At 45.7% G+C, this 144179-nt stretch overlaps 1 protein-coding gene across 1 annotated transcript; it reads right to left on the bottom strand.

The window, feature by feature from the left end:
* Positions 1-873: 873 nt before the first annotated feature.
* On the bottom strand, positions 874-121115 carry OTOP3 (otopetrin 3). The gene is made up of 7 exons (XM_086930797.1): positions 120504-121115; positions 115563-115976; positions 26147-26283; positions 14368-14426; positions 13393-13517; positions 9227-10140; positions 874-4077 (listed from the first exon to the last, which is right to left on the bottom strand). Exons 2-7 carry the CDS (start codon positions 115939-115941, stop codon positions 3907-3909), a joined length of 1785 nt encoding a protein of 594 aa, XP_086786923.1. The 5' UTR covers positions 115942-115976; positions 120504-121115; the 3' UTR covers positions 874-3906.
* Between the last annotated feature and the right edge of the window lie 23064 nt (positions 121116-144179).

Here is a 144179-nt window from a genome sequence, read left to right on the forward strand (position 1 = left end):
ACAGGTGGTGCGTAAGTCTCCATACATCGAGTAAGTTGTGATCTCACAGGACATCCCTCAGCACTGCTTTGGCATTTTGTGCATCGATCGATTTGATCCTGTCAAGAACCGAGTCTGGTGCCCTGTTCCAGTCTCCTCCAAGGATTATCGCAGTAGACCCAAACTCTGTAAGGACTCTGGATACTTGAGGAGGGAAGGGTAGCTGAGTAAAATTAGGTGCGTAGACTGGTCCCAACACAAAGGATCTAGCACAAAGTGACACTTTTGTGAACTCAATTCACATTGTGTCTGTCCCTGTCCTCTGTAATGTGATAGACAATGATACCCTGACAGGCATGCCAAACCACATTTCTTGGATCTGGCTGGCAGGGTTCTATCTCTGGGCAGCACCTGAGGGTGCAATCTACTGCTATAGGGAACTTTCACCACCCACTCACTTTAGCTTCTCATAATCGTTCTGCAAAAAATGTAAAATGTTTTTTGTCAACACTTTGACCCTTGCATGTGGACATTTGGCCAGGATCTTTATCAGGTCTGGTAATTACGTACCTCTGTTAGAATTGGTCTGGGACCACGAGGGGGCTAAACATGTGAAACAGCCATTGTAATTGCTGGAAAAAAATGTTAAGCGGTGTACAAAGCATCACAAAAAACGTGCTCTAATATGATCAGGCTCTGCACTGTGTTCAGCGAGAGTCTAACGACTGCAGGCAGCCAAGGGTGCTATGTAATTACCTGTCCTGATGACGTGCCTGGCCAAATGATCACTGCCAGGAGTCAAAACATCTAGAAAAAATGTTTTTTTGACTGTTAAAGAGTCTAGTTTAGAGCTATTATGAAGAATAGAATTTTATACTAAAAATCGGCCACAAATCCATACACATTGGTGTATTTTTGTGAGCTTTTTGCACTTGTTCGCTGACTACGTGCTCTGTGCCATCACATATGGCATATATATCACATAGTTTAGAGCAATAGTCACTATTTATAGGTAATACATTGATTTATGGTTGTCTATCATTGAAATTGCATTGTTATATCGCATTGTATTTGTGAGCTTCGGTTTACATAATGTTATAGATTCACACACAATATAAAATGTTTTTGCCTTGGTGCTCTAATATTAATGTAATGTTATTTACAAGCAAGTGATATCAAGGGAAATACTGATGTTGTTGTATAGTTAGATAACTTCCTTTGAAGCAGTGGGTTTCCCCTTTATTATATGAACAATATCCATTGAACATCTAGTGCTGGTGGCCCCTGTAGTGTCGTGTGAGTTTGTGATGATGGAACCGTTGTGGCTTCTGCAGTAGCGGCCGGCAAAATTAAAATATGGTGATTCGCGATGCCCCAAAAAAGTCACCATATATATATATGTTGATTTGCTGGCCACTGGGTCTGGTCGCCATATCTCTCTTCTGGCGCTCTCCTCTGTCTAGGGGTGGAAAGGGAGGGACTTCCCTCCTTGTGCCAATCAAATCCAACCAATCCGGGAGCTGCAGTGCAGCTCCAGGATTTGTTGGAGCAGGCTAACCCAGTACTCGTTTTGAGGCTGGGGCCTGCGGCTGCAATTCCTCAGCTCTGTCTGAGCCCTGAGATTGCATGCTCTGAAGTGCGCATGCCAGATTGGCCGGCTGTAGGCAGCCAGTCAATTTGATATGTGCACTGCCGGGGGGCTGAAGTAATAGTGCAATTGCACTAATCAGCCCCGCCCCCTGCCACACATAATAAAATTGTATTTGTTACCATTGTATGAATGTGTGTGCCTGCTCCACTGGAAGCAGGCGGGGAGATGCTCTTCTGCCATAACGGCGGAGCCCCCGGTAGACTCCAGATGGACTCTATAAAACTGTGATGTAAGCAATGGAGCAGAGTGAAACTAATGCAGGTTTAGAATGCTGAGTTTGCGGTTACACGCAGAAGAATAAAGACGCGTTTTACTAAGCTCTGTGTGTGACGGGCTGTCCTGGGGTTGATGCTACTGCCCCATCCGTGTTCATGGAAGAGGCAGATCTAATTAGGTAGGTGTTGAATTGACAGTAGTCTGGATTGTCAAAAGAACCCTTGGAGGGGAGGAGGAACGGAATACCACCTCAAGCCTCGCCCAAGACCATACCATCAATGAAGCTGAAAGACTATGCCCTCTAATGTCACCACAGAGCAAGAGTGAATCCGTTGTATATGTACTTATTTTGTTGATTGTATGTTCTGGTTATGGAAATACACTGGCCCCTTTAATCACAGTTAAACACCTGCATTCAGACAGGCATGCACATACAACGGAGCACCACAGCACAGCCTAACAAGTTTATTGTACTGTAGTGTAACTGGATTTCCTGATCGCTTACTATCCCTTAGGAGGCATTTAAGTGATCTGTGGTATGTAGCACAGTTCTCTGGAACCCAAGGGTTGGTGATTAAACTAGTGGTCATTGGGATTAGACTTGAGCCTCCAAGAAAATCCGTCCATGCATTTGCTCCAGTTGCTGTTGGTAAATTAGATGAATAGGAGTGGTCTCAAGCACACCTCGGCACGCTATATCAAGTATCTTCTGTGGTTTATCTCTTTCAGCTGCGCTGGTCAACCATCGGGTAACATTATCGCGGATCCTTCCAGGCCACCTTATGGGCATAGATTATTGGCTGCTAAAGAAAGGAACAAGCAAGATAGGAGATAGCAAAAGAGTGGATGGGAATTATAATTATTTAAAGAAGACAAAGTAGTGTCAGTAGGGAAGATATGCAAAGAGAGATAAGGCATCCCTCTTGCAGTTAACGTAAGGAGACTATCAAATTAAGTTTCTGTACAGAATTAGTGGGGTACAGCAAGGCACACAATAGAAAAAGAAGATAGACTTTGTCTAGGGGCAACATGAAATCAGCAGAATCAACAGCATACCATGGAGCTTGTCACTTTGTCTCACTCTAAGATCTGTCGGCAAACGTGAATTTTATGGAACTAAATGGGTGCAAACAATCCGATGATCAAGGATTGCCACTTTGTAGCCACCAAAATGGTATATTTCATTAAAACATAAAAATTTATTACAAAGTTTATAAAATCTCTATCTGGCTGCCAAAGCTTCAACGATGAACCTAAGGCAGGAGTTTACTAATTTCCTTGTGCATTTAAAATGGTTTAAGAAAATATGGATGGTCCTGGGAAACTTTTCTTTGTGTCTTAGAGGCACTTTAATTGTTGCCAAATCTCTCCTATTCATTGCCAAAACCTGGAGATTCTTTGATATGCACATGTGAAATCTGGCGTCAACATGCTAAAGAGGGGTTATGTGTGTCTTCTCAGCAGAGGCAGGATGGTTGGTGTCTGATGATCCAGCACAGGTGGAGCTGGTGACTTCCGAGGAGGCCCAGAAGGAGCAGGTGTGTGCTCAGCAGGCCCAGCACCAGAAAGTGTTTTAGGTGGTAGACTCGGTATAGGCGCTCCAGATCTACTTTACCTATTAAATGCCCAAAAGCTGCGTATTTGATTTCCTTTCACTCTTGCGGCGTCATTTTATTTGATCATGGACTGTGCTAAATGGTTTCTTTTTATTGTCGTAGTTCGTTTAATTATTGGATGGATGTCTTAATGTTTCTTGCGCCTGGAAGCTAAGCCCAAGGCATTTGTTGGCACATATAGAAATAATAAACATTAATCCACAATAGCGCAGATGGGTGTTTGCACAACAGTCACGGGGAGGATCTTAAATGTTTGTGCAGAAGGCATTGACTTGACGAGATGCTTGCTCAGCAGGCACAAGGGGCATACGGCCTGCTTCCCGCTCATCAAGCTCCTGAAGCTCATGGGCCTGTCAGAAAGCACAAGAGCATTGGTGTGTGTTCAGCGACCACAAAGGAGCAACAGACTGTGGGGTGTTGAGGTCTTTGAGAAGCAGGAGTGGATCAGGCTGTTAGGTAGACCTCCAGGAGTCCTCCGACTGAGTGCATGCGGTAGAAGACAGCCAGCGGTAAACCAAAGTTTAAGATTGCAAACCAAGTGCGTTCGCCATAAAACTTCTTCTCAAGTCCATTTTCAAACTGAGGGTGCAGACCAAAGGCTGGCATGATCCACAGCTGGTGAAAAGAAAAGCACAGTAGTCACTCATCAAAAAGTCATGGATAAACACACAGGGTCAGAGGAAAAGGAGTGAAGTAACCAAAGAGCCAGCATAGGCTATGCAACCACAGTTAAGCTGATATGGATAGTACAACAAAAGACACAGTCTCAAACCCAGGGGCGCTTTGTAAACACTCTAGCAGCCATATTTGATTCTGATGAGTAGGTTGTATTGCCTTTATTTGACAAAAGCTTAGAATAGTCTTCTTTTTCTTCCCCAGGACAAATGCCTGCCTTTTGGAGCCTATTTTCGCATAGAGCCAGACGGCATTGGCAAAGCCCGTAGATCTGGCTTTGGAAAGCTGTTGAAGTGGTTATGTATTTTTTTATTTTTTACTGCAAGCATATGATACAAAAACAAAAAAAGAATGAAAACAAAGGAAAGCCTGCTGCCTCCTAAACATGGTGGCCTTATGTTTGCAATAAATTGTTTAATTAAAAACAATACTACCTTTGCATATAATTTTGATAGAACGGCACTAATGGTTCCAGGCAGGCAGTTGTACTTAGAGCAGCTATAGAAAACTTTTTAGTGTTGATGCACATCACAGGAAAATCTGATTATTGTTGGAGCAAAGAAAGTGTAACCTGTCTTACCTCTTCTGGCACAAGGTCTGTGGTCACTCCTCAGGCAGGTTTGAGAGTTGTCTATGTTGACTGTCAAGATGACATGATTTAGGGTTTTCAGATCACTCTTTGGGGGTTCCTTCCCTAAGGACTGAGTGGTCTGCTGTACACCGCGACTAGATAATTGGAAGGATGTTATTATTAGAAGAGTGAATGACCCATATTCATGCTTCCCTTGCGCCAGTAGATGAAGGCGTCGAACGCTTATGGGATTCAGGCTGCCCATCATCAAGAAGTGAGTCTTCCAACAAAACTGAAATTCAGGAGAGCAAGACACATGCCAAAAGTGGTGATGGGACAATTTTCAGAGTCAGGGTGCTGAAATGAAATTTTACATTTCGAAGTGTAAAGAAACAATTGCGGCACACCAGCAATATTCTCTGGACCTGTTGCAGCTGACCAGCACTCCTGTTTCTAGCTCCACTGCACCCTATAGCAAACCACTCGCATGATAAGATCCTTTACTTTGCAACCCGAATTTTGTATGATCAACCTAGATACCCCTACTTCAAAATACCACCACAAAGCAGGGTGGTACACTCCAAAAACAGGGCCATATGCAAGCTATTGAGACTTGTATACAAAGCACTACATGGTCTGGCCCCTAAGTACATACACCAAAATGTGAAACCTAATATCCACCTACAATGTTCTAGTTACACTAAAACCGCCTTGAACTGCCTTCAAATTCCAATTGTTTCACAAATATGCCATGTTCTACTCAAAACAAGAACATGGCAGCATGTGTAGCAATGGACAAGCCAATCCATACAACACATAAATGCATTCAACTTCATAATACAATCAATACATTACCAAATGAATTAGTAAAACATCTATTGAGAACAAAAATTGCAACTACACTGCTTATATTACAGCTCATAAACTAAACCCAATTTCAGATTTTGACGTAATGCTAAACATCAGAGCGAGAAGGTCCCAGACACCATAAGCTTTGTACCACCATACAGATGGCAGACCATGCAGAATTTCGGCTTTCCTAGCATAACAATAAAACATAAGGAAGGATATTTTCTACCCGTCCATGCGTTCCTGCACAGAAAAGTGGGGTGACTTGAGTAGGAAGTGCCTGATGAGATCACTCTGAATATTTATACTGGCGGTGCGTACCCAGAATCCGACATCATGATCGGGACATGTACAGATGCCTTGATGAAGAGTGTAGTGGCCCTGCTCCCATATAATTCTCCAGTGCTGTTAGGGTTCGCACCATTGATCCATAAATGTTGAACATTATGTTGACAGCCCTGCATTTTCATTTAACAAGTCACAGCATCCTAGGAGTTGTAGCCCATCATCAGTTAAAGCGAGTAGGCGGGAAGACCAGATGATAATGATGTATAAATGGGAAACCTAGTACAGGATACATTGTTTTCGCAAATATGCATCAATTTGAAAACCCAGAGCTCTCAAGTTTCCAAAATCCATGGCTAAAGGGCTCGCTCATTCGACGTTTTCTCCTTGCATTCTGATGCCAGTAGTTCTGAATTCATGTTTTAATTGGGAATATTCCATAATTAACACAATATGATTTTCAGCAAAGAACAAATGCGGTTCACATGCAGCAGAGTCTCTAAACTTCTCATCACATTCCATAGCAAGCTCAGCGTTTCCACAGGTGATGTTCTTTTCTGAATAGCACTTAAAATTGCCCAGTAATCCTATTGTGCGGAGAATTACAGCATTTTTCCTGGTCAGGTATCGTACGCGATTGCAACTTGTTAGTGACAGCCTGCAGTAGAAGACACAATTACAGTAGCTTGTTGGATGATTGAATGAATTGTTTCTCCTTAAGAGATCTACGTCAGAGCAGTATTGGATCACATCAAAGGGTCTCAGGATTCCCACATATCATTCGGTCTGGACCTTTGTGGAAGTGGAGTCTTTTACATTTCTAGTTTCTTATTTCAGTATACCATTTTCTTACTATTTTCTAGTGGTCGAAGACATACCCCATCACCACTGCACGGCAAACTGTCTCTTTTCTGGGCGTAATGTCAGTGCTGTGTAATATCTAACCCGCTGTGATGTCCCGCATGTATCCCAGGAGAACTAGCACAGGTGAGAGTTGAATACTCTGGCCCATTATGGCAAAGACATACCCAAAGACCGCTTGCCCATATGTGTTTATTGATGACCATGTCCAGGCTGTAGGAAGGAACCATTTGTCACCTGTCTGGTATTTCCTGGATGAACCATCTTCTCTTAATCTGCATTCCTTGACTGAAGTTATAATCTAGAAACAGGACTACAAGTACTGGACTGCAACTCGCACATGGAATACCGAAACCTACGAGATCTGGCAAGCTGACCTTTCGAAGTACTTGGTAAAGATGCTTCTTGTGGTGTTCAGAGAAAGGGATCTGACACACATAATGGATGTGAATTTGTGCAGCATTACAGACAAAGTATGAATGACACCGACAGGCCTGACTATCGGATTGATAAAAGATGTCTGCTATGACTGGAGGCTACTGGCCAACGTCCATCATGCAGGTGAGGTCTCAAATGGTGATCTGGACAAAGTGATGAGCTCTTACAGCATCCATTCGTCCTATGAATTCTTCACACTCCTGTCTCTGCCCTTCACTATTGCACACACAGATCCAATGCAAGCACAAGCAAAAGCCGCATCATACACAACATGTACTCAGGAAACCAACAAAGAGTGGGCAAAGAGGCAGGCAGGGGCAGAATCCGCAGTACATAGGGATTTATTACAAGTTCTATCCCAAGGATAGGGACAGCAAGGACAATGCTGTAGAGTAGAACAGCTGTTCTGATTTACTTTATTGGTCACAAACTTACCACATTTTACAAACTCAGTTATGCGTTGTCAGCTCACTTTACGCAACTTTCCAAATCTGAAGAAAACAAATTCAATAATAATTCTGCCTTTAAGCATTAGAGTTTGTTGGCAGAACAATCTAGGCCGTTTTTGATCAAACTCCTATCTATGTACACGTCAAGCAGTTTTGAGTTTTGGTCTTGCTGAACCCAGGCCAGGACTGCAAGTTTGATGGTCAAAATTAGCTCAGTTGAGAATGTTAATATTAAAGGCTGTACTCCATTGCAGTTATTTCCCTACACCTCTGCTCAATCATCAATAAAATATTCATCCAGCATAAGGCAGAAGGGATTTTGAAAAAGAACAAGAACTAAGATACTATAATAATAAACAAGCCCTAAACTAATGGTCTAAAATACCATTGCAGTTATGGAACATACTGGACCACTGGCATCTCTCCTGCTCAGATTCTTTCGATGACATCAATAATATTATGAAGGTGTGTCTCTGTGAGCCTCAAAATAGCTAGCCAAAAATAACCAAAACTTCTGCTCTGAGGGAGGAAGGGGGAGTACAGCTTGAAAGTTTAAAAGGTTCCAATGTGGGAGCACCGGACGAGCTTTTGTTGCATGTTAATCAGCCCCGCTGTTTTCCCAATTAATGTTGAATGTATGGGGGTTGGAGAATCTTTGTTTCCATCACACTTCTGAATTGCAAAAACTGTACGTCATTTGTGCTTTCTTCACTGCTGATATATTTTACAAAATATGTACAGTTCATTTATTCGAATTTAAATGTTGTTGTGTTTGAGAAACATTGACATCTTACAACCTTTCCTACCAAACTCCCTGTAGATTGTCACATAGTTTACATATCTCTCCCTTTGCTGTCAGAGAAAGAAAAGTAAACACCAACCTCCATACTAAAAGAAAAAGTAGTGATTTATTTGAAGATATGGCCTGACATTTGACCTCTTTTCAAATATTTTACAATATATCTGCAGGTAAGAAAGCACAAATGATGCACATTGTTTGTAATTCAGAAGTATGAAGGAAACAACGAGTTTGATGGGATCAAAACAAATCAAGACACTTCACTTGAAGATGCACAAATGAAATATCTGCTGAAACTTGATTTCCATAAACATTGTTTTTTTGCTTTATATTTTTGTAATCAATAAAAGTGTATGTTTGTGCAAATTTAAGGGCCATTTCGATGGAAAGTGTGCTGTCTGTAATTTACAGTGAGTTACAACATAATGCTTTAGTAAAATATTTCCATCAATTTGCTCCAAAATGTTCCACTGACTACATACCAGACTCTTTTCACTCTCCTGCTGAATGGGCGTGGCTCATTTGCAACACTTGCTCTTTGTGCGATGGTTGGATTTTTCACAATCCCTATGACTTCAAGGACTCAACATTAATGGCACAGCCCCCACTCTGAAAACTGTTCCACCACCCCTGTCTCACACACTCCTCAGCAGTCAGTTTGAAAAAGCACAGAATGAAATTAGTATGGACAGCTCAGGTCAAAGCCACTAGCCAGGTTTAGCCAGGCACACTTAAATATCTCCATCTCACAGGAATCTACCATTTTGAGAGATAGGGGAGGATAGTTGTGAACCCCCTCACCCCCAAAGAGGAAGACAGAGGGGGCGTATTACTTACTATGATGTTAGACAGGATGAGGAAGAGAGCTATTTCTTTCACAGCCCTGCGCTTCCAGTTCAGGTTGCTGTAGGCCTGCAGGTATATTTGGGAGGCCCTTCTGAGTGATGAGATGGAGGCGCTCCTTGGCTTGACCCCTCCTGGCGCAACCTCTTCACCAATATTTGCTTCCTCCTTCCCTTTTTCCTCTGCCAACTCTTGTCCAGTGATTGGTGGGATAGCTTCCTGGTAGATCACAGCCGGCCCAGGGGCGGAGCTCCTTCTGTGAAGCTGATGGTGGATGGTGCCTGCTCCTGGAGGTTGCTTGCGCAGCCCCTCAATGATGAAGATGTTCTGTCCAATGTGCTGGACGATGAGAATGACTGAATTGGTCAGATTTAAGCTGTTTTTCAGATCTCGAGTGTTAGTGGCCAGCGTGGCCACAATGGAGTAATATGAGATGGCAAACTGTCCCAGGGCCGACCCCAGGAGCAAGACCGTGTCCAAGCTCCGTGTAGGGTTCTTGTGGGGGTCCAGCTGCCGCTCTTCCAGGCTGTGGATGATTGTCCCAGCCAACGAGCACATGGTCATCACAGGAAGCAACACAATGTGGTAGCCATAGTATAAGACAAACTCGCGCTGTGTCAGGGTGGAGGATGTTGCATGGATCTGGTATAAGATGAAGACACACGCACCAGTCATCAGAACTATGGTGCCCAAAAGGGGCCCAAAGAGAACACCTTGAAGCCTGAAGGGGAGCAAAATATGAGTGGAGTGGTGGGCCACCCTCCTACCAACATTCTTCCACATGATGTAGATCATTGAACAGCCAATCAGATTGTATTCCAGGTTAAATGGGTAGAGATTGAGGTAGCCCTGGTAGAAGACATGGCAGTAGTACCTCCCCGTGCAGTTGCAGCTGCTGCTGTTCTCAGCTGTTGAATGAAAGGAGAAAGGTTAGTTAAGAGGCTCTAAAAATGTATGGTAACATGGTGATGTTAGTCTTGGTAGATCCCAAAACACTACTAACATAAAGGCGCCTCTCGTGTCTGGAACAGAGGACAGGCATTTAGTGTCATGAGAACCCTTCTCAAAGGTGGCGCTCCTGAATGGCCTATACAGGTAGCCTGATGTGAGACTGACCTGGTCACAGTCACGTCAGCCTTTCGACTTGTCTGACATATTTTCTGTTTAATCTATAGACAGACCACCTCTACTCCGTCAGTGTTTCCTGTGTGTATTCCTCAGCACATGACCTGGTCTATCGATTGAAGTAGGTATGGTCTACTTAAACTGTGTCACCTAGGGTGTGGGTCCCTGGCAGATTTCATATGGCTATCTCTCACCTTTTGGCCAGCACTTCACCTGATAATAATTCTTAATATTGATTTGTGCCCTACGGACCTTCTAACATACATCCTCCATGTCCAGCTAATCTTGCTCCATCACTCAACACACCTTGCAACTGCGTTCTGTCAGCTCTGAAAGCGGCGCAATTGCCACTTGTAGTTATTGTCCCAGCTTGACACTACTGATTGGTTACTTGTGGTCACGTGTCCAATCATGTGATCTTAACATCTGGAAAGAATGCACATTACTGATGGTCTACAGAAAGTGTGTTATGTACTCTTGGGTAGGGAGTGCTTTGGACTGTTTCCATTGGCCTCCTCTACCGAAAGAGCTGCTACAGCTTTGTTGTGTGAAGATGCACCATTTTCCTTTTGAGAACATTTTGGATCTGTGAAATGACTCTTGTGTATCCTGTGAAAAATCACGGAAGAAAAACTAGAGTTCCAGAAAACAGGGCAGTGCCTCCCAGGTGGGTAACAGATGGAACTTGTTCTTCAGGTGACTGCTATTGTAGCTTCTGTGCATGTGGTGATTTGATATACTGATGTGTTGATCACGGTTTAAAACTTTCCAAAATATGCATATTGGACTGTCATTTATTGTAGGTTGTTATGTGACTAGGGAGGTGTGTGTGTGCTTGGGTCACTTTCGATCCTCGCTAGAAAGTGCCATAATACAATTTACCCAGGATCTTTAATGGGGCGGTGCATTTTCGTTAATGTGAAGGGACTGTGCTGATCATCTTCTATGGCATGTGGCCAGTTGAGTGGGAAAGCACTGTGTCTGGCTGTGTGTCTGCGCTGAGAGAGGAAGGAATGGATCTAAGAGATGCCTGGGAAAAGTCAGTTGAAGGTTGTATGTAAGCAAAGAGAGTTTGAGTGGAAAGTTCGGGGGAGCAGAGGTCAGGGCTTTTTAGGGTAGAATAAACCTGATGTTTAGTCATTGTGACTTGGGGAGAGGAACTGGAGGTGCAAAGCCTAGCTCCTGAGCAAGCGCCACTCTGAGTTATCTCGGAGATGGATGAGAGCTAGATCCGGGTAGAGCAGCACCCAAGGATTCTAAAACTATCCAGGTGCATGGAGGGGACGGCGGCGTGACTGAACAGGCACCAAGGCAGGATCCGCGTCAGCAAAGGGCCCAAGCGAGGATGTGAATGGGCACGAGGCCTGGATGTGGGAGATCTTGAGGTCTCCCTCTAAATAGAGGGAAGCACTGGACTGGGAGCTAAAACCTACCCTCTAAAATGTTTTAAAACCAGCTGTACATTCCATCAATTGTTTCGGCAAGCACAAGTGGCTCAAAGGCAAGAGATATTACAGGTTAACCAAAAGAGAAACCCATTAAGTATTGCAGCTTCCCAGAGTCTGGCACAGTAAGCAGGAGCCTTCTTTGTAGGCAGCAGCAATTCAAGTTGATGCTTTTTGAGACGTATGTGCAGCCTCTCTCATGACTGCTTTCGAGGGTAGTTGGGTGGAGGGCGGCAACATGGGGAGATATTCGTGGATTTGATGTGAGTCGAATAAGGTATTGTGCCACAATATTGAGTTAAAAATATCTCCCTACCATGATATTATATCCAAAGTTCTAACCACCTCTATGTGGTAAAGGCAAGTGCAGACTTAATAGGCCCAATTCACAAACTGAATTTTGTAGCACTCTTGGTAGTACTACAGTAGTCCTGCTTACTATAAAATGAAATTCACAAACCTACAAGTGTAAATCTTCACCTCTCCCATTTTTTCTGTGGAGAGATCCTCACCCGTGTAAGGTCACTTAGTAGCAAATGTGGGAGGGGCCGGGGCAGTGGTGGAAAAAGGGGCATACTTAGGGGGGAGTAAGGAGGGGTTACGGAGTGTTAGGGAGGGATTTAAAGAGGGACATGCAGCCACCCACAAAAGAGTAAGCCCATTCCTTTACATAAACTGCACTTTAAATTTACTACAGCCAAAAAGGATCTAAAACAGCAGTAAATGTACTTCAAATCAGAGCTGGAGTATGTTCAGCACCAAACTGGTTCTACAAAACCCTTCCATAGAAAATAATGGAGGTATGGCCTTTCAATTACAACCCCACAGGAAACAATATTAAATTAAATATTATTATTTAAACCAGTTAAAAATATATGCACATATAATTTAATGTTACAAATATCTATGTTTGTTTATTATTTTATTTTAAAATATGTTAATAATATTTTTTGCATTAGAAAATGAATTTAAAATTAATCTTATTAAAAATGTATTGAGATTACTTTTAATTAATTCTACATATCACTTTAACGATTTTAATACGCAATAACAATATTTATGTTCACTTCAGGTGGGATTTTTTTGGCAAATGATTCTCCAGAAAAATAATTTAATTTTAATTTAGTATGTTCCAAATTATTACATTTTAAATTTAAATTATAAGTGATGTTGCATTTTTGTTTTGTTCTACATTTAAAACAAATCTGTAAAATTTATATTAATATTTAACATTGAAATATTTTTAAATTTTCTTTTTTGTAAATACACTTTTTTATTTTTCCCTTTGGGAGGTATTTGTCATCGGGGCGCAACTTTTTCATAATTGCGAACAGAACACCGGGTCAGCTGCCTCAGTCTTCATTACTCTGTAAAGCGAGGTTGGCTGGGGCAGTAATGCTAAGTATCCTAAATTTAACAAGGAGATACAGTCTATCCTCACCCATGACATAAGCATTTATAGTAGAAATCCCTCTAACCCCTGGAGCTGTTTCTGGGCACTGTGGCCCTCAGGGGCGATAGCTTCATTATCAAGAGTCACCTCCTCTAGGAGAAGCACAAGCGAAAAAGGGAGTGCATAGCAGCACCTGCCTTCAGGGGGCGCTTGATCATTGGCCGATTTGGAAAAATATGCCATTTCCTCATGTATGGAGTCGTTCACCACTGCCAGGGTCCACAGGAGCAGGTCGGTAGCGAGAGTAAGCATCAGCCCATATCTGAAAAGCAACCATTAGAAGGGTTTACTAGGCTTGGAGCGTTTCTACTTCTATCTATGATGCAATGACGGTAACAGTAATATTCACAATTATGTTACCATTATGATTTAAAATATTACTATTAAACAACAGCATTATATCTATACAGATCGAATAAAAAAAGTGCACTAGTTTTCTTATTAGTAATGATAACAATAATGATACTAAAAATAATGTGCTGATGATAGAATAATAATGATGATTGTAAAATAGCTGGTATTCAAATCCATCAACACAGCCAAGTCCAACACACCAGTGGCACTCACCCAGCTATACACATCTGCTTAGCTGAACCTATTAACTTATGCATGCACGTACTGTGCAGTACTGCCAGGGATAGGCTGTAAAGGGAGGACACCAAGATGAGGCGGCATTTAAAGGAGACCCTGGAGATGTAGGCCGTAACACTCGGCGTATGGAAATATCAGGGTCTAAAGGGAACCCCTACAAGCAGAGGATGGGGTAGGAGGAGTCGGGAGGGAGAATTACCACAAATAGCACCAAAGGCTGGGAACCATAACAATGCCAGGCCCTGAAGAGAGAACTGCAGGGTGGTAAGGATATTAAGGGGGCTCGCTATGGGCCCCATGAGCTAAGTGGGGTAACCTGTGATTACTGTGACGTGCGATGAAACACCATTAGAGAAGACTAGTTATAGGAGAACTCCAAGTATGCCGTCGTATGAATGCACACTAGTGAGTACTGGAGAAATACTGCACACTAGTGCACACATTTAACATCCAATTCAGATCCCCCCTGGCACAGTGTCGCATCGTGACCCCTTCTCGTGCTGATTTGCGCCCGCTCTTACCTGGTGAGAGTATGCTGCACCTGGACGCAGTCCTTGCAATAGAACCAGAGCAAAGCTGTCTGAGGAGGAGAAAGAGATGCTGATGAAGTCAGAATATTTGAGAATGTAGCCTGTGCCAGCACCCAGTAGAGTTGTTACTGGTTCCATTGTAGTCAGATACACCCTCAGTATTTACTGTTTGCTTTCCAAACATTTAACTCACTCACAAACCTTTACACATATGCGCTTCCTCTAGGCTACCTACCTTAATATGTGCAATCACAGTCCTTCTCACACCAACATATGCACTGATTGCTTGTGACATATTCAAACCCTAAATCCTACAACCCACATGTCTAAACTGTTGTACCACCGACACAGTAGCTAATAAATCCTATTTAATAACAGAATATATTTTATTCTCACACCACTGTCCTAACCCCAAACACAATAGCATCCCCAGATTATTCAGATTTTTAAAAAACCTCAAATAGTTTGAGTGTGGGCTCAGCCATATTGGAATCTTTTATCATAAACCTACCATAGTCTGCATCTATTTGTAATACCTTTTGTAATTGTTGTATATTTTAAACATTGATCAATGAATTTAGCAACACTTTTAGCAAACCTGCAGAGATCGATAAGTTGCCTGTATTCAGTTGAGGAGCTGCTCTAATGGTTTCCACGAGAGAACATCTTGGCCTTATCCATAACACAAATTCTGTGACGTAAATAGTCCACAGTTCCTTTCAATAGATTGCACTTCTCACCCTTAAGAGTTCATCCTTACTCTTCCAACCTAAACTTGCCCTCCTGAGCGCCTCAGTATTTTCACCCATCAGACTTAGACAAACACTATATTGTCATCTCACAGAAGCCCCCATATCCTTAAATATGTGGAAAATGGCATGTCGAAAGACAGACATGGCAAATATCATCCACTTGACTTGAATCCTCAATCTGTGGTGGCCGACCTTGTGAGATGGCTCAATGATAGGCAAAGCAGAGAGAGGCAGACAGAGGGCTATAGAGCGAAAAGCCATGTCTTCAAAATCTTTCTAAAAACCTGTAGAGAGGGTGCTAATCTTATATGTGATGGCAGAAGATTCCATTCCCTTGTTGCTTCCGCCAAAAAGCTGCTTTCACCTCATTTGGTTTTCTTGAATCTGAAGGTGGTAACTGTGTGGGATCCACTTAATCTCTGATTTCTGTTGGGAGCGTACCACAAACTAGCTTTCCTCAAGATCTCTGGACCGGTGGCACAAAGCACTTTAAAGGTAAGACAGAGTGCCTTAAATTTTATGCAATTCTTCATAGTTAGCCAATGTAGTTCTTTGATTGCTTAGGAACAGAGTGATGTTTGGGAAGACTGAGAAGTAATCTAGCGACAGCAATTTGTAATACCTGAAGATTCTTAAGCTATTGTGCCTGAAGATTAATATAAAGTCCATTACAATAATCTATTTTAGATAAGATTAAATAAGATATGACAGTTTTTTAGAATTTTTTGAGAGAGAAAGTGAATCATTTTTCTTATGATTCTAAGAGTATTATAGGAGGAAGATAGACCCACGTTGACTTGCTTACTAAAGTTAAGCTTATCGTCAAGCATTAGCACGAGGCTTTTTGCCTTTGTGGTGGGTTGGGGTAAGGCGCCCAGTTCCGCTGGCCAACATGCGGCCGACCAGAAATGAGGATTGTTTCCCAGAAAAATCACTTCAGTTTTATCTGAATTAAGCTTGAGATAATGCTTATTCATCCATCTGTCAATCTCTCCCATGCAATTATGAATCTGATGCCTGGTGTACCTGGCATCATTGGCTGCAGATAGAATAATCTGTGTGTCGTCTGTGTATGAAGTAAGAGAGAAACCAAAGGACTGAACCAAGAGGGCGAGGCCTCTTACATAGAGATTAAACAGGGTGAGACTAAGGGAAGATCCCTCTGACACCCCGCAAGGAAGGAAGAAAGTGCTGGAATTAAAATTGTCCAGTTTCACTGTGTTTTCCCTATTTATTTTTTTTGGAATTATTTAAGTAATTCTAAGGCTATATATTTTATGCGTAGGTCTTCCAAGCGGGAAAGCAGGGTAGGATGATCCACAGTATCAAATGCCTCATCTAGGATGAGTTTAAATTCATCCTTTGCATTAATAAGGGCAGTCTCAGTGCTATGTTCTGATCTAAATCCAAATTGTGTTGGATCTAATAGGTCGGTCTCTAAAAATCAATTGACTTAATTGTTTGTTCATGATTTTTTCAATTATTTTGGCTGGAAATGGAAGTCTGGAAATAGGTCTGTAGTTAGATGGATCTTCTGGATCAAGAGTGTTTTTTAAAAAAAGCGGAAGGTTGGAAGCCTTTTTCCAGGGAGTGGGAAAGATCCCTGTACTTAACATAGAGTTGAAGATATTCTTCAGTACATTGGCTACACTCTCTGGAATTCATTTTAGCACGGATTGAGGGAAGGGATTTTCAGGAGACCCTGATTTAGTAGTCTGGATAAAATTCAAGGAGTGTGTCACTGTGATAGGGGCGAAGTTAGTCAAAGTAGGCCAAAGATCATTGTTAGTCGTCGGACTCTCATGGGTCCCTATACCTGTTTGTGCTGTTATATTCTCCGGGTAATGAAATAGGTGATAAATGTGATTAACTTTATTTCTAAAAAGTTGGGCAGTGGTGTCACAACAGGTTTGGCTGTTGCAGAATCCCCTAATTTCTGGTTGCTTCATATTTATTACTTGAAATATTGCTCTAGATGGGGTTTTAACTGATTCAATCTGTAAAAAAAACCAATTTTCTTCAGTCAGAAGAGTTTTATAATTGGCTAGAGCTAGTTTATATGCTTCCTTTTCGTGGACCTCATAATTGAGTCTCCATTTCCTCTCTTGGTGCCTACAGTGTTGTTTATCTAGTCAGAGTGGTTCGTAAAACCAAGGTACTGAGGGTTTTTTCCTACCTTGTTTGGTCCTTTTTATGGGCGCTACTTGGCTGAGGGTCATCGCTACCCAATTATTATAGTTCTGAGTAGCTAACTCGGGGTCTTCCACATGTGTATGTATGGTTTCTGCAAGTTGAAGCTGTAGTTGTTTCCTATCTATTTTGGACCATGCTCTATTGGTAGCCAATATCTGCTTTGTTATTAGGACCTATGGCTAAGCTTACACATTTTAGCTAAAAAAAAGATGGGCACATGATGTGACCAAGAAAGCGGTAGAAATTCAAGATCAGTGATAGAGCTGTTGTTTGAGAAAATGGCATCCAATGTGCGGCAGGCCATGTGCGTGGTGTTTTGCACATGCTGCGACAGACCAAAGGCAGTCATGAGTTCTACCAGAGCTATGGTGTCCTTGTCTTTTTTGGATCCTAAATGAAAGTTTAGATCCTCAAGATCTGTAAAGTTTGTATGGCAAATTTCATCCTCTATCAAAGAGGTAATGTTGTTAAGGAAATTTCTTCTGGGACCCGGTAGACTATGAACAAGAGTTACTCTAAAGGTTTGTTTTTTGGACAATTCAAACCAAAAATCTGTGGCTTCACAGTATTCATTAGACATAGCTGTAAATCTGGCCCTGATTGTCTCTCTCTAAATAATTCCAAGCCCCCCACCCCTATTAAGTGAACAATCCAGTCTGTGCTTGGTAGTTGTATATGGCTGGGTCCAAACTGGAATGGCATGGTGAGCAAAAAAAGAAAACGGTGGTTTTAGGCCCAAATCTCTGTACTGGGGTGAATGTTTGACAAAGTTCAGCATTCCATCCATCATCATTTTGTGTTGCTACACTTCTTTTTCCTCATCAGACCTCATAAGACCTGGTTCTTTATACCCCTCTGTGATACCAAAATGGTAGCTACTCCTTTTAACAATTGTCTTGATGACATATATATATAATGTTATCACGCTGTTATTTTTAATTGTTTATGTATTCAACACTAACTCACTTTTCACTGAACCGTATGAACTTTGGGGTGTTCTTGTTGAAGGTGTGAATAACTGACTACTTAGTAATAACCCTGGCTACTCTTACCATTTGTTGGTTTACAATATAGAGGATCTTTAAAGGTCAGTTAAAAAAAAAAAAGCCTTTCCATGCGGAACACTGTTACCATTCTTTGAGGTGAATCCTTTCCTAGGCCCAGTAACTGTACTGCATGACTGCAGAAAAGTACATTAGTAACTTGTACAATCATGCCCCACCTTTTGAAAAATGCCAGTGCATGTTCTTTTAGTTCATTACAGGGCTGCTGTGAGGTTACCTTTATCAGTGTCCTATTACACATTAGGGAGCCTTTCGAAAGATGATAAGATAACCAATAGGATAGTACATTTAGAATATATGAACAGCCACATATAAGATTCAATATCATCATATATGTTATGTTAGTGGCATCTCTACAGTGCCCAATTGTGCCTTGGCATGTTCCATTTTTTCCCATAAATATTTCCATTGTCAGAATCATACAATAGAACCGCAATTGAGTCCACAATCACATATAATCAACAGCAGAGGCGGACCATTACAGGCAAAGGATTCAACCCAGACATCCAACAATAGTGAGGAAAGCAAAATTAATGCATAAAATAACATGTCATGGGATCGCCCATCACAATTACTCTTTTCGAAGCTAGTCTGTACCCATGCCCTCCCTGCCTGTCCTGTGCTAGGTGATCTCCCTCGCTGGCCGTCACCAGCCGAGAGGGTAGTGAAAACAATGTCGGCAGCTAGGTGTTGTCATCTTGTGGTCCCCATGAGAGGTCCATCCCCCACAGAGGCAAGACAGCCAGCCAGTGGACCCCCTAGTCAGAGGCAACCTCTGCACCCTCATTCTCACCCCCTTGCAGGTCAGCCGGTATGGTGTCCCATGCCTGAGCGTCTCTCCGAGCAATGCAACCCCTTCCCATGTGGCACACTGTAGTACATCTACTCTCCAACCCTCGAACCAGGGTCCCTCAGCATATTTCCAGCGCGTCTGGATTCTGCGCTTGGCAATCACAGGTGCTAGGTCCATGAACTGGGTAGTAACTTTGTGCTTAGCAGGTCAGGGGTTAAAGCCCAGTAGAAAGAACTGGAGCGTGGGCGTCAAGGAATGGGGCGTAATTTCCACTAGGAGGCACACAATCTCAGATCAGTATGGGGTCAAGTGAGGGCAACCCCAGTGCATGTGGAGAACATCTCCATTAGCATTATTGGCAGCACGGGAAATCAAGTGGGGTTGATGGGAAATAGATGCTAAATTTCAGGGGCGTGAGGTATGCCTGATGTAGGATGTAAAAATGTATGAGCCAAGTGGGCATTAAGAGAAATTTTTGGCACAACCTTCCATATCTTAGCCCAAACCCCATCAGTTATAGTGTCATACCAGGTCCGTTTCCCAGCGGTCAGAGTGTCATGAGGGGGAAGCATACATCTTCTCTCAGCGCACCGTACAGTCCAAAGACCAACAGGCAGGTGTTAGTTGTATCACAGAGGAAGTGGCAACTAAGGATCAGCCGGGGTTCTGCTCCTCTCCTTCTCCAGATTGTGTGTACCGCCGCAATCAGGGTACCATATAGCAGGAACTGCCCCGTGGGGAGATCAAAGTCCACACATAAATCTACAAACCATTCATGTATACCGCGCCCACCTGAATCTAGGCCCACAGTCTCCCAATCCTGTAAGCACCACTTCTCGACTCCAGCCAGCTGATTGATGATAGAGCGCATGGAGTGATCTGGAAAATATGGGGCTCCTAGCCGCGCTCAACCAAGCACCCTCATCCAACATGTTCTGAGGACTGCAAGGTCATGTCACCCTGCATGGGGGACCTGCCTTCAGTTAAGCACAAGGGCCCGTAGCTGGGGCAAGCCAGAGGTATCTGGCAATCTCAGCATCCCTGGTGCATCCCTCCCTGGGAACCAGCCAATAAACCACTGTAGTTGCATCACCAGATAGTAAGAATGGAATTCAGGGGCATTCATCCCACAGTCTGCTGTCGCCCGCTACAACCTAGCCAGTGTGACCCGAAAATCATCCCTTATTCCATATGAGGTTAATTAGGATTGAGTCTAACTCCCGAAAGCAGCACACGGCATCACCAGCAGGAATACCACAAAATGATATAAGAGGCGAGACAGCACCACCATTTTAGTCACAACTATGCGGTATGCCACTGATAGGGGCAAAGATTTCCAAAACCCCACACTCATCCGCAAAGCATCACCGCCACCCTAATGTTGCCCTCTAAGAGGTCAGGGAGTGCTTAGCAAATTCGGGGCTCCTCTTTGACCAAGTGAACTGGGTGCAGATTGGTTTTGATCCAGTTCATACAATTGCCAGAGGCTTCCCAATGTTCGTGAGGGAACACGCTGCCTTCTCAGTCTCCAAGCACAGGTCATACAGGTAAAGTACCATGTGATCAACATAGAAGTGAGGTAAAATGGGAAACCCTGTGAGTCTGAATGCCGGCAAAGGGTATACCTATGCTGGCCCTGAGCACCAATGATTCTACAGCTAGGGCAAAAATCTGAGGGGGCAACGGGCATCCCCGACTGGTGCCTCACCCCAACCTAAATGGTCCCGATATTGTACGTCCTGTGTAGATCCTTGCTGCATGACCCGCATAAAGCAAAAAGTCAAGTCCACCTAGTGGCAGCATAAGTCCATTCGAAGCATGACAACACATAGAAAGCCCCAGTTCAGGCTTTCTAATGGTTTTTAGATATCTACAAACCTACTTTCCGGTCAATTCCAGCAGCAGTGGACATCCCTCAAGATCGCTAGCAGGCGCAGGATATTGAGAGCCGTACAACAGCATGGAATAAAACCCTGGCTGGTCAGTATGAATCAGACCACTATTGTTGGGTAGTAAGGATTGTGCCAATATCCCACTAAAGATTTTATTGTCAATGTTCAACATTTACAGAGGCCTGTACACAGCCACATCAGTAGGAGATTTCCCCAGTTTGAGCAGGGGGACAATAAGGGTGTCCCACAAAGTGGGGGATAACACCTTAGTTGTGAGTGCTTGCTGGTATATTGCTGCCAAGCAGGGGTTGAGAAAGTCAAGCTAAGGGGCATAAAACTCCAACTGGAGGCTGTCCTTCCCCGGAACCTTCCCATGGGCCATTTGTGGTTCCTTGGACTGGATTTCCTCCTCTGAAATATCCTCCCCTAGTGCCCTCACCACCTCTGGGGTCAGCCTGCCAGGCAGAAGGACAGTTAACCATTCATGGATCGTTTGGTCCAGTATCGCATCACTATCTGTGTTCAGTCTGGAGTAAAAGTTAGCAAAGGATTGTTGGATCTCACCCTGTATAACAGGGGGGCACCTTCGAGGGTCACCAACGCCAGAGTCAGCGAACCGTGTCGAGCGGGGTTGGCCAACCATGCCAGCAAGGGAACTGATCTGTCCACTTCTGTGTATTTCCTAACTGTGTAGGCTTTATAGTTGAAGCAGAGGAGGAGCTCCACATGCTCACCCACCCTCTCCTTTGCCTCCAGTACTGCCTGTGTTCGATCAGGCCTCTCTGGTCGCAGGCTCTCAAGATCCCTAAGAGTCTGCTCATGAGCAACAAAGTTCCTCAATAAGGTCCTCCGTATGCCTGAAGATTCTGACAGGCATTGCCCCCGAATAACAACTTTGAAGGCTTCCCATTCCACGAGCAGAGTAGAAGCAGAACCAGTGTTCTCATTAAATGAATGCTGAATCCCATCCCTGATTGTCTCATGGAACGCAGGATTCTCAAGCGTTGCTACTTTCAGGCACCAACTTGGAATACAGGTGCTTGTCCCACCCCATTCTGGTCGGATATAGTCTTGGCAAAGTATTCAATTGATGTGATACCGGACTCCAAACCCCGATATGCCCTTAGACAAGGCCAATCAGAGGTTAACCTGAGGAAGCAGCACTTGTGCGCCCCAGGAGACTTCATCAACCGTCATGCCTGGCAGCAGTGTGCACTTACCTGCATCCGCCATGACGTCTGTCCAATGGAACAATTACACCGGGCGTACACAGGACTTCAGGTCCTGACATGCCCAGGTACACGGCTGCGTAATCACATGTGACCATCCACTCGTTGCTCCATTGAGCCGGTTCTTTAAAAATGGTCAGTTGCAAAGCAAGGTACCGGCGAGAGGATGGAGATGCACAAATAGGTGCCGCTGGCAGGAAGAGACCTTTGATGAAGTAAGACACTAAATGTATGCAATTGGCTATGCATAGCACTTGAGCAAGAACACTTTCAGATATTAATCGGCTGGTTTGGTGCAACTATTTTTGTCTTTCTCCTAAAGTGGGTGACTACATAGCTCCCCTCGTCCCAATCCTCCATGAAGTACATCTGTCCTAAAATTAGGGTAAGATTCAGGATATACGCATGTGTGTGAGAATTAAGCACATCCTTTTTCACCTGACGTTATATGCATGTTGTATGCATGAGACCACACACAAACCTTTGAAAGGTGTTTAGGCTGCCCCACTAGTGGCATGGCTGAATCTTGCGAGACAGACAATCGCTGGTCGGTCTCACCTGTTTTCTCAAAACTGTTTGTTCAAAATACTTGTCCCAATTGCTAATGTCTGCACAATGTATTACTTATGTCTGTATGGATCTTATGTCTCTGTTTTCATTGACTCTGACCAGCCATTAGGAACTGGTATAGTATGGTTGCATGCACACTGAGGGGGTGTTGCGCTTGCTACAGGGAACTTATAACATACAGGATACTAGTCCTGAAGAAAGCCCCAGACCCATCTTCAGGACCCTGCTGGGCTGAAGCATGTTGACTTAAATAGGGCACAAACCGCATAATGGTGTTCCAAGTCTCCAATGTTTATTTTTAACCATGCCTACACCACCCACCAATAAATGACAGAATTCAAAAATGGGCAGGTGTATGAGGTTTTTAACCTTTAGGAACCCCCATCCCTCATGAACACCCTTGAATAGTCCCTCCAATTACAACGAGGGCCGCCCACCACTAGAGCATTTTCTCGCGAGTGCTGGGTGGCCATGATGAAGCATGACACCCAAAGGGTGTGAAAGGCCATGCCGTTTTTTTAGGGGAAATTCCTCTCTGGGGTCCTCACCACAGCTATTGGGGCATGAATCATCCTGAAAATGAATGAATGACTGATGTCTGGTTTTCCTAATTGAGAGCCTCGTTTGGGTGCGTTTGCTTTATTGTGATTATCAGATCCAGATTGCCAAATTGTCTGCATAGAGCAGACAGGACATGTGTCAACCCCCTTTTTTGGTGAAAAGGACTGGGTCGCGTCCAATACCCCTGGGAGTTCGGCTAGGAACAAGGAGAACAACATGGGGGCCAGGACACAGCCCTGTCTTAATCCATTTCCTGAAGATATTCTACCTGAAAGGACCCTTCCAAATCTACCTCCACTTGGGCCCAACTTTTCGAGTGCAATACCTGCAGGATTGCCAGCAAACATTGGGGTATACCCTACTGTCCTAATTTAGAGTATACTACGGTCTACCAAATTAAAAGCCGAGCTAAAATCACAAAACAGCAGAATAAACTCACAGTTGTTTCCTGTGCCTTCTGTCCCGATGCCCACAAGCTGAAGCAATGATCTATAGTTGGGTGTCTGGGCTTAATACCCCTCTTTTCCACGGCAAGGATTCCGTCACCCCAATCCAATTCTTCAATGAACCGAGAATAACTTTGGAGTATAATTTTGCATCAACATCCTGCAGGTTTATCAAGCAATAGTTGCCTGGTACATTAATCTCACCTTTTTATGTATTGGTTTAATTATTATGCCCTTCCAGCTGGAAGGGTATGTTCTAGTCTTGGTTATGGCTATAAAAACTTTTGAAAAAAACATTGCCCACGACATTGGATTAGACTGGATATGTCAAGATTATTGCTTATTGTGACATTACAATTTGGCTACATGTCATCTGTTGTTTAAGTGCTGCCAACTCAACAAACTTAGACAAAAAACACCACTGGGTTTTGGCTCCCAACAGTAAGGCCAAGCCACTGACCAATAAATAACTGAACAATTGCCAATAGTGTTTTTTCTAATCTTTCTTTTTCCACTTCACATTTCAATTAAACGCAATGTGAAAGGGAGACTTTCACTTCACTCTGAATTAATCACTTGTTTTATTTTCACTTTAAATACATTTGTTGGTTGAATTTCACCAATTTTACATTTTCAACATCTACAAAACAAATACAACAATTTGATAAAACAATGAATTATACATATCCACAATCATTCAATACTCACAGTCACTCAACAAGTCAGCCATACATCCACTAGACATACACAAACTACACTACCACACCAATTATTTATAATTAAATGTTAATTTCAATTTTTAACAACAACCATAGACATTGAATTTGTCTAATTTCCTTAAGTTTGGAGCAATGTTTTTTGATTTGAAAGTCTTATGACTCGCGTTTCGAACTCCTACTTGGTTGGGAGTTCGCATCAGGACCCAAAGCTTAAGTGAGGAAAGCCATGGCACAAAGCCATGGTGTGTGCATGGAATTGGAGTGCCAATTCCATGCACACGCCAACCCCACTGATCCGGGAGTACGAGACAGGAAGTTGAAAAGTCAGAAGGATATGGTTGCCTTTGGACTGTATGTTGAGCGTTGGCAAAAATCTAGCCAGGCTTTCCTCATTTAAGCTTTGGGTCCTGATCAGAACTCCCTACCAAGTGGGAGTTCGAAACACGTAGACCAGTGTTTGTAGAGCCATAAGACTTTCAAATCAAAAAACTTTGCTCCAAACTTAAGGAAATTAGACAAATTCAATGTCTATGTTTGTTGTACAAAATTATAATTAACATTTAATTGTAAATAATTGGTGTGGTAGTGTAGTTTGTGGATGTCTAGTGGATAAATGGCTGACTTGTTGAGTGACTGTGAGTATTGAATGAGTGTGAATATGTATCTTTCATTGTTTCATCAAATTGTTGTATTTGTTTTGTAAATTTTGAAAATGTAAAATTGGTGAAATTTAACCAACAAATGTATTTAAAGTGAAAATAAAACAAGTGATTAATTCAGAGTGAATTGAAAGTCTCGCATTCACATTGCGTTTAATTCAAATGTGAAGTGGAAAAAGAAAGATTAGAAAAAACAGTATTGGCAATTGTTCAGTTATTTATAACTCAACAAACTTAAGCATTCACATTTGTTTAGCAGTATTCTTTGTGTGGTTGCAATTTCCCACTTTTAGGTGAATTAGTATTAATTTTAAGTATTTGAAAATCAAAGAGTCTCGGCTTTTAATCTGCTACTTACAAGAGGGTGCACTCACCGTCTGTGAAGTCACAGATATGCCACTTACACAACTATATCTGCTATACCATGTTTAATGCAGTGAGAAGCAGGAAAGGCTTGGGGGATGAAGGGTTGCCTTCTTTCTTATATATTTGGAATACAGAGCACTAGGATGTTTTCTAAAGGGAGATATTAAAATAGGGAGAGGTTGGGTGATTGAAACTGTTCTACTTACATAAGGATTGATACTCTTTACCTGTAGAAAGTTGTTCTTAAGACAGGAAATACTTCCACAGAGTGCTGCACTCAACAAGGGTTCAAGGCTGTTCCTATTATGTTTTTACATCAGTAGCCGGTTGTACTGAGAGAAGAACATTGAGGTTGTGCAGAGGTGCTCTCAATCACTGGAATGTTCTGGCTTACAACATGATAATACCTTTAAGCTTATACATTATGGTCCAGGATTAACATTGCTGTGCACACCTATGTGCTGATCGCATTGCACATTTACCCCTAAATTGAGGAACTACGCAGACACCCCCAAATGCTAGTCACCTGGAGGCTGATGAAGACGATTTCCAGACACGGGAAGATGATGTCTATCGGGGACTCACACCCAGGGCGATTGACTTGAAAACCAATATTGAACACGGCCAGCATCAGACTGCAAGTTCCAAACAGAACCAAGGAACCTAGAGATAAATAAGGAGAGAGCGGATATCAGAAAAATGACCTGCAGAGATTCCAAACACCAAAGTGATGCAAAAACAAGGGAAGCTGGTGTAAAGCAGCAGGAACTGGACAAGAGCAGGACAGAAGCTGTTGCTCCTAAATGGGGCAGGTGATCTAGGAGGAAACAGGGAACAACAAACTAATACCAACCCAAGATTGCTAGCCCCAAGGTACATAGTGCCAAGTTGGGAGTCACTGGAACAAGAACAGTGAAAGACAGGAGGCAACAAAGGGAACCAGACCTAGAGGTAAGGCAAAAGTGGCAGGAGGATAACAGAGCAACAATATCAAGAGACTCCCGTCACCAAGGAAACAAGGATCCAAAGAGCACTTCTGCAACTAAAGTGAAACAATGTTTTTAGGCGCTAAGGAGCAACATAAACACTTTACTTGCCTAAGTAAACAGGTGTGTAGAAGGGAGCTTGATTTTCCCCTTAGGTACAACCATACTCTTGGATGCAAGAGTACATTGTACAATGTAAAAATTGTTTAATCCACTATACTCCCATCAAATGGAGCAAGCAATGGCATTTGGCCTGTTGTTAGGCAATCTGTTAGTAGCCAGCCTTCACAAAAAGGTAGGCTGGGCTCAGTGAGTGAATCACTAAGCCCGCAGGCTATCAGCACACTTGTTGCAAGACTGTGAGATCTCATTTCCGGACTTGGCCACTCCGCCGTATTTCAGAGGAAGATGGTTGTATGTAACTACCTCAGTCTTCACAACTTTAATGGTGCAACGACATGTTGACTACTATACTGGCAGCAACTACTTCATTGAGGAAATTTATTTGTGTATTTTACTGATGATATTAATATATCTCACTGCAACCTCATTTCTACAACAGCTACTTCGACATTTTTAAATTCAAATAAAATAAATGTCATTACTTTAATTTATTTTCATTTAACCATAACACAACCCTAGCTCTCATCGCTGATTATTAAAATATAATTCTTTTTTAAATAAAGAACCCTAACACTTACTTAATTTAATAACATTAAATAAAATAACATAAGATTAGGTATCTCTACTATCTATTTATAGTAAATGAAATTAAATGAAACCCATAATTAATATTTACATTATTTAATGTATCCCTTTTACTTTCACTCCCGATAACACTAGTCTGACTCTGCAATTTTTAACTTATAGTAAAGTAAATTAATGTAAAACTTTAATCCAACCCTTAATTATTTTAGATGGGAATAATTTCAAATCAATAAGAAATCATAATTTCATTAAATTAATTTCACATCTTTGACCTCAATCTACAATGTACTTCATATATATATTAAATCGAATTAACTAAAAGAACACAATAGTAAATTAACTCTATCCCTTACCCTTGGTTTGAATTATTTGACATATATTTTAAATAAGTAACAAGAATCCTAACTTAATTTACTTAATACAAAACATCAATTCAGATAAATATCTTCCACCTCAATTAAGTTACAATAAATAAAGGTACATAATTTACCATAACTCTTAAGTAATGGCACTTAAAGTTGATTGAATTAAATAAGTAACCATAGTCATTATTTTACTTTAAATTGAATTAAAGTAAATGTAATTACATTACATTGAAGTTTAAAGAAAAGGGATTATACTTACCTAAAATATCTTGTGGCATTCTCTGTAATGGTGACATTGATGAAAAATAGTAAAACAACCAAGAAAGAGGAAGAGGGTACGCTGTGTCATGTCCATCCAGAGAGTCAGCTCAATCACAGAAATGGGTAATGTGGCGTTAACGACAAATGAAGAAGAATTAAAAAAATGTGCGGTTTCCTAATATTCTTGGAACTGTAAGGAATCTAAAATTTGGATGTTACTTAACTTCAACCACATCTGGGGAAAGTCATCATTTATGGAAGAGGAAACCTCACACACATAAAAGTGTCATGCTTCATTATCGACATCCTCTTCCCACCCTGGTAGGTCAATGCCACCAGGGGGACTCGACCACCTCGAAGACTGTAATGGAAGGAGGGAGTTATTAGATAAAAACTACTGGATAAAAGGAGAAGGATCCAGATTAACTAAAAATACCTCAATGTTCCAAGGTTATTACCTTTATTCAAGAGGACACCGGGTAGATCTAAAATCAATTGTGGACACGTATGTTGATAAAAATGGCTCAGATCCGTCTACCATCTCCCAAAATGTTTTTTCACATTGCTGGTAGCCTAGACGGTCTCGGGCATTCTTCATGGCTAATGGATCGCTAAAACCAGTTGCTGTGGCTCTACTAGTCACTGACACACAATGCTAATAAAGGTGTGAGCTACCTTTAACCCAGGGGAGCCCTTCCTGGATCTGGTCAAGGATTTTTTTCACTCCTACTTGAAAGAAATTAACAAACACATGGATATTTAAATATAACATATCGGGAAAAGAAGCCTATTTTAGAGTTAGCATGATAAGAAAAAGGAGAGACTTACCTACATCAGTTTAATACAATTAAAAAGGTAGTCATGCACATGCAATGTCACGGCACACCACTATAAAAAGACAGATGTGAAAAACTGTGAAAGGGTTAAATAGCCCTCACAAGCATACAAGTGAGCTATAACTTTAGCAGTGTGATAAACACTAATTATCCGTAAAATGGAGAAACCTATTCCATACCCTAGATTTTAGGGGATACTGACATCCTGTATAGGGGAGGTGATGTCCTTTATAGTTACACACTAGTTTAAGGATGATAATACGTTAGTCCTATCATGAGAAATGGAGAGTCTTTTATTGTTCGTAGTACCCTGCTGGGGCCTAGAGAAATATTCCCTCAAGAAATTCAGCACATATCTGGGTGCAAAAAAAGAGACTGGATAGCGCCTCCAATCAATAGGGCAAATCCAAGGGGTTCAGTGTGAACAAACAATGCTTTTCAGCCTGTTAGCATGCTAGAGAACTTTTTTTTTTTTTTTTGGTGTTCAAACTGCTTTATTGCATAATTAGGAAATTACACTGCTGTGTATACCCACAACCCAGGGGCCGGCAGCTACAGAGTTAAAACGACACTGTTCCTTAATAGTGATAGTGGTAGACACAGCCTTAGTACCGGCATCCCGGAGGCCCGGTGGCGATAAACCATGCTAAGATAAAAGGAAAGGAAAGGACATTTGGTAAGGGAGGGAAAGGTAAGGGAGTAGATAGGGGTAGGGGGGGAGAAAGAGAGGGAAGATAGGAGGAGAGAAGAAGAGGACTAGAAAGGAGAGAAGGGGGAAGTAGACAGGGAGGGGGAGGAGGGAGGGGGGAGAAGAGGCAAGTGCAATTCAGGATTTACAGCAGCAGAACAGATTTTTCATTGTTTTCTCCCCAATTCTTAACAACCCGGAACAGGTAACAAGAAAGGAAAAAAAAAGATAAGAAAGGCCTTGCACACATGTCTGAGTGAAGAGAAAAAGTACAATGCAATATGGTTGCTCACGGAATAACAGTCATAGGTCGCAACACAGGATGATGGTGGTGGTCGTGGCATCTGATGGGCACGTAAAATAATAGGGTCAGGGTCGTGAGGTGTATCCCAGTGAAGTGATAGTCTTGAGGAAAAAGATGGGAGCGTGGCGCGTATTGAAATGTGGTGAATCAGCTACTCACGCTGTATGTCGTATCGGCACGAGTAGTGAGGCGAGAGGGGGACATATGGGAGATCAAGGATTCAGGATATGCGAGCGTTAGGAACTCAGGTCTCTTAGGCACCAGGGTAGATAGCCCGGTCGGATATCCCCCCAGCTGTCAATTCGAGGTTGTGTCTTCATCACCCTGACTCAGCAGGTAGGAAACCAGTGGATCCCAGATGTCTTTGGGCCTGCTTGGGAGCGGTAGTAGTTCTGAATAAGTAAGGTGTTGGACCTGACAGTGAGTCATATCCGAAAGCCAGTCCTTAAACTTCGGCGCCCTGCCACGGCCCCAACGACATGCCACATGTCGTTTAGCCAGGAGCAAAGCTGTGTCTATGAATTTCCTGCTGGGTTTTGGGAAATGCGGCGTGTGCCCCAGCAGAGTGATAAGCGGTTCCGCTTCCACAGTGATCTTGGTCATCGCGGTGAGAGCCTCGGTCACCTGTTGCCAGTATGCCCGAACGGCCGGGCACTCCCAGGCAAGGTGCAAGAAACCTGCATGATCAGCGCGGCAGCGCTCACATTTGTCAGTATCTGCAAGGTGGAACCTGAGTTTTTTGACCGGAGTATAATAGAGCCGTTGGAGGAATCTGTAGTGGATCATCTTGAGCCTGCTACTAGCTGATATCCTGGCTGTGAGTGTGCAGCAGTATTGCCACTGTTCATCAGTGAGTGTGATAAGCAACTCAGCATTCCAGGACGCCCTGGCACCTGTCTCAAGAGGGTTAATGTCTGACCGAAGCCGGCGGTACAAGCCAGAGACTAAATGTGCCCCATCTTGCGAGCTAAGCAGAAAGTGTAGAGGGCACAGGAGTTCCGGCTCATGGGGATAATCTGGAAGGATATCCTTCATCCCCTGTCGGAGGCGAAGGTAGTAAAAGACGTCGAGTGGGGAGTGGTCTTGAGTGGCAAAGAAGTTTTCCATGGATTTGAAAACTTTATTCGTGAAGAGATCACCCCAGGTGACAATGTGTAACCGGTCACAGAGCAGCTGGAAACCACGTTCCTGTAAGAGAGCGAGCGAGGGGTGAAATGTCAGGTGGAGAAGGGGAGAGTATGGGAAGGTGCAGGAGAGTCTCCTGGCCAGGCGGCGCCAAGCGTCCAGGGAGCAGGAGACTGACGTGTTCGGAGTCTGGATCATCGACTCCGGACAATGAAGTAAGCCATTGAGCGGTATGGGATGCACTATCCAGTCCTCCACCGCGAGTTGCGGCATGAAGGGCGTGGGAACCATCCAATGAAATGCATAGTGGGCTTGCGCGCAGAGGTAGTAGGCTTCAAGGTCAGGGACATCGAATCCTCCGGCCTCGTAAGGCAGTATCAGTGTAGACCATTTCAACCGTGGGGCCTTGCCCCCCCAGAACAGGCGACAGAGTTCCGACTTCAGGGTCTTGAAGAAGAAAGCACCCGGGTAATACGGGACGTTGAGAAAGAGGTAAAGAAAACGGGGCAACACAACCATCTTAATGAGGGAGGCCCTACCAGCCATGGAGAGTGGCAATGTGACCCAACGGTCGACCGTGGCAGTAAGGGACGTGATTGCCACTCCGTAATTGGAGCGAAGGGTCTCTTCCCGATCCCGCGAGATTTGTATGCCTAGGTATCGGAGGTCGGAGCGGCACCATTCAAGAGGATAGTCGAGGGGAAAGTCAACTACAGAGTCGGTGAGAGGAAAGAACTGGGACTTGGACCAATTGATATGTATCCCCGACATGCCCCCAAAAGCTACAAATTCTCTCAGTAGAGGGTTGAGGTGAAGGTGAGGATATTTAACATAAAGGGTGATGTCGTCTGCATAGAGGGAGACATCTATTTGGCGTTGTAGGCACCGTACGGCACTCTCCCGATGCAGCTGACGGAGCCGACATGCCAAAGGCTCAACAGCAATCGCAAAAAGGAGGGGGGACAAAGGACACCCCTGACGCGTACCTCTCGTGACGGCTATCGAGTGGGAAAGACGACCATTGATGAGAACTCTCGCCGTCGGTCGTGTGTAGAGGAGCTGAATCCAGGAAAGAAATAGCTTGGGGAAACCCATACTCGACAGTACTGAAAATAAGTAGGGCCATTCGACCGAATCGAATGCTTTGGAAGCATCTAGGAAGACAGCAGCGACTGGGAGGTCAGGATGAACCGTGCGGAGGAGCGAAAATAAGGTGCGTAGGTTATGAGAAGTGGAGCGACCGGGAACAAACCCCGACTGGTCTGGCAGTACAATCCTGGTCATGAGCAAGGACAGCCTAGTAGCCAGAACCTTGGCTAGTATCTTTACGTCGCAATTCAGGAGGGAAAGGGGACGGTAGGATCCACAGGATCCAGGGTCTTTGCCAGGTTTAAGGAGGGAGGTGATAACTACTTCGCGCATAGAGCCTGGGAGGATGCCATCAGCGAGCGATTCCTCGTACACTTCACGGAGAACCGGGGCCATGATGTCTATATATGTTTTATAAAATTCGGCCGGTATGCCATCCAACCCAGGCGCCTTACCATTTTTAAGGGACATAATGGCTTCCCTAATTTCGTCCAGTTCGAGCGGAGCCGCCAAGAAAGCCCTGTCGCCATCACTAAGCCAGCAAAGGGCCACCTCACTCAGATAGTCGGCGTAGGGCATCTCCGCCGAAGCCTTGGTGGTGTACAGATTGTGGTAATGTGAGGTGAAGGTGGCAAGTAGTGCTTCCGAATCCCTGACCGCGTTACCCTGGTCATCAGTGATCTCTAGAATGGCATTGCGATCACGGGGGACCCGTGTCAAGGCCGCAAGAGCCTTACCCGGGCGGTCCCCCTCACAATATCTCCGAGCCTGCCAGTGCTTTCCCTTGAATTTCGCCTCCCTGTCAGCCTCCTCTTCATATTTGGTCAATGTGACCCTGAACTCAGCATGTAATGTAGGATCAGTCTCGTCGACCATACGAATCTCCAATGCCCGCAACTCCCCATGAAGTTTACGGATAGTGGCCTGTATGTCCCGGAGGACCCCAAAACTTTTAGCTATACAATATCCCCTGACAGTTACCTTAAAGGCCTCCCAGATATGTTCCACCGACTCGACCGACCCCTTGTTCCTCGGAAAGAAATCCGTTATTTCCTCCCCCAGCTCAGAGCGGAACAAGGCATCCAATAGGGCCGCCGGCTGTAGGCGCCAATGAGGTCTAGGGCAATCCCACCCAGGTATTCTAGTGTGCAGCAGGACAGGGCTATGATCAGAGTACGTCCTCGGTAGGTGTGTGACTGTCGATACTCCAGGTACGACTCCAGGGGTGACAAGGAAGTAGTCTAGTCGTGCCCAAGTGCCAGTCTGCGAGGTGAAGTGAGTACCCTCCTGTCTTACCGGCTGTAAGGACCGCCATACGTCTACCAGGGCCCCCTCCGTGATGATACCTTCGAGGGCCTCCCTTGCCTTGGGTTTATAGTGGGCAGCCCCATCTGCTCTGTCCATGCTGGGTACCAATGCCAAATTGAAGTCCCCGCCCCAGATGATATGGCGGGAGCCCACGTCAAGGATTTTACCCCAAAGAGTAGTGAAGAAGGTGGGTGTGTCCACGTTAGGTGCATAGCAATTAACGAAGGTGACAGTGTCGTGGCCCATTCTCCCCCAAAGTAAAGCGTAACGACCTCCTCCATCTGTCAGTTCCCCGCATTTGTGAAACGGGACAGTGCCCCGGAGTAGGATAGCAACCCCCCTGGCATACGTGGAAAAGGAGGAGAAGATGCGAGTGTTAGCCCATTTACATGCAAAGGTGGCCCGCCCTTGTGGTGATAGGTGTGTTTCCTGGAACATGGCAACATGTACATTATGCCTGGTGAGGTATGCGAGAACATCACAACATTTCCTAGCATTATTGAGCCCACGGACATTCCACGACATACAGTGTAGCTGTGTTGCAGACCCTAAGACCGCCATTTAGTGTAGTATAGTGGAACATCATTTCTCGAACAGAGTAAGGCAGCCGTTCTTAACTGACTCGAATCTATGTGAGCAATATGAAATGACACATTCCAAAACAACTCTCGGTGTGTAGGCCTCCCCCCCCCCAACGAACCCCCTCCCCCACCCACTACAGCGCCCCAAACTTGTCTGCAGCCATCCATTCCCACCCTTAGACCCTCCTCCCCACCCCCACCCCCAACATCCAATTCTAACACATTAACAGTCAGCATGGGGTGCACCCGATGGGGTAGCGACATCAAGGGCGCACAGCCGCTCTACCCGCCGATGGCCTCCAAAACTATACCGCCCTTGGTGGAGGCCAGGGCTAGGCAAGCGGAACTTGGTATACATTACCACAGATGCAGCCAGACACCGCCATGTCATGTTGAAGAGGCAGTCACATCAGGGCAAATAGGCAGCATGCTTGTTCTAGATAGTCAAAGGTTTAGTTCAGGTAACCGTTCATGGTCAGTGTTCGTTCCCCGCAGCAGCAGGATCATCATCCCCCGAGTCAGCAGCAGCACCATGGTCACTTCCTCTGGCCCTGCGGAGTGATTTCAAGTAGTCTTCGGCTTTTTGGGGATTTGTGAAGAAACGTTGCTTCCCCTGATGCGTGATCCGTAGCTTCGCTGGGTAGAGTAGGGCATAATCCAGTTGCGCTTCCCGTAATTTCTTCTTCACAGGGAGAAATTTGCGCCGTTCCTCCTGTACCATGGGGGTGAAATCCGGATAGATAGAAAAAGTGACACCATCGTACTGAAGGGATCGTAGAGTGCGAGCAGCTCTCAGCGCCACATCGCGGTCACGGTAATTTAACAGTTTAGCGATGATTGGCCTAGGTGGCAGGCCAGGTTTAGGGACAGGCGCTAGTGACCGGTGTGCTCGCTCAACAATGAACTGCGGAGAGAAGGCATCCTCGCCTATGAATCCCTTGAGGATCTTCTCGACGTAGAGCTCCATCCTGCCCGTGTTGGTGGACTCCGGAACACCCGTGACGCGGATGTTGTTGCGTCGGCTACGGGCTTCCAAATCTTCATTCTTTGCCGCTATAATCCTAAGAAGATTGTCCATGCGGGCTAATTGGGTGGTATGAGTGGAAGCAACATCGTCTGCATCGGAGATACGTTGTTCCGTGGCCGTAAGTCGTTCCTCATGCCGATCCACCCTGTGGGCCAAAGCGTCAAGTCTAGCGGTTACACCATCCACCTTCTCCACCACGGTGGCGAATCCCTGTCGCATCTCTTGAAAGAGATGGTGTAGGTCGAGCTCCTTGGCAGGGGAGGGGAGAGTGGAGGTGGAAGCGGCGCCGGAGCTAGGGTCAGCAGGGGCCGCCTTCGTGGGTTTCTTGGCGCCGTCGAAGCTGATTTTCGTTTGGCGGTTCTCAGGGCGCACCATCTTGGCTTCTCAGATCGGCGCCGCCGCCCGTCCAGGCCGCACTTGCACAGCACCAGCCGGGACCAGTCGAATAGGTAGGTTTAAGCACGTGGAGAAATCTGCCACTGACAACTTTGAGCAGGGGTGTCCAGCCACAGCGCAAGAAGGCAATGCGGTACACGTGGTCCCAGTGGTGGCAGGCAGGAGGGTCCAGGCCGGGACCAGTCAAATAGGCCGGACCAAACGTGTGGAGAAATCTGCCACAAACAACTCTGAACAGGGGTGTCCAACCACAGCGCAGGAAGGCAATGCGGTACACGTGGTCCCAGTGGTGGTAGGCAGGAAGGGTCCAGGCCGGGACCAGTCAAATAGTCAGGTCTAAGCGCGTGGAGAGATCTGCCACCAACAGCTTTGAACAGGGGTGTCCAGCCACAGCGCAGGAAGGCAATGCGGTACACGTGGGTCCAGTGGTGGCAAGCAGAAGGGTCCAGGCCGGGACCAGCCAAGTAGGCAGGGCTAAGCACGTGGAGAAGTCCGCCGCAAACAACGTGAAGCAGGGGTGTCCAGCCACAGCGCAAGAAGGCAATGCAGTACACGTGGTCCCAGGGGTGGCAAGCGGGAGGGTCCAGGCCGGAGGTCCAGGCTGTCCGCCTCGGGGCTCTGATGAAGTAGAAGCACCAGTGGGCGCAAGCGGGGCCGCAGCAGCACGAGGGCTCCCCGGGGAGGTGGGCCCGGTGCTAGGTCAGTGTGCAGGGTAGTATACAGGCCTGCAGAGGGATGCGGGGCGTTGCATTGTAGGCAGCAGGCAAACCAGGCTGGGTGAGCAGTCAGCAGCTGTAGGATTCGTGTGGTGATGAGGCTGCAGGTGTCCAGGGGCCCCCACAAGTGCCCGGGGGAGACCAGGCGGGCCGGCAGGCACTGGGGCTTGAGCAGGTAGTAGGCGTGTGGCAATCGCGGGAGATAGGCTGCACAGGCGGAGCGCCACTCACCGAGCTCGGGACCGTAGCGGCAGTCTCTGGCAGCCGTTAGTAGTGGGCCTCCGCTCCGCCAGGTCGAACAGCTCCTCGGGGGTGTCCACCATCCAATTGTCCGCCGCAGGCACAACCAGCATCCGTCCGCAGTGGGGAACTAGCGGCCAAGCAGCGGGTCCCCAGGTCGCACAACAGGCCAAGGATCAGACGGGGTGCCCACATGGATCGCGAGCACCAGGGTAGGCGAGGCCTAGGGCCGCATGGCGAGCACCGACCTCACGTGGGACCCCACAGCCGGTCTCCCCGCCCAGCAGCGACCAGGGCTCCCGACGGTCCGATCTCACCCGGCCAGATCTCCGCCTCCGGTGAAGATAATCAAACGGGCTCCGGGACGAGTGCAGAGAACAGTATTATGCTGCAAGTGGCGGGGTCAGGGGCGATGTCGGACATCTGTGGCAAAGGATAATGAAGGATCGATGGCCAAGGTGCGGGAGCTGCAGTGTCAAGCAGCCATTCCGCGTGTGCGCCCTCTAGCGCCCCCAACATGCTAGAGAACTTTGATTCCATGGGTGACGCCTACTTCTGTTGTGGTAAGTAACAGTCTCATTAACACCCCTGCCTCTAAAATGTCATCGCGTAGACGCATGCTCATGCACCCTGTTACTGTTATCAGATAGCCTCAACCGGTTGACTACTCTACCCTGCATACTCGGCATACATCTGAGGGAGACCACCCAAATCTTAGTCTCTGTTTGTTCTGCTAGCGTTAGGACTGGTTCAATCTGGATATATGTGAGCAAAAGACTCTCCATTTCTCATGATAGGACTAATGTTTTGTCACCCTTAAACTAGTTGTGTGACTAGAAAGGACATCACCCCCTCCTTGACCAGGATGTTGGTAACCCCTAAGGTCTATGGCAAGGAAGAGGTGTCTCCATTTTAAGGATAATTAGTGTTTATCACACTGCTAAAGTTATAGCTCACTTGTATGCTTATCAGGTCTATTTGGCCCTTTCACAGTTTCTCACGTCTTTCTTTTTATAGTGGCGTGCCATGAAATTGCACTTGCATGACCACATTTTTTATTGTATTAAACTAATGTTGGAAAGGCTCTCCTTTTTCTTAACATGTTAACTCTAAAATCGGCTTCTTTTCCCTATATGTTATATTTAAATATGCATGTGTTTGTTAATTTCTCTCAATTAGGAGTGAAAAAATCCTTGTACAGCGCCAGGTGGGACTTACCTGGGTAAGAAAGGTAGCTCACACCTTTATTAGCATCATGGCTCGCAGATGACGTGGCAGAGGGGACTTGGGCTGTCGTGGGGGTGGGAGGAGTTGCGGGGGCGGGAGTTGCAGGGGGGGAGACTGAATGCACAATAAAAGAGAATTTTTAAACGTACCTTGCTGCATGTCCTGCGTCTCTGCTCTCCTGGTCTGCGGACAGGAAGCAGAGTCAGGTACCACTGACCAATCACATTGCTGCATTGTGATTGGTAAGCACCCAGGCTCCCCTGACAAATCACAACGCTTTAATGCAGCGTTGTGATTGGTTTGAGTACTGTGACACGGCGCTCATCCAGGGGCTGGAGGGGTGGCCATGTTATCCATACACGCTGTAATGCAGCCTGCACGGAGAACAGGGAACATGCACACGACAGGTTTGGGTGGTCCAAGAAGGCCGACCAAACAGTCATTGCACATTTAGGAGTGGGCAAACCACTCCTCCCATGCCCTGCTCGCAAGGCAGAGCAGCCCCGTCCACCCGCCAAGCAGCACGAAGCATAATGTGATAATAACGTAAAGTTATTATTATTTTATGTTTCGTACTTTGCACTGTTCAAAAGCATTGCGGCGACGCTCTACTCCGCCATAGCAGAGGAGCCGCCACTGACTAGCATTGTGTGTCAGGGACTAGTAGAACCACAGCAACTAGTTTTAGTTATCCATTAGCCCTGAAGAGAATATATGATGTTACAACGCATGCAATTACAACGCATGCTTTTACAACACAGTCTTTACATTACAACTACTACTACATTGCATGATTTTACAACTCTTGCCATTGCAACGCATTTTTTAAAACTACCATTACAATACATTCCATAACAACGCATAATACTTTTAGGACAACAGTAGGGTATGTGTTAGATAGTGTAGGGGTAAAAATTACTATTCCGACTACAGTGAGTGCAACAGTAGGGTAAGTGTTGGATAGTGTAGGGGTAAAAATTACTAAGGATTGGATAGTGTAGGGGTAAAAATGTGTATACCCACTCCAGTGAGTGCAACAGTAGGGAAGGGTTGGATAGTGTAGGGGTAAAAATTACTATTCCCATGTACCCCAAAACCCATACCTACCCTAATACTAAAAATAATCTCCATTACTTAACTTATAATGCGTTGTAATGGTATGTGTTGTAATGGCATGCGTTGTGACATGCGTTGTAATGGCATGCATTGTAATGGCATGCGATGTAAAGGCAGTTGTGTTGTTACAGTTGTGTTGTATAGGTAGGTCGTTGTAATGACTGCGTTGTAATGGATGTTTCCTCCTGAAGAATGCCCGAGACCTTCTAGGCTACCAGCAATGTGCAAAAACATTTTTGCAGATGGTAAATGGGTCTGAGCCATTGTTATCAACATACGTGTCCACAATTGGTTTTAGATATAGCAGGTGACCTCTTGAACAAAGGTAATAACCTTGGAACACTGAGGAATTTTCAGTTAATCTGGATAACCCTCTTTTTGTCCAGCAGGTTTTATCTAAGAACTGCCTCGTTCTATTACAGTCTTCGAGGAGGTCGAATACACCCTGGAAGCATTGGGCTCCAGGATGTGGAGAGGATGCTGCCTATGATTAAGTATGACATTATTATGTGTCTGAGGTGTCCTCTTACATAAAGGATGACTTTCCCCAGACACATGGCAGAAGTCCTGGTACATTGATGAAAATGCATCAATGTAATGCCATTTGAAGAGAAGGTATTACTCACAGACTCAAATAGATGCTAACTTTAAAGTAAGAACTATCCTTATCATTCAAATGTTATTTTGATGAAGGAAAAAGGAATGGGAACATGAATTGGCAAAACAAAGCAGTCTCATCTTTTGGACATATTGGCTTATCAATGGTTTTGCCATTTGTCTAAAACCATGTAGGTGTATTGCATGGCTAAAAAATGAAAACAAAGGGCCTCATTTATGAGTTTTTGCCATAGGGCAGTCCCGCGGGCCTTCCTGCTGTGCTGGCCTACGGCAAAAGAAAAGGGCAGGAATGAGCCGTATCTATTAGATATGGTGTATCCCTGCCCTTTTCCCCTGCACAGGCACACAATGGGCTGGCGTGCACCAACGCAGGCACCTTTGCACCATGGTGCAAGGGTGCCTGCTTTGCGGAATGATTATTTTGTGCTGGAAGGGAAACCTTCCTGCACAAAAACAATCACAAGAGGCTTTTTTCTATTTCTATGTGCATCCTGCAGCACAAATTGAAAAAGGAAAAATGAGGAGAAATAAAGATATTTCTCCCTGTTGTACCTCCCTTACGCCTTCACTGGGGAGGCGTAACTTTTTGGCGCTGCCTCAGAGTTACGATTTTTTGTAAATCTGGGGCAGGGTCAAAAAGGCATGGATCTTGCTGTGAACGCCCCCAGCAACACAATGCATGCACCTTAAATGCAGAAAACTGTGTCAAAGTGAACAATATTTACAAGGCAGCATTAAGCCAAAAAAAGTGGCTTAGTTCTGCCTGGTAAATATGGAGCAGGCTCCTGCGCTGTCAGAGCGCCACAAAAAGTGACGCACCAGCTGCTCAAGGGGTTTATAATTAAGCCCCAAAGTGTCTGGCAATGCTGCCGAATCACTTTGTAGGCATGCGCACCACGCATGTGCCCCTGCAAAATGACGGTCACTTTTTTTTTCTTATCTCAGTAAGATGGATAACTAAAATGAAAAGTGCCTAAGCGCTATTTTAAAAAAAAAAGTGGGTGAGGAAAGGAAAACAAGGGCGCAAGTGGGGGAAGGGGGGGCGAAACAAAATGGGGGGAGGTGGAATGTTTTTAAAGCAGGTGGGGGCAAAAGCAACCTGGGGGCACAGATTGGAGGAAGCAACACAGGGGTCAAGGCTGGGGTGATCAAATTGGCAAAAAGTAGTCCTTTTTTAATTGGCCCCAAAATACCTGAAATGTGAATATTCAGGGAATATTCATATAAATATATTTATTAAAAAAGAGGAAGGACTCTGCTCTCTTTGCACTTTTACTTATCCGGAGTTTTACGTTTTTGCGGGCAATTGACAAAGGCATGCAAGAGTACATAAAAGAGTACTCCTAGATAACTACTTCCTGTACTCATAAATGCTTATGTCAATTTGCCCCTGTTACTGCACCGACAACTGTGAGTCTGTCTAGAGCATGGACTAAACCTGCTTTCTTCAACTTTCAGCATTTTTCTTTTTTGTACCTCACAACAAAACCCAAGATAAATTGCAACCAAAGGCTGAAGGTCCCAACAGAACCAGATAACCTACAGACAAACAAAGGGAATGTGGGATGTTGTGTACTGCAGTGGGGACCCACCTAGACTTTTGGTAACCGCACTAGGCAAAAGCTCACTTAAGGCGGCTGGGTTTGGCTGCTTGGTCAACATAAAAAGGAATGTTGTGCATACAGGCAGTCCACACTGAAGACTACTGTGTGTGCATGTGTTATTTAGCCATCAAGTGCAATCCCCATGGCTATCTTACTGATCTGCCTACAAAATAGCTATTTCACTTGGGATGATAAATTTTATATGCAATTAAATGGAACCAGCATGGGTTTTCCGGGAGCGCCAGCATACGCCAACACTTTTATGGCTAAGTTTGAGAGTGAGTATATTTTGCAAGACACATCGTGGACACAAGGACTCATATGTTTTCGTCGATTCATCGACGATATTTTCATGATATGGAATGACACTGAAGAGAAACTAAGAAATAACATCAAAACATTGAATTTGGTTGATCCAAGGATACAATTCACGTTTGAGATGGATAAACACAAAATATCCTTTCTGGATGTTCAAATAGAATTGAGAGATAAGGTTTTGCACACAAGTGTATTCAGAAAGAAAACAGACAAAAATAATGCACTACTCTATAGTAGTTTTCATCCCCCCACATTGGTGAAGAATCTACCATTCTCTCAATTTTTACGAATCTGTAGGATTTCTTCGGAGAACATAACTTGTCAATGCACTTGTACAGAACAAAAAAATAATTACCTCAAAAGAGGTTACCCTGAGGATTTGGTTGATAAACAAATGAAAAAAGCATTGGATATTCCAAGATCTAAACTCTTAGAGAAAAAAGTGAAATGCACCACTGAAAGAATTGTATTTGTTTCTAAATTTTCGACCTCCTCTTGGGAGATTAAGAGAAGCATTCTAAAACATTGGGACATACTTAAGACAGAAGAAGATTTCCACAAATTATTTGACAATCAACCCCTGTTTGCCTATACCAGGTCTAATAATTTGAAAGAACTCCTGACGAAGAAAAAGAAAGCTAAAACTGAGAAAACAGGGACCTCCAAATGCTGGAATTGTATCCACTGTAATAACGCAATTTTGGGCAATATTCTGTTACACCCTCATACAGGAGAGAAAATCACTTTACAAAGTCAAAGCACATGTGATTCAGAAAATATCATATATACCATCAAATGTCCTTGTGGATTATTATATGTTGGGAAAACCGAACGCAAAATGAAAACGAGGCTCTCAGAACACAAGAGTCGCATAAGGACAGGAAACATAACATCACCCCTGCCTAATCACTGGAAAGACAAGAGACACACTATTGCACAACTGAAATTTCAAATCATAGAACAAGTGGACAAACAATTTGGATATGACAACTCCAAGAGATTACTCCAAAGAGAAGTATATTGGATCAAACGTCCACGAACCTTGCATCCCATGGGACTTAATGACAAATTGGAGATGTCGTGCTTTCTCTGAAATGTGTCACTAGCATTCCTTGGTTTTGAATACACTACACCAACACTTGAACCAAACACTAACACAACACACTTGGGGAACTGAACTTATTAGCATAAATTGTACTTATTAATGTTACTGTTGCATTATTGTATTGATATCAGTTATAATGATATTGTATTCGTTGCTATTTAATTTGTAATAGGTCTGAGTCTGTCCTCTATTCTTTAAGTCTTTTTTCACTTTTTTCTACTCGAAGCGAGATGATATGAATGATTAGCCTTATCTAGTTATGGGCAATATGGCATTGAAATAAGTAGTATAATATGAGTGGCTGACATGGGCCATAGAATATTGCAGCTCGAATATTTGACCTCAGGTGTCGATGTTTTCATTAATTTTTCCCACCGGTCTTAATTTTCCTCTGCATATTTTAAGCTCACATTGAGCTGGAATACGTTTTCCTCTGCATATTTTAAGCTCACATTGAGCTGGAATACGTTTCGTTATCATTTCTTCTTTGTTTACTTTCACGAAGGATCGGCCGTATTACAGTCCATTTTCTATTTCCCTTAACCGCGATCACGTGACGCGGAAGGAAAAGATATGGGTTCGCATTGTGAACCAGCGGCATGGCGGCGGCAGCTTGCTAAAGGGATTAACAGAGGAATATTGAGTAACTTCCAGGTAGGATTACACGTGGTTACACTGCGTGCAGTCTGTTATTTGTCGGGAACATGCAGAAATTAGAACCTTTGTTCCTTCGTTTTTGTTTTTGCAGAGCGCCTTGGTCACAGTGTCCGACGATCTATCTTAGTAGGTAAGATCTATGGTGCACATATACTCGTTGATGTGCAGACCACATTCGTGAAACTCACATTATTAAAACGTCACTGTGCTCTTTTGGCAGATATTGGAGCTGGTTGTCATCATATTTCGTTTAGGTAAGGTGACGCTGGGTTTTATTTATGGTATCAATCTCGGCTTGTAGTAGAAAGACTCTAATGAGAGCCATTATAAGTTTTCAGCGCCAGATTCTCTGAGAATAATATTCCGTCAACACCAGGAGTCACACTAGTATTTCAAGGTATTCACTTATGTTGTTGATAATTTTTGGGCAAATGTTTGAATTTGAATATGATGTTAAGTTTATTCTGGTTTTATTCAACAGGATTGCATTGAGGATTTTCAGTAAGTTTGGTCTAGGTTGTGTGTTACACAGGTGCTGGTGATTGGGTTTAATCTCTGATTTTCAAGAACTTAAACCTCTTTTTTGCAAATGAATTGGTCTCATTGTATATAATTTCTTTTTCAGCTATACCCCTGAAGAAGAGACTTCTGTCTCGAAATGCATTGGGTGTGAAAGTAATAATGCATATACTGTAATGATGATTGTTACATTGTAAATGAAATGGAACAATGATGATGTAAAACTTTGCTTTAAACTTTTTTGAGAAATATATAAAAAATTCATCAAAATGAATATGGACTAAAAACATTGAACGTCTAATCTTTAATTTGTTGTTGTTGCATGTTGTTGTCCCAGTCGCCCCAGAGGGGCTGGGCCTCTTAATTCTATCTTACTGATCTAGCATGTTCCATTGCCCTAACCTACACAGGTAAAGCCAACGGTGATGAGGATCTTGGCCCTGGTCCACCACTTCTGCACCTGTTCTGCTGCCATGAGTTGGAGAGCTTTGGTGGGAGATGGAAAATATTGATAGGAAGCTGGACAACTTCTTCAAAGCTGCAACAGAAACAGGTGGTAATGTAAGATGCTTCTTTTGGACTATGCAAGAAATGAGATTTATAAACTATTCCAGAGCCTCCTAGGTACTTAGGATGATGAAGGCTACGAGGAGGTTCCATCATTAGAAGTTCACTTTGAGCCAGAAATCAACCCTAGGTATTAGCTGTTAGGTCTCTGTGAAATTCAATTGAAGGAAGGGAATCGATGGACAACTTTGATGGAAGATACAGGGAGACCGTGAGTGCTTTCTCTGAGGCGGAGTTGGTGCAAATAATCTAAGGGTACTAGTAAAAAGGATTGAGGTGATCAATACTATGAGAGCCCACACGAACCTTCAAACGATATGCATAAAAACCTCACACACTCTCACAGACCTGGATGGAACGGAAACCGATTCAAATTTCCATACAAAAGGAGCCCATACACTTTACATGTGTTACCATAGACAGCAGTGACTAAATACAGCCAGGGCCCCTGCCAAATAACACTGTTCCTAAATGTGTGGGCCTAGCAGTTAACAGACTTGACATGGACTGTGGCTGTGACATATATGGGAATAAGGTGTGCCCCATTCAAGGAAATAGGTGCGAAGTAAGTGTACCCCAGAACCTTCTTGCAAGTGTTTGTCATGCTTTGTGCTCATAGCACCCGAATGGGTAGTATGGCTTGCATCCTACAATAATTTCCACAACCACTGAAAAACATAGCAAGTTGCCCTACACACACCTTGTCTGTCTCTCCAAGATCCTGGGTAGAAGGAATAAATATTTATCATTTTGGTGTTAGAGAGAAACAGGAAAAAAGCAGTCCCATCTAACGTGCAAGTTCCTGGTACACAAATCTGGTGTAGTGGCTCTCATCGATATTGGGGCATAAGTAAACTTCATGAACCAAAGTACAATACTTGCATCTAAAGTCTGATCCAAAATAACATCTCAGTATTTGCCAATGTGGGCATGGAAGCCGTGCTGTAGCAGAAACATGGCAGAAATCGGGTCATAGTCAACTACCACATGAATTAATACGTACTGGCACCATGATCAGCTGCTGCAACTCAGAGACACCGAAACTCATTCACTTTGCACTGACAATGAAGGTCTGGAAAGTCACCAGCCTTCTGCAAGTATAAAAAGACGTTTCCAGACCATGCACAGCTCATGAATACGATGGTTCACCTGCGCTGTGACCCAACCATCAGACTGGTCATCCTTTGACACCGACAGGTACCTTTACATGTGAACTCAGGTGTAGGCAGTTCTAATGGAGTTTGAAGATAATGGAGGGAGTAAAAAGTGGCTAGTCTATACGTGCCAGCAACCCCATTTCAGGCTGGATATTCCTGATTTTTGAAGTGACATGCAGCTTTATTTTTAGCTGTCTCCTGCCTAAAAGTGCCTCTGCTTCAATATAAATCTCCCACTTTCCCGTTCTAAAATGTTGGCATGTATGCAAGTGCCATGCCGCGGATTTTCAACACCACCCAGTTGAAGTAATCAGTAGCTGTCTAAATCTGCATCAACATGTAGCTCCCAAGCAACGTGATTTAAAGAGAAACCATTTGACACCCATCATTGATGACCTGTATGACATACAGTGATTTTTAAAACTTCTACTACCAATTAAAACGTTCAGCAGGAAACTAACAACTTTCTCAATATCTTGAGCTACAGCAGTAGCAGGGACTGAACTTTGGAACTTTGTTAGTGGCTGAAGTATTTTACAAGTACATCCAAAAGGCCTTGTTGGGGCTTTGGGACATAAAGAATGTCAGTGATGATACACCACCAACATTTCCTAAATGCATGCTTGCCTGGAATCAATATTACAGCATTATCATAGTAAACACACTCCTCTAGGAGCAATAACCTGACAAGCGGGCACCTGTTGCCCCCACCAGCAGAGCTCTGATGGGCAAAGAATCAAGACACTACTAGTTTTTGATTAAATGGGGGTATCAACATTTTCATGCGTACCACACTACCACAATGAACCACATGGCCACAGGTTCATTGTGGTTACAGACCAGAGGCCACTCATATCCCTTTTCCAAAGTACTTGTTTTCCCCGGAAATGCATAACAGAGAAATAAGATCTACAACTTCAAGTGTACAACTTTATGAATAATATTGACCTCCTTTCACTGCACCCACCATGCTGACTGCTCAGGTAGACAGGAAAGAAGAATTCTCAGTGAATAGGGGAAATACAAAGGAATGTAAAATCATAAAATAGGCTAAATCTCAAGTGAGCAGCAACATTGGGAAAGAAATGGGCAGCATCTCAGTAGAAAAGGAAATCTAGAAGAAAGACCTTGAAGAAATAGTTGCAGTTTTGTGACTGAGCGGGGAAAGTTCATCGAAAATAGCATCAACATTGACAATGGAAATAAACAAATAATATTCTACTTGACTTTGCCGCAGAAATGACAAGTGAGATGTGCATGGGGAAGACAAAGGTGACATGCATTTGGAAAATTATGGCAACAGGGCTCAAAATTAGGCCTACTCAATTAACAGGGGTCAGAAAAAACACTTTTACAAATCATAGAAATTTGTTTCAAAAGCAACATTACTATATTAGTGTGTATATGTGTAATAGAGTGTGACAATTCCAATTGTTAATGATGCACAAAAATGTTTAACACAGGCAGTGATACAAGTGATGTAGAACAATGAATAAAAGCCGTTCCTTGGTCTCTGACATTGAGATGCCCATGCCGATGCCCAAAGCGCATTCAAGGCACTGTGAAAGATGTGGCCCAAACCGCACCTGACAGCCGAAGTAGTGGTTCTAGAGGAAACTGCATAGTAATCCTGACTTTGTTTATTTCTTGCACAATCCAGCTGGCACAGTATGGCATTAAGGGCATAGTTAAAATAAAAGCCACATTTTGAGAACAACTTTGGTTCATATGACCTAAATAAGTTATGATCTTTCTGCCAGGCATCAGCGAATGTCAATCCCCCATCATCAGTTATCAGTGTAGAAGATTTCAGTGAACAGTGGGTCAAATTAAGAAAGAACTTCTGCAGCACCCCTGTTTGTCTATAATTGTTAGTCCTGCATCAAATATATTGTGGTGAAGATGGCAAATTCTACATGGTTCCACAGCTTGTCTCCAAAACTTGAAATAATCTATTGCACCCACACCACATGAAGTACCACTCCCCTTTTAAAAGCTCTGGAGATAGCCAGCCAGAGTGTTTTCTGAGGACAGGGAAGGTATGCACTCCACTCATACCTTTCCTAAAGACTTATCGACTATGAACAGATACCCAAATATTCAGTGCTTAATTTGTGCCAGAGTTTGCAATTGCTTGGTACCGGCACTTTTTTCTTAACACCGGCACATACAATTGACAGTCTACCACATGGCAGTGCTGTCCATTTATTTTTAAAAAGAGTATGATGGAGCGAGTTTCAGAATTCATTTTATTCTGACTCGCGAAGTTAATTCTCTGTAACATGAACTAATTTATTAATGAATTGTTGCATGATTTGTTTGATTAAATCAAATTAGAGTAAAATTACATTCACAAACACGTGGGATTAACATTCTGTGCTCATGTTGCATTTGTGAGCTTGTCTTGTAACACATGATTAATATTGTCTTGTTCGTCCTATTGTCCTTGTCACAATTAATGCGGCTGATCATTTTTATGGCATGTGCTTTCATTATGTGTGCTTGAGTGTTTGTCTTAGGTTGTGACTGTTTGTCTATGTATTGTTCGATCATCTTTTTACTCTTTCAGATATATAAAGAATCCAGCTGGACATTAAGAAGAATGGTAGATATTAAATGTGCTGCCTTATCTGTTTGCTTCTGCTAGCTTTTTGTGTTTGTTTAAATACTAGCTCGATTGAAAAGATTTGAGGCCTAGTTCTAATGAAAAGTTGGTTGGCCTGACAAAAGGAGCTGAGCATGACAGTGATGGTGTTTTTATTGAAAAACTTCCACGGAAACGTGAAGAAGCTCAAACAATGGACGATCTGTACATCAAGCTCCGAAAGCAAAAGCGTCAAGGCCAAGGAAGCGTGTAAAGGCAGCTTGGCTAAAATCCTGGAGGAAACGAATATGAACGTTTAGTTAAATGTTGCAACTCTGGGAAGCCAATGTTGCTTCGTGTCAATGGACAATGACATAATGATGTCACTAAGACCGATGCGTTGGCCTTTTGGTGGTCTGATGGATGACAACCAATTAGGTTGCTGCTTTTTCCAAAAAATATCGTTTCTAGTTAGATTAGTGAGTAAGAAAGGTATAAAAATCTGGCCTCTTTAGGGGAGCGGGGCTGACTGTTTCCTGAGGGCGAAGTGCTGTCCGTTTTCCTTTGGACACGTAAGGCATGTTTGCTTAATAAATGATTTTTCACTTACAGTCAGAAAGCTTAACAATAGGGTTTAGGGTTGATGTTTTCTTTAATTCATTATTTCTGTGCAATGTTGAGGTGTCAGACCTTTTGAGCCAATAATCAAATGATTTAAAACTGATTTAATAAATGCTTGAATTTAATAAATGAGCTAATAAAGATTTGAACTTTTGAAACTTTAAAAATAAAATACTTAAAACGTCAAGCTGGTCTTGATTATTTAGCCGTTACCATTAGCTTATTTCCATTGGCCTCATAGTCTAATTAAATGTTTCCTTGTTTATTTATGAATATATATGTTATACTGCAGTTGTAAATATGAACATATGAGTTTGATAGTGTGATTAATTAGGCCATATGATTCAGCTTCATGATTTTCTGTCCCGGTTGCATGGGCCTTGGTATTGATTAGTTTGGTGAGTATTAGGTAGTGAATGGTGACGCATGTGAGACAGAATTTCTATAGTGACGCTGGATCAATTCTTTTGGTAGCAGATTCCGGTTGCTATGGTAACATACATGTTACATGTAAATTACATAGGATACATGTCTAAAAAATGTTGGTAGGTTTGTTCACTTGTTGTATGTAGTCGAAAGGATTTTTCCAGCAGTGTGAAAAATTCCTGGTTATTTGCCGGCAAAGAGTAGTGTGACTAGAAGAGTTACACAGTGCATTTGTTCTGTTTCAAAATTGTGGTATCGAATAAATCACGTGTTGTGGACGTACAACACAAGTTTAGGGACCTTAGATATGTCTGGTTGAATGTAATAGTGAGGATTGTCTATGAAATCGTAGCATTAAGCATAGGGACCTGGTGAGCCTGTTTTAAAACTTTTTGTGAAAAGAGTAATAGGATTTATCCAAGCTTGAGAGAAGGGTGAGATAGCGTCGTCTATTCTTATTAACGTTTGACGTTTTCTGTGGTTGGTTCAAGTCCTGTCAAGATCTCGTGTGTGTATGAGTAGGGTTTTCGTATGAATGCGTGAATGATCGTATTGAAATAGCGTCGTCTATTTTATGCGGAAAGGGAGTTCTGAATGTTTGTAAAACTATCACTTTATTAGCGAAACAGACAAATGGTTTGTTTATTTGTAGTTACTAATTAAAATTCATTGGAAAGCACTGTTTAAAATGGCGCCGTGAAAAAGTTTTGTAAAGGAGGGGTGAGTTTACGGAGTAACACACAGAGAAACTGCAGCGGCAGTGTACGTCATTTCGGTTCACGCTGTGATTGGCTAACATACGTCACAGAAAGCGCACTGATTGGTTCACGTGACAGTGACGAGCTGATACCAGATTGGTCAGTTCTGAATACTGTATTTCTATTGGTGGAGCAAAGTGGTGACGTGGCTTAACTTGATTGGCTTGTTGGTGTCTTTCGCGCACGGATTGGTTGGAATAGCGAACACCAAGAGAACATTTCGAAGCTTTCGGAATAAACGATTTTGATTTAAAACATGAGTTATTGGAATGATAGTGAGATAAAGAAGCCTTCATGGTTTCAGAAAGTGAAAAATTATTTTAAACCTGACAAGAAAATTGAAACGCGCAGTGGTAAATTACTTCATAAGTACAAAACACCCGCAGCCTATATGGAAGGTGAATATGGCTATCATACTGTAATTTGGTTTGACGATGGATGCATTATACTAAAAATGATGGCGTATTAGCCTGGCCAGAAGATGGGTCATTTAATATGAACGTTTTGAGAAACTTGAGAGGAAAAATGATGGATCTTGTGCCGAAGTCTAGACCTACACAATTTGAGGCATTGGTTGAATGGGAAGTTGAGATGTTGGAACTTGAGCGTGAAAGCAAATGTTTAGCACCTAGAAATTCAAAGTATATTCTTAATAGAGAAACACATGAAGACAAAGTGAGACGCTGGAGAAAAGCAGACATGTGTGATGGTCTGTATCCAGTGAGAATAATGATTACTGAAGATCTTGAACAAAAGAAAGCTCAAAAGAAACTTGATGAGGAATTAGATGATGCAGTTTTAGAAGACATTTATGCTACTAAACGCAAACCGCCACCTTATCAAGCAGATTTTCAATCTACCCCGAGAGTTTCTACAGGAACTTCTCCAAGTGCACCTCCTAGGGAAACTGAGGAAGGTTCTCCCAGATTTTTAAAATTACCTGAAAGAGTAGGGTCAAATAATAATTGTAGTACTCCTAGAGAAAATAGATTTCCTCAGCAGGAAAATAATTTTGTGAGAAATCAGGAAAGAATACCTGCTGACATGCCAGAAATTTCCAGTTATAATAGAGTGAAGGAAGATTTAATTCAACAATTGACAAAAAGCATGGAAGCAGTGACAGTACCAGTAACTATTGGTCCTGTTGTACCAGTTTTCGATCAAGGAGAAAATAGACATTCTGCTTTGACAGTTCCATTAAATACAGAAATTCAAAAAGTTGCTGAAAGATTTTATTCGGAACTTTCAGAGATACATAGAGAAAAATCTATAATGCCAAATTTAACTCTAAATGGGAGCCTGTCAGGTTCGCAAACACCATCTGTTGCAGAATCAGATTCAGGTCCGTCAGAGAGAAGCTTAAACAGAATAGATTTAACACAAATTGCATTGTCTCCAGAAGCTCCTGATTATAAAAAGCTTGATGTTGCAAAATTAAAAGCTGATTTAGAAGAATTGATTATTGGCACAATTGGTACTGACAGTTTAAAATTGTATCAGGATGATGAACTTCTTTTTATTTGCAAGAGTATTCAGTGGAAAACGAAAAACAGGTATGAACAACTGGAAGAAATGGCTGCTGAATTAGAAATCGATTTGAGTAAACAGAAACATTTGCAGAAACACTACAGAGTGGATTTTTCTGAAAGAGACATTGATAATCTCAATGCTGCTGGAAGAATGGCCCATATAAAAGAATTGATACGTTTTCTCAGAAAATTAGGTGAGTTAGGTAAATGGAGAATAAAATGCTCAAAGAATAAAGAACAGGATAAAAGGTTAAGAAACAAAGTGGTTTCAGAATTTCCAATGAGGAAAATAGCAGGAGGAGGGTATGTGCATGTTCCTTGGTCCAGACAGGATATTCTGCTGTTTACCAATGATTTCCCACATTTGAGAGAGAAGCCAGTTGAATGGTATTGACAGGTAGACAGATTTATAAAAGTGTCAAAAGTTCTGTGGATTGATCTGGATGGATTTTTTTGACATTGTCGTCCCATCAGATCTTTGGACAGAATGCAAAATTTCCGTGGATTGGCCAAAAGAAGAACCTGCCCGAGACGCAATTACAGGTGCCCCATCAAAAGATGTCATGGACATTTATATTAAAGTAATTTATTGGCTGAAAGGGAAAATTCCCCCGAAAGAAGTGGACTGGGTTAAAATTTACAGAACAAATCAGGAACCAAAAGAGTCAGTTCACTCATTTTATGAAAGATTACTGTTAGTCTTCAAACAGTACAGTGGTTATGAAAAATTAAGTGAAAAGGACATGAGCCACTTTATTTACAGATTTGTTTAGGGCCTAAGACCTGAAATTGGCGATATGATTAGAAATGGAATTGTGTGCTGGCAATCACTTTCAGTTGATGACATCCTGAGAAAGGCAAAATATTGCAGTGATGAGATAGATGCAAAACAGAAAAACCTCAAGGAAAAAGCAATGTGGGCACAAGTGAAGGTAGCGGAGCAACAGCAACAGCAGTTAGCTTCTATGCAGCAAAATTAAGGCAAATTCAAGAATAATTTTAATAATAATAACAAGCCTAAATTTAATGTAAATGTTGAAGAGCTAAAACAAAAGCTCCCTTGTTTTAATTGTGGAGAAATTGGACACTGGAAACGCAAGTTTGAAAACCCGCCCAGAAATTTTAAAAATAATTCATTGAATCCACAGGTGCAGTGTGAGTTAAATCAGCAGCAACAGCAACAGCTACAGCAACTGTTAAACGAGTTAAGTCAGCAGCGACAGCTACAGCGACAGATAGCAAATCAGCAGAGCCAGATTCAGCAGAGCCAGATACAGCAGAGCCAAATTCAGCAGAGTCAGGTACCACAAGCACCATTCCCTAATAGTGCTGATGCTCAGAGGTTTTCATCTGAAACAGGTTTCTGTGGAAGTAATCAGGTAAATAATGTGTCAAGAGTTAACAACATATGGCTGAGATACCCGCCACCCCCTCTCAACACAATCCCCAAGGATGGGAAACCGGAAACGGTTCTGAACTTTTGGAAGGCGGGAGGGAGTGACCCTCCCGGCCGTATTTATTAAAATATGAAACAAAATCAAAACATTAAAATAACAGTTTCATATTATGTACAATTTCATTTCCACATTACGATGTTTGGCTAACCTTAACAGATCTCTAATACAAAGGTTCTCCTAGCCGAACTAACATCCTACAAAACATTTGACTTGAAATTGTACATCCTAACGTTAAGGGCCAACGGCAAGGTCGTAACCGGTGTCAGATCCCTAAACCAGAAATACCCCCCTCACTTGTGAGGGGAGCGACCGCACAGAGGCGTACCTCAAGTGCATCTACCAATTTCCCTTGGACTTGACGGGGGCCCCAATGAACTCGACGCCATTTAACGGTCGTCCGAGGACTCGTGTGAGGTGTCTAAAAGGTAGCGTAAACCCCCTCCCAAACCCCACACAACTTACCCCATCTGCCGTCGCAGATGTCCTGGCCCCGGGAAATTCTCCAGGATGGCCCGTAGCCCCTCCTATCAAGGAAGGGGCCTTGACCGCCTTTCCTTTCCTTCCGGCGGCCCATCCTTAGAAGGGACCGCCTCCCCGTTGAGGGGCCAATGGCCACCTCCCCCGAGCGCTCCCATCCGTAATGGGTGACGCCCCCCCATAGGGATCTTCCAATTACTGCTCACCGATCATGACCTTACCGCCCGACCAAAATAAATACGACAATTTACCTAAATTACTAAATTACAAAACAACCATAACTATTACAAGCATGATTACTGATCAACACTAGTGCAGAATTACTTTATTTGAAAAAACATACTGAAAATTACCATTCTTTATTGCATACTCAAAATATCACGACAATCATCACAACCTGCAAGAAATAGAGTTACCACATCAAAACTTTATTCAAAACAACTAGCTGTCCTCAGGGGCTGGTGGGTGGGTCAAAATTGGCTCTTCGTTCCGTCTCGAGCTCACGTGCAGCGGGGAGGTGCAGCTTCAGAGCACAGGAACAAGAGGATGCTTTCTTGGCTTGTTGCTCCTTTTATCCGTCTTCGGGCGGGCGTAAACCCGCCCCCGCCTGCCTCCGAGGGCGTGGCCGGCCGCTTCAGTGTCTAGGACAACCCACTCCAGGGCGGGAAAAGGCGCGCCCCGGCTACGCCGCTTCGGGCATACCAGCCGAGACTCGCCTCCCGCCCAAGATGGCTTCCCGGGGGGATCGGGGTACTCCACCATACGTTCGGGGGGACCGAATGGTTGCCCCTTTCCATATGGCTGAGATACCCGCCACCCCCTCTCAACACAATCCCCAAGGATGGGAAACCGGAAACGGTTCTGAACTTTTGGAAGGCGGGAGGGAGTGACCCTCCCGGCCGTATTTATTAAAATATGAAACAAAATCAAAGCATTAAAATAACAGTTTCATATTATGTACAATTTCATTTCCACATTACGATGTTTGGCTAACCTTAACAGATCTCTAATACAAAGGTTCTCCTAGCCGAACTAACATCCTACAAAACATTTGACTTGAAATTGTACATCCTAACGTTAAGGGCCAACGGCAAGGTCGTAACCGGTGTCAGATCCCTAAACCAGAAATACCCCCCTCACTTGTGAGGGGAGCGACCGCACAGAGGCGTACCTCAAGTGCATCTACCAATTTCCCTTGGACTTGACGGGGGCCCCAATGAACTCGACGCCATTTAACGGTCGTCCGAGGACTCGTGTGAGGTGTCTAAAAGGTAGCGTAAACCCCCTCCCAAACCCCACACAACTTACCCCATCTGCCGTCGCAGATGTCCTGGCCCCGGGAAATTCCCCAGGAGGGCCCGTAGCCCCTCCTATCAAGGAAGGGGCCTTGACCGCCTTTCCTTTCCTTCCGGCGGCCCATCCTTAGAAGGGACCGCCTCCCCGTTGAGGGGCCAATGGCCACCTCCCGCGAGCGCTCCTATCCGTAATGGGTGACGCCCCCCCATAGGGATCTTCCAATTACTGCTCACCGATCATGACCTTACCGCCACAGGCCGGATAGTTGACCGGCTATCCGGACCCCCCACAACAAATCCTGCCTAAAGGTCATGGTTTAAACTCTTTAGCCAAGCTATGAGATCACCTATGAGTAACTCATTGCCCACCCGGGACAAATGAACCCCATCCCCCAAATACATACTGTCCCCTTTGATACAACCATGCGAAACAGAATGCAGTGTACTTGAACGAAACAATCTACTCAATTTGTTATTTATTTTCTTTACTGAATGATTCAGAGCAGAAACTGAAATAGCCCCCCGCCACACTTTCCGTGGGATCATATGGGACCATGCAATTGTGCACCCTGGAACTCTTCTTGCCAACCAACTTACTGTGGAAAGCATTGCCTCAAGAAGAAGTCGTCTACCTGTGGCCACCAAATCATTGCCCCCAAGATGGACTATGATTATAGACGGCGGTGACCTTGTCCGCCCTAACAAACCCTCGAAAAAGGATTGAAACTGGTCAATACAGAGCCCGCCCCTTCCGTAGAAGGACACCCTGTACCCGTATTCCCCAGCCACGTGAATCATGTCACCTGCTTTGAATACGTCCGCGGCACGCCTCACGTATGAGTGGCCCACGACCCACACCTCCTTTTTCGCAGCCGGTGATGTCTGACCGCTGGTCCCCAGGTGTCGGGTCGACTGCACAGTCCGCCCCGCCTCGTAATCTTGCGCAACTGAAAACCAAACAAAACAAGAAGCGTGAGTACATTATTACAGCTTCACAACATGTGCAACCGCACATACCTTTTATAACAGTTCGAGGACCAACGCCCCAAACGTTTTACTTCTTCTACACTCAGACCCCTGGCTGTAGCCTCAGTAGCAGCCCCTATCCGAAAGGAATGGGTCCCGAACTCGCCGGGGTTCAAGCCCGCGGCCGAAATCGACATCGCAAGCACCTGCTGGAACTGAAACCTCGTCAGTGGGGTGGCGTCAGCGTGTCTCAACAAGGTCCCCCCCCATGATGCCACCCTCTGCGCTAAATATTCCTCTACGCAAACCACAGGGCACATGGAAGACCCGGGGATCCTCTGAATGATTATGCAGTCCCCAATCGCGCCCTGATCGGTTTTGGACCTAACAAACGAGACCGTCATCGTCTCCCCCCTGACCTGAATGTGCTCCCGGCACAGTCCCCCCATCGTATCCTGCTTGTTCTTCGCCACTAGTTCGCTTACCCGCATAGCCCCATGGAATGCTAGCGCAAATGCAGCTCGGAATAACACTGCTTCGTACTGGGATGAACACGTTGCCGGGAGTACGGACAATAACAGGGTCAACCTATCCAGACCTATCGGGTGCCTCTCATCTACTCTGCGACCCTCAAGGCGTTGCCACCCACGTAGCGCTTTCTGCACCACAAAAGACGCTGTCGGGTCCTGGATCCCATGAGCCCTTGCCATAAAGGAAATGGCGGCCCGATGCCTCTGGGCCGTAGCTACTGATTTTCCTGCCTGATGTAAAGACAGCAAAAATTTTACGACAAGCTCTTCCTGTCCCCAAAGCTCCCCCCCAGCAGAACCCAAAAAGGACAAATAGGAACGGAACGCCCCTTCATATGCCTTCCTTGTCCTGGGTGCTAAACTCTCTCCCACGAGGTTTTGTAGTTCGGGGCACCGAGAGACCAGAGAGCTTCGGGAAAGGGTGCTGATACCAGGTCCGCTGTGGGCAGAAAACCCCAGAAGGCCTGCATACGGAAACGAGAAAGCGCATCAGCCGCTCGGTTCAGTACCCCCGGGACATGTCTTGCCCTAAAGAGCACATTCAACTGCATACACAATAACACAATTTCTTTGAGCAGTCTCAGAATCCATTTGCAACGTGCTGCCTGACTATTGATACACTCAACCACAGTCATGTTATCAGACCAGAACACCACAGAATGATCCCGAAACCCCTCCGGCCATGTTTTCAAGGCCACCAAAATAGGGAAGAGTTCAAGAAAAGCAATGTTACTCGTCAGCCCGCACTCGTGCCACCATGACGGCCATTTTTGAGCCGACCATTGTGTACCAAATATGGCACCAAAACCTACACTCCCCGCCGAATCTGTCCAAAGCCCCAGCTCCTCGGAGGACACCGCCGGTCTGTTCCAGGCAATTCGACCATTGAAATCCGCCAGAAATGCCAACCAAATGCGCATGTCCTGGCGAACCTCTGCCGAGAGCCTCGTGCGGTGATGTCCTTCCTTCAGGCCGACCATGGCTTGTGCAATCGAGCGGGAAAAGGGGCGGGCCATTGGCATCACTCTCAGGGCAAAATTCAACTGACCCACCACCTGTTGCAATTGATGCAGGTTTACTTTCGTCGCACGAATATATGTTTCAAGGGATGTCCTGAATTTTAACACTTTTTCCCTGGGTAATCTAAAACAACCTTCTTCCGAGTCGAGCTCGATCCCCAGAAACTCGAGCAAAATTGAGGGACCCACAGTCTTACCTGGCGCCAATGGCACACCGAATTGATTCATTAAGACACAAAATTCATGTAAGGCCTGTCCACACTCAGGATCCCCGGCTGCCCCCAAAAACAGAAAGTCATCGAGATAATGCATAACATGCTGAAAACCCGTCTTCCTTGTGAGTACCCATTGCAGAAAACAACTGAACTTTTCAAAATAGGCACAGGATATAGAGCACCCCATTGGCATACATCTATCCATGTAATAGCGACCCTGAAACATAAAACCAAGGAGACGCTGATCATCTGGGTGCACCGGGAGCAACCGGAACGCTGACTCGATGTCTGATTTTGCCATCAGCGCCCCTGGCCCCAGGCGATTCAACATGGCAACGGCCTCATCGAAAGATGCGTACCGCACCGAACACACTTCCGGGTCTATCGCTTCATTCACAGAAAGACCACGTGGGGCTGACAAGTTATGTATCAGCCGAAACTCACCCGGGTCCTTCTTGGGGACCACCCCTAGAGGGGAACAAACAAAGTTAGCAACCGGTGGCAAATCAAATGGACCGGCGACACGACCTCGAGTCACCTCCTTCCCAATCTTTACCTGTACCACCGCCGTATGCTGCAAGACCGACAGTTGATTCTTACAGTTTGCTACACCCTGAAAATCCCCCACTGGGATGCGGAAACCATATGAAAACCCATCACGCAACACCCCAGCGGAAGCATGATCCGGGTATTCGTTGAGCCAAGAAATCATTGCCATGGTATCAATCGGAGTAGGTAAAGGCGCCCCTCGGACTATTTCAGACCTGTTTGGCGCTTCCCCTACCACCGTTATCACCCATTTTGGCTCTGCACATGGACTCAGGATGGGATGGCTGCCCACACCCCCCACATTCATGTCTGAACTTGCATGACCCCTGGGGCCTCGTACATTTTCCCCTGTTAAAATTCCAACAAATCCCCCTTTTACCTGCGTTGCCACTCGACTTCGAGTGGTGCTCGTTACCTGCACCCGTCCGAAAGGGTGTCCCAGAGGATTGGCGGGAAGATTCACCCCCGTTACTCCCTGACAATGGCACTTTTAACATTCCTGAACTCTCCATTTTTTGCCATGAAACGGAGTCGAAACAATCCCAAGTCAGATCTGGGTCGTGCTCCTTAGCTTTTCTAAAAATATTGTCATAACAGAACCACTGATTACCCCCGTACGATACGGAATACTCCATGATACGTGACTGATAAATAGGCAACTCGGTCAGCAACTCGGGCCTGCGCTCGCCCACGATGTTGGTAAAAATGCCCCACGCTCTGCCCCAAGTACCTATGTTTTCATCAACCTTAAAGGCGGCCATTTTTGCGCGCCAAACACTCGGATGCATGAGCTCCTTTTGGCTCTTAACATGCCCCATCTCGTAATGGTCGGTAAGCAAAGAAAAAATGTTCACATACTTATTCGCCCAAATCTTTTCCTTAATTTCCAGTGGAACATGCTGAGCCACCTTCTCCCTTCGTGAAGGTACAGACCCCTCCCCCGCGATCGGCAATGGCCGCTTACCTGAACCAGATGCTGCATTTGCCGCCGAACTTGGGCCTGCTGCATTTTTTGCCGCCGGAACTGGCGGGGTAACAGAAGATGGTGCCTTCGCAGCCTCTCTAGATTCCCGCAGTTGTCTCATTACTGCCCGGGCGTCGTCAGCCGTGGTGCCCTCACTATCTTTTCCCAACCACGCTGCTAATTGTGCCGCTAACTCGGGAGGCATATCTTCCCCGGTCTCGGGGGTGACCACCACGGGGATCGGATGCCCCTCCTTCGGAACCGGGGTTGGCTCCTTAAGTGGGGTATCGGGAACCGGGGTTTCCCCCCCAAGTGCCCCCCTTTTGGACCTCTTGCCTCTCCCACCAGGGACTACTCCTGGCAAGGCTGGTCCGATGACTCGCTTCGGTCCTCCCTCCCCGTTCTTAGCCGCCATCTGCTTCTTCAAATCGGCTACCTCCTTTATGAGCATGCGGAGCATCTGATCGGTACCGACCCGCTTTCCGACCTTCTTGCCTGGCATTCTCAAACGAAGATATCTGTAAGACAAAAGAAAGATTACAACGCTCAAAATTGGCTCTTCGTTCCGTCTCGAGCTCACGTGCAGCGGGGAGGTGCAGCTCCGGGGCACAGGAACAAGAGGATGCTTTCTTGGCTTGTTGCTCCTTTTATCCGTCTTCGGGCGGGCGTAAACCCGCCCCCGCCTGCCTCCGAGGGCGTGGCCGGCCGCTTCAGTGTCTAGGACAACCCACTCCAGGGCGGGAAAAGGCGCGCCCCGGCTACGCCGCTTCGGGCATACCAGCCGAGACTCGCCTCCCGCCCAAGATGGCTTCCCGGGGGGATCGGGGTACTCCACCATACGTTCGGGGGGACCGAATGGTCGCCCCTTTCCACAAGCACCATTCCCTAATAGTGCTGATGCTCAGAGGTTTTCATCTGAAACAGGTTTCTGTGGAAGTAATCAGGTAAATAATGTGTCAAGAGTTAACATGTCAAACGCTTCTCAATTTTGGCTGAAAGATAAAGAAGAGAGTGATTCATCAGAAGATTATTCATGACGGTGCCTGAGAGAGGAAGAAGAGTGTGTGCTTGGACCCACTCTTGAGGTAGATCAGTCTGGTCCATTTGTTAATGGTAAAGTGAACGACGTTGATATCACTTTCCTTGTGGATACAGGTGCTACCCGTTCTACTGTTAGATCAGCAGAAATAGAAAACCTTCCTCTGTCTGGTGAGTCCATCCAAGTTGTAGGTGTAGCTAATCAGCAAATTAAAACAAATCTGACAGAACCAGTTAAGGTAGAAATTGGAAATTACAAAGATAAACACAGGTTTCTAGTTTGTGACAGCAGTCCTGTGAATCTGTTGGGTCGTGATATATTATGCAAAATGAATTGCAAGATATATTGCTCACCAGATGGCATTGAAATGCAAACATCAGAAGAGGATGGGCTTTATAAATTGACAATGTTAATGGTTGATGAAGAAAAGACATTACTGTTTCCTGTTTTTGATAAAAATGATTTGCCAGAAGAGCTCAAAAAGCCAGGTAATCCAGAAATTTGGGACCTAACTGGAAATGACATGGGTCTTATGAAAAATGTAGATCCAGTAAAAATTACTGTAAAGCAGGGAATAGATTTTCCAAATGTTCCTCAATACAAAATGAAAGCTGAGACAATTGAAGGTGTCATTCCAGTGATTGAAAAATTCATAAGTCAAGGTGTGCTAAAAGAAATTGAAAGCAGTCCATGTAATTCACCGATTATGGGCATTAAAAAGCCAAACGCAACATATAGAATTGTTCAGGATCTGAGACAAAGTAACCAAATTGTTGTTCCATGTTGCCCAATTGTTCCAAACCCTGCGGTAATTCTTTATCAGATTCCGCATTACGCAGAATGGTACACAGTCATTGACCTGTGTAATGCCTTTTTTACAGTTCCATTGCATCCAGAAAGCCAGCAAATTTTTGCATTCAGGTTCCAGAATCGTATTTTAGCATGGTGTTGTATCCCACAAGGGTATACTGAGAGTCCATCTATCTTTAATCAGTTATTAAAGAAATCTCTGGAAGATCTGATATTGCCTGGAAATTCTACATTGGTTCAGTATATTGATGATTTGCTAGTGGCAGCAAAAACGCGAGAAAATTGTGTAACTGATACCATTACTCTTTTAAATCGATTGGCAGATGAGGGACATAAAGTGTTACCAGCAAAATTGCAGTTTTGTAAACAAGAAGTAGAGTATCTTGGTCACAGAATTGCAAAAGGAACAAGACAAGTGACAATTGAAAGAATTAAAATGATTCGAACAATTCAGCCTCCGACAACACAAAGACAGGTCAGAATGTTTCTGGGAATGGTTGGTTACTGTCGACAATGGATTAGTGGATTTTCAGTAATTGCAAAACCACTTCAAAGACTAACAAAAGCTGACATAAAAGATCCAATCAGATTATCAAAAATTGAACTGGAGGCTTTTGAACAATTAAAAAGAAGCTTATGTGAAGCTCCAGCTCTGGGTATGCCAGATTATGAGAAAGAATTTGAACTGTACTGCAGCGAAAGGGAAGGATGTGCATTGACTGTTTTCATACAAAGACATGGAAAACTGAGAACGCCAATTGCATATTTCTCAGCTGTTTTGGATCCTGTTGCAAAAGCTTTGCCAGGTTGCTTAAAAGCAGTGGCTGCAACAAGTGTAAGTCTTGAACAAAGTGAGGGTATCATTATGGGATTTCCTGTAAAAGTATATGTACCTCATTCAGTTGAAATTCTTCTTACCAGAAGTAAAACTCAACATTTGACATGTAGCAGACTGACAAAATACGAGAAAACAATTCTGGGATCAGATAATGTTTCAATTGCAAGATGTGTGAACTTAAATCCTTCCACATTATTGCCAGATGGAGTCGTTACTGAGGTAAATAATGAAAATGACATTGATCATGAATGCCTGGATGTTGTAGATTACTGTACAAAACCACGACAGGACATAAAAGATGTTCCTTTGCCTGAATCAGATTTGGTGTACTTTGTGGATGGGTCCTGTTTGAGAACTGATGAAGGGAGCAGCATATTCTGTGTGTACAGTTTCAGAGGTTGTTGAAGGTTCACCTCTTGATGGAATCTGTTCTGCTCAAATTGCAGAGCTAATTGGTTTAATTTGAGCTTGTGAAAAAGCAGCTGGCAAAAGGGTAACCATAGTGACTGATAGTCAGAATGGTTAAGGCGTAGTTCATGACTATGGACAGATATGGTCTCAAAGAGGTTATTTGACCTCTGCGGGTACGCCAATCAGAAATGCAAAACTGATCAAGAGATTGATCGATGGCATTCAGTTACCAGAGAAAATTGCTGTTATCAAATGTGCAGCTCACAAGAAAGGTGATGATTACATCACTAAAGGAAATGCATACGCAGATGAAATTGCAAGATACTGCGCAAAGAACAATTATTCAATCAATCGGGAAAAAGACAAAAGTCACATGTTGAATTCTCTCATGCTAATTTCTGTAGTTGAAACATGGTAGGAGGTAAAAGAATTACAAGATGAGGCAGAAGATGAAGAGAAAAACTCATGGTTAAAAGCAGAATGCAGACTGCGAGAGGAAGATGGAGTTTGGATTTACAAAGATGGAAGGCCTGTAATGCCTAACTGCATGATTGCTGACATGGCACGGATGTACCATGGTCCAGAGCATTTAGGAAGAGCTTCAATGATTAGACTATTTAGAGAAACATGGTTCAGTCCAAAATTTAGAATCATTGCAGAGTCACTTTGCCAAAGATGTTTGACCTGTCAACAGATGAATTCAAATAGAAAAACTGTTGTAAGCATGGGAACCATAGGACGGGAGGGTGGTCCTTTTACCAGATTACAGATGGATTTCATTGAAATGCCGTTGCATAACAGGCTAAAATATGTGCTTGTGTTTGTTTGTCTGTTTTCAAGATGGGTGGAAGCTTTCCCAACTCGTCACAATGACTCAGTCACTGTGGCAAAATTGCTTTTGAGGGAGATCATACCTAGGTATGGATTTCCAGTGACCATTGAAAGTGATTGCAGAACCCATTTTGAAAACAGATTGATGAAATTGATTTGTGAAGCTTTAAACATTGAGCAAAAGCTGCATTGTGCATACAGACCAGAAGCATCAGGTGTTGTTGAACAAATAAATGGAACTATCAAAAACAGAATTTCAAAAATGTGTCTAGCTACAGGAGTGAAGTGGACAGATGCTCTTCCACTTGTTCTGATGTCATTGAGAAGCACTCCAGAGAAAAAGACAGGCCTTAGTCCCCATGATATTTTAATGGGTAGAGTAATGAGGCAAGCATTTGTTCCAGTTGGCAAACTATTAAGTATTAATGATAGTGCAATCATTGAATACTGTCAGAATTTTTCTGATGTAGTTAATTCTGTATTTCATCAGGTGGGAACAGATGTAATTTCAAAGGAGAAGGAACAAGCTCATGATTTGTTGCCTGGTGACTGGGTGAGGACTAAAGTTCATCGAAGAAGAAATTGTTTAGTACCAAGGTGGCAAAAGGCAAGACAAGTTATTTTGGTCACAACAAATGCTGTCAAGTGCAAAGGGCTGAAAAGGTGGGTGCATGCGAGCCATACAATTCGGGTACCACCTCCTGAAAATCCTGATGAAGACAGTGAGGCAACAACTGATTCAGATTCAGAAGGAGATCCAGAAGATCCTGAGTCTGATGATCAACAAGAAAATCAACATCAAGAAAATCTAGATGAGAATCAGAACTTGAATGAAGAAGATCTGAATATCGAAACTGGAGATCAAGGTGTTGACGAAGACTTGCTAGAAAAAGAATCTCAAAAGGAAAAAAAAGATTCAGAAGCAGAAAATTCTGAGCAAGACAGAAATCTAATCCAGGAGAGTATTGAAAGGCAAAGAAGTAACTCTGTGTGCAGGAGCAAGAAGCCTGAAACTGGGAAGCTGAAGGTGATTCCTGAAGAGGAGGAGGAATTACCAAGTACCAGCAGTGATGTTGCTAATGGAGTGAAGCTGCAGAGTAAAGAAGTTCCTAGGTACAGATTTGAAGTCTCAGATACAGACACTGATGAGAGTGATGAAGAATCTGATATAAGAAAATTTTGAAAAAGAGCTTGGAAAACTGAGTGTAACGAAAACGTACCAAAGAAGAAGATCCTGAGAAAAGGAGATATTTGGCCTGAAGATAATTTGAAATTCAAACTGGTGAAGAAATCAAAAGAGCAGATCAACGAAGTATCTAGTCAGGGAGGAGACTCTGATAAGAAAAACGAAAATAAAAAGATTGAAGTAATCACACGTAAAACAAAAAGAGTAATAAAGCCAAATCAGAAGTATAAGTCTCCAGAGTGGACCTATATAATAATTGCGCCAATTGTTGAGGTGGAGAGCAGTAGCCAGGAGGATTTGGAAGAAGCTAGTGACAAAGATTGATGTTGTTTAAATTTTAGATAAGGGTTTTGTTTCCTGGCATAAGGCTGAAGAAAATGTGTTAGGTGACTTTAGGTCGAAGAAATTGTGTTTAGCTGGAAAGCACATATTCATGTGACGCAAGGTCGAAGAAAAGCTGTTTAGGGTTTCTTTAAAAAGAAAAATTTTAAAAAGGGGGATATAGTTTATATAGTTTAGTTTTACACTTATATTTTGGTTAACTCACATTCACATTATTTTAAATGTTTGTTTTTCAATTTTGATCTTTTTTCAAAATGCCTAGTTCAGATACTTCAAGGTGTTGATATTGAGAAGATGTTGCAAAATGTCTTCTATTTGTGTGGTTTTATTAATTTTAGTTTGGTTAATATTAGCTGTAGTTTACCCTTTTGGTATTGACAAACAAAAACTCAAGACAAATATAACAAGTAAGGTAGAGCCTAAACATGAGAAACATGCTGGCAAGTCTAGCAGAGTTATTGAGCATAATCCAGAGATCCATCAAGATAGATCTGTTGGAGATTTCTCTAGCAATTCATTTTCAAGGCTTCTGTCTGAATATGTTAAAGTAATGAATGTTAAAGATTGTTATGTCTGCGTTAAGATACCTGCTTCTGTTTCAGAGGGGATGACTTATAATATGCTACCTCTAACATATGGCATTACTTGCAGTGTAATTGCTAGCCTGTTTTATCAAACTGGTCGTCTGGAGTATTATTACTCAGATTTTGATGAGGTTTTTGCAAATCTCAAAGTTGTAAATAGCTTAAACAAAGTTAGGCCTGCGAAACAGATGAGGGAATTCTTTTTAGTTACCAATGAACTCAATTACGAGTATGCTTATAGAAATAATTTAACATGCAAAATAAGAGCAGAAGAAAAGACTTTCCTGAACATGGTTGAGGAGAGAAGGGCTGTTTACAAGAGAAATGAAATGCTTAAACATGCCAAGTCAAAGTACTGGCAAATGGAGGATGCTAAATTAAATGGTGTTAACACAAATGCAGCTATTCATATAGATGAACCAGTTAGTGGTAAATTTTGCATTAGAAGAGATAACACACTCTATGATAACTTTTTTGTGGGTGCAAGTCAATGTGAGGATACTTATCGTATCATAGGGGGATGGGGATTTAAAGGTGGTAAGGATCCAATTTTTCCTGGAATTTATTTTATTTGTGTCAATAAGGCATATTTTAGCCTCCCAGACCATTGGTATGGGACATGCTATCTTGGATTAGTTTTTCCAAAAATTTTTCACATTGACAGAAATGAAAAAGGTAACTTTGAATTTGGTGAACACCTGAATAGGTATAAAAGAGAAAGTTTTACAGAAGTCCTGGGAGATATCTTTGGTGCTGTCATTCCTATGGTGGGAATTACTATGAATTCAATCAAAATCAGAAAGGTTTCTACAATTGTAGATAGATTATCAACAGATACTGCAAGTGGTTTCCAATTAGTCAATACAGAACTTGATTCTACCAGAAGCATGGTTATGCAGAATCGTCTTGCATTAGACATTCTGCTTGCAAAAGAGGGAGGAGTCTGTGGGGTCTTGCATGTCCAGCATTGTTGTACTTATATTCCTGACAAGAGTCGGAATATAGAGACGCTTATTAAAAACATTACACAGTTTCATGAAGAAATAGAACCCCTGGAAGAAGAAAGTTTCACAGAACGGTTAGGCAAAAGAATGGAGGCAATTAAAGAATGGGTTTCGGAAGTTGGAAGCTCAATCATCGGCAAAGTGCTCTATCCAGTAATTGTCATCATTATAGTGATATTGCTGCTAAAAATGAGTTGCATGATTCACAAAAGGAAGAAGCATCAGAAGGAAAAGAGGAGGATTTATAAACTAAGAAAGGAACAGGAGAAGGAATATGAGTTAGAAGAGATCCGAAGTGCTCAGTTTGAAAGTGATGACCAGACAGCAGAAACAGGGGTTTAGGGAGACTAATACTCAGAGAATTCAAGGTGTGATGTCTCTAAATCGGGTTCAAAATTTTCCTGAAAATTTTTGGGTGTTGTTTGGTGATTTTTAAATCACCAGATGAGGGAGTTGATGGAGCGAGTTTCAGAATTCATTTTATTCTGACTCGCGAAGTTAATTCTCTGTAACATGAACTAATTTATTAATGAATTGTTGCATGATTTGTTTGATTAAATCAACTTAGATTAAACTTACATTCACGAACACTTGGGATTAACATTATGTGCTCATGTTGCATTTGTAAGTTTGTCTTGTAACACATGATTAATATTGTCTTGTTCGTCCTATTGTCCTGGTCACAATTAATGTGGCTGACCATTTTTATGGCATGTGCTTTCATTATGTGTGCTTGAGTGTTTGTCTTATGTTGTGACTGTTTGTCTATGTATTGTTCGATCATCTTTTTACTCTTTCAGATATTTAAAGAATCCAGCTGGACATTAAGAAGAATGGTAGATATTAAATGTGCTGCCTTATCGGTTTGCTTCTGCTAGCTGTCATATTTTAATGGGTTAAAATATTAGCAATGAAGGGTGGGTAACAGAAGGGTTTATTTAGCTTGAATTAATTATCTTTTTGTGTTTGTTTAAATACTAGCTCGAGTGAAAAGGTTTGAGGCCTAGTTCTAATGAAAAGGTGGTTGGCCTGACAAAAGGAGCTGAGCATGACAGTGATGGTGTTTTTATTGAAAAACTTCCACGGAAACGTGCAGAAGCTCAAACAATGGACGATCTGTACATCAAGCTCCGAAAGCAAAAGCGTCAAGGCCAAGGAAGCGTGTAGAGGCAGCTTGGCTAAAATCCTGGAGGAAACGAATATGAACGTTTAGTTAAATGTTGCAACTCTGGGAAGCCAATGTTGCTTCGTGTCAATGGACAATGACATAATGATGTCACTAAGACAGATGCGTTGGCCTCTCGGTGGTCTGATGGATGACAACCAATTAGGTTGCTGCTTTTTCCAAAAAATATTGTTTCTAGTTAGATTAGTGAGTAAGAAAGGTATAGAAATCTGGCCACTTGAGGGGAGCGGGGCTGACTGTTTCCTGAGGGCGAAGTGCTGTCCGTTTTCCTTTGGACACGTAAGGCATGTTTGCTTAATAAATGATTTTTCACTTACAGGTCAGAAAGCTTAACAATAGGGTTTAGGGTTGATGTTTTCTTTAATTCATTATTTCTGTGCAATGTTGAGGTGTCAGACCTTTTGAGCCAATAATCAAATGATTTAAAACTGATTTAATAAATGCTTGAATTCAATAAAAGAGCTAATAAAGATTTGAACTTTTGAAACTTTAAAAATAAAAGACTTAAAACGTCAAGCTGGTCTTGATTATTTAGTCGTTACCATTAGCTTAATTCCATTGGCCTCATCGGCTAATTAAATGTTTCCTTGTTTATTTATGAATATATATGTTATACTGCAGTTGTAAATATGAACATATGAGTGTGATTAATTAGGCCATATGATTCAGCTTCATGATTTTCTGTCCCGGTTGCATGGGCCTTGGTATTGATTAGTTTGGTGAGTATTAGGTAGTGGATGGTGACGCATGTGAGACAGAATTTCTTTTTCTTTTTTTTTTGGTGCAAAACATTTATTGAGCACTGTCAGGAGTACACAGCATCTCGCCAACAACCCGGAGGCCGGCCGCTATCGATGCATATAATAGCACAAGTATCAATAGAAGTGCATTAATGCGAATACAATCGCGTCAAACAATAACATTCAAGTGACAAGTGCATCGTCTTCACGCTAAATCTATGAGTCTTGCATTTTTTAAAAATTTTATGTCAACAGTAACATGTGCAGTGTCTAGGTGAACCCAGGGGGGGGGGGGAGGGGGGGGGGGGGAAAGCGGACATATCGGGCGCCCGGCAGGCATAACAGACCGTGGAGGGCATGAGGCTGGCAGAGCAATGGGACTACAAATGAAGGGAAGGCGGGCCTCGGTATCGAGGGCGGTAGGCCGGTAGATACCTGGGCCAAGGCGTGGAGGACGGAGCAACCCACAGAGAACCCTGAAATGGGGAGGCTGGAGAAGACAGGGGAGGGGGAGGGGGAGGGGGAGGGGGGGGAGTAGCAAGCACATCATGCCATACAGGTCAGCCCAGGAAGTTTAATTCAAGACCAAGAGGTACCAACGCAGGGTCCCAACATCTCAATTTCAAGTACGGTCATCCTCGAGTGGGTCAGTGATCAAATAGCATTGTAACGGGGCCCAAATATCCGTAGGCCTAGAAGTAGGCGGAAGCAGTTCGGAATATGTATGTAATTGTTCCTGGCAGTATACCATGTCCCTCATCCAATCTTTAAACTTGGATGCCCTCCCCCTCCCCCATCTACAGGCCACTCTGCGTTTAGCCAGAAGCATAGCCAGCGCCACATATTTACGGTGCGCCGCCTGGAGAGGTGCAACATACCCCAGAAGGGCTACCAATGGGGACGGATCGACCGTCATGTGTATCATTTTGGACAGCGCTTGAAACACCTGAGTCCAGTATGCGCTTACGGCAGCACACCCCCATGCAAGGTGAAGGAAGTCAGCCCCGGGAGCCCCACACCTGTCACACGTATCTGTGGGCCTAAGCTGGAACCTGTGTAGGCGCGCTGGGGTGTGGTACAGTCTGTGCAGGAATTTATAATGAATTATCCTGTAGCGGCTATTGGAGGATATGTGTTCGGTCTGCTGTAGGCAAAATTCCCATTGTGTATCCATGAGAGTCAAGGCAAGATCTTGTTCCCATTTGTGTCTAGCTGGCAGAGCAGTGTAGGTCATGTTTGTCCGGACAGATTTATAGAGTGTGGATACCAGTTTATTAGGGGTGTCTTGAAGCAGCATGGTCTGTAGGGGAGGCAGCACTGGGGGCTCGCAGGGGAAGTCGGGGGTAAGGGCCTGTAGTCCGTGCCGTAGCCTGATACAATAAAATAGGTCTAGAGGTGTTGGGTGTATGCCCTCGTATAACTGGTCCCTAGTACGGAAGGTGCCATCACGTTACAAGTCCCCCCATGTGGCGACATGTATTTTTTTTAACAATTTTTGGAATCCAGCCTCCTGTAGGAGTGGAAGCTGCGGGTGGTAGGTCAGTGGCAGCAGAGGAGCATATAGGAAGTGCAGATCAAGTTTCAATACAATGGTGTTCCACGCCATGACCGTGCTAGATACCGTGGAAGGAGTCTTGTCCCTACCTTCAACCTGGGAGTAGAGTGCGCCTTCGATGGGGGTCGGGTGGGCCAACCAGTGTTCAGCCGCCAGTTGAGGCATATATCTCTGCTGACGTACCCAAAAGTACGCATAGTGGGCCTGAGCAGCTCGATAGTAAAGCTCGAAGTCAGGAATGCCGAAGCCCCCTTGTGAGAACGGCCGGACTAGAATCTCCCATTTGAGTCTGGGCGTCTTCCCACCCCACACCAGTCGGAGCAGTTCCGAGCGTAGCAGTCGAAAGAAAAGGGATCCGGGATGATACGGGATATTTAAAAAGAGGTACAGAAGCTGAGGGAGTATAACCATTTTAACTAATGAGGCCCGCCCAGCCATGGGAAGGGGGAGTGTAATCCATCTGGAGATATTGTCCCTCATCTTGTCCATCACAGTGCCATAATTAGCACAAATCAGCTCCTTTCTACTCTTTTCCACATGTATGCCCAAGTACTTAAAATCTCCCGTGCACTAGGCAAGCGGGAATTCCAGCGGGAACTGTCTCGTCGAGGCAGTAAGGGGGAAGATACACGACTTACTCCAGTTAATTTGAACTCCCGAAAGGGCACCAAACCTTATAAATTCTCGGAGTATGGGATGCAGGTTGTCGCTAGGGTGGCGAACATAAAGGGTGATATCGTCAGCATACATTGAGACGAGTATCTGTCTCTGAAAGCAGCGCAGCGCACTGTCCCTATGATGTTGTCGCAGTTTAGCAGCCAGGGGTTCAGTGGCTATGGCGAAGAGGAGGGGGGACAGGGGGCAACCCTGCCGTGTCCCCCTGGAGATCGGGAAGTCCGAAGACAATTTACCATTAATGAGGACTCTGGCCACTGGACGCGTATACAATAATCTAATCCATGAAATAAATATAAGTGGGAAACCCATTCGCTCCAGAACCTAGAACACATAGTCCCATTCGAGCGAGTCAAACGCCTTAGTGGCGTCTAAAAAAACGGCCGCCATCGGGAGGTCTTCGTGGACCGAGCCATAGACCGAAAAAAAGGTACGGAGATTGTGCGACGTCGCTCTCCCAGGGACAAATCCGGCCTGATCCGGAAGTATCAAAGCAGGCAGGAGGAGGCTGATGCGTGCTGCAATCAGTTTCGCAAGTATTTTCACGTCACAATTTAACAAGGACAGCGGTCTGTAGGAGTCGCAGCTGGAAGCGGGTTTGCCTGGCTTGAGCAGTGACGTAATAAGAGCGATCCTCATGGAAGCAGGGAGGTGGCCCACCTCTAGCGCGTCCTCATAAACCTCCCGCAGTACTGGCGCCATGAAGTCAATAAACGTTTTGTAGAACTCAATGGGGATGCCATCCAGCCCAGTGGCCTTACCCGACTTCATGCTCATAATAGCCTCCCTGACCTCATCCAATTCAAAGGGAGCGCTCAAGAAGGCTCTCTGTGCATCGCTCAACCAACCCAAGGAGACATCCTCCAAATAATCGTCCAGTGTGAGTTCGCCAGCCCTGTTAGAGGAGTATAACGTACCATAGTGCCGCACAAATTCGTTCAGGATCTGGGTAGTGTCCCTGAGTACCAGCCCCTCAGCAGTCTCAAGTTCCAGTATGACCGTTGGCGAACGCATTAGTTTAACCGTCGCCGCCAGAGCCTTCCCAGGTCTCTCACCCTCTCCATATCGCCTGGCCACCCAGTATTTATTCCTAAACTTTACCTCGCGGGCAGCTTCCTCCGAAAATTCCGACAGTGTTTCACGAATGGTAGCAAGGGTTGCACTGTCAGGGTTTGTTCTAAGGCGGGCCTCAGCACTACGTAGGTCGGCTTCTAGGCTGCGTATTCTAGTCAGTATGCTCTTGAGCACACCCGAGCCTTTCGAAATACACATGCCCCGGAGCGTGGCCTTAAAGGCGTCCCATATGGTCTCTACGTCTTGGACAGAGTCTTTATTGCGTTTAAAGAAGTCTAAACATTCCTCACGGAGCTCTTCTTGGAATTCCGAGTCCAATAACATAGAGGGTTGCATACGCCATGCCGTCACTGGGGGGCCTAGCTCAGAACCGGACAATGTAATTAGAACGGGGGAGTGGTCGGAATATGTCCTGGGGAGGTGCAACGCGTGAATCAGCGCCGTATACAATTGTGAGGTTAGGAGGAAATAGTCGAGCCGTGCCCACGACTTAGCCTGCGCTGTAAAGTGTGTACCCTCCCCTCTAGTCCCGCAGTGTGAACGCCAAGCGTCTTTGAGATTGTTACTGGCCATGGTTGTTCTAAGGACTTCTCGCCCGTTAGTATAATGGTGGGGGGCAGGGTGTGACCTATCCAGGGGGGGGTGCAGGGTCGTGTTGAAGTCTCCTCCCCATATAAGGTGTTGTGGTCCCGTCTCCACTATCGCAGCCCATAAAGAAGTAAAGAATTGCGGGTCATCTGTGTTAGGTCCATAACAACATGCTAGTGTCACTGTCATATGCCCCAGTCTACCCCATAGCAAACAATACCTCCCCTGGGGATCAGCCCTGGAGCCAGCAAACCTAAAGGGCGTGGACCTCTTAACCAGGATGGCCGTACCCCGTGCATATGAGGAGTAATTGGCAAAGATCGTGTGGGAAGCCCACCTACTTCCAAAGGCGTGAGACCTGTGGGGTGCAAAATGCGTTTCCTGTAGGAAAGCAATGTGAACGTTATGGCGATCAAGGTAGCTCAATAGTTGCCTTCTCTTCCTATGGTCTCCCAACCCTCGCACATTCCAAGAAATCACATTTAATCGTGTGTCACCCATGTAGAGGTGTGAAACAATGATTGCTGGATGAAAGCATGTAGGATATCCCAGCCATCCTCAGCAATAGACAGGCCCCCAGGGGGAACAGGGAGCGGAACATTGAGGGAACGCCCCTATCTCCTATGCCGCCTCTCAGCCACAGACAGCGCAAAGCACACCCATCCCACCCCCTCGTCCCCCGGCCAAATCCAAGGAGCCCTCCATCGGGCAGACAAGTGAGTTCACAACACAGCATGCACATGTTAAAACCTGAACCCCAACAAAACTCCCAGCACCAGGCAGGGCGAAACATTCCGGCTCTTCTAAGGGAAGCAATACCTTGCACAGTGCGTGCCCGTTCCGCCCGGTAGACAGCCCACCACCCCCCACCCACTGAAGCTACCCCAACTCGCCAGTACCCCAAACCCGCCCCCCACCCACATACCAAAACAATGCAAAAAAACAACCAACAAAGAAAAATCAAAGTCAATGTCATTGGGGAACACCCAGTAGGGGTCATCAGAGGTGCACGTTCCACCACCCCCAGCCGTCCCACTCCGTGCAAGTCCACCCTTGGGATCTCCATCCGGAGCAGAGAGGGAGAAAGGGGGTGGGGGCCTGGCATACATTACCACCTGCAGTCCAGCACCCGTCCATGGCACCCCAGGGGCAGCCGCAGCCATCGCAGAGAAGGATAGGACCTCCTGCGCAGAGAAGGGAGTGAGGACGATCAACTTGAGTACAGGGATAAGAACCATAGAGAGCCAGCTGTTGACTATTCGGGGCCGGATGCGTTCAAGTCCTCAGCGTCCGCAGGCCTTCTGTGTCGTTTGGGCAAAGTCTTAAGGTAGTCTTCGACCTGTTGTGGGTTAAGAAAGAAGTGCTGTGTGCCCTGGTGTGTGACTCGCAGCTTGGCCGGGTACAGGAGGGCATAGTCAATGCTCAGATCTCGCATTTTCCTCTTAACTGCAAGAAATTTCCGCCATTGCTCTTGAACCACCGGGGTAAAGTCAGGGTATATGGAGAAGGGCACGCCATCATATGTCAGGTTCTGGTTCGCCCGGGCTGCTCGGAGCGCCGCATTGCGATCTCGGTAGTTGAGCAGGCGCGCAATTATGGGTCGCGGTGAGGCTCCAGGTTGGGGTTGAGGACCAAGGGAGCGATGGGCGCGTTCCACAATAAACTGATTCGAAAGAACGTCTGCTCCCACTGTCGCCGTAAGCAGTTTCTCTATGTACAACTCCATCTTCCCTGTGTTGGTCGACTCCGGAATGCCCGTGATGCGAACGTTGTTCCGCCGGCTCCTAGCCTCCAACTCCTCGTTTTTGGCGGCAATCACTCTTAAAACGTTGTCCATTCTGGCAAGGCGAGAGTCATGCGACGCGGTCGTATCATCATTTTCCGATATTCTGCGTTCTACTTCAGTTATGCGCTCCTCATGGACGTCCATCTTTTGGGCTATGCCATCCATCCTAGACGAAAGTCTATCCACTTTGTCGACCACTGTCGCGAAGCCTTGGCGCATCTCCTGCAGCATGGTGGCCATATCTGGGGTCAGCGGGGCCGACGTTGAGGCCTCCGAGGTCGGGCTCCGGGGTGGCACCGCGTCTCCCGTGTGTCGCGTCGCCTTCTTCTGTGCCGCTGGTTCAAACTGCAGCCTGGGTTGGCGACTGTCCGGCTTACCCATGCCGACACTGAGATGTAGGAAGTTCACGCGTCTATGCGCTATCAGCACTGCCGCTGGAGGGGAGTAAGTGGAGGTGATAGTGTCACAGCACTACTCAGTGCGGTGTAGCGGTATCTCTGCTGTAAATGAGGTGCCAGGCAGCGAGGGGGGGCACAGCAAGCGTTTGCGGGGGGGGCCCGCAGTGAGGCAGAGTTCAGTTCTGGAGTAGCTCGGTCCCCCTTGAGAAAGAGCAGGAATACCAGCAGAGATACAGCGCCTCGAGGATACACACAGAAGTGCTAGTCCGTTGGAGTCGTCAGTTCATCCAGATGGCGGCAAAAGGCAGACAATGAGGCCGTGTATGGCAGCGGGATGGCAGGCCGACGGGCGTCTCGGGCCCCTGTAGGTGTGGGCAGCCAATCGTCAATGGCGCCGAAATATCGCGCCAAGTACAGTACCGGTGGGGGCTCACAGCAGGGCAAAATCAGCGGGGGCTCCGCACCACCTCCGCCCCCGCGCCGCAAGCAATGCGTGCAACACGTACCTCCTAAGCCCCTGTCCGGTGCCGGCCCCACCGCCAGTATCAGCTGCGCCGCCCACCAAGAGCTGGAGGCCCACTCGCCTCGTGGCGATCCCCGGGCTCGAGTAGGTCCAGGAGCCGACTGCAGGCACCGGCACGGCAAGCCACACGCCGGCCGGGGGGTCCGCAGTGCACAACACCGGAGCCCAAGGGGGTAGAGCCACCAAACTTTCGCCGAGTGTGCAGGGGCCCACGCTGCCCCTCCGTGGGGATTTTCGGGCGGGTGGGTGCAGGGGAAGAAGGATAAATACTGGATAGCTATGCCAGGCTGCTGGAGCCTCACGCAGGTGCGGCCATTCAGCAAGTGCGCCCTCTGGCGCCCCCGTGAGACAGAATTTCTATAGTGACGCTGAATCAAGTACTTTACCAGCAATTCTAACAATTCAAAATGTATAAGAAAGGTAATACCACCAGTGTATCCAGGTAATTCTTACAGGTTAGGGTGCCCAGGTATAGTCCACATTGTCACATTTGTAGGAGGGTAAATGTTGGTAGTTAGAGTCGATATTGGGCTCTGGCAGGATTAGCATTGATAGTGGATGGTGCAAGCTACAGTGGCTTTCTGAGAACAATCTTGGGACCTAGCACTTTTGTTTTACAAATTAAGCACAATATCAGACTCTTCAGTTTCTTTGTTTATGCTGTGTTTTAAATTACAGGGCAGGTTGGGGAATGTTGTGTAATGTCTGGTGCCCACTAAAGAAATGTACCATTCTCCTAGTGACAATTTGACCTTTATTAAGAATTGTGTGAATAGTATCACTGCTCAATGTATCTGTTCAGGCTCACACCTCTTTCTAGATCATTTAAACCTTCACTGGGGTGATACCAAATATTCCTCAGTAAATATATTATACTAATTTCTCTCTGGTAATGATCTCCTACAAAGCCGCCTTAAACCTACTCACAGAAAGAGCTCTGTGCTGGACTTCATTATCTCAAAGGTGGCTAGATTACTGTGGAAGGTCCAGCATTCATTGCTACGGACAACATGCAAAGCGCTACATAAATCAAGAGTCACAATCTTTCAAACAAAAAATGTCATTAAATTGAAACACATGGAAGTTATTTTAAAGTGACCATTTAGCTTCGACAGCCACCACGACTCATAACTCTATATAAAAGAGGGTGAGGATTTTGTCATGCCAAACAAGTGTTATTGAAATTGACTGAGTGAGCACATCTAATTGCACATTGATAAACAACGTATAGGTTTAGGTTGTAGTACTCTAAGGCGCACTAGGTTCACGTAGTATGGTGATAGACATATAGAAGAGAATAACATAGTGGATTTTTTAAACCAAGCCTATGCAGGACTTTGAACTAAAATAACATCATTAGAACAACAGCATCAGCCACATTGATAAACTGGCCACATTAGATACCACAGCAAAAAATTGTGTGGAACATGCCTCTTGGAAAATGAGGAAATTTTTCAAGAGGAAGGTGATAGGGCGGGGGACAGATTTAGGAAGAAAGAGAGGGAAGAGGGAGGAAAAGATGTAACTATTTCAGCATTTCAGTTGTTAGATGTGCCTTGTTGAGGTGTGGGGGAAATGACGTGACTGCGATAACATATTATAAGGGGCCATGTCATGACTGATCAAATCACACAGAGATTGTGCTGGATCCTAGGCACAAGGGAGGTGGGGGGGGGGGGGTCTATGTCCAGAGTGTATAAGTCTATGGGGAGGTGTAGCAGTGGGTGAAAGAAAAGAAAATAATCACCTTTGTTATGCATAATTTGCAGTATGGGGTAAAAGGTGTCCTGTTTTGAAGTTACATTGACCATATCAAGGGCGTAATAGAGGCCTGGGGAGGGAAGGATGTTAAACTTTGCCCACTTATGATGAACCTTGTCGTAATAACTGGGTGTGATTTGACTAATATAAGCCTGAGGGCCACGGTGCCAGGAAGCCAGGGGGGGGGAGAGGAGGGGTATTGGGTGTAGAGGGGGGGAGGGGATTACGAGAAGGGAAGGGTGATAGTGGGGAGGGCGAGGGGTGAAGGTAGAGGGGAAGAGAAGTGGGAGACAGATAGGCAGGGAAATGAGGGGGAATAAGGAGGGAAGCGCATGTGTGTGGGGGGGAAGGCAGAGTAAAGTAGAATAGATGAAGGAGCTAAGACCCCTTGATATTGTTATGTTGATGTCTGAGGCGAGCTTTCTGTCATGGGTCATTTCTCACCGCCGCGCTCTGTGCGTAGGAAAGGCACCCACACTTGGAGGGAGAGGTCCGATTGGTCCTGAAGGTTGTAAATGACTTATTCGTGGGAGGCCATGTTACTCATGGTCACCAACCAAGCCTCCTGGGGCGGAGGGGTCGCCAATCACCACTGGTGCAGGTAACAGAGCTTGCCTGTGGCAAGCGCAGTGTGGTAAAGTCGACGTTGTGTTTTTGACAATTCTGGGGAACGCTGCAAGTCAGGAAAAAGGATATATTGCTACTCAGGGTCTTGCCCACGTAGTTCCAAAAGGACTGTACTGAGGGACATTCGCATATGATGTGGGTCGTATCGCAAGCCGTATTCGCACATCTCCAACAGTTTGCATGCGGAAAAAGGCCTGCTTTGTGCAGTTTCATCGGTGACCAGTGCAATTTGTGTAGGATTTTAAACAGACAACATGTCAGTCTTGCCTCCCGGGTGCCTCTGTCCAGGTCATCCGATAGTTCAGCCCACTCCTCTGCTTCATAAGAGACCGAGCGCCAGGTTTGCCATCTGATGCGAAGGGCTTGTGATAGGGGTTGTGAGAAGAGATGGGAGGTGAGTACTCTGTGGAGGCCAGACGTAACGCCTATGTGCGATCCCCATTCATGGAGGTACGATAGCACAGGCGAGGTTGGAAATGACCAAGGTCGTGACCCCAGACATCTCTGCAGACAATGGCAAAGCTGCATATATTTGCCGGACTGTGACGTGGGAAGGCCAAATCTCCTCTTGAAGTTGCACAAACGTCTTAAGGTCCCCTTCGCGAAGAAGGCGGTCTAGAGTGTGGATGCTTGCCGTCTCCCATAGGGGCAGGACAGAGGTTGTCTATTAATGTGTAGGCCAGCATTCCCCCAAAGGAGGGCCTTCTCGTGGAAACATGGGTGGGAGCCCATAAGCTGATGTGCTCATTGCCAGGCCTTATGCATGGCCAATAGTACCGGGTTTGTGGGGTATTGACGGCTTACTTCCTGTCCACATAGAGCAGGGAAGCCTAATCCTACAAACAGCAGATGTCTCTCTATTTGCAACCATTGCAGTGCATCAGAGGCACCTGGCAGCATGTATGCTACTCCGAGAGCTGCAGTGTGAGGACAAAGTGTTCTATTGATGGGAGGCTTAGTCCCCCACAAGAACGGCGAGCCTTCAGTTTAAGTACGCCCAGACAAGGCCTCGAGGAGCCTCACAGGAAGGATAATATCTTGGAGTCAATTAAGCCCATTGTGGCCAAAGGTACCTGTAAGGGAAGCATGCCCAAGGTGTATAAGAAGCGCGGAAGTGTGACCATGCATACGGCTTGTAGTAAAGTAAAGTAAAGTAAAGTTGGACCAGGCGTAACTTGGAGGATGTTGTCAAGGTTTTGGGTGCCATAAGGGCATCACGCCAATCCGCCTCCTCCAGGGGACCCCTCCCAGCAAATCCGGAGCCGGTCTAGTGACGCAGGACCGTTGTTCACCATTGACCGATATATTTGGGACACCCCCCCTCCCCAGGTTCCCCATCATCAACTAAGCCTCCAAGGGACTGAATTCCGGGAGAGAGGTGGGGATGGAATGTGAGTGTGGAGGGCATGTCTGAGTTGTAGATACTTATCGAATTGGGAAGGAAGAAGGGCGTGACGTTGTTGTAGGTCAGTGAAGGATCGAATGTGGTCTCCCACCCACACGTCTCCAAGCAGCGAGATCCGAATGAGGTCCCAGCGACGGAAACCACACAAGGACGAGACCTCCTGCAGCCATGCACCACTCCACAGCGGTGTTTGCTTGGTGAGCCTCCAGTCCCATTGCACGTGGAGAAGGGCTGTACGCCAGGCCGTGAGCACCGTCCTAGTGACGGGGGGAGAGCCTGCGGCACCGGGCAACCATATAGAAACGCCTGAATCTGCGTGAAGTCCATTGTCCTGAGTTCCACCCGGTATGCTGGGTCGGACCAGCCGCCCCCAAACCAGTCGTGGATCACGATAAGTCTTGTGGCCAGGTAGTAAAGGTGGAGTTTGGTCACCCCCATGCCTCTGTCAAAGGGGGGAATACGACAGTGTGCCATGGACAATCGGGCCTCCCTCCTCCCCATAGAAACCGGGTGAGAGCACCGTCTAATTCTTGGAACCAGCTACCTAGGAGGTGGATGGTGATATTTTGTAAAATGAAGAGAAAGCGGGGGAGGATCATCATTTTAAAGAGCGCACTCCTGCCCAGGGGGTTAATTGGGAGGGTCTGCCATTTCCTGAGGTCTGCCTTCATCCAAGTGACCAAGGGTGAGACATTTAGGGCTCATTCGAGCTCTGGCAGGATGGTAACCCACACACCTAGGAATGATTGCCTTCATAGGGAAATAGTCGTCTGCCAGTCAAAACACACTCGAGAGGGGTGCATAGGGACCAGGGTTGATTTTGCCGGGTTAAGTCAAAGCCCATTAACCCGTTCGAAAGCAGAAAGGACCTCCAGGCATTTGGGGCTGGAACGGTCCGGATCCGCCAGATAAAGCAGGACATCGTCCACATAGATGGCTATCTTGTCAATCTGACTCTGGTCCCAGGCCCAGCCCCGGATGAGAGGGTCTTGGCGGATGAGCGCCGCCAGGGGCTCCATCGCCAACGCGAATAAGAGCGGCGAGAGCGGGCATCCCTGACGGGTGCCCTTCCGGTTTAGGAACATTTCGGAAAGCTCGCTGTTAATGAGAACACAGGCCCTGGGGTTACTATAAAGGACCCTGATCAGGCGGCGGAAGGGAAGACCAAATCTTATCCGTTCCAGCACGCCCTCAAGGTAGCTCCAATCCACTGTGTCAAAGGCTTTTTCAAAGTCGATGAAAAGCAGCGCCAGATAAGGGGTCAGGTGATGACGTGGGCCACAGCCAGGTGCAGGCGACGAATGCAATGCCGGGTACCCCTAGCAGGCAGAAACCCACACTGATCTGGGTGGACTAAGTCTTGTAGGAGTGGACGGAGCCGCTGGGCTATCGTGGTGGCAAAAATATTAACCTCCGTATTAATCAACGAGATCGGGCGGTAGTCCGCACAATCCAGGGAGGGCGGTTGTGTCTTTGGGTTGACTACTATAGTGGCCACATCGGTTTCAGGGGGGAAGAACCCCTCTTCCACCACATGATTGAATAGCTCCACTAAATGGGGAACCAAATCATCGCGGGAGGCCGCATAGTACTCTTGGGGGTAGCCGTCAGGCCCGGGCGTCTTGCCTGGGTTTAACATTGAGATCACCCCGTGTATTTCGTCCAGGGTAAAGGGATGGTCCAAGGTATCAGCGATCTCCTGGGGGAGACATGGCAGTTGTGTATCGGTCTCTTCCAGCAAGTCTGCCAGGGGAGTACAAGGAAGGCGAGCTTCGTATAGGGTCGCGTAGTAGCCAGCAAACGTTTGCGCAATGGCAATGAACATTACATGGTGGACCCCAGTGTCCGTCCCAATCTCGGGAATAATGCGGTTAACTTTGGGATAGGACACTAGGTTGTGGAGAAGCTTGCCATTTTTATCGCCCCATCCATAAATACGTGCCACTGAAGAGCGCCAGAGCATTTTAGCGGACTCCAACGAGATCCGACGAATCTCGTCGCGGACCATTGCAAGTTGTCGAGAGGAGTCATCACTGCCGTTGGTCACTTGGATTCTTTGCAACTGCGCTGCCTGAGTCTCCAGCTGCACGAGCTGGGCGGCCTGCTCCACACGTTTTGCGTTGACCAACCCTCTGGCCACACATCGAACGGCAGCCTTGCCGACCTCCCACAGAGTCCCCGGTGAGGGAACCGAGCCCGTATTAGTGGAAAAGTAGTGATGCAATTCCTGCCTTATGGACTCCACCAGCGCAGAGTCCTGCAGGAACCAGGCGTTCAGCTGCCAAGTCGCCTGTGGGCCAACAGTGGAAGTTGCAATGCGGAGGGAGACGGGGGAGTGATCCGAGATCGCCCTGGGCAATATAGTAGCCCCAGACATCAATTGGCAGCCTGTTGCGGGCATCAGGATTAGGTCTATACCGGAGTGGGTATGATGAGCAGCCGATGTGTGGGTGTATTGTTCTTTGCAGGGGTTCCATACCCTCCATACGTCATAAAGGCCCAAGGCCGATGACCAACCAGGCAGCCTCCTCGCAGAGGCAAGACGATGTGCCGACAGGATGCCCGTTGCATCACGTGAAGGCTGCAGGACGGCGTTTAAGTCTCCCCCAACAACAGTCAGACCCTGTGGAAAGGAGGAAATCACCAGTGAGAGGCGCTGAAGGGTGGAGGTCATGCGTGCATGGGGAACGTTAGTGCACAGGAGGTCCATAGGGTGCCCCTCAATCGTCCCTGACATGGCCACATAAAGGCCCTGCGTGTCAGTCTCGGCTCTAGCCAGGGTAAAGGGAAGCCCCTTCCTGAGTAAAATGGCCACCCCTCGGGAACCCCGTGCGAAAGCAGAATGCCAGACCCTGTCAAATCCATAATGGGCTGGGAAATCGCATTGTGAGCCAATGAGGTGCGATTCCTGGAGAAACAGAATGTCAGGTTTGTGGCGGTGGGCAGTGCGGTGAATGGCAGTGCGCTTGATTCGGTCAAGGAGGCCATTGACATTCCAGGAGAGGATGTGGAGAGTCCTACTGAGGGTGTAGGACATCTAAAGGAGTGATATGTGGAAGGGCGGATGCATGCGTGGGGCTGTGCTCAACCCAAGGGAAACACCCACCCGGGCCCGGGGCCTAGAGATGAGGGTATGGGGAGTAGTGATCTGTTTGTCGTCAGCGGGAACATCTAGGAACACGCGGCTACCAATGAGAATAAAACACAGCGGCCTGTAGGCGGCTAAAAACAACAAACTGTTAGGAGACAATGATCTCCCCCCCCTCCCTCGCCCCCCAACTCCCACCACCTTACACTTCTGAAGAGAAAGCATCTGTCGCTCTGAAAAATTCCCAACCATCAACTACCCCACAATGAGGTGTACCGCTAATCTAAAACGGTTAGCAACAAGCAAGCAAGGACATGGCTGAGCTGAACCCCCCTCCATGTATTCGAATAAAATGCTAACAGTTGAAAACATGAGATGGTAAACGTGCAACCAATAGAGTGTATCAGTCCCAGGACTGCAATGAAGATCCAGACCCCTACCGGACCATTCAGTAGAGCCAGGTCGGCCCCAGTCCGTGGGGTCAGGAACAGTCACGTTGCAGAGAGTCCCGAAGGGTGAATTGTGAGTTGAGCATCGTGTGGCGTCGGTCATACTCCCTCCTCTCCACCAGATCTACGGATCACGGGGCTCCTGGACAGTTCCGAGTCCGACATGGTCCTTTGCAGAGTTTCACCGGGCCCGGGGATACTGCCCATATCAATCAGAGAAAAAGCCAGGTTGGGGGAGGCGGATCCCTGATTTGGAGTCTGGGCCGGAGAGCGCTGGGATTACACAGCCGGTGAGCGGGATTCCCCTCCCCGACAGTTGCCCCTCCTCCGAGACCCGGTTCGGCACTGCTGGAACTTGGGCGCATCCTGGTTTGGCTGCGTCGAGGCCCTCCGGGCAGGAGAAAGGGCCGCTCCAGCCAGGTCCATGCCGTCTGGGGGGTGTCAAAGAAGAATGACTTTTCCTGGAAGATCATCTTGAGCCGAGCCGGGAAGAGGAGACCATAGCGAAGGTCCATAGCCCTGAGTTTTTCTTTAACTTCATCATAGGATCGGCATTGAGTCTGCACCTCCCTGGGGGTAGTCTGGAAAGACCATAATTCTGGAGTTCTGGAACTGCTGCGGCCTCAGCGCCCTGGTCGCCCCCAGAATAGCGTCCCTGTCTCGGAAGTTGAAGATTCTAAGGATAACGGGACGAGCAGCAGCTCCAGGCAGAGGCTTGGGAGCGAGAGAACGGTGGGCTAGTTCCACCGCAAAGCAGGGGGAAAGTTTCTCTTTGGGCATGCAGGAGCGGACCCATGTCTCCATAAAGGTGTCAGTACGGCTCTTCTCCACTCCTTCTGGAAATCCCAGGATGCGCAGGTTGTTCCTTCGTGCCTTATTTTCGGCATCTTCCGCCCTGCGATGAAGCTCCAAGGTCTGTGTCTGAAGGCAGGCCACATGGGATTTGAGGTTGCCTACATCATTTTTCACCGTGGAGAAACGGGATTCCGCCTCCGTGATGCGCGCCATGGCATTGCGTAGGTCTTGGTGAATTAGGGCCACATCCACCCGCACCTCTCCGATCTTGCTCTCCACAGAGGCCTGCGATGTACTTATTGCCTGTAGGATGGTGCCACGGACTTGGTTGTAGCAGAGGAGCCTGGGAATAAGGTCATAGCAAGATGCCTACGCTCTTTTTGGCACCCTCCGCTGTAATTGATTCCACTTTCTGTTGCCCTTCTGGGGCCCACTCAGCGGTGTAATTGTTGTGTTGTGGCCTTGTTGTTCCCAGGAGGGGGAAAGCTAGGTTACTGTGCTCTTAGCTCATGGTGCTTTGGCTCTTACTTCCTTTTTCCTTTAGAGCTGTAAGGCGTCTCGTGGCGTGCTTGGTGCGTCGTGGCCCTGGCGCTGGTGCAGGGCCCACAGTGTGCAGTGCCTTCGCCCCCTCTTATTCTGATCTGAATGAATGTAAGAATGTAGGGGGGCGTACCCCTCCGCAGTTGCTGTCCATTGACGGATTCTTGTGGGGCACTCGTCGTGTCACAACCCTGGTGCTTCCAGTAATGGCCAGGGTGTTGGATGCCAAATAAAAGGCCCGATCCGTGGGGTAATCAGGTGGATGGATATTTGAGGTCCCAGGTCTGCCCCCAGGCCCGGCGCACCCGGCTGTGCCATTGACCATGCCCCCTCATGTTCTTTGAAGGTCGGGTCTCAAACCACCATTGCCCCTGGTCTCAGGACCAAAAGGAGGGACAGTGGGGGGGTGTGACTGCAGATATTGTGGCCACACCGACTAGGTGGACCCTTTGCTGTTGGTGTCAATGAAGATGCAGCAAGAGAAATAATTAGACCTTACTAGGGCCGAGTCTGTGAGTGTGGCTCCAGCCCCTACGCGCTCGCCCCCTCTTGGTGTAATTTCTCTTCAGAGTATCCAGCTGGCGGGGCCCAGGGTACACAATATGTTGAGGGGCATATCGATGCCTTAGAATGGATGTCGCCGTAAGCGCTGCAGCCGTGAAACAGGCTGGGATCAGTGAGCCGCTAAAGCCGGGGCACTGGGTGCCGAGCAGGAGGAGCGAGAGGCAGGGTCAGCAATGTGTGCGAGGGCAGTGGTTGCAAGCAGGCCTCTAGGCCCCGTTCACTCTCCCTGTCCGATGGCAGCGTCGGGACCCGGGCTGTCAAGGTCCAGGGTTAAAGCATTCCCTCAGGCGTAGCTATTGTGGCCCCATTCGCACTATGGGGGCCCTCACCCCAGTCCGGAGCCCATCTCACAGCTGAGCTCATGTTTAGGGTGGGCATCGCCATCTATGCTCGTGGCCAGACTGCGCCCATCGCCCATGCAGGATTGACTGACTAGTACACTGCTGTGAATTGACACTGAGGTAATCTTCATATTTTAAATGAATTGTATATTTCTTTAGTCTTTGTTGTACACATGGAAGGTGAACGGGGCAAAGGTGGAAGAACAAGGGTCTTACAAGTACCTCCGAATTATAATATCTCAGGGAGCAAAACAAATGGAGCACAAACCAGCAATACGTGCAAAAGCTCAAGTCCTGATTTTCGCTTACCGCTTACTAAATGCAAAAATGGATTGCCCAAATTATAAGCATCTGTTGAAAGTCATGTTGGCCTAAATTTTGCCCACCCTGTCCTATGGTCTGGTCACCTGGTGTGGCAAGGAAGCCGACGTGCTAAATGATCTACAAACTAAAATCCATAAAGCTGTTTTTAATCTCCCAAAATGTGCCTCAGCTTCACAAGTTAGGCTCGAATTTGGTCTGCAAAACCAGAAATACAGGAGCATGAGCGGCTTCATAAAACTGTGCAACAAACTCAGATCTGCAGACCCAGATTCAATGGACTGGCTAAGCTGGGAAGAAATAAAAAATCAAGGGGAGTCCGGAAGCCCGTGCACCTGGGGAAAGTACTTGAAAGTCTGTGTGAAAGAGCTGGAGTTGGAAGCAGCATGGGAAGCTGGGATGGACAAAGTTGGCTTAAGTAGATCGGCCAACTTGGCAGCTAAAAAGAAATCTTTCCAAGACGATAAAGGTACATTTATAAAACGGCGACACGGCTGGTCTATTATAAATTCCTTCACAGCAGGAAAACCACATGCTTATTTAACTTCCCATTTCAACAAGCATCTAAAAAGAGCTTTTATGGACTATAGGATGGGTATGCACATGTCGAAGGACCTACTGCCCTCCTGGAAAGGAGCCCACCAGACCAAGCAATGCCGACTATGCGGGTACAAATCTGAATCTTTAGCCCATTTTTTGTGCGTCTGTCCGGTACTTATGGCACAGAGGCAAAGACTTCCGAAATCTATCTTTAATGAGCTAAAGATCGGTCCTGCAGACAAGCTGTAACAAGTTGGCTGGGAGGGCGTTCTATCATCATAGTGTGCAGAGGAACTAAGTTTCTGGCAGAGGTGAAAAAATGTTTGACCCAAGCTGAACTGGGGGTTGCCCAAGAGGCGGGACACTAGGCCGCCCTAAGGCCAGGGATTGTAAAAGCTTGCAGGAACTTGTAAAATCAATCCGAGAACTTTAGATAGGGGGAGTATCTCTGGAAGAAAGTTTTTTTTTTTTAAACATAATTTTACATTATTTCCTAACTGGGGAGGAGAAACTATTTTAGCAGAATGTATTAAATTTCGAATTAACATTTTTTTATTATGTGTAAATTTTAATATTTTTTATTAATTATGCAATAAATCTTTTTGAGTTTGACTTTGACTAGTCTTTGTTCTTGATTGTCAGTAAGGATATAGACTGGGACATTTGATATCCCTATAATGATGTTTTTTTAGGAAGAATATTTACCCACTGTATATCAACATAGACACATTTGTATATGTTTTTAACTTTTTACAAAACCAGGTGGAATTAATTAATAATACAAGTAGAAGATTTTCTAATATATCAAACTTGCGGTCTAGAAAATTCTTGCTCATATACCCAGTCTGTGGTTCATGTTTTACTTTGAAGGACCTTGTAATAGTGTTATTTGTTTCATATAATCTATGTAGGATTAATTTCATTTGTATTCTCAAAGTATTTTCTTAATTGTTTTCAAGTATCGAGTACCTATCTATTCTAAAATACATACATCGATAAAATAAGGAGAAAAAGGGGAACCATATTTTGTTAATGTTTCTGATCCTCTCCTGATCCATTCTCCTATTGACTACACATATATCAAATTAGTTGGCCAATCTAAAAAAAAAATATTGTGGTTTCATAATAATTTAAATATTGACCTGAATAACATTGTGTCTCTGGCCCTGAATATTCATCCTCCTATCAGATGTATGCCCGATCTTCCTGATGACTTAGGGACTCTTTGAAGGAAAAGAAAAATACCCAAACCTTCAATGCTTTGTTTTTCTAAAAATCTTTTCAAGGATATAAAATCATTAAGGTGGTTGAAGAAGTTGGGATGTTCGGCCTCCTCCCTGAATATTATCCTTGTCAAGATGGCCAGCAGAATATAAAAACAGCCTGTATCAAGTCTTTCTTTCCTTTCGAATGGTATTGAGAGCTGTGTTGCACTGCAATTAATGCATCATATATCTGTAAATGATCTCTTTGGTGAGTTTCAGTCGGGATTTAGACAGGGGTGTTGACAGAATCTGCCATGCTTCAATTAGTTGAGGGATGCACTTCAAATGTTTGACTATGGCAATTTCTGTCTTCTAGGTGTCCTCAATTTATCCATCTCATTTGACATGGAAACCCATTCTATGTTCATTAAGATCCTGAACAAATGTATGGGTCTTGATGGCGCTGTTCTCAATTGGTTTGCCTCCTATCTGTCAACCAGATCGCAGCAGATCAAAACTGGCACCTGCCTCTCAAGCTCAGTTGCCTTACCTCAGTGGGTACTTGCAAGGCTCTGTTCTGGCCCCTACTCTCTTCAATTTGTAAATCAAACCATTTGAACTCATACTTAAAAACACCAATGTTTTATATCATCAGTTTGTGGCGAATACACAGATTTATCTCAGGATTTCCTCTCCTGAAGTTCCTCTCCTGAAGATGTCTTGCATCTTTTTCACACTCTGAGGGGCATATTTACAAGGATGTAAAGCCACGTAGTGTAATTGTTTTGACACTGTGGCTTTAATTTATCGTCATATTTACAAATTGTCGCAAAACCGCACTAGTGTCATTTTCACACAGCGCCAATTCGGTTAGCGTGACTTACTGAAAATGAGATGTAAGGAAGGAGTTCCCGCAATAAAACTCCTGCAAAACACACAACATAATATTTAGAAGGAATTCCTTTTATGTCACTAAAATAGAAAAACTGCAGCTAAGTCCCATTAGTGGCGGCTTCTTACCACTAGGACTTACCTGGTCTTAAAAATTACACCAGCACACTTGGATAAAGTTAGAACTCCTCCAATTCATCCCAGGCAAGCTCAACTACATCATGGATCTTCTGCAATTGCAGCTAGGAGCACCAAGGAGACCACCACCACCACCACCGAGGAAGCGCCGGAGGAGGGAGTGGATCTACCTTCAGGGCCGGACTGGCTACCGGGCGGTTGTGTGTGCTGCCGAGCTGGGGGCTGATTTCGTTGATGGGGACCTGCGTGTGCTAAACAAAATTTGTTTTGCTTTTTTTATTTCAAAGCGCACGCAGGTCTCCATCAATGAAATCAGCCCCCACCACAGAGAAATTAGCCCCCAGCTCGGCAGCACACAGAAACGCCCGGTAGCCAGTCCAGTCCTGTCTACCGCCAGGGGATCACCCTCATTCACCTCTGCCAATGGGAGGTGATAGCCCTTTACAGGCTTAAGAGAGGGTCCATTGTCCCCCTCCTGAACCAGATAGCGCCAAGGCTGCAGCCCACATCCCAGCGCTGCACCAACATCTCTCCACAGACCAAGCTAGTCGCTGTTCTCCGCATGCTGGCATCAGGAACTTTTCAACCAACCACCGCCAGAGTGGCAGAAGTATCACAAGCAATGTTTATGTTGCGACCCTTGCCCCGGTGATTCGATCGTTCGGTTTTCACCTTACAGCATATGTGGATGACACACAGATAGTGGTGTCACTACTACCCGGCAACACAGACAGTACAGCAGACAGGTTTAGAGGTTGCATGCATGAGGTGGGCTGCTGGATGGCTCAAAACTGTCTAAAACTAAATTCCACTAAGACAGAAGTGCTGCTCTTTGGTGCCAGGGACAACTTCTGGTCCCCGAGATGGTGGCCAAATGAAATGGGACCTCCCCCCTCCCCGGTGGAAAAAGTCAAAAATCTGGGTATACTGGTGGACGACTCTTTGTCCTTCAAACCCCAGATTAATGCACTATCCTCCTCCATGCACTACACCCTCAAAACTATCAGGAAAGTTCTTCCGTATTTGGAGAAGGAGCACAGGAAAACGGTCGTTACTGGTCTAGTCCTTTCATGCTCGGACTATTGTAACAGCCTGATATTAAACGCCCAGCAGAGCGTTCTTAATAAACTCCAGTTACTGCAAAATGCAGCTGCCCGCCTGATCACCGACACCCCCAAATTTGCATCGGTAGCTCAGGACTTGGTGAACCTTCACTGGTTGCCAATTCGCAAGAGAATTGCTTTTAAAGCGCTATGCATGGTCTTCAAGGCCCTACATGACATGGGTCCTAGATACATGAAACTGCTCTTCCGTTGGCATAAACCAGCAAGAACCCTGAGATCTGGGGAACTGGCACTGGTTACGGTCCCCAGAGTTAAAAGAGCACGCTGGGCAGTGGCGGTGCGTCCATTGGGGGCGTTGGGGCGTTGCCCCACTAGTCATGGACGACCGTCACGCTGAGGAAGGATTAAAAATGTATATTATAAATCGGAGCGTGAGCAAACTCTCTGCGGCAACCCCTAGCTCAGTTTACCGGGACAAGTCCGACATCGAAGATGGTGTGGCGGCGGGGGCGGGGCTGCGGCAGTGATTGACAGCGCAGCACAGCAGGCTGCAGAAACAGTGCAGCTGCAGTGTGCGCATGCCAATGTTTGGCGACTCATTTTTTGGACTTGCCTGCGCATGCGAACCTTGTACAGTACATTCCCCTCCCTCCCCAACAGCGACTCAGGGTGCGAGGGACCCCGGCCCCCTGGGTCTCATATGGGCAGACACTAACCCTGCTCTGCCAATCCTGGGGCACTGGTGCTGCTAATGCAGCGACAGGATTGGCTGAGACTTTACCGCGCAGCCTGGTGCATTTAATTCAAAGTCAAAATGATGGAACATCTGAGGCGGCGGCGCAGCGCGTGATCTGATCCGGGGTGTGGAGAAGGAGCGGAGGTCCGGACTGAGGAAGGTAAGTTTAGTTTTCTTTATTTTATTACCCACTCCGTCCCGCACAACACTCCCGTCCCCCCCTTCACCTGCCCGTAACTGCATAGATATATGTAGACTAGCCCCACCGTCTCCGGAGCTCTGTTGCTTCGCATTCATACATTCAGGCATTGTAATACATCTTACATTTACAGACAGGGTGTGACATGTCAAATGTGACTTGCACACCATCAACAGCGCTGCGCACACAGTGAGGGCCCCCGGCCTGGAGGATGCCATGAAGCAGAGGGGGGAGGGGGTCACGTGCCCTGCCCTGAGTCACTTGTGCACGAGAGGCCTGGGCAGTGAGAAATATTCCTGCAGGTGAAAATTAAACGTCGCGGTTGCCGTTGTGTGAACCGCCTTGTGTGGGGAGGTACTGTTTACTTCGAAGTCACAGAGTGCTTTCGGCGTTGGTTGGTTTTTAATTAAATATTTACTTCGTTGGAAGTGCACCTAATGTTATTTAGACACTATGTCGGGAGCAGTTTATTGCTGCCAAGTCATGCAAAGGGCCCCATTTCACATGTAACGCCACAAGCAAATCCAACCTTCTTAGCCAGGTAGTTACGCATTGCATGCTGGGATTTTCGAGGGCATATGTACAATGTTCGAGTGCAACTAGGCTGTCATTATTTTCTCCGGGGGCCTGTTGCCGTGAGCTATGTGCGTCATCGCCTCTTAGCACGGTATAACTATGAAGGAAATGCACATTTTGCTTGCTCCGAATGCATTTCTTTAATACACATTACTGGGGCCCCTGCAGCCACTTCGCGCAGCGGGGGATGGGGGGGAGGTGACAGGAAGGCGTGACTGCAGAGGAAATGCAGGGGGCTTGCATAGCTCGAGGGGCACTTAAATACATATGTATTATGTTGCAGCCAACGGAGTCCTCGGATGGAGCGAGGAACGGTCCATCTATGGCCGGTGCAGTGTTACTTTTAGCGATCTAACAGTACAATGAATGTCAACAACACCCTCCCCGTCCTGTGAGAACGCATGTTTTTCCTGCTCTGAGACTGAGTGGACTGGGATTGATGGCCCTCGGCCTCTGTACTGTGAAGAGAACTAAGGCAGACCAAGGGCCATGCTTGACTCTACCCCAGTCCTTCTGGCGTTTCTGAAATCGTGGCCGGTCTGCAAATCCCAAGTTTCCCTATTCGACATATTAGCGCTAATGCAACTTCAGGACTTAAAAAAAGTTAACCTGTGGGGAGAGAGAGAGAGACCCTGGTATTCAAGGGAAGCAAGGTCAAAGGACCACAGATTGCCTGTCATGCACTGTATAAGCAGCAGTAAAAAAAACACCCCGCCAGCATCTGTTGACCACGCCTCTTTGAAGATCAGAAACAGGAGAAATTAAATCTGGCCTCGCAATATTGAAATCTGACCTAATCCCTGACCTTTCTCTCACCATCCGCTCGCGCCCGGAGGTCTGGTGTTTGTCACTTCCTCTGTGGTCCAGCAGCTTTTGGTGAAGGACCTCCGCTTTCAGTCCTGAGTGACTTCAGCTCGAGTGGCAGGGGGCCTTGGCTTGCTCTATTGCTCACTAGTAGTGTGACCACGTATAGAACTGGTGGTGTCGAATGTATCAGGAAGTCGTGAAGAATAAAGAGTGAGTGTGTGTGTGTTTTGGGTACTTATGGTTCTGGGTGTGGGTGCTGGAAGACTTAATTTGTGTGTAAGTACCATCTCCCAAACGTCTTTAGGAAGCACTGGAAATCAGCATTTATTTTACTCTGTACAGGAATAAAGAAGGTTAGGCGAACCGTCCTCTACCTTCCACTTTTTAAGAGCACTAAAACTAATTTTGGGAGAAATTATGTTTCTAAAACGTATCTTTACATGGAGAGAGTTTCCTCATTTCATGCAGGATTGGATGCGGACTTTAACTTGCTCAAAAACGAATTTGACCCACCGCTATATCACAGCAATAGCGCCATGAAGTTACTGAAGCACTATATTAAACATTTCATGGCAGTGTGAGTTAAAAAGTGTGCATACTCACCTGTTGCGCGAGCGTTTGGGGACTGGGGTATTGCCGAGCACTAAGTTGTCTCTCAAACCGTGGTGCTGAGTGAGTGGGAGCACAAAGCAGGCTCTCAGTGTGGTGGGCATTGCACTATAGTGAGTGGACCCGAAACCACTGGTGCTGCGAGTTTGTATCACATTGAAAAGTGAAAGGTGGCAGCATGTGCTCTCACCACGGAATATGCTCGTTTTATTTCCTGCTCAGCCCGTGCTATGGAAGAGGCGTTTCAGTGTCTTTTTAAGGACGTTAATACCCGCTGTGTTGTGACATTAATCGCTTGCTGTGTTGTTTGTTTGTTCAATGACTTTAATCTCACGCTTGTTGTTTTTGCTTAATGACATTAATCTTGCTCTGCGTTCGTTTCCAGGAGTTTAAGACTTGTGGACTTTAAGTGTTTTACATCAGCTGTGAGATTGCAGCCACTGTTTGCAGAGTCCACAGTTACCACAGTGCGGTTTGTGCTCTCACTGCTGGTCTGTTAAAGGGAGGGCTGGAGGCCGCTTGTAGCATTAGATACCAGAAAGGACTTCTGGCCCTCTGTCCCCGCATCCCACCTGCCCACATAAAAAGACTTGGTGTGCTATTCAGGCAGCCCGGTGGTCTGTTTCAGAATACTTTTGCTTTAAAATTCACCATTTGCCAATCCTTTTCCAATTTTCTCGAGAGGAGGACCCAACCTGTACCCATTTTTGTTAGCTTCGCTTGCTCACTTTGCTGGCGGCTTAAAAGTCATGCCCAACCTTTACGCCCCACTGCTTTCAAATGTCACCAGCCGCCACTGACGCTGGGGAGGCAGGAGCTTCTCCCTCGGGGCTGCAGAGGCTTGGAACAATCTGCCACTCTACCTTAGACAATCTTCGGACCTGATGGCCTTTAGGAAAGAGCTCAAGACCTGGTTCTTTACTCATTAATCTCTTAGCTACCCATTTACACTGGTTCAATCATGCTAGCGCCAGGACACCTCCGGGTAACAGAGCGCTCTACAAATGTAAAAAATAAATAAATAAAATCCTTTTCCAAGTTCCTCCCCACTGTCCTGGATGCGATTATAAGCCTCACACCACACAGCTTTCACTTCCCCAAAACTTGGCAAGAACAACACAACAACAAGCAAGGCTTATATGCCATTGCTGGCTTCCCGCATGTGTTGGGGGCAATAGACTGCACCCATGTGCAAATTGTGCCTCCTGCAGAAACCACACTCATTTACAAAAACAAGAACAACACCAACTCCATGAATGTGCAGTCTATTGTGCACCATCTTGGTGTTTTTATCAAGTTAGTTGCAAAGTGACCTGGCAGTGAGCACGACTCTGACATCTTCTGCCAATCTGCCATCAACCAGTGTTTCCAGAATGGTACCTATGGGAATGGACTGCTTGTTGGTAAGTACAATTTTTACAAACAACCCAACATTGAGGAAATCTGCACTGCTATTGCCAGGCAGACACACAATGAATAGATACAAAATACTGTCAAAGCTATGGCCTACACTGGCCCCAAGGTGTCTTGGAGTGCAGTGTACACAGTCAACTTTTTCAATGGTTCCTTGCAACCTCACAACACATCTACTAACTTCTGAATAGTGTCCATTTAGTGGACACTGACACCAACATATGTCGATAAACATCTCACAGGGTCACATACTTCCACTTTCATGTCCATGCCTGACACATTGAAACATGTAGATCCCGAAAATATTTGCATGCAAATTTTGTGTCGGAATAAAGGAACTCCTACAGCTGCTGTCATGTAATGTTAAGGATGAGTATTCACTATTTTGAATTGAAGCATGTTAGACAATTGCCTCAGAAATATTTAAGTACACATTGACATTGGTGACCAGTCACATCCTACAAGAAAGTGGCACTTTGCTGATTCTCAATAAATGGAGGTATCAAAGGGGACAACACAAATGGCTGTGTAGTATATGTAAGCTATTACCAATTGTCACGTATGTCTTAGATGCTGTTTAATGGCATGTACTAGACCGTGTGCGAGGTGAATGTAGAAAGCTGGACACTGGACACAATGCTGACTAATGTACTTCTTACCCACATCATGATTGTAAACTAATGTAACTATTTTTTTTTCCAGCTGACCAAGGCTATCCACTCATGCCATGGGTGATGACACCAGTAAAAATCCTCAGACCCTGGGACAGATGGACTACAATGTTGCACTTGGCCGCACCAGGTCCATAATCGAAAGGACTTTTAATGCCCTCAAATCCAGTTTTAAGTGCTTTGACATATCTGGCGGGAGACTCTTATAGTCACCACCCCAGGTATGCAAATATATACTTGTCTGCTGTGTACTACACAACGTATGTGTCTGGACTAATGCACCTTTGCCCGATGACAATGTGGATCAGAAAAATCCTGATGTTGGAAGGAAAGAAGAAGAGGACCAGAAGCAACCAGCAGCAGCAACCCGGAGGCGGGATGGAATCATCAATAATTCCTTCACAGAATTACACATTAATTTAATGTTCACCTATAAATACATACTAATTAATTCTATGGATATGTACATAAATGAACAATCATTTAACCAACATCTTGTAAGCCTTGTTTATCATATTTTGACATTACACTTCTAACATACTGTAGTTGATCCACTTAAGTCTGTCACACAGACCTATCATCTATCAGAATATATGACACTACCTACGGCATTACCTGGTATCATTAAATATGTAGTGCATGTCAACTACAAAATGTAGTTGGAACACCATTGGGAAACACTATGTGCTTGGTGTGTTATGCCCTGTGCAGCACCAGGTCCATCATTCATTTAAGTTTAGGAGTCAAGATATCCTGTTTGCGTTGCATAGATTAATCTGTGGGCAGACTGCTCTCCTTTCTGTCAATGTAGTGTGAAACCATCTTGGTGTGATCCATCTCACAAAATATGTGTGCAGACAAAAGTTCCATAGCTATTTGACAAAGGTGAGCAAGTGGGGAGGCTGAATAAAAAGGATAAGGTAGCAAGACCAACTGTTTAAGCAATACAGTGAAGGTACAACATCATTCACCAGTCTTACAAATAATATCCGGTCTTGCAGGTGATACTTCCCCTACACCTCACACATGTGTCACTATAACTATAGGTTGGTAAATGTCTTGACATGCAAACACTGTGTAGAGAGACAAAATGGTGGCCTCAAGCAGAAACTAGCGGCGGTGACCGACCGAGGGGGCAGCATTGTGGGGGGACTGTCCCCATCCCCGCGATCCTGTCTGTGGTGCAGCGGGTGTCCAATCTCCCCTGCCGTGGGGACAGCAAGAGTGCAATTGCTGCTAATGACAATAGCCGTTGCTCGGTGAGTCCCGCGAACAGCGTGGGGGAATCTGCTGGGGCAGCTCCACTAATTACAGGGAGCTGTACACCTCAACTGATGATCATCAGGGCATCCACTACGCGCACGTACACAGGGGCAGTGATTCTTGTGTCTTCCAGGGGACTTTCAGCTCCAAAAGACCCCGCGCCTTAAATTTCCCTACAACACTCCTCACAAACAGTGACACATATGTAAGCCATGTGATAACTAAGAAAGCAACAGCGCTCACTAATGTGTACGTAGGTCAAATAGGATAACAAGGCAATGATAACGTGTGGATGTCCTATGCCCACCACCATGAATGTATCATGGCAATCCAATTTGATAAAAGGCACTATCCTCATCACTTTGGAAAAAGGTGGGAGTCAGGTCCTGGGACGTGTAGTCGGCTGGACCATAGGTTATAGTTATATGAAAAAACAATCTGCCAACTACACACTTCTTTAAGTCCTCTACTTTGAGGAAAAAACCAAGTGATACTCCTGGGTTAATTGGGTATATTTCACTCGTACCCTTTTGTTTTATTATTTTCAGTTTTTCACTATTTCATGTGTGAAAAGGACACTTGACGTTTTACTTCATTTACACATAAACACAATACATTTTTACAACAAAGATACACCATTTATATATACACAAGTATTTTTTTGATATATACACAAACATTTGTTTTCTTGCAGACAAGAGTCACACTTTGGACTCAAAGTTTAAATAAACAACAAGTTAATGCAACCAAAGTTTTTATACAAAATAAACCATAAATCGATTCTGTGGTCTATTAGGCAACTGATGTCTATTCTCTTTGTGTGTCAACGCGTTTCGAACCCGGTGTATTCACTTGTCGGGTTCTCCTCAGGGCTCTGTCTTTTAGGTTTATCTAAAAGTGTATAAAACAAAAAAATGTTTTATTTATTCTGTCTATAGCTTGTGTGATTCCCTCCATCTGGTGCTAATGTCACTGTTAATACGTGTTTTCCAGCTGTCGCCGGTCCGCAAGTATTGTTTTGTATTCAACTGGGTTTCTTTAACTTTGAACCTATAAACAAGCAGGGACATGTTGTCATTCTCCATTTTGCCCTGACAGTACGGTGATGGACATACTCTCGCTTAACATACCTCTGAATATCGGTTTTTAGTCTTTTAATAATCTTCTGTTTATGTCCTGTTTTTAATGATAATATTTATCCTTGCCGGTTGTTCACAGCCTAGAATCAATAAAACAATCATGTAATTTTCTCTCACAATAGTTGGAAAGAGACAGCGTTCACTACTCTAATCGGCATACCTGGTGTGTTTTAACTTTCCACTTGGGCTGCAGTCGCTCTGCGTGCGCTCTATGTGTTTTAGTCAGGGGGCTATTCTTCTTCTGGGCCAACAGTCGTTCTCCTAAACACATAAAGTTACTTTAAAATCTGGGCATTAAGTATGGTACAAAAGTAGCTATTCCAGTATTCCGCATTAGAACCTACTTGATTTCGCGGCGATCCGATGACTTCCTAGTCAGTCTGTGGATGCGGCGGCCATCTTTGGATGGCGATTTTAAACCTAGACGTGCGTGGTTGTGACCCGCGCGTTCTGTGGCAGCCATCTTTTAGTGTTTTTTTTTAAAAGTATGTTCTTATTATCAATTTTCAAAACCTTAGTATTATAGCAAGGGAAAATGATTTGTGTTTAATACAAAGAGAAGGTGAATTACAGTTTTAGATTCATTGCAAAGGGGAACCTTTACAATATTACACCATGCAATTATTTTTCAAACGCTTGCTTTCTAACTAGTGTAACCGTTTCCTGTGGTCAATGTTTTTCTCCAAGTGTGGAGATCAGGTAATTCCTGATTATTACAACCTTGATACTTAAGATAATGAGTTTAGACCAGTAAGTGCGCTATTGAATTTTAGTATCAAGTATGCCTCTTTTTGTAACAGGATTTTGTCAGGGTCCATAGGTCTTGATTGTTGCACAAACACAAATAATTTTCCCTTGCTATAATACTAAGGTTTTGAAAATTGATAATAAGAACATACTTTAAAAAAAAACACACTAAAAGATGGCTGCCACAGAACGCGCGGGTCACAACCACGCACGTCTAGGTTTAAAATCACCATCCAAAGATGGCCGCCGCATCCACAAACTGACTAGGAAGTCACTGGATCGCCGCAAAATCAATTAGGTTCTAATGCCGAATACTGGAATAGCTACTTTTGCACCATACTTAATGCCCAGATTTTAAAGTAACTTTATGTGTTTAGGAGAACGACTGTTGGCCCAGAAGAAGAATAGCTGCCTGACTAAAACACGTAGAGCGCACGCAGAGCGACTGCAGCCCAAGTGGAAAGTTAAAACACACCAGGTATGCCGATTAGAGTAGTGAACGCTGTCTCTTTCCAACTATTGTGAGAGAAAATTACATGATTGTTTTATTGATTCTAGGCTGTGAACAACCGGCAAGGATAAATATTATCATTAAAAACAGGACATAAACAGAAGATTATTAAAAGACTAAAAACCGACATTCAGAGGTATGTTAAGCGAGAGTATGTCCATCACCGTACTGTCAGGGCAAAATGGAGAATGACAACATGTCCCTGCTTGTTTATAGGTTCAAAGTTAACGAAACCCAGTCGAATACAAAACAATACTTGCGGACCGGCGACAGCTGGAAAACAGGTAATAACAGTGACATTAGCACCAGATGGAGGGAAGCACACAAGCTATAGACAGAATAGGTTAAAAAAAAAATTGTTTTATACACTTTTAGATAAACCTAAAAGACAGAGCCCTGAGGAGAACCCGACAAGTGAATACACCGGGTTCGAAACGCCTCGGCACACAAAGAGAATAGACATCAGTTGCCTAATAGACCACAGAATCAATTTATGGTTTATTTTGTATAAAAACTTTGGTTGCATTAACTTGTTGTTTATTTAAACTTTGAGTCAAAAGTGTAACTCTTGTCTTTGCAAGAAAACAAATGTTTGTGTATATATCAAAAAAATACTCGTGTATATATAAATGGTGTATCTTTGTTGTAAAAATGTATTGTGTTTATGTGTAAATGAAGTAAAACGTCAAGTGTCCTTTTCACACATGAAATAGTGAAAAACTGAAAATAATAAAACAAAAGTGTACGAGTGAAATATACCCAATTAACCCAGGAGTATCACTTGGTTTTTTCCTCAAAATAGGGGACTTAAAGAAGTGTGTAGTTGGCAGATTGTTTTTTCATATAACTATCCTCATCACAGCACACCTACTGTTGTCTCAATCCACAAAACAACTGTCCAGTCCCTCTACTCCAGCCACTGACTCCTTACAGATGACGGTGGACACCTGTTCCTCCAAGGCATCACGCTCCTTCTGGGGCGCTGGACTCCCACCTTCGGTCAACAATGCTGCCTGTCGATTGCTGGCCAGTTTCTGCTTAGTCTAGAGCTTTGCATTATGCCAGCGCTATTTGCATCCATCACTGTCCTCTTGACTTCTGCGACAGTGTTCACCTTATTGACTATGGACTGCCATATAGCATTTTTTTACCCCAATGACACCTTGGAGCTGACGAAGAGCTGGTGTTGATGCCCTGTCACCTTCGCAATTCTCCTCCTGACTGAATCTGCATTTTCTCTTCCTCTTCCCCATTGACTCTGGCTGGTCAACCTGTCTGTTGGATGGGTTGGAGGGGTTGTTGTCCTGTGCTGAACTTGGTCCTAGCTTCTCCATTCTGCATTCAGGTTTATTATTTTCCTTAGTGGCGTATTTGTAAGCTTGCTGCTTAACGCTGAAAAGTGATGTTGGGCTAACTAACATAAACTTTCTTGCCACTAATTGGTCAGACGTCACTTTTTTTCATGCTAACGTGTATTTTTTTACGCCTTGACGCTAGTTTCAGCGTAATGTTTCCCAGCCGCTAACTGATCGTAACTCCAGGTAGCGACGTATTGTAAATATGTTGCAAACATGCCGTTAAGATTTGGCAATTGGCAGCAGTGAATTTCTTTTTAGCTAGGCAGCATGAAAACTGCTTGGTGACAATCCTTGTATATTTACACCCATAGTCTTTTCACGACTGGATGGCTCCCCATCATTTAAAGCTCAACCTTACAATAACTGATGGCCTGATTACAATGTCAGTGGGTCCGACACTGACAGATCGTCAGTGTCGGACCCACGGACATCTGACCCTGCGGTCTGCCCACCACATTACGATGCGGCAAGCGGAGGTATCTGGCAGAGGGACTGTCTGCTGTTTTTCTGACGGGCTCAGGGAGCATGTCGGTGCATCGGATGATCAGTAATCCCTACAAAGAGGACAGTGCCTGCTCAGGCACCACCGTAGGGATTACAGTGTCCCTTTCCGTCTGCCCTTTCATGGCAGTTCATCACCCATGAAAAGGCCCTACGCTATGGGGCCTGGGGGGCACCTATGGTGCCCCCTTAAACATCCCTACCCCTGGAGGCAGGCCCCACATGGTGCCTGCCACATGGTGCAGGAATGTGTTTTTTAAATGTGTTTATTTTCTATTGGGGTGTGTGCTGCAGCCAACAGCACACACCCCAATATGAAATATACACATTGCGACGCCATGAAGGTGGTCACCTCGTAATCAGGGCAGAGAGACTGTCACCTTCTAGTCGGGTGGTCCTGTTTCCGCTATGGTGCCGGTCGGACAAAAGTCCGACCGGCATCGTAATCAGGCCCTCAGTTTCTCCTGAACTCATTTGATTCTATTAATTAAATTCTGGAAGGATTACTAAAGCTTCCTCAACTGCAAACCTGCCATTGTTGACTGTGCTAAATCCCATGGTATCATTCTCAATAAAAGATACAACCTTCAAACACAAATCAAATCAATGGCCAAAACCTCTCATTTGCAACTACAATTGCTTGGGTGATTTTGACAGTTTCTCTCTGAACAAGACCTCAAGACTCTTGCCCTGACCCATTTGTTGTCACATAATGACTATGGTAACTATCTCTCTTGACTGAACTGCCTAAAAGTAACCTATCCACTATGGAAGAAGTACTACATGGTACAGCAAATGTTATGTCTAGAACCAAATATTATTACCATATTAGACCAGTGCACTTAGCTCTCCATTGGCATCTTATTATAAACCAGAGCAATCTATAATACGGCCTGTATCACTCATAAGGTTTAACACATCTCTACCCCGTGATACCTGGTCTTGAAGTTGAAAGTATCTGATGTTCTCAAAACGTTATGGAGCACTCGAACATGGCTTATAGTATTTCCTGCTTCTAAAAGGAACTCAATGTTCCAATCCTTCCTGGGCAGAGCCTTCAGGATCTGGACATTTGTTACGTTTCACATCTTGCTGGCTGCACTCAAGACAGAGTTAAAAATGTTGTTTATCCAAAGATATTTTAATTAGACCCTAGCCAACTCCCTCCCTTTAGAGTCCATCTCCTTCAAAAACTCCTTCCTTGATAGCATTCCTGTGTAGAGGCTCCCTCACCCTCAACTGTTATGTTAATGTTATGGGTGTCTTATATAGCGCTCGGCTACTCCGAGGAGTGTCCCGGCGCTTTCAAACCCACAGCAGACTAACAGAAGGCAGAGGGAGGAATGTAAAAGAAACAGCAGATTACTGTCCATAGAGCCACGTCTTCAGGCCTTTTCTAAAGGCCAACAGGTTCGAAGTACCGCGAAGCGACAGAGGGAGGGCATTCCAGAGCTTGGGAGCCAGGTGTTTAAAAGAACGCCCCCCCCACCCTTGCTTTCCTAACAGAAGGAACCGTAGCCAGACCAAGAGATTCTGATCTTAGGGATCTAGCTGGCTTGTAAAAAGCAAGGCGTTTCTGAATATATTCAGCTCCCACAGCATGGAGAGCCTTATGCGCCAGCGTAAGTGTTTTAAAAACAATCCGCTTGCGAATAGGGAGCCAGTGTAGGGAATGTAAGAGGTCCGAGGCTCTCGCGCGACGAGGCAGACCAAAGACTACCCGAGCCGCCGAATTCTGGACCACCTGAAGTTTCTGTAATAGATAGTCAGGAAGACCCAAATACAAAACATTTGAGTAGTCCAGCCTAGAACAGATGAGAGTCTGGACAGTGGTTTTCCTATGCGCAAGCGGGAGCAGGGGAAGAAACTTGCGCAACATTTTAAGGAGACCAAAGCAGGTGCCCGTCAGACCAAGGATCTGAGACTTAAGTGACAGGCAGTTATCAATTTTGACCCCCAGATTCTTCGCAACCTGCGAGGAGGACGTGGGCGGGGACATGTTCACTGGCCACCAATCCTGCCACTTTGGGTCAGTCTGACACCCGAAGAAAAGCACCTCAGATTTTCCAGGGTTACATTTGAGGCTGTTTCGCTGAAACCATTCGAACTCAGCCTCAAGACACCCACGAATGCTCTCCTCGTTGAACTCAGCCCCCTTCCCACACGTGAAGAGGAGCTGCGTATCATCAGCGTATGATACGATCTGAGCCCCAAATGACTCAGCCAGCACCCCCAAAGGGGTCATAAAGATGTTAAAAAGAGTCGGGCTAAGCACAGACCCCTGAGGAACTCCGACCTCCAAAGGCGGCACTTCGGCTGAGTATGGGGGGGCCCAGACCACCTGTCGGCGACCAGCTAGGTAAGATCTAAACCAGTTCAACACCGTCCCTCTCAGACCGATCTCATGGAGTCTGTTGAGGAGACCCTCATGAGGGACGGTGTCGAAAGCCGCCGACAGGTCTAACATTACCAACATAGCTCTTCCTCCCTCATCCAGCACTTCCTTGATGGCCTCATTAACCTCCAAAAGTGCTGTCTTGGTGCTTAGATTGGAGCGAAAGCCCGACTGGGAGGAATGCAGCAGGCAATGAGTCTCAAGATAAGTGGAGAGCACGGTATGAACATGCTTTTCTATTGTCTTAGCGAGAGCAGGCAAGAGGGAAATCGGCCTATAGTTGGCAAGGATCTCAGGGTCAAGACCCGCCTTTTTAAGTAGTGGAACAACCATCGCCTGTTTCCAAACCAAAGGGACTACACCACTTGACAGAGATAGGTTGAGAATGGGGTTAATTAATGGGTTCAAAGCCTCACCAGCCCTAGCTAGAAAACTAGCAGTGCAAGGGTCAGATGGTGAGCCTGATTTAAGTTTGGACAGGAGGTCCCGGGAGACTGACATAGAGATGGATGGAAACTCCGAAAGAAAGGGTCCAGGTTCAGTTATCAATTCAACTGGTCCTTCGGGATGGTAACAACACTAGGGTCCGGGGAGGGAAAGGACTCTTGAATCTGCTTAATTTTAGCAGAGAAAAAACTAGCTATCGAGATCACCCATGGCTCGGAAAACTCATGATGTGAAGCACTGGCCTTCGGAGTAACAAACTCCTTGACAATAGTAAAAATTTCCCTGCAGGAACTGGAGGCGGTCTCGATTCTTGCTGCATAATAGTTCTTTTTTTTGGCCAAAATATCAGCATGATAGATCTTGATAGTAGCCCTATAAGCGGCCTTGGCCTCGGGATCATACTGTTTGCGCCAGAGCCTCTCTGCTACCTTGCAGTTCCGCCTGGAAAGTGCAAGAGAATCAGTAAACCAAGGCGCGGAGGTCCGCCTAGCAGTCGTCCGAGGCGCAATAGGAGGAGCGAGATCATCTATCCGCTCCACTAGCCACTTCTGTAGTAGGTCGAGATCCCTCTCAAGATCACCCGAGAGATGGCAAGGATGCTCCAAACAGGCCTGTGCAAGACTCTCAGGGGTCACCCGATGAAAAGCCCTACTCGTTTGCCTACAATGATTAGGAATTGCACCCAGGAGTTTACTAACGCCCTGGATCTGGAAGCTAATCAGGAAATGGTCCGACCAGAGAACAGGGATAGGGCTGGCCATAACCAGAGGAATGGTAGAAAACACCTGATCTAGCGTATGGCCCCTATTATGGGTCGGAACTGATAAGTAGGGAATGAGGCCCAGGGGGGCGGTGGTATCCATGATTTTAATCGTTTCACCGTCTTGCCCATCCTCCATGTGTATGTTAAAGTCCCCGAGAACAATACAATGTTCTGTCTTTAAGCAAAGTGCCGTAATTAATGCCTGCAACTCCTCATAGAAGGGCCCTCGTTGACCAAGAGGTCTATAGACCAGGAGCCCAGAGAAAGATTGATGGGAAGATAGGGCAATAGAGAAAGCCAAGGACTCACAACCAGAGATGGGTGCCATGGGAGTGACCACACATGTGGCAGATCTCTGAACCACAATCGCCACCCCTCCACCGCTCCCAATAGGTCTATCATGTCTGAAAATGACATAATCAGGCGGGAAAGCAGTCGCAATATCAGGGTTGGAGGACTCACCCAACCAAGTTTCGGTGAGCATTAAACAGACAGGTTTTTCATTGGTTAACAGTTCAAAAATATCAGGCGCATGTCTGCCCAAGGAGCGTGTATTAAGCAAAAGACACTTGTAATTAGCAATGGACTTCGGGCTAAAAACTCCGCTCACCGAGGAATTACCAGGGAGCCATCCACAGCCAGGACATCTACGTTTGCCTCTACACCGCCCCGGAAAGACCACCTGACACGAGGACATATCTTTCCTGAGTGTCAGAAGATCCGACGACGAATAGGAGAGCCTAGATCCAGCCGCACCCGTCCCACCGCCCGCCTCCGTGACGCGTACGGGCGCAGACGGGCATGATTCGGGCACGACTCCGGCGCAGGTCCGGCGCGTCCGCTGTACGCATCCGCTGCGCGGCGTCATAGCCGTCCTTTATGAGCGCTGCTAGAGCGCGTCACTCACCAGCCCACACCCAATATGGCTGCCAAAGTCGAAAAACCAGCCCTTGGCGTCTGTACTCGGCCGAGAGCTGTCCAGGGGCAACTTCCCCTGGCCCCCCCTTTCATCTACATGATTCGCCCCATGGCCACTCCACACTACTTCCCTACACTTTCCTCCTTTGTTGCTTTGTCATAACTGTTGTACACGTGTATCTCATTTGTTTTCAGCAAGCTCTGACCATTAGGTATTAATCTTACACTCATATCTTTTGCTAGGGGCTCTCTGGTGTACTCCACATATGTTTTTTGTTGTTCTCGTCAATATTGCTAAAGCTGACTCATCAGGTCTCAGCTACAGCCAGCTTTGCTATCTGTAGGCAGTTCTATTGTTTCCAATCAATAACTTTTATCTAGAGTGGGGTGGGTTTGGGTAGCTCCTTGCTCATAATGTGATGCGTTGTCTATATTAGTTGTCCAGGTGCGGCTGCTCTCGGGAAGAAGTGGGGCGGGGAGGAGGGAAGAGGGGGCATTTAAAAAAAAATAGCAAATACACCTACCTGCCAGCCAGCCTCCTGGCCGGAAGCAACCGCTCTACTGCGTCCTCTGCCTGGCTTCTCTGCAAAGGAAGCAGGAAGCCCTTAGTTCCCAGCCTCCCGATAGCAAGTCAAATGCTGCAATGCAGTGTTGTGATTTGTCTGAGAGCCGTGGTTCGGTGCTCAGCCAGGGAATGGGAGACTGGGCATGTTCTCCATGTAGGCTGAAATGAACGGCTGTAATGCAGCCTGTATGGAGAACATGCAAAGTGAGCATGAATGTTTGGCCGGCCGGTAGGGCCAGTCAAACATCACATGCACACTTTCATAGTGCCCACCACTCCTCCCCCTGCTCTGAGAGCAGAACAGATCTGCCCCGCCCCGCCCCCAAAACGCCACTGCAAGAAAAATAAAATGAAAATCACGTAGAGTTATTATCATTTTATTTTTCCTTTTCCTCCACTGCAAAAAGCGCTGGGTCGATGCTCCTCTACCACTGCTTGACTCATTGACTTTTCTTCCTGTTCTTCCTATTCCTATTCTTTCGCTTGTCTCGCCCAGGAGCAATTTGATCTGACGGTGTTCTGAGTAGATGAGTTACAGCCTTGCACTGCATACTTGAGGAGATTCCCTTACACTCAATTTTCACTAGCCACTCACCAATGCTTCCTATCCTGCTCTGAATTTCACTGTCTCTCCTATTGTTTTTTTTTTTAATGAAGGCCCTGCAGCTGTAAGTACTGGCACATACTCACTACCTTTTTGTAATATTCATGCACTCTTGTTTTTGTATTTTTTTTACATTTTCATTTTTATATTCTGACACACCCATCGTCCATGTTAGAATCAAAAATACTTATACTAGGTTTATTGGAATGGGGTTTTTGAACAGAAAACCCATTGCAAGATTGTCAATTTATGTGTGGGCATGCTTCTTAATACATCTGCATTTATACAATTGTCTAAAAGCACTGTCAAAGCCAATAGCTTTCACTTTTAGAGCTGGGACCTATTAGCTCTGCCAATGCTTGTTTTTCTCTTGTAACTTATTGTTCTACCGTAAAGCACTCTAATGGCCCTGAGAAATATCTCTGCTATTTAAAACTGCATAAATAAATAAACAAACAAATAAATAAATAATGCTAAAAATAAGTGTACTGAAGTTGGCAACAGCGGCTTCACGCAGCCAGATGGCCTTGCGCATGTTCAATAAAGAGGACTTGTGCATGAACAGGTGCCAGTCTGTGCTCTGTAACTACTTTCCCAGGGAATGTAAATGTGTTGTGGGCACTGCCCAGATATATAAAACAGCATTTATTTTTAGCATATTCAGGTAAAGTTATAAACTGGAGATTAAATCTCAAATATCCTAGTTTCATAGCTATCCCATGGGTACACATTAAGATCTCTGTCTGCCAGTATTTAATTTGAAAACAAACGTAAGAGAAAAAATGAATGCCAGGAGGCCACTGCTGCCTGCACCACCCATTGCCACCTACAGTACTGCCAATGACAGTAGCAGCACAACGACTAACCCTCACCCTTCTACAAGAGTGACAATACTGGCTGATCCTGGCCCCAAAGCTATAAAAATGGCTTTGGCGGCAGGTATTAGTTATTTTAAATGTTTATTGAATTAATAAACAACAGTTGTGCTCATCCCTAAATGTGACAGTTAGTGCCACGTGTGACAATTAGTGCTACCATGTGGCAGACTGTCATAAGTGCTGATGTTCACAATTAAGTGCTAGTGCCCAGCAGTGGAAACTACCGGCTCAAATTAAGCACTGAGGGCCCAGTCCAGTTTTATTTTCTTCATTTTTTATAATTGCACTCACTACCATTTCTTTGAGTCATGTGGCAGGAGTAAGTGTGGTGGATTCTAATACTTACCATTGGTATTTCTAAAAGCTTAAGACTCCCATTCCATTTAGATACCAGAGTTGCTGATATTCTAATGGCAAAAGCATTCTCCAGGAGTTGGGTGAAGGGCTAGACCTCAAATACAGTAGGAATAATAATTACACTAAATACCCTCAATCTCCAGTTTTTCAGATTGGATTTACAGGAGGGGGAATTTAGAATAAAACTCAAACGCTGCACTACGCGGCCCATGGTGCCCTCCCCCCAACAGCCCTGCCAAGTGTCACGTATTACGGGTCAGATTAATGCAAATCATTAACCAATTTCTGCATTTCTGCACTGAAACATTTTGTTACACAATTTAAGAGCTCCTCTGAGCTTAGCACTAAGTGGGAGCTGGTATTTATTAAAGACTACTTGTGTCTTATTTTTTAACGGGGTCTCTATTGTGTGTTTTTTCTCTACACCTTTCTTTCACTGGACACAATCTTCTTTTTTGTTTGAGAAAGTTATCGATGATGATAAAACCGTGGGCAAGCTGGTGAGAACCTACCAGTAGCTCCTATGGTGGTGCGCATGTGAGATACTTTCTCATTTCTCTACACATTTTTAGGTCTCGCGACCTATCGATGCGCGCAAGCGCATCGAGCGGAGCGAGAATTCATGTCGGCAAAAAACAAGTCAAACCAAGGGCTTTTCAGCCCGCGGTTTTCTTGCAGTTCACGTGTATCACGTGAGCAAACTTGCACGCGCATCGCATGCAAGCCCAGCCTCTCCCATTCCCAGGCTCTCCCGCCCCCATCCGGCATCAGGCACTCCTCCCACACCTCTGTTCATTTCTCCTCCCCCTCCCGAGCCAGCTTCCCCCAGGCCCCTGCTGCTTCACACCCTCATTGCCGCTCGGCCCCCTCCCATGCCCGCCGTGTCGGATTTCTCCTCCCCCCTCCCCTTCTCTGCCTTGTTTTTTTAAATGTCTTACTCTCCTCTGTCCTGCCAAACCTATTTCCTTTTTTCCCATAAACAAACTCACTCTCTTGCTACACCTCGCTTTTTCCTGCATTCTGCCCATGTTTTCCTCTCATCCTCTTCAGTCCCCTTCTGCCCTCTATCAAGCCGACTCCCGCATTCACTCCTCTCCGTTGACCCATGTTCCTCCTCTCTCGCCCTCAACTTACCCATAGGATCAGTATTGTTAAACAGCTGAGAAATGCTGCTGTCCGTATGTCAGGACTACAGTAGCCCGGCAGAGACACGTGTGTATTTCCAACCTATTCTTGAATTGCCAATGCTTGTTAGAATGTATTGTGACTACGAAGGGTGTGCTACAATGTGCTTTCAGAAACTACTGTTTTATAGCGCTGTAGGGCTTTGTCATTTTCGTTTTGGCACTAATTTGGCTTTTTTTTTCTAAATGCCACGTTGCCCACTTCATTGGTTGCTATGCGCATATATTTAATATGCATGGGTGCCACGGCGCCCACTTTCATCATTAACAACAACCCTCCCACCTCCAAAACAGCATGGACGCGCACAGCAGCGTTGTCACTTTGAATCCCTTGTTAAAGTTGTTTGCTTTTCCTCTCTTGCTTTGCATTAAGAGCCTTCCCCCCTCCCCACTCGTCGCAAACACAACCTTTCCCTTAATGAGGCGGCAATGCCTTTTCAATACTCACTCCTCCTCCTCCGCATTTGCTGCTCTGCCCGACCTCCTCCCTCCACCCCCAGAGTTCTCCCCGCCCCGCCATGGCACAAATCCGCCTTCACTTTGTAAGTTCACATATTGTTAATTAATCACACTTTCTTAATCAGTTCAGTTGCATTTCTGTATAGTGTCTTTGGTTGTGCGTGTTTGTGTCTGATGCTTATTGGTTTGCGTGTGTGAGAGACTGTGTGCACGCGTGTGTGAGAGACTGTGTGCACACGTGTGTGTCTGTGTTTGGGGTGAGCCTCACTCTTGTTACTTATTTGTATTGTGACTACGAAGGGTGTGCTACAATGTGCTTTCAGAAACTACTGTTTTATAGCGCTGTAGGGCTTTGTCATTTTCGTTTTGGCACTAATTTGGCTTTTTTTTTCTAAATGCCACGTTGCCCACTTCATTGGTCGCTATGCGCATATATTTAATATGCATGGGTGCCACGGCGCCCACTTTCATCATTAACAACAACCCTCCCACCTCCAACACAGCATGGACGCGCACAGCAGCGTTGTCACTTTGAATCCCTTGTTAAAGTTGTTTGCTTTTCCTCTCTTGCTTTGCATTAAGAGCCTTCCCCCCTCCCCACTCGTCGCAAACACAACCTTTCCCTTAATGAGGCGGCAATGCCTTTTCAATACTCACTCCTCCTCTGCAGCATTTGCTGCTCTGCCCGACCTCCTCCCTCCACCCCCAGAGTTCTCCCCGCTCCGCCATGGCACAAATCCGCCTTCACTTTGTAAGTTCACATATTGTTAATTAATCACACTTTTTTAATCAGTTCACTTGCATTTCTGTATAGTGTCTTTGGTTGTGCGTGTTTGTGTCTGATGCTTATTGGTTTGCGTGTGTGAGAGACTGTGTGCACGCGTGTGTGAGAGACTGTGTGCACACGTGTGTGTCTGTGTTTGGGGTGAGCCTCACTCTTGTTACTTGTTTGATATGTTCCTTAACGGTCACCATCCTTACCTCTGCCCGCATTCACCCTTGAAAGACTCCTGTTGCTAAGTGACAACTGGCACTGCCCGCATTTTCACCTTCTGCCTTGAAATAGGGAAGAAACCATTTGCAGCTGTAGGCAGCCGAGCTCTGTATTTCTGATGCAGAAATGATTGTTTCTCAGCCGGCTATTAAAAAAGTTAAAGCCTGCACATCTCCGCCGAATTCAGGAGCTCATAATGGGCAAGATTATAAATCTCGGTCTATTGTCCCTTCTCCGATTTGCATATTTGCATATATGCTACATGTGGAGAAATGAAATTGTGAATTTCACTGTTCCTGGTGGCAGCACCTTAGGGGAAACTATTGTTAATGAATGACCCCAGGACTCGTGTTTGTTAATGTTGGCACACTTGTCTGAGGTGTAGGTAAGTTAACAACATTGTGAATACTTCTCTGTGGCGCTACTTAGCCCGGTTCCTTCATTCGGCAGCTCATTTCCCTGAGCTTGAGAATGAGGCTTGAAAGACCCCAAAAGGACATCTGAAGAAATAGGACTGGCTAAATCACACACTGTAAGCTCCGCTATTGCTAATTATGTGGGCTGTGGTTAGGAAATAACGGCAACAATGCCCTTTGAATCGGGCGTTTATCACCAGCCGCGTCTGTCAAGCAGAATTATGTAGTGTTTGGTAGGTCTCCACACACAACATGCATCTTGTTTTATCTTGGAATCATCATGCGTTAACTTGAGATTAGTTGTTTTTTAAAAATGTGCTTCTTAGAAACGTTGGCAACTGAAGCACTATTCTAGAAATTGCAGTGTTTGCTGCTCATGTTGTGACGTTTGCTTTGCCTGTAATGCAGGATATTATTATAAAAAGAATGCAGGCCCTTAGAAGCAAAGCTTTTATAATGCAATTTGACCCTGATGTAATCATCAGGTCGGTTATTATTTTGCTCAACTGCATCAAGGGTTAAAAAAAAAGCACTTATAATACGTGCTCAATTGAGAGCTTGTCGGTCTATGTCAGTCTATGTGGCTTTTTAATATGCTAACGTGTGTAGGCCCTTCTTATTCTCTAGTTTTATCATTATTTCCTTTTACGTTTAACAATGTACATATGTATACACTGCACCACGTTTTCGGTTCGAGACAATGCTAAAATCTAAAACAAAACATTTTGATCACGGTTTACATATAAATGTTGTTTTTTTCTAATGTATTCACATTTAATTTCTTCTGAATTTTGCAACGCAATAGGTCTCGCATTTTTTATTTTCATGTTGGGTTAAGTCTTCACAAGGACGTCAGGCTTAGCAGGAACCCGTGCCCCCTCTAACATAGCAAAGGCCACATCTGTGGTTTCTAGAAATGGGTTCCATGTATAGGATTCATTGTCTGACTTCAGCATGAACCTTCTCACAACCCCTTCGAGCACTGTTATCTTAACATTTATGTTTCTCTCTCTTACGATGTCTGCCTTGCCACTATTTACTTGGTACCATCACACCTCCTCACCTTCACACACCCTCAAACCCTCTCACCCCCTCACACACCCTCACACCCTCACTCACATTCACCCCTCACACACCCTCACTCACCTCCACCCCTCACACACCCTCACTCACCTTCACCCCTCACACACCCTCACTCACCCTCACCCCCACACACCTTCACCCACCCTCACTCACCCCCTCACCCACCCTCACTCACCCTCACACATCCTCACCCTCACACTCTCACGCCCTCAACTCTTCATCCTCACACACCCTCACACCCGCACCACCCTCACAACCCTCACCCCTCACACCCTCACTCACCATCACACCCCCTCACACACCCTCACTCACCATCACACCCCCTCACACACCCTCTCACCTCACACACCCTTTCACACTAAGATATATACATCTAAGTCACGTAAATACAAAACATGTGGCATTACAAATGCTATAAGTGTCACATTTGCTAAAGTTAAAATTATTGGCATTGTAAATCACTCAACATAAATATAAAATGTCATTTACAAAAACCAATAGCTCCAACTTTCCTACTGCGAGACATATTGGCAACGCCAGTGCTTGTTCTTTGTAGCATACACTTAATTAGAGTGGGTAAGCTGTATGTTGAGTGACTTGACTGACCACTTTTCTTCGCGTGTCTGCTTTAAAATATTAATCAAGTGGGCACAGAGGATTAGGTCAGACTGTGTAAATGAACGGCTGGTTTTGGGTAAAGATAAGACTATCACCCCATATCAATCCTTTATACACAAACATTTGAGAAGGTGCCCATCAGTGCCAGATCTTTGATATTTGAATATATGATGATTGGAGGGTGATCTGGCACGTCTTGCCCTCTATAGCTCCTTATTGAAAGCATACTGTAAATGACAATGCCTTTAATTTATGTTTTGTTTTTTAAAATATAAATAAAAGGCATTATCATTTACAATGCCAATAGCTTAGACTCTCGCAAATGTGAGATCTATTGCATTCCAAATGCTTGAAGGCATCACTGAGTTGCCCTTTTCTGTCTCACATGGCCCCTGAAGAGCTCCCAGTTTGCTATGAGGCAAATAAACAAACTTGTGGTCACAACTGAGCAACGAGAGACCCTCCTACTCTCCTGCAGGAAGAGAAACTCATTTAAGAAAATAGTGCTTGCAGACTAAAGATGATGTACACTTTAACAACCGAAGTAAAATGGCCAGACATCTTTGGAGGTTACAAATGAAGACTAGGCGGTACTAAGGAGGGACTAACAGGCCTAATAACGAATCAGAAGCCAGAATTTACAAAGGACAATGACAAATATGGGCAGAGAGTGAGCGGGGCTTCAAGTACATATTCCTACACAGAACGGCTCGCCGAGCAGCGCATGCGCTGCTCATGCTCGACCTAATAACAACATGAATCCCCATTTTATTTTTCACTGCTCCCAGCTCCAGCAGAGTTTGGGGGTGGGGCTGCTGATGACTGGCAGCAGGGGACCAGTATTCACTCCCCCAGTTTACACTGCACATGTCTCTTTGGCCGACTGTCTTGCGACAAACAGTCTGACATGCGCAGTGTAAACCTCTCTACCTAGCTCTCTTAGACAGCGGGGTGGAGATCAGGCAAACCCCGCGCCTGCTGGAGCCTTGAGGCAGCCTGCTCCAGCCAGTCCTGGCACTGCTCTAATGCTGCTCATCTGCAGCATGAGAGCAGCGTTGGGATTTGGAGAGGGTTGGCTGAGGCTCCAGGAGGATTCAAGGTGATGAGGAAGCAAGGACGAGTAGGTAAGTACATTTAAATGTTTTAGTTTTTGTCCCACTGACAGGCACTGTGAAAAAGTCGCATTGCCTTCAGCCTTAATTCTAGAGCTCCTAGTCACAGCTCGTTATGAAATCTGTTAATGGGCCATGATTGAGAGCTTTGGAATGTGTGCCTAATTGTGATTGATCACAGTGCCTGCCATTGGGTTTGGCACTTGCTTGATAACCTTCCACTTTTGAGGGTCACCGACCGCCACTGCTTAAAGGGATTTTTCTGTTTGGTTTTAAACTAAATTAAGTTTCACACACATTGTCACACATAAAGCATGGACTGTCACACATAAGCACAGTTAAACAATGGCAATGTCATATATGAGTAATCTGAAAACTTGGCTGCTATAGCTCCCCACTCGTAAACAAACGTCTTCCCATGCATGCACAAAGTGCGTCCACACATGAAGTGTGTCTCCACACTACTTATACAACTGATCCAACAGTTGTGGTATAACTGAGTCAGGGAACTTCATTGTATTTACTAAGTGTATATGACTCACAGTATCAGGATTATCATTCGTCAGTCGCAGTGAAAGGTACACTGTGACTCCACACCTAGGTCGTCACTGGGGGCCTGATTCACAAAGGTAAACTAAAATGTTGTAAGTTTCCGATTGTTTGCTATTATGAAAGACATTTACAAGCAGTATCTTTACCAGTGCACAGTCTCCGCAGGTCTTTTTATGCGGGGAAATTCCACACTCGTAAAGATACTACTGGTAAATCCCTTTCTGACTAGCAAACAATGGTAAACGTACCCAAAAGTGTAAGTTTACCTTTGTGAATCAGGCCCTGGAACTTTAGAAACTGGAGAAAAGCTGCAGAGTTTTGAGAACTGCGTTGCGAACAGGCAGTGATTCATCAATTTTGCATTACTCCTTGTGTAACCTGAGTTGGGCAGGGTGACAGTTAACACTAGTTTTTTGTGTGTGCATTTTTTAGAAGTTTTAAAAAAAAGTTTTATATATTGCGAAATTGACCAAGGGCATCATTGGAGCTCTTTACATGAGCATCACGTGGATATTTGATTTTGTTTTTAAGCAGAGGGAGATTAAGTGACATGCCCCAAATCACTGGTTTTTGTTCATTTTCATTAAGTAAGAAAGTGGCTTGTGTTTACCTTGCAAGCCATAAACATTTAGAAGAGGGTAATTTTTTGTTATATAAATAGGTAGTGTAGAAACAGCTGAATAGATTTTAATGATAGGATAATCAAAAAAAATACACTCCAAAAAGCCAGTACTGACCTGAATGTAATAGCCCAATAATTATATTGAGTTTGGACAAAGTAGCAAATGTCGATGCATGAAGCTGCACAAGTGTTTTTTAGGTCGAGCCTAGTGGCAACGCAAATGTGTTGCTCGCTCTGCGAAACTGCTGTAGTAGAGTAGAGGGGAGAAGCTGCGCTTACTCTCCGCCAATATTTTTCATTGGCTTGTGTCATTGTCTTTCGTAAATGCTGCCTTCGGATTTGTTAATAGACTTGTTAGTCGCTCTTTAGTACAGCCTTGTCTTCATTTGTAACTTCCCATGGCTACTGGCCCTTTTACTTTGGTTGTTACACTGGACCTGTTATTAAGTCTGTAAGCACTATTTATTTTATTGAGTTTCTCTTACTACAGGCCTGACATGCGCTACTTCAGCTGTAACCGCTTGTGTTTTTTAAAGCAGCACCGGTGCCACCGTAACACAGGCACCTGCTTTCAATGACTTTAACCCGGAATTATCTCGTGTGTGTTTCAACCCCCCTATGTAGAATGGATTTAGAAATGATTAGCATATTAAGTCATATGAATTCCAGGTAGCACATACTTGTGTGCTAATGGGCTGAAGCTGACAACAGCACATCTGTGTTACATGAAATGAAATGAAATGAATGAAACTTATATAGCGCACGACTTACCCTGGGGCATCTCAGCGCTTGCTTAGGGAACCCGTCCTGGTATTCCCCTGTGAGATAACCTTGGCAGGGTATCCACAAGGTGAAAGCCAGGCATCCCACCGCGAGGGGCCGTTGTGGAGATTAAGCAAGCTATTGCCCAGAGTCGCAGAGTGTGAACCCGTGAGTCGAGAAGGCACCGGAGCGAGAATTAACGAGTCCGTGGAATTTTGAGCCCAAGACCCGCCGAGGCGGGGAATTGAACCCTGGTCCCGGGCCGAACTCAAGCTCCAGGTCTGCCGCCTCTAACCCCTGAGCCACACTTCTCCACATGTCATCTGCACTAAAGCCCCCTGACAGGTTGTTTTCAAACGCCTGTTTTATTAACAACAACACCACCACCACCAATATCACCACCACCAATAAATACCAACACCACCAATACCACCACCACCTCCAATACCACCAATACCAGCACCAATAACACCACTATCACGAATACCACCAACACCACCAATGCCACCACCACCAATACCACCACCAAACCACCACCACCAATACCATACCACCAATACCACCACCACCACCACCACCACCAATACCACCACCACCAATACCACCACCGCCACCAATACCAATACCACCACCACCACCACCAATACCACCAATCCAATACCACTGCCAATACCAATACCACCACCAATACCACTACCACAAATACCACCACCAATCCCACCACCACCAATACCAATCCCACCCCCCAATACTACAACCACCAATACCACCACCAAATCCACCACCAATACCACCACCACCAATACCACAACCATTACCTTCACTACCAATATCATCAACACCAATACTACCCCCCAATACTAATACCACCACCTCAGCGCCTCTCGCTCACTAGTAATAGCACAGCACTGTACAAGGCTGGAGCTGCAGCCAAGACCATCCCTCCCTCCCTCCATGCCTGCCATAAAGCACAGCCAGCCCTGCACCAGGAGGTGAAGCCAGGGCCCTTCTACAGCTGGAGTGTGTTTATTCTGCCAAAAATAGCAATGACATTACGCAATGCCACACTACACACTCAAATCACTGAGAGGGCAGGAAATAGGCCTCCCTCCCACTCGTCCTCATGAGCTGCACAGTGCAATCACAGAGCGAAAGGTGTTGGAGCAATTTCCTAGTGTTTACAGCTTGGACCTTAGGTAACTCTCACTTCACACTTTGTGTCTGTGTAATTTACAACACTTACACATATTCTTCACTCCACTATTTATCACTACTTTGAAGACGTCGCAGGCCGGTCTCTTCCTCTGATATTTACAATCTATCAAGCAGTCAATAAGGCCTTTTATTGCAATGCAATAGGTCTTGCATTTGCAAGAGTTTTTAAAACCGAAAACATAAATAAAAGACATTGTCATTTACAATGCCAATAGCTCAAACTTGCGTGAATGTGAGACCTATTGCATTGAAAATGCTTGTTTTAATTAGCAATACTTGAAATTTGAGACAAGCACAGATTCTGAGAAATGATAGCACAGCAAGCAGAAGTATGTAGGCTTCGTTTAGAGTTGGACAGTAATGGGACATTTGACACAAAATGCTGGGCGTCCCCTCAACTCAACCGCAGTTCTCCCACTTCCAGGAAAGCGCTGTATTTCACTTAGCAGGGAACCAGTGGTGGTCCTGCCTTCTCAAACCCCGTCTCAGGAATGAAATCAGAAAACATCATTTAGGGCATGAACACCAATGCCATATCCACCTTTCATCCTGCCTGGGACCAACCGACCATTTCTACTAGGGGAGGAAAAAGCATGTGTGCAATCCCCCTCCCCATCTAACCACCCCTCCCTCTGAGCCACTGTATTTAATTTCTCAAAAGCAACCCCATTCTTTGGGGGGTTGACTTTGCAACATACAAAAAAAAAGCTCGTCCAGCATGCGGGGGGAGGGTTGGAGGGGTTCAAGGGGTTGAAATGTGTAATTTCACGGAAAAAGTGCTCCTACTGTGTTAGTTGAAGCCCCTTTGGTGCAAAATCCTCTGAAACCCAGCAAAGCGGCTTAAATATGGCAGCAAACTGCAGCTGGGGTTGTGTAGGTAGTGTTGCTTGATGGCTCACCAGGACTATATGAGACCTAGCTTCAGTTGTGAATGAACCTGCTTCCCCGCACATTGAGGTGTTGGTAAAAAAAAATTGGTCCCACTAGTCAACAATATTGACTTACAAAAATATTGCATCTACTACTTCATCTACCATCACATCATCAAGCAAAATGCATATGCACTGTTTGTCACTCCACATCTGTTTACCTAGAGGTACCTTGCGATGTAGTGGTCAGGTAAGTGCAGTGTCCTGATGATGTTGTCATGCGATATATCACATGTAAGATAGTGTGGGTAAACCTTTTATACATTTTTCAACAAAACGTGCAATAAGTAGCAGATATGATTGCTGGGAATGGCTCCCCCCCCAGGACTCACCGCGGAGCCAGAAGGCCCCAGCATGGGCATCCCTGTAGAGAACGGCGTGGGGCTTCCTGGACGTGCCAAGCATGTAGTAAAGCAACCAGCAGCTGGACAGCACCATGAGGAGGCTGAGGAAGATCTTGACGTCGAACTTGGTGATGGCCACTTTGTTGAAGATCATGCTGCTGATAAGGGCGCTGCCCAGGAACACCACATTCATCCCCAGCAGCCCTGAGAAGAGTTGCCCAGACTTCTGCGCCTGCTTGTCTCTCATGGCCACAGACGAGCAGTGCCGGTGCAGCCAGGACTTCTCATATCGAATCTTCTCGACCAGGGCGGTTCTATCGCTGCTCAGGCTTGTGCGCTTCCTCTGCTCAGGCAGCTGATCAGCCATGCTCTGGCTATCCCTTTATCACTGGGCTTGCAGACCTGGAGTACAAACAACAGGCATTTGTCTCATTTCAGATTATTAATAACGTAGTAGAGCACCACCTTAGAAGTGTGGATTACATTGATCAGTAGAGATCTTTCATGATCCATCCGATTATAGCATACCCAATGTATAATTTTTAGAAAGCAGTTTTCATTCTTTTCTTCTTAGAATGAACATTTAGCAGAACAACCTAATATAAAAAGCATTTGCTTGTATTGTGCTGTAATTGTATTGTAATTGCATTTATATAGTGCTTACTACCCCTGACGAGGCGTCGAAACGCTTTTCCAGCGAGTAGCACTATACTACGGAACCTATAAAGGATCAGTGGTGAATTATTTTATTTTAACGACGTGCCGGTTCAGACGTTGACCGCTGCACTTATGTTCTCTCCGTCTGTCCTGACGAAGACCCCAACATGAGGCCAGAATAACCCTTAAGCGTACATGGGGGTCGAAACGTAGACTACGCCAACTTAGCACACCATAGGATCTAATGAGATGGATTTACCTAACCTATGTGCGATGTGATTTGGGAACATTTGTACTAGCTTGATTGTAAAGGTTTATTGATTTTAAATGTGATGTTACCAATGTCACACCACCTTCACCCAGTCCCTCACAAACCTTATCACAACCCTTCCCTTCCTCACTGAGAGCACCTATAGATGTAATGATTTGAAGATTAAATTATAAACCCTTGATAACTAAAAAACATTTCTTTGATGAAGAATCTACAAAAGTTCATGATTGCAAAAATAAATGCAATTCAGACTTTGAGTATTGTAATTTGTTTTTTCATTCTGTTGAGTTTATAATTATTGACATGTATATTTGGTGAACGTCTGTATGAAGTAATACAGAACACTTGTGGAATAATTGTGCAAACTCGGACCATTTTTCAAGATGTGAGGAGGCAGAGACTGGATGGCAGTGTCATCGAGTTAATTTGTGCAGGAGTAATGAATGTTAGGAAGAGGCATTTAAAAGCTGCTACTGAAGCAGGCAGGTGTGCGAATGATAATCTCTGCTTGCTTCCAATCACCTATTTGGACTAGAATCTGAGAGTGTTGCGCTAGGACTTGCACTTTAAGATGTTTGTAAGAAGGCACCTGGCTTATAACATTATATATTATTTTCATTGTTTTATTGGTCTACATGTTGTATTGATTTGAAGTGTTTTACAATATATTTAAAAAATGTCATATTGTTATATGGACGACGATGTCTCAATAAAGGTTTTAGTTTTATTATTAGTTTGCATCATTTTGGAGAACTAGGCACACCAGGTCAAGCTCGACACCTCCGTTTCGAACACAGCAGTTAACACCTGTGGGCATCAAAGGGGTTAGTCCGCTTCCCAGCCGCCTTAAAGTGTACGTGGCCCCAGTGTCCCGGCCATTGCGTCTTATAACAGCGGATTCCATAGGCAGCCTGATCTAAGACACTTTGATTCAAAACAAGCTCTGTCGAACACTTCAGAGCGGCTTTGGCCCTGGATGGAACCGACACACGTCACATCCAGTTTGATGAGGGGACCTCTTTTTGCCCCTGCTCTTCAGGTCTTTGAAACCGTGTACACCCTGGGGCTCATTGATTCCATACTCACCACCATGATCTCGAGGTTCAACAGTGGGATCAAACTGTCTTCCACCATTAATGCTTGTTAAAGGGATTTCTACTCATCGACACTATATTATGCGTGCCCCTAAGGTGCCAACGTCCATCTGGACTTCTGCGATGCCATCTACACTGGACTCTGAGACATGCTGCATGACACACGCTATGCCTAAGCCTCGCGAACGTCTTTATGGGCCATGCGCTAGATGATCAAGCAGCAAACACAATGCAGGATCCTGTGCATTTCCACAAAACCTGGATTATTACTGATCCAAGTCTTACGGACGTTCCATCCTTCTATACGCCTGAGGCTGGAATCCCTCAATCTGCCTCCTACAGAACCTGCCTAATACAAAGGCTTTGGTGATAGATCTTTCCACTCTTATGGCGCTAACCTCTCAAACGCCCCGTCACCACATCAGGATTTGCCCACTGGGAGCCCAGAAGATTCCCTGGTAGCTGTAAGAGTGTGGGCGCTGGAGATTGATTTTAGGGTTTTATGGGTTCCTTTGCGATCCCTGAAGTGACTTCAAGGATCAGAGCCCCCACATCAGCAGACACCGCGCAGCCGTTCAGCACTGGTCCCAGCAGCAATGCTGCTGCAGATGCCTGCTCAGTTGCCTGGGCTTTGTGACATGTGTGCATCTCCTGCTTAGAGCCTGCATCAGCTGATGTATCTCTTGTGCTGGCAGCCTGCAGGAGCTGTGACGGTGCATGAGCCAGGACTGCGGGGTTATATGTCGTTACCACGAACTCCGTTGAAACGCATGCCTTTTCCACGCATGCGTTACCACGGAATTCGTTTTCCCCTCATCATCTTTACCACGTCGCTCTTACGTCGTAAAGAGGAAGCGGAATTTTATTCCGCTTCCTCTCTTACGACGCTGATTTCTTCGGCACGGCGGGATCGTTTTTTTATGGGGGGGATATCCCCCCAACCCCCCTTTTTAATCCTACATGTTTTTATTTCGTGGTAAAGACGATCGTTGTAGGCATACGCGTAGGCGTGGGCGGAAAATCCGTTTCGCTCGCGGATTTTGCGGATTTTCGGGAAATCCGCAATCCGCGAGATTTGCGAATCTCCCGCAAAATCCGCAAATCCGCGAGCAGCGGATTTTGCTCGCACTGCTCGCACTGTTCGCGTGAGTTCGCGTGAGTTCGCGCCCCGCGAATAAGTGCAAAATTGCAGAAATACGATCTTAGCAAAACTGAAAGTAACTACTTACCAGGTTCAAAAGTTCAGGCTCATCATTAGTAGCCATTTCCTGTAGTGCTTCCTGAGGGGCCCCTCCAGAGTTCAGTTGCCAGTTGAAACTATTATGTGACCCTGCTCTGAACCTCAGAATAGTTACACATATGCCACAAAGGTCCTGAATTACAGCTAAGGGAGACAAGCAGGAGCCAGGCTGGAAGTTAAAATCCATTAATCAGCCCCTAATTCATTATTGTCAGTTGGGGCAGGGCAGGTGTTGTAACTAATTTTGCAACAATGAAAGCACTTAGCAAGTGCAAAAGATCACTAATCAGGGCGCACTAAGGAAGCAGGTGCCAGCTAAAAAAATATTCTGTGACACATTAATCAGCCCCAAATTAATTCAGGTCACTTGAGGCAGGGAAGGTGTGCTTTGCTTTGCCGAAAATAATGTACACTGGACAACCAGAGGGTGTGGTGATGAAACAGAGGGTGGCATGGGTGGGCCAGAGGGTGGCATGAGTAGTCAGAGAGTGGCAGTGGTGACAGAGAGTGGCAGTGATGAAGAAGAGTGTCCCAAACAGGCTGGACACGTAGAAACAACAAGTTCGCGAAACTTGCGACCCGACAGGTAAGTTCGCAATTTGCGAAAGTGTACAAAACCCTCGCGAACTGGCAGAAACACGGGCGAACACAAAAAAAAAAAAATCCGCAAATTCGCGGGAATTCGCGGATTTTGCGGATTGCGAATCCGCAAATCCGCAAAATTCGCTAACGCGAGATCCGCAAAATTCGCTCATGCTTACATACGCGTTCAAAAGACGTTTACGTGGTAAGTGCCTCGTTGTAAACCTTACGCGTAGTAATGCCTTCGTTGTTAATGATGTTTCCCATCTAACATGAACCCATGAGCTCTGTCCCAGCCCAGGCATCAGTGTGCCCCACACATCTGGTTCTCTTCCTGGGCTGCATGCAGTGAGGGAGGGCAGGGCCGGTCCACCACACCTGAGTTTCCAACAGAATGGACCCCTGAAGCTCCCTTCATTTGTGGCCATAAAAGGGCCACCAGATCCAGCAATGACGGGCCCTCAATCCAGGGAAGAGCAGCCCGGTCCCGTCTTCATGCAGTGCTTGAGAAACAGCGCTACACAGACTGCATCTAAACACAGTTTTAGAGAGCTGCCTCGCTCCCCTGGGGATAGGTGAGGCATTCACCCAAAGTTCAGGGAGATGGAATCTGAATTTGAGTGAGTTGCTCACAAGGTTTTCTCACTCAGAGCTGGGCAATGTGTTCACTCGTGGGATGTGGTGCCACACCCACCTCTGGTATAGGCAGATGTATAATTATAATTCAACAGGTGAGACTTATAATATTTCATATTTGTACACTCAATGAATCACACAATTATGATTTTTTATAATGATTTAGGCGAAATGTTCACATTTCCCCTCAAAATTCTCATGTGGGATTTTTGGGAAAATAACTGAGTAAGGGTATGATGTTTCACTTATTTTGTTAGACAGGAAAAGAACGTAAATTTGCATGTTTCTCTTAAGCAAAACTTAGTTTAGTAGACTCTTCTATGGTTGTTTTAAAGAACCCATGCACATTTAATGAAAGTTGCCCATTTTCCTGGCATTCCAGGACATGTATTAAAGTGAAATTCTGCAATCCCACAACACTCGCATTGGAAATAGATAGGTTGTCTCACCTGGAGCTGTGTCCTCAGCCAGAACGATGTAAAGTTCTTCACCTTTAGCTGAAAAGAGAAGGATCCTTGGCCTGAGCTGACACTTAGAGCTTGGAGTCAGGTTTCAGCAGATCCCTCACAGCAACTCATGTTCACCTGGAGATGATATAGAGACGGCTCCTCACTCGGGTCAATTTTACAAAGACTCCTCTTTGGAAACTAGTATTTGGAAAAGCACTTGTTCAGGAGGTTCCTCAGTTGTAGCCGATGAAAACAGGGATGCTCCCCCTACACAGACACATGACGGCTCCTCTCTGGAAGCTGACATCCACATGGATCCTGACCTGAAGCTCGAACAAAGCTCCACTCCCAGATCTGGTACCTAAGAAGATTCCTCGCCCGAAGTGTCTGGGCACAGGAGAGTTCTCAACCAACGCCTTAAGATAGATGGGCGCGGAGGGAAGGACTGACCTTGCTGGAACAAATCGATTTTTGTTGTTTGCTTTCATAGCAATTATGAAAGTCTTAATGACTTAACAAGGCTCATGCGTAGAGGAATTGAACGGTAAGTCAATAGCACCCTTTGGCACGGTTTCCTTTGATCTTGTTCACAGCTTGCCAGCAAAAAGTAATGAATGAACATGCTTGAGACAGCACTTTTTAATCACTGGGAATTCGATAGGCTAGTTTAGTGGGTGTGTGTGTGTTACTATGTGGTCAAAGGCAATCGGCAGTCTGCACCATTATTTGTGGATGCAAAAGTTAGTGAAAACTTTCAGCAACCAACATTCAGGTCAACCGTAAAGCCCTAAATGCACTCCATATCTTTTTACTCGTTTTCCCTTACTTGGGACACAGCAGTGAGAATTGAGACATTGTAGAAGAGTATAGTGTCTCTGAAGTATATGGTGAATCCGAGGTACGTTTTACAATGTTGGGCCCTTACAGTGGATAAGGGGTTGATTTAAAGTTTAGTAGTCTGAGGGTTCTCTGTCGGGATGGCAAAGGACATTGCCCTGCCATCCCAAAGGATCCCCATCTGCCAAATCTAGAGTTGTCTACACGCCTCATGGATGTCTCTTAACATTGGCAGGAACCGCTGTCACTATGATGACGGTTCCTATCAATGTTGTAAAGGTTTGACTGACAGCTCCATCAAACAGGATGGTCACTTTTCAAACTTTTGCACAGTATTTAATTTTTCAAAAAACAAACTCTCAAAGAGGGAGTTTGCTTGTGGAAAACTAATGGTTGTCATTGTCCCTCACCTTCAGGTTTTACCTGGCAGTGGCAGACAGCAACAAAAAAACAACAAAAGCCATCTGTTCAGCAGTTTCAATGGAGCAGGTGGTCGGATGGCTGCCCTCCGATGGCCTGTATTCCAGTGGGCCGTCAAAGAAGTATGTGGTAGATAGAGCCGGAGTATGTGCACCAGTCAACATAATTTCAGTCTGCCCTCCCCTAAAACTGGGTGAAAGGAGCATGAGTTTGGAGTAGGGGGACGCCATCACGGTTGCAACGGAGGACCTTCTTCGCCAAACTCAAAGTCAGGCCCAAAGTTTTCGGAAGTCTGTAGGGGTATAAGAGCGCTCTAGTACCCAGCCAGTGAAAAAAGTGCATTCGACTTGAGGGCACAGAGATTCTGTAGAAAGTAGGATAGGCAAACCCCAAAGAAGTGATATTGAGTGGTTCAATGTGTGGGAACCAGGAGCTGGTTAGTGACTCAGAAGGTGGGAAATCGTTTTCAGGTGGCCTGGAAAAAACAGAATAGTCTCTCCTTCCCTCCTCCCTCTCTTCTCCCTCTCTGATCTCTTTCTCTTGAAACCTCCCCTTGCCTGCTGCAATTGTGAAAGCTGGAGAAAGGGACAAAGACACCAGAAGTGGCCCTGGGCTTTCAAAACTGGCCTCCAAGGACCCAAGCCCACCGGTGAAACGCCCAGTGGAATAAAAGGTCTGTCCGTCACTCTACATAATGCAACGAGAAAGTGGGTTCTCTACACCTAGATGTCCTGTCTTCACGAGTCCACACCTGTGGCGATCTAGGATGCTGCAGGTGGAGGACCTAGCCAGACCTTTCAGATACAGCAGCAGCTGTTCTGTGGTATTCACTACAGGTGCATCAGCAAAGACAGAGCAAGAAACCCTTGCACCGCATCCCCATGGTACATCCTCTGACAAAGGAGGATGGAAAGCAGGAACATCCCAGGGAATGGTGTGCTTTTCTAATCAATGGATTTTCCGAGCACACACGCAGTTACAGTTTAGATGATTCTAACAGACCACCTGGGTGCATGGTGCTTCCTATTCTGGAAGAATTCCATAAGAACATTAGAGCACTTGAACTAATTGAGAGGCCAATCCAAGGCAATCAGCCAGTCTTCTTCATTTGTCCATCTTCAGCCCAGGTGAGGCACAACAGTCTTTTGGTCCTTCTTGAAGCCAAGTCCGTTCCTATGGCTGTAGCCAATCAAGTGAGCACTCTTGCTCTTGCGTGACATCTAGTCTCTGTGGTATAGGCACAGAGTAGTACTGGAGAGACTGGGTCTTTTACTAGTACATTGAGCTGACTCCAAGGCCTCTCACCCTTGGCTATGCTGGTGGAAAGTAATACTGTGTTGCAATATGACATGTATCATTTTGTCTTACTGCTATTTAAAAGGTACACCTAAAAAACTATTGAATTATTTCCAGCAGTACCTGCGCACAGCACATCCCTCCTTTGCAGATATAGGTGTCTATCTGCATTCCAAGTGAGAACTGCGCATGTGCAAAGCATCATATGCTTAATACCAGCTGTGGCAGAACCAGTGTCAGCACATGCATCATCCAATCAATCAATCAGGTATTTGTGAAGCGTGCTACCTGTGAGGGTCTCAAGGTGCTGGAGGAAAGAGGGGGGGGTGGGCTTATCCCGCAATCTATTATGTCTTGCTCAAACGTGAATTCCCGTGCAAGAAGAATGAAATATGTTTTACGTGGGGTTGGGTGAGGTGTTTCGCTTGGAGCTGCATGGCGTGTTTCACATGGGGCTGGGTGAGGTGTTTCGCTTGGAGCTGCATGGGTTACTTCACGTGGAGCTGACTGAGGTGTATCACTTGGATCTGCATAAGGTGTTTCACATGGAGCCGGGTGAGGTGTTTCACTTGGAGGTGCATGGCGTGTTTCACATGGAGCCGGGTCAGGTGTTTCACTTGGAGGTGCAAGGCGCGTTTCACATGGAGCCGGGTGAGGTGTTTCGCTTTGAGCTGCATGTGGTGTTTCACATGGAGCCGGGTGAGGTGTTTCACTTGGAGCCGCATGGGGTGTTTCACATGGGGCTAGCTGAGGTGTTTCACTTGGAGCTGCATGGGGTGTTTCCCATGGAGCTGGGTGAGGTGTTTCACTTGGGGCTGCATGGGGTGTTTCACATGGGGCCAGCTGAGGTGTTTCACTTGGACATGCATGGGGTGTTTCACATGGAGCTGGGTGAGGTGCTTCACTTGGAGCTGCATGGGGTGTTTCACATGGAGCTGGGTGAGGTGCTTCACTTGGAGCTGCATGGGGTGCTTCACATGGAGCCGGCTGAGGTGTTTCACTTAGAGCTGCATGGGGTGCTTCACATGGAGCCGGCTGAGGTGTTTCACTTAGAGCTGCATGGGATGTTTCACTTGGAGCTGCATGCAGTGTTTCACATGGGGCTGGCTGAGGTGTTTTACTTGGAGCTTCACGGGGTGTTTCTCATGGAGCTGGGTGAGGTGTTTCACTTGGAGCTGCATGGGGTGTTTCACATGGAGCTGGGTGAGGTGCTTCACTTGGAGCTGCATGGGGTGCTTCACATGGAGCCGGCTGAGGTGTTTCACTTAGAGCTGCATGGGGTGCTTCACATGGAGCCGGCTGAGGTGTTTCACTTAGAGCTGCATGGGATGTTTCACTTGGAGCTGCATGCAGTGTTTCACATGGGGCTGGCTGAGGTGTTTTACTTGGAGCTGCATGGGATGTTTCTCATGGAGCTGGGTGAGGTGTTTCACTTGGAGCTGCATGGGGGTGTTTCTCATGGAGCTGGGTGAGGTGTTTCACTTGGAGCTGTATCGGGTTTTTCCCATGGAGCTGGGTGAGGTGCTTCACTTGGAGCTGCATGGGGTGCTTCACATGGAGCCGGCTGAGGTGTTTCACTTGGAGCTGCATGGGATGTTTCTCTTGGAGCTGCATGCGGTGTTTCACATGGGGCTGGCTGAGGTGTTTACTTGGAGCTGCATGGGGTGTTTCACATGGAGCCGGCTGAGGTGTTTCACTTGGAGCTGCATGGGATGTTTCACTTGAAGCTGCATGCAGTGTTTCACATGGGGCTGGCTGAGGTGTTTTACTTGGAGCTTCATGGGGGTGTTTCTCATGGAGCTGGGTGAGGTGTTTCACTTGGAGCTGCATGGGGTGTTTCACATGGAGCTGGGTGAGGTGCTTCACTTGGAGCTGCATGGGGTGCTTCACATGGAGCCGGCTGAGGTGTTTCACTTAGAGCTGCATGGGATGTTTCTCATGGAGCTGGGTGAGGTGTTTCACTTGGAGCTGCATGGGGGTGTTTCTCATGGAGCTGGGTGAGGTGTTTCACTTGGAGCTGCATGGGGTGTTTCACATGGAGCTGGGTGAGGTGCTTCACTTGGAGCTGCATGGGGTGCTTCACATGGAGCCGGCTGAGGTGTTTCACTTGGAGCTGCATGGGATGTTTCTCTTGGAGCTGCATGCGGTGTTTCACATGGGGCTGGCTGAGGTGTTTACTTGGAGCTGCATGGGGTGTTTCTCATGGAGCTGGGTGAGGTGTTTCACTTGGAGCTGCATGGGGTGTTTCACATGGAGCTGGGTGAGGTGCTTCACTTGGAGCTGCATGGGGTGCTTCACATGGAGCCGGCTGAGGTGTTTCACTTAGAGCTGCATGGGATGTTTCACTTGGAGCTGCATGCAGTGTTTCACATGGGGCTGGCTGAGGTGTTTTACTTGGAGCTGCATGGGATGTTTCTCATGGAGCTGGGTGAGGTGTTTCACTTGGAGCTGCATGGGGGTGTTTCTCATGGAGCTGGGTGAGGTGTTTCACTTGGAGCTGCATGGGGTGTTTCACATGGAGCTGGGTGAGGTGCTTCACTTGGAGCTGCATGGGGTGCTTCACATGGAGCCGGCTGAGGTGTTTCACTTGGAGCTGCATGGGATGTTTCTCTTGGAGCTGCATGCGGTGTTTCACATGGGGCTGGCTGAGGTGTTTACTTGAAGCTGCATGGGGTGTTTCTCATGGAGCTGGGTGAGGTGTTTCACTTGGAGCTGCATGGGGTGTTTTACATGGAGCTGGGTGAGGTGCTTCACTTGGAGCTGCATGGGGTGTTTCACATGGGGCTGGCTGAGGTGTTTACTTGGAGCTGCATGGGGTGTTTCTCATGGAGCTGGGTGAGGTGTTTCACTTGGAGCTGCATGGGGTGTTTTACATGGAGCTGGGTGAGGTGCTTCACTTGGAGCTGCATGGGCTGGGTGGGGTGTTTCACTTGGAGCTGCATGGGGTGTTTCACATGGAGCTGGGTGTCTCAAGTGAAGGTAGGTGGAAGCTGACTGAGCAAGGCGTATCAAATGGAGCTGGCTGAGGTGTTTTACCTGAGAGTCGGCAAATCTGAGGGTTTGCGACCACAAAATTGCTTTGTACATCAGTCCCTGGATGCTTTTAAATAAAGAAGAAATTTGCGCATTTTTAAAGTGCATTTCTATAATCAAATACGAAACACACCAAATTAGCCCACGGAATGCCCCTTCATTAACATATTGGCTGCTACCAGTATTTAAAGTGCGAATATAACTCTAAGTTCATTTATAAATGTTATCATAAACAATCTAATAGTAATAATTTAAGCAACATTGGAAGGATAAGAGACAAAGTGGACCCTGCCTGGATTCAGACCTGACACACAGGCTACACGCATGCACGCGCTTTATGCAATAAACAGATTACATTCCTGAGTGATTTAGCAGTGATTTAAATCAGCCTCTTGCACGTTAAATGCAAATCCCTGTAGTGGGTGCACAAACCACTGAGCTATCCTGTTGGACGAAACATTTACTGTTTCTATAATCAAGATGGAATTTCCATACTAATCAGTGCAGTTATGATGTTAGAATTCTTTCTCCTATGTGCTACTAACTAAAGTCCAAAGAGCCACAGTCTATTGATTAGCCTTATCTCAGTGTAATAAACATTAACTGCTTGGCATTATTGGTTGCTCAACATCAACATGGCTGATTAAAGCAGTAGCTTAGTTTTATCAGTGGATCAATATTAGCAGTGTCACGGTATTACCAATAGTGCTGTATAAGAAATGACTCAGTATTATGAATGCGTATCAACATTATGGAACTTTTACCACCAGCAGAGGCTTAACATGTGCAGTCACTGATAGTGTGTGATCGATGGCTCATGGGCATCAGAGACTCTGCATTAGTGGCTCTATCGTTCATAGCTCTATCATCAGTGGCTGTCTCATCAATGGCTCAGTACCTGCAGAGTTGTAAATTACTGAGTGCTAGCAGTGGCTCAGTCCTTTCAGCGGCTCGGTATCTGCAGTGGCTCACTGTCATCAATGGCTGAGTATCCGTGGTGTCTCATTGATTGTATGTTAAGTTAGTTAAGTTAATGACATTTGTTAAGCGCCTGGTTGCACAGAGAACAGTGCGTCCCCGCATTGGTATTTCTATAGTGTAATCCTAGCCAAAAAACAGTGCAGTGTTGTAGATAGTCAAAGCCCAGCATAAAGTCAAGGAGTGATAGAAGAAGAAGGCGGGTTGCGTATGGTTAATGAATTATGATGCAGTGTTTTTTAGAAAGGCGAGTCTTCCCACATTCTCTAAACTCTTTCCTAAATTGGAGCAGCAATGGGGTGGTCCTAAGGTATACAGGAATGTTGTTTCAGATCCTGGGTGCATAGATGGAAAAGGCAGGTTGTCTTGTTTTTTTAAACATTTCTTAGCCTACAGTCTGATGATGTCCTGGCTGCGGTGTGTGGAGAGCCACCAGAGAGGGTGAGCTTGTACCGCAAGATAAGCAGGGGATGCTGGTCGTGATGGCTTTGTAAATGATGCTGCTGATTTCGAAGATTGTGGGGGCTTGCTCGGGGTGGCGAGGAAATGGAGTTCCATCAGGATTGTTTGATGTGAACATATTTATTCAGTCCCCTGGATAAGATATGCTGCAGTGTATAGGATTCCTTGATGGAGTGCCAGTGTGGAGTCTGGGAGGCCTTTTACAAGAGCAGTACCACCATCCAGATGCAACAGTACGATTGCTTGAACAACATTTATGAAGTCACTTTCTGGAAGAAGGGTTTTGGCTTTCTTTAGAAGAGAGAGCTGGTACCAGGCCATCTTTGTTTTTTTGGCAATGTATTCCTTAAAGGTGAGGCTAGTGTCCAAGGTGAATCTAGGTGACTTGGCATTTAGTGAAAGTTGGGATTCAAAGCCGTCGAGGTTCTTGTCATCCTTTGTGAGCTGATTGTCATTAAAGCTAAGAATGAAGATCAGGAAGGCAGGTCCTGGAGGAATAATGTTCGAATATTGGAGGTCCCTGATTCGGCCACTGCAAACAACATGGAGAGCTTTTTGGAGGATCTTTTGAGAACCCTCTTTGGCCATAGTAAATTCTCCAACATCTTCATTGTCGAGAGGGCACACCGCACGCTGGCTCGTCAACATAAACCTGGGCAAAATTTGAGATCCATCATAGCACACCTGTTAAACTACAGTGACAGGGATCTTATACTGCAGCTACACAGAGACACACCCGAGCTACTACACGAGGGCTCTCGACTCACCTTCTTTCCTGATTTTACACCAACGGTACAACAGGGCTGAAGCTCCTTTGTGGCATTTCCTGCGTTCTAAGTCAATCATATACTCAATGCTTTTCCTAGCCAAGCTCCATCTGGAGTATACAGGGAAAACTCACTTCTTTGTACAGCCAAACTCTGCTTGGGAACTCATTGAACAATATATTCCCCCCAGGAGTGAAGCCACACCTGTGTCATCCAGTCCAAACCTTTCCTGGGGCTGGCAGATGACCAGCGCTGCCGCCATCAGTGATAATGATTGATTCTGGGCTACTGTAGACTGGTAATTTTATGGCATCTTACTCTACCTTGCTCTGCTATGATCACTAGGTGGTTTCCTTTGAATTGCTAAGCAACCTGATCGTTCCCAGCAAAAACACTCTATCATATACATGTTTGTTGCTGTAGTTATCTAATTTTGACTGAGGCAGATGTCACACCTGGCACAGTCTTTGCTTTTCTTTCCTTTCAAGTGTATGGTACATTAAATACTACTGTCAAGTACATTGCATCTTCCACTCAGGGCTATGCTGTGCTCCCTAGGCACCCTCCAAAGCACTGAGCACACTGCCAGTCCCTAGGGTATTTGATTTTGCTGCTTTGTTTGTTAGTTTTGGTTGGTCTTCATGGAGATTGGGATGTTCGCTGACATTTGGGGTTAGAGGGGGTAAGGGGTGTTTCAATCTTATTAAATACTGTTCTTTACAGTTAGTTATTGTTTCACATAGCCACACACAAGCACATGGATGCACAATTACTTCTCACCATTATATGCAAACATACATTAGACAGAGCTCCACTGGTTGGCTGAAACCCCCGGCCACGATACGCCATCCAATGGTTATCTTCGTAACCTAGAGCTTTAGAGGAATGAACATCCCAACAAGGCTAGACAGGTGCTAGTGTACCTGGATCATCACAAAATTGAAATGTCTTTACTCCAAGAGACCCATTGCTCCACATTGGTCTGTCCCGCTTTAGCGTCCTTCTTAGGGCAAACATCTGGGGCAGATTCACTTTTTGTGACGCAGCGGCTTAAACAATGCGCCACGTTGCGGCCCATTTGCAACGTGACGCATCAAGGGAGATGTGTCACGTTGTAAAGCCCTGCGCCACATTCTACCTGCTTCAGGTATAATGTATGCAGGGTGGGCGTTATGCAAACACAAATGAGCTATTCTGTTAGCCAAGTGTGTTTCTCTACAAAAATAAGGTCAGCCACTACTACGGCTAAAGAACTTTTTAAAGTGATAAAAAAATCTCTCCACCCCGCCAGGTCATCAGGCCACCAAAAGCTCCCAGGGATTCTGTAATAGAGTGGCAGCCCATTTTAAGGACAACATTTTGAAGATTGTTGCTTATTTTAAATCCACCGAGGACTGCACCCCCTCAGAGGAAGAGGAGGAGGCACTTAACATAGCCCAGATAGTCAACAAAACAGAAGGAGTGCCGTTATTTCTCCAATGATGTCTAAGGTTCAAATATTGATTACCAAAGTTCTTTATTGTAGCAGAGTTTCAAAAAAATTAGCAACAATAGTTCAATTTCAATGAAGTCAATGATTCAAAATCAACCCAAATTCCAGAAGAGTAAATAAAGATCATTACAGCCGATGCGCATCGTCCAGAATGGACCTCATCAGGGCTCTTAAGTCAACTGTATATAGGTCACATGACTTGCTGCTAATTACAAATGTCTTCAGTAGCACGAATCGATGAACTACAGTCTCCCACTTCCAAAATAATTTTTTATATATAAGGATTCCCAACTGATAATGAATAACCCAGCACAAGGGAGGCCAGCAATATATTCCATAATTCAGAATGTTCTATAATTTGTCTTGTGTCAATCAAAACACGGTCTGGATTAATAAACAAATTCTTTCTTCCTTCGGAGAAAGAGAGGAGTTGCGAGGACAAGCACAGCGACGGCAACGCGTCCGACCTCGTTGCGGGATTCTTCTCTTGATGCGGTGCAATGCATCAGCTACAGCGGGAACACCCTCCTTCGGAGTTGCGACGGCAGCAGCAGCGACGGCGACACGCTTCCTCTTCATTGCGGTACGCTTCTCTCCGATGCGGTGCAGTGTGACAGTTCCAGCGCCGACACCCTCCTTCGGAGTTGCCCGGCAGGCACAGTAACGGTGACACACGTCCTCTCGTTGCGTCGCGCTTCCAACTCCGTGCGATACGCAGTTCCTCAGAAGGCCCAAAACAGCAGCAGGCACTTCCAAAGAACTCTGGGGAGCTGGTGGTTGAAGTCTGTTGTCCCTGAGACTTCAACAGGAGGCAAGTACTTTTCCAAGACAGTTTCCACTGGACCGTAATAGAACATCTACAAGGTGCCAGTGAACAAAGGTTGTTCGAGCTGGAACAAAGATGGATACACCGATTGTCATCCCACCAAGTGGGACTGAATGATGACATCCCCTGGGGTAGTGTTTTGAAATGATACTATTTTGTACTGTTTTTTACTTTAGAAACAACCCCACCATCAGTTCGAAACCGACAAAAATCGACATTAACATTGAGGATTTTGTAGACTGTCAATGTCTAACAATCTGAAGCTGATTTTATGCCCCACTCTAGCCAATTTTTGTCCCACAGCTGTTGAGTCTCAGTAAAATGGGTCTCTGAACACATCCTCAAGTAGATTCCTAAAGACACTTTCTTTTATTCCTAAGAACTAAGAAAGATCAGTTGTCATGTTATAGAGTCTGAACAACATCAACACACCACAAGGTTTAACCACTGAAGAGGCGCCCTATATATTTCTATACCGCCCTATATATATTTTTATACCAACACAAATAATGACAACCTTGTGATTGGCTGAAGGTTCTCGTTCTAGTCGTGAATAGGAACAGACCGGAAGCGTATACACGCTAGCAACCGGAAGTGTATTCAGGCTAATAATTGACTTCTTTACCGAATCAAGCCATATGCCCCCCTTTAACATAATTAGGCATTAGAATGCTGGCTTTCAAGAAAATATTAAAAATAAGAAGAACCCATTTGAGTACGAGTCAATGTATTTGAACACCAATCCCCGATTGTCACGTGTCTACATGACGTTCCGTGACGCATTACGTCATGCGTCCAAAACACGGAAGCAATAATAACGGGCCGGGAACGCAGAGATAGCACGATCCGGGCCCCAGGGCAGAACCGAGTAGGTGAATAAACGGCGAGCCTCCCAGCAGCAAGTGAGTGATGCGGCGTGTAGTAGAGTCAGCCCCTCAAGAGGGTTTTATTCTCTATTTGTTAATTTAAAAACGCTAAACTTAGATGGCTGGTTTAAAACTATATTTCATCTAAACAGCTCGTATTTTGGGTCCAAACAGGTTTGACTGAGAGTGAAAATATGCCTAACCCTTTGAGCCCATGAAGCGGGTTGCACCTTGAAGCATCGTAAGTGCAATGTATTCCCTATAAATGGCTAAGTCTTATACTTCTTATGGCTATCTGGCCCCTATTAAGGGATCCTGAGACCTATGTTCTAAAAATGTTATGCTGATAATATGAACTTTTTAACTAAATGAATTTGTGAATCCTGCTGGAATTAAATAATTTAAAAAACAGTAGATGTATGGAAATTTATATTCCAATCACCTTTTTGACTATTGAAATATTGAAGGTCACAAACTTGAATTGTCTGACTATTAACTAAGGGGACAATGCAAATACAAGATAAAATGAACATGTTTTATATTGGTCATGTATTTCATAAGGGATGCACGTTAAAAGAATTGAAATGTCTGTTTATCTACAGAAACTCCACCTGACGAATAGCAGGAGTCCTAAGGACGGGTAAAACCGTGAGTTATTCTGAGGAGAGTAAAAATTGTTCGATCTTCTCTCTTTCTGTTTCCTAACGGTGTGGGCAGGCCTTAGCGTGCCTGGACCCCCGTAGGATTTGTTTTCTTTTTTATAATCTGGTCCTGAAGAAAGCTGAGCTGACTATAGCACCACCAGCAGAAACATGTTGACCATGCACTTTTTTAAGTCCCTGGATAAAAATTAAAAAGTCCAGTGACTCCACAGTTTTTAATGTGAACAACTGGCCCTTAATAAAGTTTGTTGAGGCACAGTTGTGATCTTTTACAAACACACCTTTGCACTGATCACTCCCTTCACACACACCAGCTCCGCTGCACTTGCAGGCGTGGTAGCACACAGGTGGGGATAGTCGGCCCCCCCTGTGACCGAACCCCATGATGAAGCATGTCACCTCTAGGGTGAGTGAGGGTTCTTTTAGAAAATAAATAATTTTTCATTCCCTCCTACATTGCTTAATGACCATTCACATTTAGGTAGGTTTCACCTTTTGTTCACTGTGATATAGGGTTTCACTCGTGTCTTACTGGCGCTCTTTTGTTGATAATAGGTATTAAAATAAGGGGTAGGAGAGCAGCCATTATTCCCTTCCTCTCTTGTTGTATATACATAATTTGTCTTATGTCAATCAAAACACGGTCTGGATTAATGAACGAATTCTTTCTTCCTTCGGAGAAAGAGGGGAGTTGCGAGGACAAGCACAGCGACGACAACGCGTCCGACCTCGTTGCGGGATTCTTCTCTTGATGCGGTGCAATGCATCAGCTACAGGGGGAACACCCTCCTTCGGAGTTGTGACGGCAGCAGCAGCGACGGCGACACGCTTCTTCTTCGTTGCGGCACGCTTCTCTCCGATGCAGTGCAGTGTGACAGTTCCAGCGCCGACACCCTCCTTCGGAGTTGCCCGGCAGGCACAGTAACGGTGACACACTTCCTCTCATTGCGTCGCGCTTCCAACTCCGTGCGATACGCAGTTCCTCAGAAGGCCCAAAACAGCAGCAGGCACTTCCAAAGAACTCTGGGGAGCTGGTGGTTGAAGTCTGTTGTCCCTGAGACTTCAACAGGAGGCAAGCTCTTTTCCAAGCCCTTGGAGATCCTTCACAAGTTGAAAGCAAAGTAAGTACACAAAGTTCCCTTTTACTTCCTTTGGCAGTAAGGCAACCACTGCAGGCCAATCATCTAAGCAGCACTTCAGCTTGGGAATAGTCTCTCCTCAGTTTCTTCAGGTTCCTCTCCTCAGTAAAGGTTTCTTCTTGTAGTCCAAAAGGGATCTAATTTCAGGTGATGAGGGACCCAATATTTATATCCCAAAATCCTTTGTTCTCTGAGGGGAGAGGGGCCTTTGCCCAGTCCAAACCAGTTCTGAAGCACTCTGTTTACCAGACTTCTCCTTTCCTTTCACAGTGCAGGGCAGGCACACCAGACGCCCCACAGGAGGTGGAGCCAGCATTGTGGAAGGCAAGTACAGTCCTGGAGCACTTTGTATACTGGACTCCTTCTCTTCTTTCAGTGTGCAGGGCAGAGACATCAGCCGCTCCCCAGGGGGTGGAGCCAGCACTGTGGAGGGCAGGCACAGTCCGATTCAGGTCCCAGGTGCAACTCCTCCCTCCCATCTAGATGCAGATCTCTCTATTCACCACTGGGTGGACTCACTCTGTCTTCTGGAATCCCCCAGCCCTGTCACTCAAACTCCAGACAAGGAATACACAATCTAGCAGAGGTAGGCTTGGATAATTAGACAAGAAAATACCTACTTTCTAAAAGTGGTATTTTCAAACATAGAATGTTAAAACCAACTTCACTAAAAGATGCATTTTATCATTCTGAGTCCAGGCATACTAAACTCGAATTTCCACCATGTTCTCTGAGTCAGTTAGGATTATAAAATGTAATAATCTAACTGCACATTCTGACCTATGGAGAACAGATAGCCTTGCAATAGTGAAAAATGAAAATGGCTGGAATTCACTATTAGGACATGCCACACACACCAGGCATGTCTTACCTTATACTTACAATGCACCCTGCCCTTGAGCCTACCATAGGAGTGTCTGATATGAAGAAAAGGTAAGGTTTAGGGACTGGCAAGTGGGTGCACTTGCCCAGTCAGCATGACAGTATGAGACTGCACACAGGCTCTGCAATGGCAGACCTGAGACACATTTTACAAGGCCGCTTCTGTGGGTCGCACAACCACTGCTGCAAGCCCACCAGCAGCATTTGGTTTACAAGCCTTGGGCACACTTAGTGCACTGTACTAGGGTCGGACAGGTAAACCAAACCAGTCAATCATGGAGTCACTAATCCATATATCAATTTATAATAGGGAGAGCATATGCACTTTAGCACTGATCAGCAGTGGTACAGCGCCCAGAGTCATAAAACGGCCAACAACAGGTCAGAAAAAATAAAGAAGGAAGGCAAAAAGTTCAGGGATGACCCTGCAAAAAGGGCCAAATCCAACACAACCCCCTGCCAGCCAAAACGCAGGGTAGACCAATCACTACCTTGATGGGCTTCCTGGCTTTTGGGCGATAGAACCTGTACCTGGCCCACAAGAGCAGGGGCATATTCCAGTTCTACGCCAATCAGAATCCATTTCAATTCCTCTGTCCATACTCTCAGGGTCCACCAAGATAATCCATGGGGAACCCTTCTCTTCACCTGTGGACACCACCTGTGCAGCATCTAACCTTAACTTGCTCACAGGTGTGTCCCAACAGACAGACACCAATCCACAGTGGCCACTGTCAGTTGTCAGTGATAAAACCCAGGCCTTATGCCTCCCATGGCTCTCAAACCTCTTTGGCATCAGAGAACGGGGGGCAGTAACCTTGTCCACTCTCCCTCCTGTCAGGTCAGGTATGACATCCTGACACTGATCCACCAGCCCTAGGCCTGTACTCGGCAGCTGGACCAGAGACTGGGGTGGGCTCTCCCACCTGGAGCGATACCCCCTTTCAGAATTGTCAGGGTGCCTGTAGCAGGTGTCCTGCACAATTCGCCCACCAGTTTAGGGGTTCTATCCTGCAACTGGGCTTCCAGGTCAGGGGGGACACTCTGAACCTGGCCTTCCAACCCAGGGTCTAAACCCTCGGGCTTCACCGGGGTCAGGGGCGAGGACTCCCTCCCTCTGAACCTCCTTTCAGAGTACTGCACCCTCCCAACTGGAGTGGTACCCCTAGAATCTACCTCGGTCAGGACACTGAATACAGTTGCCCCTTCCTCCAGGTCAGACAACCTCTGAACCTGGCTTCCCAACCCAGGGACCAAACCCTGCGGTTGAACACTTTCCTGGAAACCCAGGACTTCCTTGGTAGCACGTATAATCCCCCGAGGGTGACACATAACTCACGTGTCATGTGACAGTCTGCCTGGCGCATATCACCCGACCCCTGTCCATCTGACAGTGCGCGTAGATCCCCTAGGACAGAAGTAGTGTCATCATGGTCATTCAATGGTGAAGCAACCCTCCTGGCTGGCCCCTGACCCACTGGTTCCTCCACTGGGGCTCTTTCCCCCTCTCACCCCTCAGTCTGGACCTCTGTACCGTCCCACCTGGAGCGGCACTGCCAGACACCAGAGCTGATGGATGCCTGCTTACAGACACTCCCAGTTCTCCAGACACTCGGGATCCCCCTCAACGGGCGGCCCTTCAGGACAGCCTAGGCTCCCCACCTGGTGTTCCCCTAAAGAACCACCCAGGCCCTGAGACTGGGTTTCGGGCACCTTGGGACATGCAGCCCCACACTCTTTCCTTTTCCACTGAGACAGGACGTGAGCCCCTACACCCCTCCCACTACAATGGGACCTAGCTGGGCTACTCTGAACCACTTCCACCACTCTGGGCTGGAAGATACCTGAGCAACTCCCCACAGGGTCATTCCCCAATGCCTCTCCAGACCCTCTGGAATCCACCAAAAGGTCTGCCTCCACTGTGAGCTCTCTGGGGTCAGAGAACTCACTCTCCAACAGGTGTTGGCATTGCTCTGGAAAACAGGGACTTACAATATGCTCTCCCACAATTGGATCACACAGCCCCCTACAGGGGTTAACCAAACTATCCTTCACTTCACCAACCAGTGTCTTGCACACGTACTCCACACCACTCTCATGAGATTGGCAAGACAGTACCTGTCTGTCTCAGTCATTCAACCCAAACTCTTCTGGGCGGTCTTCACACTCACATACCAGGACTTCAACCTTTGGGGAACCCCTCTCCCTGCACCTCTCATCTAGAGTCAGTAGAGTGTCTCTCCCACCACTAGGACCATGAACCCCTGCACCAGTTACCCCCTTCTCCTCAGGGACACTGTGCACTACTGGAGCTACCTCAGGTCCTTGAACCTCCTGGTGTATGTTAACCCCCTCCAAGTCAGGCACCACATATCTGGGTGTGTGTACTACTCCCTCAGCACTAGAACATTCAATTTTGCTTCCACCATCTGAGCTGGATTCCACCTCCAACTCAGCAAAGATCAATCTCAGAGCTACACACATTTCTTGTTGCTGGGCTGAGACCCTCATGGCCTCAAGCCTCTCGAGCTCTAAATCAAGCTCCCTCATTGTCAATTCATGCTCCATTGGCATTCTTTTTTCCTCTAGGGCCAATTTCCTATTCTCTAACTCCAGTTGTACACTCCACTTGAGCTTGGTTAGCTCCATTTCATGCATCCTACATCTCTCTCTGTCCTCCCAATCAAAATCAACAGATGTTATGGATGCTGCTTTATTGGCAGTTCTTAAAAATAGAAAATCCCCAAAAAGAAATCTCCTAAAAAGTATGTGGTCGCGTTTTGGTCTGCACTCACTAGTAGTGTTCACCAATCACTGTACCAGCAGTGGTAAAGTGGCTAGTCATAAAACAGCCAACAACAGGTCAGAAAAAATAGAGGAGGAAGGCAAAAAGTTCAGGGATGACCCTGCAAAAAGGGCCATGTCCAACAGGTGTTTGACATGGTGCCCCCCTCCTGCCTGGTTTACTGATTTCGCCAGGCTGGGTCGAGGGACACCGCCCTGACCCTGTTGGATTACTTACTCACCAACAGATCTCACATTGTGAACTGTAGTCAGTTTAGGGCAAACCCTATCCAGCTACCCTGTGGGGTGCCGCAAGGGTCCTCTCTCATTCCAACACTGTTCAACTTGTATATGACGCCCCTTTGGCCAAGTTGATCAGGTCTTTCGGCTTCAGTTTACTTTCATATGCGGATGATACACAATGTTTTGTGTCCATATCCAACAATATTCCAGAGGTGGCTAAGAGGTTTAAAATCTGTATGATCAACATTAATAAATGGATGAAAGAGAATGACTTGCATTGAATGCAAATAAGAGAGAAATCTTGATTTTCGGAGAGCAAATGTCAGTATGGTCTGAATTGTGGTGGCCAGAGTCTTTCAGCCCTTTAGCCTTTCCTGTTATCGGGGCAAAAAATGTAGGGGTGTTTTTTGACACCTGTCTTTCCTTCGACATTCAGGCAAAAAGGATGATGAGCTCTTGTTTTTATTTACATCAGAAAACTCTAAGAAAGGTCTTTCCTTTCATTCCAACTGAGCTCAGAGTTGCATTGGTCATCGCGCTTATTACTTCATGCATTGACTACTGCAATTCTCTGTACTTAAATATTAACATATCTACATTTAACAAACTTCCGACGAATATGGCACATTACGACGCGATGTAATACATAGCGTGCCTTTACAACGCAGTTGTTACATAGACTGCGTTGTTATTACGCAATGTATAACATCGCAAGTCTTTACAACGACTTCCACTAGGGGGCGCGCTGGACTTAGGAATAGTATTATTTACTATTCCTACTACAGTTTGCGCAACAGTAGGGAAGGTGTTGGAAATTTATTTCCAATACCTCCGCCTCCCCCAGTGGAATTCGTTGTAAAGACTTGCGATGTCATTACATCGCGTACTAACAACGCAGTCGTTGTAACAACCGAGTTGTAAAGGTATTGCGGTGTAATGACCCTGTTGTAAAGGTAGTTTCCCCTTTAGACTATTCAGAATGTGGCTGCTCGGATTGTCCTGGATATTCCCAAATGCTTGTCAACCTGGGGCATTTGCTCCCTGCACTGGCTGCCGGTCTGGAAGCGTGTGATTTTCTAAGCTCTCTATCTAGTTCATACTGATCTCTTCTATCAGGACCCGATGGCTCTGCAAATGACTTTCCAGTGGTACACTCCTAATAGACAGCTAAGGTCTGCCTCTCTCAGGAAAGGTGAAGATACAGAGATTTTGTAAATCCAGGTGGGTAGGGTGGGGGGCATCCTTTTGGGACGCTACTGCCAAGTTATGGAATGCTCTTCCACACACATATTGCTAGTCTTTCCTCCCACTATGTCTTCCACAAGCAGCTGAAAACCTGGATCTTCTCCATTCTGTGATGCTACTTGTGGTCGTCTCTCTGGTAGTGGCTCTTCATAACACCCTCTGGTATAAATAAGGGTGGGCGGAGCTGGCATAGTGCCGCTACGCGTAGCTCCGCGGAATTTAAAAAAAACTCAGCGAAGCTATGCATCACTCCGCTCCCTCCGAAATGCTTTAACATTTTTAAAAATGAGGCACTTACCTGTGTGTCTGCCACCTCCCCTGCCTGGACGCATTCTCCTTTCTTCTCCTCGCAACCTTGCGCCCTCCTAACTCCTTCTCCATTAAAAAAAAACACTTAGGTGGACGTCTTTCGAGTGCGCATGTGCACTCTCAAGAAATACAACGTTGTGTTTTTTTCAATGGAGGACGCATGAGGAGGAGCAGGAAGGAGAGCAGACAGGCAGGGGAGATGGCAGAAACACAGGTAAGTGCCTTCTTTTTATCCTTTTACAGAATTTGGGAGGGGGAGGGAGCGGCAAACTCTTCTCCGTCACAGAGGCAGATTTTTTGCCTACTCCGTGTTTGCCACTGAGAGCGGAGTAGGCAAATCTCTGCAAGCTCCACTGGCGCAGTGGAGTTACCCATCCAGGTTTAGGTATAATGCACTTCACAAATCTCAAAATACACACAAAAAATACAAACACAATGATAAGTAGGGGTAAGAGAGTGTCCCCGGAGACAGCTTTAATGGACAATGGTAAGACATCATCTTGATAAGAAGTGGCATTATAGAAGTTGATTATGTCAGTAAGATTTGGGTGGTTATAGGGCTTAGAAGGCTCAATAAATCAGTTAATCAATCAGGGACTTGTAAAGTGTGGCTACTCACCTGTAAGGGTCTCAAGACGCTTGGAGGGGGGATTCTGGTCGGACTGGGTGGAGGATTATTCGAAGAGCAAGGTCTTGAGGTCCTTCCTGAAGTGAGTCATCAACGCGGATTGCCTGAGGTGCAGGGGCTGGCTGTTCCATGTCTTGGTGATGAGGTAGGAGAACGGCTGTCCTTCAGTTCTGGTCTTGTTGACCCTGGGGACAGAGACAAGGGTGAGTTGGGAGGATTGGAGTTGTCTGGCGGGTATGTGGAACATGAAGGGGTGGTTCAGGTATGCTGGTCCTTCATCGTGTAGAGCTTTGTAGGCATGAGTGAGGAGTTTGAAAGTGACTCGCTTGTTGACTCTGCGCCAGTAGAGTTGTTGGAGGTGTTGCGTGATGTGGCTGCGGCAGGGGATGTCGAGGACCAGTCTGGCTGTGGCATTTTGGACGTTCTGTAGTTTCTTGAGCTGTTTCTGGGTGATGCTGGCATAAAGTGCGTTGCCATAGTCGAGTCTGCTGGTAATGAGTGCATGGGTGGCCATCTTTCTGGATTATGTGGGGATCCATCTGAATGTCTTTTGAAGCAGGCTGAGGAAACTGCATCATTGATGACTCTATCATCAACTGCTGAGTATCAATGTTAGCTCAGTATCTTCTGAATTATTAGTTATTCGGTGCTAGCAGTGGCTCAGTATTTACAGCAACTCAGTATTTGCAGTGTCTCACTATCATCAGTGCCTCTATCATCAATGTCTCATTAGCAATGGTGGCTCAGTATTTGCAGTGAGTCACTATCATCAGTGGCTTTCTCATCAATGGTTCAGTATCAACAGTGGCTCAGTATTTGCAGCGGCTGAGTATCTGCTGTGATTTGCTATCTCCATTGACTTAGGAGGGTCATTATGAGTAGGGTGTGTGGGCCTCCAAACCACTGTGGTTGCAAAGGCACCATCAGCCCACCCCATTAAGCCTCCCTCATAGCCTGGGTTTTCCATCACTCTGGAGAGCTTTTTATACTAAACATTCTTCCACCCATGGGGCAAGAACACATTTGCTAACCGAGTATGCCAGGTCAGACCGTCATATCATGGCAGTCCGTATGCCCTTTCTATTTCAGGCGCAAATCCCAAAGTGGGGATTTGCTTCTGAAACAGAAAACAACTAATGTTCCTGATGTATAGAGAGTTTTGACCATGCCCAACGATGCATTTTTGCTAATTCCTGCCTGGGACACCATAGTAAGCACGGTGAACGTGCGTACATTTGGCCTGCATTGTGAAAATCATGAGCTAGCATCCCTATGGTGGATAGGCCACTGGTCAAAGGTTCCAATGGTGGAGCTACCTAAGACTCCATTGTCAGAAATTGGAGATTCTCTCACCTCTAAATGAGGCATGGGTGGGTACCTTCTGGTTTGGTGGGATGGAAACCCGCTGGTTTACAGCATTTTCCCACTCCACCAAACTCTGTTCCATTAGCTCCATTAATGGCAAAGCGTTATCATTGGAGGGGGGATTCTGGTCGGACTGGGTGGAGGATCATTTGAAGAGCAAGGTCTTGAGGTCCTTCCTGAAGTGAGTCATCAACGCGGATTGCCTGAGGTGCAGGGGCTGGCTGTTCCATGTCTTGGTGGTGAGGTAGGAGAACGGCTGTCCTTCGGTTCTGGTCTTGTGGACCCTGGGGACAGAGACAAGGGTGAGTTGGGACGATTGGAGTTGTCTGGCGGGTATGTGGAACATGAAGGGGTGGTTCAGGTATGCTGGTCCTTCATCGTGTAGAGCTTTGTAGGCATGAGTGAGGAGTTTGAAAGTGACTCGCTTGTTGACTGTGTGCCAGTAGAGTTGTTGGAGGTGTTGAGTGATGTGGCTGCGGCAGGGGATGTCGAGGACCAGTCTGGCTGTGGCATTTTGGACGTTCTGTAGTTTCTTGAGCTGTTTCTGGGTGACGCTGGCATAAAGTGCGTTGCCATAGTCGAGTCTGCTGGTAATGAGTGCATGGGTGACCATCTTTCTGGATTATGTGGGGATCCATCTGAATGTCTTTTGAAGCAGGCTGAGGAAACTGCGTTGATTTGGCAATTCATAGTGAGTGATGAGTCCAGTATGATGCAGAGGTTGAGTGTATGGTCCCAGAGCAGGTTGGCCACCAGGAGTAATTCCAGGCTGATGGGGTGGGTCCCAGGATGAGTACTTTGGTCTTGTCTGAGTTTAGCTTGAGGCAGCTGTCTTTCATCCAGGTAGCAACAGCCTTTTTTTCACTGTGGATGTTGTTTCTGGCTGTTGTGGGTTTTTGGTGAGGATCAGCTGGGTTTCGTCGGCAAAGGAGATGATGTTGAGTCTGTGGCTTCTGACGATGGCTGCGAAGAGGGCCATGTAGACGTTGGAGAGGGTGAGGCTCAGGGAGGAACCCTGGGGTACTCCACAGTTGATCTCCATGGGTTCTGAGGGGAACAGTGGTAGTCTGACTCACTGGGTCCAGCTGGTGAGGAAGGAGTGGATCCAATCCAAAGCCTTGTCGCGGATGCCTGTATCATGTTGAAGGCGGCCAAGAGGTCTAGTAGGATGAGGGCTGCGGTCTCGCCCCGGTTGAGGATGGAGCGGATGTCATCTATGGCAACAAGCAGTGCAGTCTCTGTGCTGTGATTGCATCAGAAGCAGGATGGAGGTGTCCAGGACGTGGGTCAGTTAGATGAACTCTGAGAGATGGGTGTTGATGCCCTTCTCTATGACCTTGACTGGGAAGGAGAGGAGTAAGATCAGTCTGAAGTTCTTGAGTTCTGTCGTGTATGAGGATAGCTTCTTCAGCAGAGGGTTGATCTCAACGCGTTTCCAGTCATCAGGGAAGGTAGTGGTTTCGATGGAGCAGTTGATGGTGCTTCGAAACTGGGACGCGATGGTGACAGCTGCTCTGTGGAAGATGTGGTACGGGCAGGGATCCGTCAGGGCTCCTGAGTGGATGCTCTTCATGGTCTTGAGTATGTCCTCTGTTGTGAGTGTTGTCCAGCAGAGCATGGTCTGTTGGGTTGCGGCTTGGTTGTGTGCGATGGTGGCAGGCATGGCAGCCAGGTCTAGATTGTCAAAGTTGTCATAGATCTTCCTGATGTAGTGGTGGAAGAAGGCCCCAAGTTTGTTGCAAAGGTCTTGGGAGGGGGGCATGTCTGTGGTCTCTATGTTTGGCTGGCAAACCCCTTGATGATAGCAAAGAGTTCTTTGCTGTTGTGTGCGTTGGCATTGATTCTGTCGTGGAGGGCCATTTCCTGAGTGGTTTTCAGGCAGAGGTGGTGTGCATTGATGGCAGATTTGAAGGTTGCGTCAGTTTCCGGGGTTTTGTTGTTCCTCCATCTCTTCTTGAGATGTTTGCTGGTGCGTCTGTGCTTGTGGAGGGCTGGAGTGAACCAGCTGGCCTTCTTGGAGTGTTGTTTGCCAATTTTTTTCTTGAGGGGTACCAGGGTGTCAGCGCAGATGGAGATCCCTCAGTGGAGGTTGCATGCTTTGGTGTTGGCATCCATAGGCATTGGTGGAGTGTCTATGCTGAGGGAATTTACACATTTCTTCGGTGGACTTGATCCAGCTGCAACAGGGCAGATCCTTGCAGATTTCTATGGGAAGTGGTGGCTGTAAGAGATGAAGCAGCCTTGGTGTCATCGATGTGCTGTTCTGTTAGAACGTCTGTATTTTTTCACTGTAGAAGATGTTGATGGCATTGCAGTTTTCTGTGGACTGTGGAATATGTGGGTCTGGCAGGGGATTGATGAAGTGTTTGAGTGTCTTAAAAAGCTTTCTTCTGATACTGGTTTCCTTGACGGTGCAGCTTCTCCGTGCAGGCAATAACTCTGCATGTGCAGTGACTCACTGTCATCGATGACTCTATCATCAATTGCTGAGTATCAATTTTAGCTCACTATCTTCTGAATTATTAGTTTTTTTTTTGTTTTTTTTTTTTTGTGTAAGACCTTTATTCGTCACAAAGCAGTTGACACAGCATGAGCCTACAACCCTGGGGCCGGCTCGCTACGTTAATATCAGTAACCAACATTGTAAATGATCGTTCCGCATGAACACCTCTGCAGTACAATGCAGAGCTCCGTCGTGTGTCTTATGTATGGCCACTAGCTGGTAAAGGAAATGAGTCTTACATTTTCTCTTTTTATAACAAGAACAGTATAACAACACTCCCCAACTTAGACCGTACAGTTTAACCCTCACACGCTACTCTTCAGTTGTAATGATAGTCACAGTTCCCTCCAAAAGCCCGCCGCCACCCTACTTATATACCTGCGGTGTCCCACCCATTTGTCTGATCAATTCAATCCAAGTGTCAGGTCTCTTCATCATTCTGTAGGGAGGCAAGATACTCCTCCAAATAACCCCAAATACTTTTTGGTCTGGATTTCGCCGATAATAGCTCCTCATAAGTTTGTAGTTTGTCTCGGCACGTGGACATGTCATGTAACCATGTTTTCACCTTAGGCACCTTTCGACTGTGCCAGCATTGTGCCACCTGCCTCTTCGCCAATAATAATGCTATTGCACAGAACTTGCGCTTCAATGCCCTGAACTGTGGTACTATTCCCAGCAAGCAGACTTTAGGCGTACATTGCACCTCCTCCTCCAGAATAACAGACAATGTGGTAGTGACCTCCATCCAGTAACTCTCTATCTTGGCGCAGTCCCATGCCAGATGCGCAAAGTTCGCCCCCTCCCTGTTGCACCTTTTGCATCTATCTTCCTCCTGTAACCCGAATCGAAGCAGTTTCGACGGTGTGTAATAAATTTGGTGAAGGAATTTAAAATGAATAATCCTCAAATTGCCGCTGGGTGTCAGTATCTGTGTCA

The sequence above is a fragment of the Lissotriton vulgaris genome, chromosome 7 (assembly GCF_964263255.1).
Source record: "Lissotriton vulgaris chromosome 7, aLisVul1.2, whole genome shotgun sequence".
Taxonomy (NCBI): domain Eukaryota; kingdom Metazoa; phylum Chordata; class Amphibia; order Caudata; family Salamandridae; genus Lissotriton; species Lissotriton vulgaris.

Coding starts and splice junctions, on each gene's coding strand:
- OTOP3 (XM_086930797.1), bottom strand. CDS start 115,941: ATGGCTGATCAGCTGCCTGAGCAGAGGAAGCGCACAAGCCTGAGCAGC. Junction 26,284..115,562: donor TGGGGCCTTCTGGCTCCGCG/GTGAGTCCTGGG, acceptor ATTTATCTCTAG/GTTCCTTGGTTCTGTTTGGA. Junction 14,427..26,146: donor TCGTCTTCATCAGCCTCCAG/GTGACTAGCATT, acceptor TCTCCTCCTCAG/ACAGCTTTGCTCTGGTTCTA.